At 39.4% G+C, this 144,179-nt stretch overlaps 4 protein-coding genes across 4 annotated transcripts; 2 read left to right on the top strand and 2 right to left on the bottom strand.

Annotated features, from left to right (window-relative positions):
* Nucleotides 1-33,539: 33,539 nt before the first annotated feature.
* On the top strand, nucleotides 33,540-51,260 carry TMC3 (transmembrane channel like 3; the record flags this gene model as incomplete). Its single annotated transcript, XM_079540764.1, is given in 24 exon segments — nucleotides 33,540-33,655; nucleotides 34,805-34,948; nucleotides 35,865-35,940; nucleotides 37,319-37,400; nucleotides 38,087-38,193; nucleotides 39,037-39,135; nucleotides 39,228-39,370; nucleotides 40,743-40,890; nucleotides 41,393-41,436; nucleotides 41,593-41,740; nucleotides 42,499-42,608; nucleotides 42,750-42,828; nucleotides 43,313-43,540; nucleotides 44,745-44,873; nucleotides 45,542-45,609; nucleotides 45,828-45,956; nucleotides 46,992-47,102; nucleotides 47,603-47,728; nucleotides 49,059-49,137; nucleotides 49,320-49,362; nucleotides 49,625-49,653; nucleotides 49,657-49,690; nucleotides 49,947-50,238; nucleotides 50,405-51,260. Coding segments are annotated over 24 exon segments (3,420 nt in total).
* A 1,215-nt stretch (nucleotides 51,261-52,475) lies between these two features.
* Nucleotides 52,476-55,427, top strand: STARD5 (StAR related lipid transfer domain containing 5; the record flags this gene model as incomplete). Its single annotated transcript, XM_079540991.1, has 6 exons — nucleotides 52,476-52,565; nucleotides 52,648-52,697; nucleotides 52,780-52,912; nucleotides 53,903-54,020; nucleotides 54,649-54,742; nucleotides 55,280-55,427. The coding sequence occupies 6 exons, from the start codon at nucleotides 52,476-52,478 to the stop codon at nucleotides 55,425-55,427; spliced, it is 633 nt and encodes a 210-aa protein (XP_079397117.1).
* Nucleotides 55,428-58,520: 3,093 nt separating this feature from the next.
* IL16 (interleukin 16) lies at nucleotides 58,521-90,555 on the bottom strand (the record flags this gene model as incomplete). The annotated part of the gene is made up of 21 exons (XM_079540912.1): nucleotides 58,521-58,714; nucleotides 58,971-59,096; nucleotides 60,195-60,447; nucleotides 60,833-60,934; nucleotides 61,414-61,597; nucleotides 62,605-63,694; nucleotides 64,946-65,078; nucleotides 66,510-66,985; nucleotides 67,274-67,361; nucleotides 68,245-68,377; nucleotides 69,504-69,621; nucleotides 70,513-70,726; nucleotides 70,820-70,893; nucleotides 71,115-71,229; nucleotides 72,165-72,275; nucleotides 74,241-74,383; nucleotides 74,827-74,923; nucleotides 77,123-77,231; nucleotides 77,739-77,875; nucleotides 85,785-86,196; nucleotides 90,506-90,555. 21 exons carry the CDS (start codon nucleotides 90,553-90,555, stop codon nucleotides 58,521-58,523), a joined length of 4,359 nt encoding a protein of 1,452 aa, XP_079397038.1.
* A 19,884-nt stretch (nucleotides 90,556-110,439) lies between these two features.
* Nucleotides 110,440-115,035, bottom strand: CFAP161 (cilia and flagella associated protein 161; the record flags this gene model as incomplete). Its single annotated transcript, XM_079540904.1, has 7 exons — nucleotides 110,440-110,653; nucleotides 111,398-111,471; nucleotides 112,222-112,380; nucleotides 113,064-113,148; nucleotides 114,359-114,594; nucleotides 114,748-114,837; nucleotides 114,973-115,035. The coding sequence occupies 7 exons, from the start codon at nucleotides 115,033-115,035 to the stop codon at nucleotides 110,440-110,442; spliced, it is 921 nt and encodes a 306-aa protein (XP_079397030.1).
* Between the last annotated feature and the right edge of the window lie 29,144 nt (nucleotides 115,036-144,179).

Here is a 144,179-nt window from a genome sequence, read left to right as displayed (position 1 = left end):
GGACTTTTGGAAATTCCTGAGAACTTCCAAAAGCTATCAAATGAGCCCACTTAAATCATACATGGTTTTTATGGGATCTGTATGAAGAAAGGCATATAAAATAAATTTCCGATAGGAGGAGGATTTAAAAAAAGACATTTATTAAAATACTTTTTTTTTTTTTTTTTTTTTTTTTTTTTTTTTTACTCTTTAAAGCAAGAGGCAATGTGTTACAAATTATAAAATGAAATAACATTTGCACTTTCTGGAACCGGCTTTAGCAGCCATGTAGATTTATTTAAATACTGTATCAGGAGTCAGATACTATTTCTGATTCAGATTTAAAGTTAAAAATACAGATGTTCATGACTTGTACTCCAGACAACCCATAACAAAGCTCAGCATTGTTGTTCAGTTCTTAGCAGGGAGCAGTGTAACGATGTACAACCTGTGTTGCTTGAAACCAACTTAAAAATCTATAAAACCAACTATAAAAACCTACGCTGTGTAATGAACCCTCCACAACTCTGTTGTGTTTTGGTGTTGTTGGTTTTGGGTTTTTGTTTTTTTGGTTTTTTTTTTGGTTTTTTTAAGATGTATGTTAGTGTTAGGACAGTATCTCTTTGGTATAAGCAGTAAATACAAATTAAGTCCATCCCTTCCCTGTTCGGTGAAATCATGGCACAGTATTTTGAAATGCTGCCAGTTTCAGGTACAAACAGAAGTGCTGTTAGATCTGGCCTGCTACTGTAAATGTAAACCATTAAAATGGTGATTAATGAGAAATGGATGGAATTCAATCCTGCACAGGAAATTCAAGGACCTAACAGGGAAGGGAGGTATGAATTCATGCCTGACTCTGGGGCCTGACTGTTCTTGAAACTTGATTCTCCTCTGCCTTGGAGTCTGCAAGAAGTTAGGGAAGATCAATAGCATTTGATTGTGTGCAATCGAACAGGCATTGCTAATCACTGGTAATTTGGTTTTGGAACTGCGTTCTGCCACCCCCACCCTCTTCTCTTTTCTCAGCTACCAAATTCACTTTACTTTGTTTTGCTTGTGACCTTTTTATCTAACATGCTTCTATGGTTTGTTATTTTCCTTCCTTACCCCCTCATCTAACCTGATGAGCAGGTGCTTTTCACCACTTACACCTCCTTTTCCAAAGAGAGGAATCATCATCAGAGTCCAGGAGAAAAGCTTGTCCAGCATTAAGTGCTAGACTTCAGCTAGGAGATTGAAAGTAAGTGGACTGAAGAGCAGTTTATTTCTGCTTTCTTGAATGTGGGTAAGAGAGAGGTTGGAGAGCACTTGTGCCTCAGGGAGACTTGAGAGAATAAGGAAGAGATTTCTGCTGAGCATTTCATTTTGCTGTCTGAAAAACTCTGCTTAATCTCATTCTTTCCTGGTATATCTTTCATCCTTTTTTGAAATGCTTTTGTTGTTGCCTTCTTAAGACTCACACGTTTCTTGGTTATTTTCTTATTTAAAGATCATCATCATCATCATCATCTTCTAATCATGGTTGATTTAAAGACTGTTAGTTCATCTTTGCCTCACCTTCCTCAGCTATAAATTAGCAACAGAATGTATGCCTGGCTGTTGCTATTCCATTCAATACATAGAGTGTGTGGCATTATTGCTTCTGTGTTGTTACTTACTGGTAATCTTCAATCTACTATCTTACTGTCCCAGCAAGGCTCCCCTCTAGACATACATTCCAGTTGCTCAACAATTTTTTTCTTCAGAAATACTCTTTTCCCCTGTGGTTTGGAAACAAATTGATCTAAGAGCAAAATCTGGCTTGGAATATATTGACATGGATGGCACATTCCTTAATGCTGTATTTATACAATAATAAAAGAGAGTTATGGCACTTAGACAGAAGACCTTTTGAGAGGTTCTTCACCATCACTACCAGAAACAGCACAAGATCATCCTGATCCCACCCAGGTAACTCGCTACTTCAGCAGCAGTGCTGTGTTCTGCGGTTGAGTTGTAGTTGTGCAACAAAATTGACAAGAAATGAGTAATGTAGTTGGGTTGAATTTCGTTAAGTTGAAGCGTATCATTTTGTTTAAAAAGTTAACGTGGTAACAGATTTTATGTGTGTATTAATGAATAGTTTCAAATTGCTGTAATTGCACAAGATATAAATTACAGTAATTGTGTTCACTTAAGTCTTTCAGTGGTGATGGTGCCATCATTTCAGTGTCACATTTCTAAGAATTTACTAATTTCTTTTTGTGAGCAATTTTGACGTTTTTATAATGTACCTTAATGTCCATTGCACTTGAGGGAGACAAGTAGCACTTTCAGCAGGATAAAAAGGTACTGAAAAGCGTGAGAATTTAGTGCAGATGGATGTGCAAATACAGATACCTCTATCAGAGTAATCCCTCAGATAACCATGAGTCCATTGTGAACTTTTAGAGAGAATTGAGATAATTATGGCAGCGAAAAAAGTTGTTGTTATTTTCCCACAAATTTAAGGGCCAACGGCTATAATATTTAGGATGATGTGTCTAAAATACTTAAAAAATAGAATAAAATAAAAAGTGCTTTGCAGGTCACAAATATTTCCAAGCTTCTTGATTGCTTAGTCAACTCACTGACATCTCTGACCATATGACATTAAATAATAATAAGTAATAAATACTTATATGTAATTATGAGAATCACATCAAGAATTATAGAATGGCTTGGGTTGGAAGGGAGCTCAAGGATCATGGAGCTCTAATCCCCACTGCAGGCAGGGCCGCCAACCTCCACATTTAATACCAGACCAGGCTGCACAGGGCTCCATCCAACCTGGCCTTGAACACCTCCAGGGACGGGGCATCCACAGCCTCTCTGGGCAGCCTGTGCCAGTACCTCTGCTCTCTTATAGTAAAGAATTTTGAGAAATGGATTTATTGTCCAGTGCAATCTTTATTTCCTCTTAATGACTGGCTCTGTTCATCTGGCACTATGCAAATAACTTTATTATCAGGGAGGAAAGCTAACAGCCTTTAAGGCTTAAATTCTGTGAATGATGCCTGCGAGAAACCCCTTAAAAAAACACTTCTGGTGAACTCAGTGGACTCTTCATGTATCAAAATTACTCACACAAGCGTTTGAGAGTAAACTGGTAGTGTTCCTCTCCCACATTTCTCCTGTTCTTCCATCATGAGAGCAAGTCAGCACATGGACACCAGAGGGCATTTTTTTTTAGTCTAATATGTACTAAATAAGGATTTAGTCTGAACTGAAAAACTGCTTTGAATCTTTCCAGAAACTATTAATTCCTGCAAGCTTTTTGAATTTTTCTATTTATTTCATAGCCTTTAGTTCTTGATTTAAATCATCTGTAGTGTTCCTCCTAGGTGTGTTTTCTTTCTATTTAATGTTTATAACGTACGCTTATTGCAATTTAACAAACTCTACAGTTAGCTGTATTTTACTTAAAGTGAACTTATTACTTTAAAAAGGTTCTGGAATTAATGACTTACCAGAAAAATAAAAAAGACCTAATGTTATGTCCTAACAAGGCACTGTGGATTTGTTTAGCTGTTAATGCATATTCAGAGCATATGCAATAGCTGCAGAATACTTATCAAAAGCATAGCATCTGTAAGAGGCTGTCACTATTCCCTAATGTCAGGTTTCTTCACAAGTCACAATTTCTCTTGCAGTTCTCTTGCATTGTTTCCCTGTTATACTTTTTATGTATCTACTGCAACTTATGCATTCTTGGTGTTTTGTGGATATATGTTTAATGGGTAAATCAAGTATTTTTCCTCAGTTCAGGAAACACGTAGATGTGGTACTTGGGGTTCAGTGGGCAGTAATGGTGGTAGGTGGATGATTGGACTTGATCTTAGAGGTCCTTTCCAGCCTTAAGCTTCATTCCATGATTTCGCATATTTTTTTTTCCCACCATCCCCTTGGGTTGTTTTAAGTACACTATCCTATCCTTTATCCTAATGCTAAATTGCAAGCAAACTTCACTTTAATTCAGGCTGTTTTGGAGTCAACTCTATCTGATCCCCAACTGCTGCAAAAGCTGACTGATCTCCCCTATAATTAGGTCTCTTGCAGCACCTTCCTCCTACTTACATGGACAGATGGAGTCCCAGTTGTTTTCCTGTGGTCACTAATGCTACCAAGAGACCCATCTTAATGAAGGCACTTAGATTAATTTGGAATTTTTAATCATGAATTAACACTTGTCAGCTTCAAAGTGTACACTGCTGGGAAATTAATGTCGCATCATGTGATACAGATATTTTAAGTCTGCAAAGAAAACTGATTGTTTTCTTTTCTTTTTTTTTTTTTTTTTTTTTTTTTTTCCCTCCATAGCAAAGGTTAACTGTCTGGACAGCTGTGAGTCAAGCCTTCAAGCCATGCTGCTTTATCTGATTGGTCTCAGACTTGATCTGGCACATGAAAGGAAATGTGAGGAAGTTTCAAGCAGGGATCATTTTGCAAGTCCAGAGCTGAGGGTGAGGTCAAGTTCACTCACATTTTTGGAGTATCACATTTCAAACATAAAGTGCCATGCATATAGCATGACAGTTGGTAGAGCAATGGTTTAAACTGCAGGAGATCCATGTTGCTGGAGTATTTTTGTGTTATTTACCAGAATCAGTGAAATATAGCACAGTAAAGAAACAGCAGTTACGTGTATTTTTTAAAGGCGACCCTTCTAGGGAGTAGGCATATGGTGACTTTATCTCCGTTTTGATGTTTAACTCACACAGGTGTTGCCAGCATCTCATGGAGCTGCAGGGTAATGTTAGCATTTAGTTAATGAGTAAGTTCTTATTATTCATGTGACATTAATTTAGCCCACGATGTTACTCCTTTCCTCCTGTGGTGCATTCAGAGCCATGGAGATTGCTGCAAGAATTTATGGGATGGAAAAGCAGATATTTAACAGTGTAATCTATGGGGTTTTTTAAGCTGTATGGAGTCATGAAGTCATTACTTTTGGAAAAGACTACCAAGATCATCTAGTCTGACCATGAACCCATCACCACCATGCCCAGTAACCATGTCCCTCAGTCCTGCTGACTGCCCTCCTTCCAGACAAGCTCTGTTCCAGACTCAGCCTTAGATCATCACTTCAAAAAACAACAAAAAAAAGGCACTGAAATGCCTTCTTTCTTTCCTGAAAATGAAAATGCTAATTAAAAATTCCAGGAAATGTAAGATTATAAATTGCAGAATATCTTAATACCTTGCATGCAAATTAGTCCACTGTTCTAATCATGTAAATAAGCACTGTCAAGACATTATGTGAAGGACAACAATAATGGGCACTTGTCTAATCCTTTTATGATCTTTTTCAGAGTGGTAACAACAGTGGTGCTAAATGTGATGGAGAAGTGATGTGTTGCTAGACAAAACTTGGAGTGACAGGCTCTGATCTGTTAGAAATTGTCTACATTTTAATTTTTGAATGCAAAATTCTCTAGGGCTTTGCTTGGTATCGTGGAGTGGGGGCTCTCTCACTTCTCACTTCAGAATTTTATAATGAAATAGGCACAGTCTTGGGATGCTCTCGTCACTTGTATGCTTATCAAGGAGAGCTGTGCACAAGCTGGAACTAAACTAAACCCTCAATGCAAATCCCCACTGTGCCCTGAAAGGAGGATAATAAGAAAAGGAGCAAGACTTGTCCTTGTATCTCCCTTGCCTTAACAAGAACAGAAAGGATTTGATGGGGAATAACAATACTTGCATCTTTAGTTATCCTATGGAAATCAATGCAAAGTGTGCTCCCACTAAGAGATGTAGCGGCTAAAGGGCTAAATGAACTGAGAACTCCTGCAGAATTTTGTCTTGTCCTTTAGAATTCTTTTCATTTTCTAACAGTTTCAAGGTATCCTTGGTTTCTCTGTGCTATTTTCACCATTTTATCGTGACACCAGAGAACTAAACTTCATGCAGCACTTTATTTCATACAGAGCTGATCACTCTCTGTCCAGCCTGTTACTGGCTTGATCAGATAGAAATGGATGAGATCAGAGAAGCTGGCAATATTGCTCCTATAACCCTTCCTGATGCTATATTGGGTACTTGAAAATACCAAAGGTCTTATTTAAAGAGCTGTTAAGTCATTATCTTCTTTCCAAGAGAAAAAGGGGTGGTTCCCTTATAATATTCCCTTAAAAGTCTCAGTTTGAAATCACTTTTCGCTACTCTTTGTTTTTTTTTCTTATTTAACATCTACGATATGTTATATTTCACCAAAACAAATCCCCAGCTTTCAACTTTTTCTCATTATTTTATGATTTTTTGTGAATAAAGTGAGGAGTGTCTGCCTTTAAGCAGACCTGATTTTCCTTTCCAAGGCAGCGTCTTTCATCATTAACTTTCAAATAGCAAATCAATCATGCTAAAGTGCTGCTCTTTTTATCCTAATTATTTTTCCATTTGCTGTATTTCATATTCTGCATATACATTAATATACTTTTGGCCTTCTCCTTTGAGAAAAAAAATATATAGTAATACTAATTTATGTCCCTTTCCTTTCAAGCTTCATTAAGGCTGTATTGGTGCTCACCTTTGTGAACGTTTGCCCTTGAAATTTTTAACTCTCATGATAAGCATGCAGTTTTGCTGCTATCGTTAGCCATAAATTAACTGCTTATGTTCAAATTCAGCTCCCTGTTCTCCTGGGGTACAATCAAGAATCCTTCTGCCACGCACCAGAGAAGAGAACCATATCTCAGTATATTCTAATATCTGTGCCTCAGTGTGATGTTGTTGCTTATGGTCAAGAGTATTTTCTTGCTCTGTCTTGGCTAATGGAAAACTTCTGGATATTTCTGATAGCGTATTCCCCTTGTACAGTCTGTGGTAAAATATTCAGACATTCCATGACACTGGTATCACAATCCTGACTCACAACTGTAGTAAATTCTTGTGGGTGTTACTACCTTCTTAGTTCTTTGTAGCAGATCGTATGTTTAATCTATGAAATCAGACTCTTTTTTTGTTGTCATAGCTGGGAATATGCATGAAAAGAATAGCTGTACAGTAACAGAATCCATTTCAGTGATACCATACTTGTGACTTCACTAATTTGGAGATGTGATGACTGGCTAGCTCTAAGAAGAGTCTGGCAAGCTACAGGTTCTTATTTTGGCCCTTGGGTAAAGTGTCATGCCTGCTGTGTAAGCATGTGGTGGGCCCTATGAAAGACAATATTGTGTTTGTGTGTAAATCTGCATTTCTAGCTTATTCAGTCAACTGCTTGAGTTTGAAAAGCAAACAAAAAGAAAGACAAAAAACAAAAGGAAAAAATTAGGAAAAAACATTTGCAGAGAATAGTCTCTGGCACGCTGGTCAAGAAAATCCATGTCTCTAGTCCAAGGGAGTAGAGACATGGGTCAGCTGTAAGGAGAAAACATGAAGATGAGAACTAAAGTAAAATTTGACAAGTTGCCCCCTGTAAATCAAATTTATACTTTTGGAATTCTGCACAGGCTGTGGATTTGTACTTGGCACTGCATTCGCGCACACACATGTTCATCTGCTGAATAACGTAGGTTGTTTAGGTGTCTTGGCAAACCTTATTTGTACAGTATGTACAGAAGCATTGCCTCACAGTAACTCACAGTAAAACTGTAACTTAGAATTTTTGTTTCTTTTCTCTCAAGATATGGATGCCTTGTGTTTTGGCATTTGTGGCAATGATGTATGCTTCTCTGAGGTTTTAGAAGATTAATATGAACATCTTTTCACAGGACAAGAGGAGATATCTGTCTTGGTAGCAATTCCTTCAGAAGATGATCTAAAAGATGCTGAATAAGATTTAAAAATCCTAGTCCAAGCGAGGGGTACCGCAGAATTAAGTAGTCCTAGAGGAATTCATTTCTGTTCCAAAAGGCACACAAGACTCTATTACATTGGAAAACAGCATATTAGTAAGCTCTTATAGGGTCAGTTGTATACTGTATAGGTTGGTAGAGTCTCTTCATAGGCATAGATTGCATCAAGAGACTGCTGAAACCCAAATATTTTGATCCCTGATTTTAATTTGTTCTACTTACTGTGTTAATTCCTTTGCTAAAGCTATTCAGTAATTTGCATAGAAGTATGCCTTTTCCTTTCTGTTCCTGTCTTGTATGTAGCATAAGAAATAAAGCTTTTTATAAGTTTTTTTTTTTTTTAATAGAACATAATACTTTTTTTTTTTAAATAAAAATAAACTCATCCTAGGGTTCTCATAATTTGACAGGCAGTGTTTCGGAAAACAAAGACTGATGGGCACTTGTACTTAAAATTCTTTGTTGCAGTAGTGCAATTTGGTTTAGTCTCAGGTGGTTTGGAACATCTCCTTCCAAAGCATTAGCCTTTTTTTTTTCCCCACTGCTAGCTTACAAAGGAATAGATACTAGGTAATATGTAACTTAGTGCATGATTTTTTTGCTCGCTAAATCTTTTAAACCTGTGTGGCTGGTTTGGATAAATGTGGACTTTCAGGAGGTGTATCTGTATGCAAGACCAGACTGAACAGGGTTCTGAGCAGCTTGATCTGGCTGTAGATGTCCCCGTTCAGCGTAGGGGAGCTGGACTAGATGGCCATTAATGGTCCCTTCTAACTCAAATAATGCTATGATTCTATTGTTCTTGTTTCATATTCAGTGATGTAGAATGAACATAACGAGTGGAGAGGTGTTACAGACAATGCTGAGCTGCCGCCTCTGAGCCAGTTGCAACTGATAGTATTCTGCCTATGGCCTTATGTAGGGCTGACTTCTACGTGGGGTGAAAATGAATCTCAAGGCTGATTGTTGGTGACAACATAAATGAACGTCGGGAAATTTAACTCATTATATTGTCTTTTAGGTCTTCGTGTCATCTCTACTGTCAGAATAACAAAAGACTATTTCTCAACACGTTTCAGGTTGGTTTTTTTTTTCCTCTTTGTCTTGGCTTATTCTGAGTGTATCTTAAACCCGAGTGCCCTCTTCTGATCTTGAAGTAGGTGTCAGCTCTTAGCACACCTGTCCCTGTGGCTGCAGCTCAGCAGCCAATTGTTTGAAGTTAGACAAGCATCTGGGGACAGAGATATTTTAATTTGTAATCAGCTTTAAAGCTTTAAAGCCTTCAGCACTTGCTCTGATCAGAAACAGGAGCTTAGGCAGAAATTTGTCTTCCCTACTTATAAAAAACATTTTTCTCCCCTGGCAGGAACCATAGGCTTGATCTGAGTCCACTGAAGTGAAGATAAACCCTTATCAGCTCTGGCCCAGCCCTTAACACAGTGAGTTCCTTGGCCAACAGCCACTTGGGCTGGAGGAAGCATAGTATTACAAGATTTTCAAGGGACAAATACTAATTAAGGATAATCTTGTAGAAAATATTACCTTTTTTTTGGACATATTTATCTTGGGATATACTAGCAAACGATAATTCTAAAATTACTAACTTTGGTGGAGGCTTTCCAATGCTACTAAACAAGAGTCAATTTGTGTACATCATCTGGACATACGTATGTTACAGATATTAGATAGCTACTTACGAATAAAGTTTATTATTAATAAGCTGTCACCTCTGAAATGGGAACAAGCAATTGTCAAGCAGCACACAGCAGCAACTCTGCATCCAGTTAGCATTCTGGAATAGAATTATTTTACTTATTTAAGGAAAATTGCATATGTTTGTTTTCTAAAATAATCTTAAAATCATATATATATTTTAATACCATTTAAATTAAATAAAATGTTTGCTCCTAAGGCACTTAATATATCCCAAGTATGTTAAATGTTGCTAAATTTTATAATGTTAAATTAATTCATAACTGTATTTTGAAGTAAGCTTTAACAGCACTGGTTTTTCTAGACCGTGGCTGTGTGCTTATGTTTAAAGCAGTTAATATTCGGCAAACTGGGAGTCGTGAAACTTCAAATAAACAGTCTCTACTGACAAAACTAGTTGTTGATAATTTTAGATGGGAATTGCTGAGAGACTGAAGGGCAGATTAACACCGGAGGCCACTCCAGAAAGAGGTTTATCAACACATCAAGCAACAAAAGGGTTATTTATAGTACTTTCCTGGAATGCGTCTTTTTCAGCTCTCTATTGCCACCTTGAGTCTCTTGTTTTCAGCAGAAAACCCAAGTTGGGCGTAGCACATACAGAGACAAAGGGAAAACAGATGGCCAGTTCTGCTGACTGGAGCCCTCTCCATCCATCAGATGGAAGTCATCTTGTATAAGAGAAACAAAGTTTGTTGGTTTTTTTTTTCTTTTAATTTGAGATTTATACCCATTATGATAAACTCTAGCGAGAGTTGAAGGCAGAATGCTGGGACATCTTGATGCTAACTGAAACTTGGTGTAAACAGCAGCAGAATTAAGGTTCATGGAAAGGAGCCTGGTGTGAATGGGTGAATGCATTGTGCAGCCACCACTGGCAGAGATTATAAGGGGAGCTAATGAGATTTTAGAGTACATTTGCGAGGGGACATAGAAATCTTACAAGCACTATTTCATCTCTTATGTATATGATTTGATACCATAAATTTTGTTCTATAATTGCCATCTACAAAGTTTGCACCTTCCTCTGGAAATAAGTAGCATGGGTCAGGTCTGTGTATTGTGGTTCCTATTATCCACAGAATATGCTAAGGAAAACTCGTGTTTTTCAAAGTCTCATGGGAAAGATGGTATAAAAAGTAGAATTTTGAGGCCTTCCCACGTTGGCTATTCTCTAAAAACTTCTGCGTTATTTTTCTTCTTTTATAAGCTAATAGATGTTTGAAGATTTTTTTTTTTCTTGTCATTCTCCATTGTTTTCCTTCTAGTTCTGTCTTACTTGGTGATGGTATTTTCAGTCAGTGTTCACAACTTGGTATTTTGTGAGTAATCACAGTCTTGGGCAGCAGGATTGTGAGATCACTGTTACTAACCCTAATCCAATCACAGAATCATTAAGGTTGAAAAGCACCTCAAAGTCCACCATTCACTCACCACCAATATTGCCCACTGACCTTCCTCAGTGCCATGTTTCTTGAACACCTCCAGGGACGGTGACTCCATCACTTCCCTATTTGCTACAGTGCATCAGATATTGGCCCCCCTTCATTTCCAATAGATGCAGGAGTTTCTGCAGTGCATGCCAAGCTGGTGCAACCAGCTTCTATATGTCACAGACTGGTGTAGGGGATATACTGAGGTAAGACACAGAGGTGACTTTTTAAGGACCAATGAAAGTACATCTTTGAAATTTTTAGACCTCAAGATCAGTACTCTACAGCATAATGGGCACAAAGGAAAAATGTATGTTTTGTTCCTCCCAAATGGGTGGCTCAGAGTCACTGCTGCTTTACTGTTGTGTATTGATTGCAGGAATTGCGTGGTTCTTCCCATAATGGTTATGTACCAATTCTGGTGCTTCTCCAGAAGCATGGTCTAATTTACAGGATTCTTCTTCCTGCAATCTGATTGTCAGCAATGGTTTTCCAGAAATGTATACAGGTACCTGCTAGACCCACCTACCCAAAGCTCTTGGAATTTGTTGAGGTGAATATTTTTAATACTGTTCTTGGGAATAATCTTTGGACGGTGTCTGTTTTCATTTGAAGTCACAACACTGCTGTAGTTGCTGCATTCAGTGCTCTTCTTAATGGATTTCCTGCAAGTGCTACATTAAATGATCATGGAATTCATGAAAAAGCAGGAGGAAATGACATAATGGTGCCCACAAATTCTGTGTATAGACTTTTCCACAGACTTGCTCGTCTTTGAGCCTAGAAGTTGTTGGAAAAACCAACATATTTGATCTTACTCTCTTTCTTGATTCCTGTTTGTGTAATGGAAGCCCTGACCTTTTGCTCCTTTACTGAAGAAATAAAGGAAAAAAGAAAAAAAAATTAATTATGGAGAGTACCGTTGTTTTGGTAATAGGGATAGCTATTTGATTTAGATGCTTTGCATTCCTAAGTAACTATTAGTGGGAATTCACATGACCATGTTCTGTTATCTGCAGAGCTACAGTTTCATTTGAGATACAAGAGAAATGTCTGCGTAATAAAACCAGAGCTCTACTACAGAATTGGTGAGATGTGCAATAAGTAGTTGCCAATTAAATCCACCTAAGTACATTCAAACCAAAAAGGAAGACCTGTAAAAACAGAAGAAAGCTATGGGGAAATATGTCTGTGGCATTGCTCCTTCAGCAGCTTTACAGGATCATATGCTGTGAATTATCTGAGACAGGGCAAAGAATTCTGTGAGAAATGATTTAAAAAACAAACAAACAAACAAAAAAAAAACCACCTCACTTCACAGAAACTGAAGTAATAGCTGGAAAATCTATGATTTTTGGATGTGCTTACTGAGATCTAGAAAGGCTTCTTAGAAGACCCTGAATGTTTATATCTGAGGATTCCAAATCTGTGTCTCTTTCCTGGCCTGCAAACAGCTTTGCTTTTGAGATGACTCTTTGTGGTTTATTGTGGTGAGTTCATCAAATAACTTTCCCCTCTTCTGAGTTTAGTTTCCATCTGAGAGATAGTTTATCCCCTAGATGCTAACAAGACCAATTACATTGTTTAGAGCCTTCCAGCCTCATTTGGGTGATCCCTTCAGTAAATTCCCTCCTCTCTGTGATGACGACTCAATAAATTCTCCAGGTTGTGTTTTCATCACATTCCTTCAAAGTCTCATCACTGGTTGAGTGCCTCTTGATGTATTATTGTATAAAAGTGTTGTGTTGGTGACAACATACGTCCTTGTTTGGCAAATGCTGATCTGTTTGTTCATGCTACACCACTGAGAGTGGTTTGCCTAAGGTGATTGCTCGTGCCTTGTGCAGTCATCATTCTGGTACCACAAACAGCCTACTCTTACCAGTCTGAGGGCAAAACGTGCTATTTGACTTTAAAGCAGGATGTTTTGCCCAGGCAGCAGGTGAAATTAATCTCCTGATCATTCCATTGCAACTGCTGGCTGGCTATCGATGCTCAAACAGGCCTGTGTAGCATTGGCTCATGTAGTTTGGGAGTCCTGCAGTCTGAAAAAAACCATAACCTACAAATGCCATTTTAGACATATATTTGTGGCACTCATTAACGAGGCAGAGGACGGAGCATCCAAGCAAAAACCTTGGATTTTATAGCTCTGCAGTCCTAGACTTCTTCCTCTTTTGAGCAGAGGCACTGACAGTCATCCTAAACTATAAAGCATATTCATGTTAATAAAATAGTAATAATAATAATACATAGCTAAGCAGCAACAAATAAGCTGGAGTGAGGTTACTGTGTTTTGCTTTCCCTTTCCTTTAACGGATGCCAACACTGGCCCATGAGTTTCAGCAGTTTTTCACCCTTTGAAAAATCCAGGCTCACTCTCCCCTTTCCTCCCCACCCCCATTATTCCCCTTGAGTATTGTCCTATTGATGTGACTTTAACCAACTGCATAAACGTCAGTGTGCACTACTGCTCTTATGCATATAAAGCAATGAGAGTAAAGCAGAGTCACAATTCACTGTAGAATCTATCCCAAGTTTTGTCTTTTTTTTTAATAAATTCAGTTTTAGTGAGTTTTGTTGTTTACATATTTTGGGGAGATACTGACTGGTGTCAGTTTGATGGTCTAGCTAGTCAAATAACATCATATTATTTCCCTCTTAGTCTCATCTTTATCATTCTCTTATGAATTAAAAATGGGAACTTTTAAAGCACTTTAACTCCAAAGACATGAGATTCTTAGGCCTACTGTGACTCCTGAATTTCCTACTTAAATACATGAATGAGATATGGATTTGTATTTTCTGAATGAGAGCAGCACCTCTTTAGTTTTTATTTTGGGACAGAATATATTAAGCTTAAATTCTGAATGAAGTTGACACCAGCTTAATGTAGTAACGTGCAGAAAGTTTATTCAAAAATCTTTAATTTTTCCCTGTTCAACCTGAACATATTGTACTGCTGTGCCACGTAAGCTATGTGACTGATTTTTGGGAGTTTAGACTCTTTGGTAAGTGATAACACAAAGTATGGAAACTTCTACTGCATTTTAAGAGGCAAAAAAAGTCACTCTTATGAAGTTGTTTTTATGCTTTCTCCTACGGCAGTCTTTTGTAGCCTTTCTATGTTCAGAGGAACAGACTTGGTTCAGCTGTGAAGGTAAAAGAGACTGATGTGTTTTGTCACAGTTGAGAATAAAGACAAATTAAACCTTTTTCCATTGTAGATGTCTGTTTAGTAATGCAAAAACTTGCTTTGGAGTAAATGTCTACAGTGGCTTTTTTTTTTTTTTTTTTTTTTTTTTAGTAGTCATAAAATTATGAGTGCTGTTGCTGAAACTGATTTACTCTTCGTTCTCTGATAGACTGTATGAGCTGCCAGGTAATGTGCTTCAGAGTGCAAAGCTTTGAGCCATTTTACTGTTCTAGTCAGAGTTAAGCAAATGATTTCATCTCATCATATTTTTAAGTATACTCATTCTAATAGGCTGAGTATTTTCCTAATTTATCTGCTAATCACTAGAAACACTCTTGGCCTCAGTTCAGAAACTGTTGTGTCCTAAATTTCAAGCTGGGATTAGCACAGAGCTAAGAAATCCAGAGCAAGTCAGCTGTGAAATGAGAGCATTTTGCACACACTCAGGTGAGAAGAAGCAGGGCCAGTCCTTTGTACACCCAGTACTGCGTGTACTCATCCATGCTCGCACTCACAAAGGTCAATATTTGAACTAGTTACTGCAACTTCCTCATCAGAGTTTAATTACGAGAAGTACAAACTTATGCAATGACAGAGAAGTCAGTTTATCATACAGTTAAGTTTGTCTTGTGATGTTTTAGAGAGATTTTTTGGTGAGCTGATTGAATAATTCTCTATGCTGTCTTTGCAGTGTCTCTACTGTAAGTGGATTCGTGCACCTTCCCTGGAATGAAATAAGGTCTTCTGAAAATGTTCCATCTGGAAGGAAGCAGGAAAGGTGAGCTGTAGCTTCTATCATATCACAAATTTGTTCAGCACAAATCTGCAGATTTTATCTGTAAATCTGGGATTACTTTAGGATCCCTTCCCCCACCTCAGTTAAATGCCCGAAAAACATTGCTCATCTTTTATTTAATATTAAATAATCCTCGTTACTTATTTATGGGAATTGTGGCTATTATCAGCTTTGACAATGTTATCTATAGAACAGAATGTTTTAGGAATAAGCCTGTGTAATATAACCAAGATGTTTTTTTTTAAGCTCACTAATGTTTGATCATGTTTTAACTGGATCCTGCCGTGATGACAGCACCGAGAAAAATTTCTCTTAAGCCTCAGAGCATTCTGCTAAATAAAAAATGATTTCAAAACTAATCCATTTTCAAATACTATTAGGTGATTTCATAAAACCCCGAGTCCTAATTTCACTACAAATGTTAGTGCCTGGACATGATATAACGCTCTGTTTCCTGTTGTGCTATTCTTAGAGTGAGGGAACCAAGTTTCCCAGACTTCCCCAGAAATAGGCTTCTTCCCAAAAAGAAGAACTGACAACAAGGAATATTAATGTCCCAAAAAGCTAACTCCTACTCTGCAAGATAAATAGAAATAGTTCAACCATCTGCAGTAGTGTCAGTAGAGCTCACAAACTTATATAATGTCTACAGTAAAGAAGAGAAGATAAAGAAATAATAAGTCATCCTATAGGCAGTATAATTCTTTGTGACATGTACAGTATTTCGGAAATTACATGTAGACTAAACATAGTTTTGATACCTACAAGAGAAATTACACAATTTTAGCATGACTTCTCTGAGATGTAATGTCTGGTTTGATCCCTCACATCTTCATATTCCGGGATGACGGATTGGTGCTGTTAACTTTTTTTTCCTTCTAAGTTTGCACAGTGAGAGCTGACTGACAAACAGCAAATGTCATTTGCCTCCTCCTCACCCTGTAACCAGAAGGTTGGGGTTAAAAGTGGGAGGGAAGAAACAGAGATGAATAACTGAGAGCACTAGAAATTTGGCAGCATCTGAAGTCTGTATGTACAATAAAGCGCTGAATGACACATTAAGGCGGTGCACCTTAATTGTAACTGAAACATGGTAAATTATAAGATAAAAGTATTTCAGAAATTAAATCTACCCCATATTGATATGTTGCATTATCCTGGAGTGACCCAGGGCAGCCAAATGTTCTTGCAGTCTGTCCTTGGCTCCTTTTGCATTATACAAGTTCCTAAGCCAAATTTGCTAAGTTAACATCTGAGCTGTAAATAAAGATCCTCGAAGCCTACTGCGCTTTCCTTGTTCTAAGAGTCCCTTCACAGTATGGCCACAATTCAACTAAGTATTTAATATGTGCTTAAATCCCACTTAAATCAATGGGATTTAAACATTTGCTTAAATGCTTTGCTGAATCTGGCCTATTAAACTGCCTATGTTAGGGATCAAAATGTAATTTATACTGCTATGATTTCTTTTCTAGTGTTATATACGAGATCCCAAACTACATTTCACTGTAGCCTTGCTTCAACCAGACTGGAACTGTTTAGAGAGAATGTGTTTTAATTATTTTGGGCATCAACTTCTGTAAACTCCTGATAAAAGAGGTCAAACTCTGTAGAGAAGACTGCTTTTCATGCGGTATCATTTTGAAGATTAGTTATGTGCAGTTTTCCTTCTTCAGTAATGTTTGTAGCTCCTGGTAAATGTGGGAACACAGAGTTTTTACAGAATGTAGATACATGAAAGTATTTGAGGAGGAGGAGAGTTACAAGCTTTTTCTTATGTGGCTGATTTGTTGGCAATGTTGCTTTTTCACAAATTCAGCTAGCAGCAGCCAGGAAGGCAGTAATCTGTAGCAGATAGGGTGGCAAGAAAGGAAGTCACTAAAAAGGTCATCAAGAATTGCCAAGTCGTTTCATGTCTGGGGAAAATAGGTTAAAAATATTTCAGCTGTATATATGACTATATATATATATATATAAAAATATATATATTTTTAATATAATTTAGTGATGTGTTCTTCCATGCCCAAAGAGACTGCATTGGTCTTATCACTTTTTTTTGGAGAGGAGTGAGGATGGATGGTGGGAAAGCGAGGACTCTTCTTGACTTTTCCTATCGTGCAAGCTCTCTTCTTGTTGTGGAAATCAGCCAAAAGACAGCTCATATGCCAAGAAAGCCCAGTCTAAGAGATGAGTGGAAAATAGCAGATGCTTAAATTTCTGTTGGATTTTCTCAAAGCTGTTAATACTGGTTTGTGCTTAATTAGCCAAAGAAGGGATGGACTGTGCTTCACTATTTCATATACAGATACTTCTTTGATCTTATGAGTTAGCTGCCTCCGGGACATTATTGTCTATATATGGGAAGAGCTGAATGTTGATTTCTTACTTAAACACCACTAATAGGAGATAATTGCTGTAAAACACTCCTTACACCCACAATGCAGCCTCCCTGCCAGAATTTCCTTAAGATAAGGATTTTTAAGACAGCTTTGTCTGAAGTTTTTTTAGGAGTCTGGAAAGAAATGATTGTCCATGGTTACTAGGTTTAGTGAAACTAAAGAGTCTCTTTTGACTGCCACTTAACTCTCCTTTAAGCAACTGGGTTTTTTTTTTCCCCTAAGATTTCTCAGTAACTTGTCTTTAACCTCAGGGGTAGAGGTGGACAAATAAGCGTGTCTTCCTTGGGCATGAAATTACCTTTCTGTAAGGGATGTTTCCAATGGGCATCTGTGATGCTCTTCAGCTTCTCTGTGCCTCCTGAAAGGTATGAATAAGTCAGCTATCAGTGGAGGCTGTTTAAATGTGCAGAATCATTGGGCCATATGGAAGGGCATTAGAAGTAAAGAAAACCAGAAGAATGGAAAAAGCGAACCAGTTCTGGAGAGCAGAGGATGGAAATATTAAAGCCATCAATATCAAATACTGTAAGGCCATATTAAGTATACTTGTTCTTAGTGTTGCTTGTTTTGTTGCCTAATTAGCTCACAACACTTGATTAGTCTATTCTTAATATCTGACATGGCCTTTTTGGATAGCAGGCACAAATCATCTGAACACATACAATTTCTTTGTACCTTTAATTTGTTTCCATAATTCATTGTGATACATTTATATTAATCTGTATCTCATGTTTATAGGAAAACAAAGCACATTCAGGAGAGATTGTGATTTAAAATGAATGGATATAAGGTCAGTATTTATATTAGAATACTAAAGGTAATTTAATACTAGCTTTTTTCAGCTGATGATGAGTAAATTTTAGTTCTGCTTCAGCACATACCCCAATATCTTGAATGTTTTACATCTCTGAGAGTTATGTATTAATTTTGAAGTGTTTCGTACCAGGTTTTTTGTTGTGTTGTTATGGGTTTTTTTAATCATCTGCAGCATGACTGAGCCAGTACAGTATTCCTGTGAAAGAAAGAAAAGAGTAACTTCTTGAGCAGGGAAAGTAATAATCTTTTTGTAATTCATCTGATGACACAAGTTCTTGAACTTCATGCATACACTGAAGAATCTTCCGTTTGCAACTTCCTTTGGTCCTAAGCTTGGATAAAACTTACCAATTCTATTTCAGTGTGCTTTGTTTATACCTCAAAGACTATGATTTATGGTTTATGAATGAAAGTGTTCCATGTTTTCATGTCGTTTTTGAAGATTTCAAGTTTCCCCAAACATTGTATATTAACAATTACTTTCTCTCACTTGTGAAGTGTGGCTTTAAGGAGCTGCTCCCTCTCATTCACACAGATTCTTTATCACATTGAATTAAGTGAGAAGGGAAAATGGAGAAATAAATTAATTTTCAATTGTTTTTTTTTTTTTTCAAATTATCATAATTTCACTTAATTTCAAATTAAATATTAATGCAGTATTTTCTTTTAGTGAGAAATTACTTTAATGGAACAGCTTCCCATGGTAACAGAAACAAAATGATTAACTGTGCTTTCTGCTTTAGTAATGAGATCGTTCTAAAACAGTTTCTCCTGGTTCAGCATTTATCTCTCCTTTCATACAGATCCAGCACCTTCCCCTCTACCTGGCATATGATGGGCCTTGTTTTGGGATATATAGTTCTCACTCTTTTTACACGTTTTAAAATGCAGCTGGGCTATAGGAAGGGCCCCTTCAAACTCCCTGGTAGGTAATGGGGTAAATGCATGCACATGTCTAATTTCAGTGATGCAATGACTGAAAGTGTATTCAGAAAACAAGTAACACATGTCCAAATGCAAATTCTCATGAAAAGCTTCAAAATTAGATAATTTATATGTATTCTTGTGGTTGTTTTTCAGTTAGAAAATTAAACTACAGAAATGTCCCCCTAGCTAAATGAGGCTTCCGCAATGTTGAAATTAATCAATCAACTCTTCAATAAGAGCCAAGCCTCAGATCCGCAAGCATGAAACGACAGCTAGTAATGACTGTATAAATTGATTTCAGAAGGTTAAATGTGCACATTCAGGGCTCAGAGAACAAAGTCTTATGGTCATATCCAAGCGGATATCTGTGTGACTCACATTACTTTGCATACCCTATAATCATGAAAATTAAGGCCCTGGGTTTAGATGAAGCCATGAAGTTTGATTTCTGTTGAAAAGTTGTGTGTGTTTGGTGGTGTTTGTTTTTCTGATGAACTATGGAGGTCTGATGGTGAATAATTCTGCTCAGGCAGAAAGAGGAGGACAAAACCCAAAGGTACTAAGTATTTGTGTGAGGGTAGGGATTATGGTTGATCACATTTAAAGGACAACATTAGTGTGTTACTCGTTAGACCTGGATGGAAATCAAGGCCAGTAATAGTAACTGGCTTCTGATGAGGATATTGCTGAGGTTGACATCTGCACTTTGACTAAGCTTACATGAATCAGACTGAAAATGGGTACATTATAAGGACAGGTGAACCTGTAAGTAATCATGCCTACAGCCCAACAGTCTTTGCTTTAATGGTTATTACAAAACTTCCTCCAATAGAGATATGAAATAGCTTTAAATAAATACAAGAACTTTCAAAGTTGGTAAATGCTAGGTTTCAGCCAAGGGCAGGATAGAAATGTATTTGGGAGACTCTCGTGTAACCTTTCATTGTGGGACTTTATAAACTAAGGCAGCAATTAGTGATGGGTTGTAACTAGATTCTGGACTGTGATGACATTTAATATCTGTTTCAGAAGATGTTCCCAGGCTAAAATCAATGTTATGTCCTTCAGACCTCAAAAACATAGAGTTATGTAATTACATGTAGATCTTCCTGTGTTGAAGTTGTTGCACTGCCTGTGCTAAAACAGTCTGAGGTAGGATGAGGTGGAATGTGAATTGCAGCTGTTCACATTAAGACTGATTGAGTAAACATCCTCGGCTTAGGTTTCTGTTTTGTTGTTCTGTTGTCTGGATTTATTTCTGTTTTGGCTTAAGTTGTGTTGATCTTCCTCATCAGGGCAAGGTTTCCAGGGTAAGGTGACTGGTTAGGCTTTTCATACCCAAACTTATGTCTGTATTTGTCCTTGTGTGCTTGGCTGAACTTGTAAGTCTCACAGCTAGTATCGAGTTAGAGTGTGCAAGGGCCAATTAATAGAAAATACAAAGAAATAGCTCATCTATACTGAGCATGGGTGATAAACAAGAACAGCTAAATGACAGCCAAATACAAGAAAGAAGACAGGTTTGGCAATCAGTGCAATCAACAGAACAAGCTTATTTGCAGAGGAAAGAAGTGTAATGGCTTCAGATCTTCTAAAAAAAGCATTTCCTTTAAAAAAGTAGAAAGAAAAGCAATGTGATGCTGATGATTTGAAACATGTTTATGCAGTATATAATAACCTAAAACTGAATGTGAGGCGAAAGGAAAACAAAGTACCTCAAGAAGAGTTGTTTCACTTAAATTTTTCATCCTTCCTCACAGGGTTTTGAAAAATCTCGGTGAGATCCGTGTGTTCAAAGCCTGAGCCTCCAGCCCTCGGACTGGGACTGCAATGCTGCAGTCTCTGCAGCCATCTTGTGGGAATTCTGGGCATGTTCACTGTTCAGTGACTTGCTGCTAACAGCCAGCTTGCAAGTTCTATTTCCTCACCTCAGCAAATTGTGGCTGAGTCAGAATGAACAGAGTCTCGTGGCGTGCCATTTCTCCCCCTAATCACCCCAGGGATGCACTGCTCTGGGGCTGCGTGCAATTTCCAGGCCTCAGCCCTGCACAGGACCCCATGAGCTGCCAGGGGCTGACCAGGAAGAGTTTGGTGCTGTGGAGCTGAAAGCCTGTGGCATGATGAATCCTCAGCTTCATAGAAAGCTCCATACACTGTTTTGTTGCAGAGCTGTTGTCAGAGTCACTGCAGGCTTCCTTAAGGAGCTTTGGAAGGACAACTACTTAACAGCTTTAATAGCATTACAGACAGGCTGAAAGGCAGTCCATTTTATGCTTCCATCAACTAGATGCCTTCTATTTTCCCATTCTCTCTGATTATACCCTTACTCTTCCTATCCTGCCAACTCAACCAGCTAAATTCAACTTGGGGATGGTATTTCCTTTCTTTCCATAATTGCTTTACTCTCCTCCCCTCCGTTCTTTCTTGGCACTTTGTTCTGCAAACCAGCAAAACAAAGGATGCTCACTTAGTAGAAATAGCATTAATTTCCCTGAGGGTTTTGTGTATTCAGCTCATAGAAAGGCAGAGACCAAAGAAGTTTACTTTGGAAACAGATTGGTATTGATCAACACTATCAAGGGCATGTAGGTGTAGATTATTCAATTAATGAATTCTTCTCTAATAAATATCATACAAGGAATATCATTTTTCTTCAAATTCCTTAGGAGAACCTCCTCAACAGCTCTAGCAAGCTGACCTACTGCTATTCTCCTTCTTGCCTCTTCTCCTGAGTAGCAGTGATAGGGTGAAAGGTAATGGCCTCAAGTTGCACGAGGGGAGGATCAGGTTGGATATTAGAAAGAATTCATTCACAGAAAGAGTGATGCTGCATTGGCACAGGCTGCCCAGGGAGGTAGTGGGGTCACTGTTCCTGGAGGTGTTTAAGAACTCCGAGAATGTGACACTGAGGGTTTAGTGGGCAATGTTAGTGGTAGGTGGAAGGTTGATCTTAGATGTCTTTTCTAACTATAATGATTCTATGATTTGTGCTGGTGGTGTTCTGATTTCCATCCTCAGTTTCATCTCTTTATTTCCTTCAATGATAGGGAGAGTGGAAATGGTGTCCTGGTGGTGGCTCATGCCTTTATTCTAAATATACCCCTTATTCATCACTGGGAGATTCATGCACTGGAAATCAAGATTCTGTGCACAGTTTTGGGAGGCTATGGCAAAAGACTGCCGCAAGAATATCCTGACCAGAAAATCATGGAGAGATGGGTAATTGGAGAGGCTCCACCCTTTGCTTCCTTCTTGGGTTCATCCTGACTTTGGTCCACCACTGAGGGTAGCACTGTTGGCTATGATTCAGAAAGTACAGAGAAAAGAATTAAAATGAAAGAAACTGTCTTGCTATTTGAACAGGAAATTGCAGTTTATTGTTGCATTCATTTAAATGCTCAGTGACAATTACTCCCTACAGATGATCTTGCAGTGAAAAGGATTAAAACAGCCAAACCATCTACCTTTGGGGAAAAAAGCAACATAAATTGATTTAAGCAGTTGTCAAACAGATCTGAGATGTGGGATAGGATTTGAGAGCTGAATCAAAGCTTAATTACCAAGAATCTAATAATTATTGACATGGTTATTTGGGTTTTGACATGTTTATTACTGAAATAAAATCTTCAGGCACCTCCATGATTCCCTGTAACTTCTGCTCCTAGGAACCTCTCAATAATTTGTCTTAATTGATAATTCATCTTCATATTTGCTGAAACATTGATGGCTCGTGAGCTACCAGTGAATCTCACAGCTAACGGGATTTTAGATATTCTGATATCCGGACTTTCTGGCATGTTTAGAGATGACAACATGCTGTTTCTCATAATGGTCTCACAAAGGAGTTGTTTTTAGATTGGTTTGGATATATCGTTCTGAGTTGTAACATCCTGAAAACTAATAATCATAGGATAACAGGATCGTCTGAGTTGGTAGGGACCGTTCAAGGCCATCTGGTCCGACTCCCCTGCACTGATAAACAGGGACTCCTACAGCTGATCAGGTGCTCAGAGCCCTGTCCAGTCTGACCTGCAGTGTCTGCAGGGATGGGGAACCCAGCACCTCTCTGAACAACCTGTGCCAGTGCCTCGCTGCCCTTATTGTAAGAAACTTCTTCCTTATTTCCAGAACTGAGCTCCAGCATCAGGTCTTACATGATGCATGTCACACCTGTTCTTCCCGTTGCTGCTTGGTAGCTGATTAATTGCTACGTTTCCCAATTTTATAACATCTTACCTTGTAGATGCTTCCCCTAATCAGGAGACAAATACTTCAGGAATTGTTTTGATGCCATTTCTTTCCTTTCTTGAAATTCTTGCTGGGTTCTGTGCACTGGCCAGGGTGAGAATGCATTGTCAGTAATAGATGTGTAAGAGTCTTCTTCTAAAATGCAGATTTGTCATCCAGTGGCATCAGCCATACCCTTTCAGGTATTCTTGACTCCTATGACTGATCTACAACAAATCATATTAATGCTAAACGTTCCAGGAAATGATTGCTTGTCATCTCAAATGATAGAATCTTGATTTGCTACATTCAGCTCAGATTCCAATTGTTTTGTCTCTGTGTGTGTCTATGGAATATTCTGTTGGCTCTTTTTCCTTAGAGAGGTGTAGATTCCTAATCTCATTGATCTGGTTTCTACATATTAGGTCATGTTACAAATTCCAAATCAGATTAAAACAAAATCGGATTAGCTTCTTGTTCTTAAACAGAGCAGCTTAAATGTCTGGACCTTGTAGTTGGAAACATATATTTTGCATTATTTATCTATTCCAATGTCCACTTGATATTTGATCTATCATTTCCTTTCAATAAGTTTTTCCACAGTATGTAAACAGTGAATTAAAATAGCAGCCAAGAAAGGAGTTTTCAGAAAGGTGCTCTGCCAGTTGAAATGACATTTTTATTCTCCCATTTTATGAATGTTTCATTTACCTTCCTCAGAATCTTCTGTGAACGTGGCATATAATGTGGTCTGGATTCCTGGCTGATTTTGTGTTCTGGCATTTACAATATGTTCACTGTATTATTCATCATTGCAAGAAGAATTGTTTTCTATGATAGTCAGACAACAGAGTCACATTACGTATTTCTAGGAAATGTGAAAAACACATTACTCATCTGAATCAGACACTTCTTTTTGTTCCAAAAACATTTATTATGAGAACTTTACCTTTCCACAGATGATGTTTCTTAGATAAATGTATGAATTTTCTTCAGGTAGGAGTGTGTGAAGACTTTGAAGGAAGCTGCATTGTGTTCCCACCTTTTCAGCTACAGGGGTATAATAGGAAGTGGAATTTTCATTCTATAGAAATGGTGATAATATTCTCCAGTTCTTTACAATGGGTCTCCTTGGTCCCACTACAGCATTTTCAAAGTCTTTAGAGAGCGCTGAAAAAAACCTACTGAAAGCCTTCAACATACTTTGAATCAGAGCCTAAGTATCTAATCACTTAGCTTTCCCATTGATATGTGTTAATAATCTCTCTAGACATCTACAGATACTCAGTAGTTAGCAGAGCATGGAATATTTATGCTGAGGAAGAATATAAAGTAAATACAAGGTATTCAAATAATAAAAGCATCCTGAATGTTACAAACTTCAGGTGGTTGTTTTTTTTTTCTCCCTAATTAATTATTCACCATTTCTTTTTTGAATTTGAGGGATAACCTTTAAGTTTTAAATATTGATCTGGATTTCTTGTAGGGGTTTAATTGTTTATTGACTTCCACATTAACTTCATGTGAATTTAGTATTCCTGGTGTTCTCTTAGATTCCCATCATTACATCTCAATGTGCAGTTAAAGTAGATGTAGTTGTTTATCAGCTAGAAACATCACAAGTGCAATGCAAGTAAGTTACAGGAAAAGCAGAAGGAATAGCATCAATAAAGTCTATGTGAGCCAAGGCCATTGCTATAGGATGGACATCTAGACCCGAATTACACCGATTTAGTTCAATAGCCGTTATTGTCAGTTCTGATAATGACAAGGAACCAAGCTGACCACACGGTGGAGCCTTCTGCTCTCTCTGCAAAGCGTGCAGCTCTGACTGCCTGATTCCTTCGGACAAGAGGGAGATACCAAGTCCTCCAAGTTCCCCCCTGAAACTCCGTTCTTTACGTGGGGTTTTGTCCCTGTCTGTGTAGCGAGAAGTGAGTCCACAGGCTGTTTTTTCAGCTCTGGAGACTACATTTAAATGTGAAGTTACCAGTGCACTTAATTCAGACCAACAACCGTCCAGCATGACGGTTGTGCTTAGCCTACTGCTGCATACAGATGTAGGAGTCCTGGGTCTATTTTTCGTAGCCAGGCACATCAACTTCAGATACATACCATTACATTTACAAACCGTAGCAGCACACCATCCTCACCCTGTTTCTTTACTGGGTTTCTGCCTGTACAAAGCTCATTATATACTTTGCTTTCTTTCAGACTCTTTTTGTATAGCATTTGACTTGGACCACATTGAAGGGAAAGACTCACGAGCAGCAGCAGATGCAGGAACATTAATAAATTGCTAATCTGTCCTCATTAACAAAGAAGTCCTTCCAGAGTGGATATTAAGACAAAGAGCTTTTGGCATTTGTGCAGACTTAAGTGAACATCTGTTTTTCTGATGTCGGAAGATTCATTGTGCGATAATGGAAGCAAAGCCTCAAAGGAAAATCCTTTTGCTGATAAAAGTAAGACTTTTTTTTTTGTTAATTACTTTTAAAGAACTAACTTTGGCTCATGTTCTTTTTCGTTTTTTCTTTTTTTTTAAGATTACTTTTGTTGTTTATATTATCTCACTCTCTCTCTCGTGCTTTAAATTAGAATGCAAATTTCAAGGTCTAAATGTACATACAAATTGCACACACTGAGCTAAATAACTCCCTAACCTGGAGTTGGTTCAGCTTAGTTCTTTAGGTATTTAAACCAGTTACCAAAACTTAATCTTAGTTACAGCTAAGACGATTTAGGAGTATATAAAGAAATTGCACTTATATAATTGAAACTGAAAAAAAAAAAAGTTTCAATTCCTTTTATACAATTTCTGTGTTTTCATCTTGTATATATTTTTGAATTATAAAGAGAACTGGGTATCTTAAGACTTTAAGAACATAGGCTTTTTAAAAAATATGTGAAAATGAATTTTTGTGAGTACAGGAGGACTTCATGATCACACCATCATAAGGAAAAGGGGAAGGAGAGCAAAACATGAAGCTGATCACTGTGCTTCTGCTGTGCAACATCAATGAAAAACTAAGTAATAATAGATTGTGATCCACAGTCCTTTCACCAAGGTTTAAATTGTTTTGCAGAAGCTCAGCCTTGGAGTCTGCCTATGTGCATCTGTAGAGCGCGTATCGCATAGTGTGTAATTTAGCTAAGCGTATACTGTCTATGAAGGGGCTTTCTCAAAACATTTCACCTACTGAACATATAAAAATACCACGGGAGCAGTGAATGCAATAGATAAACTTAAGAAAAATTGCATTTTTAATGTGTGCTGGCAGGGAGGAAAAATCACAACCACCGAGAGAGTCTTTACACTCACTCCACCTCCATAATATGCACATCAATATTTAATTTAGTAGCAGCGTAAGGCACAGGATTTTGCATCGTGAGGTCCTTGGGGGAAAAGATTATTTGGGATTATTTGAAACAGAGATTCCAACTATATTATAACTTTTTTTGCATTGTTCTTTTGCAGTGAAGATTCCCCCATATCCAAACATGCCAAAATCCCAAGACTTTTATCCTGTAAGAAATGAATTAAGAAAACATCTCCCCTTGAAAATGTGACAGTTTTCTGTGCTCCTGTCTAGAAAGGAGGTTACAAACATTTAATGCAAAGGCTGTGGGCCTGATTTATCATCTGCTGAAGTCAAGGGCAAATATGTGATTTTGTTCATTATAGTACCTTTCATCTGTTCAGCTCAATCACATTAGAACATTCAAAAGCTCTGTAGCTGTGTCTTTTCCTTTTGAGAATAAAAAGCTATTATGAGAAAAGTTGTTATGTTGAAAAACTGGTACTAATGGAATTAAATGTCCAGGTTAACCTTAGTAGAAATGTTTTCATTGAGATAACTCAATTTAATATGACATAATGGAATTTTGTAGTATATGTTAAAACCCAAATGAAGATGTGTAAAAGTAAAGAATGAAAGTCCCTTAGAGAAACCTGCTTAAAGCTGATTGTTTGAAATTGCCATAACCTTATAACCCCTTGTTCCTGTGATGAGATAATGATACAATTCTGAAGCAGGTGACTTAGTGATGTATGCTGCACTCAGATCCTTCCTACCTGGTGAGATTTATTGAAAGCTGACTGCTGAACTCTGTTCTATGCCTCATGCTATCTATCTGTCTTGGAGATGTTGAATGCTATAATTACATTTTGCTTCATTTCCTGTATAATGTATGTGAAAACTCTTCCATGGTAGGAAAGTACAAAGTCCAGATAACAAGACCATGACAATGTATATGATTTGATGGTTGTTGAGATTGCAGCTAGAACTGCCCATGACTCAACTACGTCCAAGGTCAACCAACACAAGTGAGCTCAAGCAGCACGGCACTTTGGAGGCTGTGTAAAACAAAAATGCTTTGCTATGTTTAATCAACATCAATCTTAACGCCATTATACCTATAAACTGAGGTGTGTCTTAGGGTCGAGAAAGGAGAAATGGTGAATCTGGTTGGGTTACGATGACATTTAGCCTGTAGCATGCTGCCTTTGTGTAAAGATACTAAGAATGGTTTTGTGCCAGGGCATAATGTTCTGAAGTCTCCAAAGCTTTGGTATTTTGTTTTATTATGCTTTCCAAGTTTCCTTTTTGGCAGCGATACTAGGTGTATGTATACGTCGGTTTTTTTAAGTAATATATTTCTTAATGCCACATGTGATTTATTTTTTTTTTCCTTAGAAAACTTTTCTAAATAAATCATTATGCTACTAGTTCCTCTCATCACCAGCCAGGTCTAAATTACATCTAGAGATAATCAGCTAGATTTGTTTCCCAGGCAAAGGATGTTTTATGTCTTCATTATGTACCGTTGAGATGGTTTGTGGACTTGGTATAGGTAGAGTTTCTGAATCCATGCTTAATGTCACAAAGTCTGTATATTCTGGCTGCCTTTCCTTGTATTTTCACCATATGCTTCATTTGCTGAGAAGCAGAAATGGGCCACAAGGCCATTACAAATGAGCATGTTGGCCACTGAAAGCTGTGAGTGATTTGCATGTTTTGCTTATTATTCCTTTGACATAAATCCACCATAATGTGGAGAGGGATGAGCACTAACAGCTCTGTGCATCCCACTGGTTCATTCTCATCACCTCTCCTGCAACTCACAGTAAGAATTGTGCTGCTGAATGGTGGCTGAATCAAAGAACTGATCTGCTGAAGCTACTCTGAAAGGTGGGGGCTAAGAGGGGATTCTCAGAAGAATTATGAAGAGGTGCTGAATTGGGATTTTTCCTTGGGCAGATGATTATCATTTGCTAGTACATACAGGATATCTAAAATGACCTTCTAGGTGATTTGGCAATAGAATTAATAACAGTCTTTGTGCAGTAAGTTTAAATTACCTGGATTTCATCTTTTTTTTTTTTTTTTTTTTTTTTTTTTTTTTTTTTTTTTTTTTTTTTTTTTTGTGAGCTCTGATCTCTGAGGGGCCAGGAGAAGGTGCTCCAAAGCCCTTGTGCTTGCTGAAAAACTGCTCTGCTTCAGGTCTCCCTAGTTGAAGAAGGGAAGAGCTTCATCCCATTGCAAAGGAATGCAAAATTGAATGTTAGAAATGGTGCAAAACCGTATTCTAATGTTTAGAGGACAATGAAAACCAGATTGAACTGAAACAAAATTTCTGCATGTCAAACATTGACAGTTCTTCATGTCTTCATCTTGGGCAAAATGAGATAATCTAATGGAAAAATATGTTTCCCAAAGACTTTTAGAAGCAATTGGGCAAATTCAAGGTTTTCATCTCAATCAAACAAAACAAAACAACAACAAAAAAACCAAACCAACAACCTGACTATTCAGTTACTTTTGAACTACTTTTCCTCTCTCCTGAAATGTGATTTCTTTTAATTATTATTATTATTTTAAATGTTCTAAAATTGTCTTCTGTATTTTCAGTGACTCCCAAGGTCTGGCTTATAATGACTCACGTAAGCCTGGAAAATAATTTAGTTACAGTGCTTTCAGAAAGGTCTCTGGTGAAATGAATATGTCTGTAGGATGCACGTCATACTCCTGGTTAGACAAAGCTGCACAAAGTACAGATTCCCTCATCGAAGGAATTGCTGCATTCTACTGCACCTGAAAAGTAAGTTTTCTTAGTTCCTAGTGACTGACTTTTTTGCTACTTGAAAGTAGAAAGCTGTAAGTTAGAGGTGCAGTGCCAGGCAGAGAGGGTCCGTGCTGCAGACCACGTGCATCTCTTGCGTTGGCTGTAAAAGCTGATGGGTTGTGCTCTACCCTACCATGGGTCCTGAGTGTGGCTGATCCTTCTGTCCTCAGCCATTCTTAGGCTGTAAAATACACGTGTAAGCATTTGCCTGATTTTGTTCTTGACAGTTTCTTGAATTTGATTTACGCTGCTGTCACCAAAATGTATATTTTAGAAGTCATGCCTGATCACCCAATGAATAAAAATAGTCCTATTATGATGATGTAAGAGCAGTTGAGTACACAGGGAACTTTTTAAATGAGAGATTTTTTTACGTGGCATGTGCATTCACAAGAAAATTGAACCACAGTGAGAGTATTCCCCTTCATCCAAGAGTGATACATGTCAGCCAGGGCTACTAGCAGGAGCTGAACAGTAAACCTACTGTATGAAATAAAGCTGTGCAAACAAACTCATGGGGAGGCACTGATTTGGTACAGTCCAGTAGAACAATTTTCTCCCAGTAAGTGAAGAAAATATTTTTGGCATTGTTACCCTTGATATCCCATCTGTTCTAATCCATCTGCTCAACTCTAAATATATTTAGGGGCTAAACAGGTGAAGTAAACCCTCTCTGGCCCAACATAAAACCTCTTGTCCTGTCCAATGGACAGTACTCTCTTTTTACAGAGGTAACTGAAAACATTCCTAACTTTTGAATTTTCACTTTAGTATTAGGAGTTGAATTTCCCAAGTGGGGAAATGATGAAAAGGTCCAAATTAAATTACAGTGCTGGAAAGATGGGAAGTCTACAGTGAATCTATAAAGGAGTGAACAAGCACAAAAAGCTTGTTTGCTTGAATTTTCAATGTTTGTAGTTTAACAGCTTGGGTTGTGTTTTTTGGTTTGTTTTTTTTTTTTTTTTTTTTTTTTGTGGCTAACTGCTTGAAAATGCAGAATGGCCCTATGCATCAAACATGAGACTTCCTATTACACACAGATAGCTGCTATTATACATCTTGCAGTAAAAGGTTATTGTCCTGTTTTACATCCACTTAATGGCAATTGAAGTCTAATTTATAACCACTGTAGTATTCATTCAGAGTAAACAAACCCCAGTATGTTTAAGGATTCAGCAGAGCATATTGGTACAGGCAGCTGTGTGTTGTGGCTGCTGGACTGTCTGCTGAGCTGAAAAGCAAACCAAAAGCCCTGCTGCGGATCTGAGCAAATCCTTCCTTCCTTAGAGAGCAGCCATTGCGAGGGATATGGGCCATGGAGGATGCGCCACCAACTTCAGAGATCAGGTCCTGGAGCCTGCTTTCTATTTTCTGTTAATCCTGTGCATCCTTCTGTCAGATGGGCTCTGAATTCATGAGTCTCTGGCTGCTCACTGTGCTTTTAGTGTTTGGTAGTAACTTCACATGATAGATGAGATTCTAGCACTGGCACTATTAGAGTCGTATAAACGTCAGGCTTAAATTGTTGCCTTGTTTTAAGATTTTAGGCTTTCTTCTTATAAAGAGAAAGTAAATTAATATATTCCCTGTTGACGTGTTAAGATATCTCAGCTAATTGAAATCCATATAAATTGTGAATGTTGATATTTTAATGTTTTTGGTGCTATACCATCATCACATAAAAGGACGCTGCTTTCTCTGTGACCTGTGTAATCACAGGGAACTACAAATGATGTTAAATTTTACTCTGTGGCTCCTTCGGATGAAAACTACTGCATTGGAAGCCCACGGTCTGCTGGGAAGTAGGAACAGTGAGGCAGAGGCAGAAACAGTTGGGTTTAACACAGTCAGCTTGAAAGGTGGAAAGGTGGACAGATTTGTTAGATGCTCTGCTTGTCTGGCCCAGAATAGCATTTCTGTATGATACAGGGTGACAAAGAGCCGTCGCCACTTCTCATTGCTTGAAATGATGCATCTATAGAAAAAAAATCAATTTTCTAAATGAGAGCAATGAGTAGACGTAACCGGAATAAGCACCAAACTAAGGACTTGAGCAGGCTGGCCTGAATAGAGAGTTATTCACTTATTCTCTTGAGCACAGCAACAGAATCTTGCTCCCAGTTCTGTGCCATTGGCCATAATGCAAAGGCAAATAACTAACTACAACTAAGGAAATAATTTGAACTAACATTTTATTGCTTTTAAATTATAAAGCTGAAAGCATATCTTGCAGCAGGTTCAAAACAGTGGTGAAGTGGGTGTGTTTGCAGCACTGCCTGAATATCAGAGCTTTAAAGGGCTTTTCAGACTGAGAAAATTCTGGCTTTGTTCCCCTATTTGTTTTTCCAGATGGAAAGAAGTGATTAGCCCTTTAATGGAGATACGAATCGGGGCTGGTAGACGCCCTTTTTGGCTGCTTGCTTTCACTTGATGGATGCTCTGACACGGAGAAAGGACATTAGGGTGTTTCTTCTGTCCTGTGGATTTGAAGCCAAACAGCGAAGACCATTCCAAAAGCTAGTGAATTTAAGTATACACAGATAGAGCTCTGGCTTATCAGTTTAACGGCCTTTGTTCTACAGATTCACTATGAAAAATAATAACATGCAGCGCAGAAAAATTGAAATTATTATGTTCTGTTTTTCTTGGGAAGCTGATTACCGGAGTCTCTGTTGTGTCTAAGGGCAGTTTGTACAGAAGATGTTCAGAACGCAGTTGGGATCAACAAGGTCAATTCATGGAAAAAGCTATATTGTAAATAGAACATGGTGAAGTGATGTTTCTACCAATGGTTTTTGCTGTGTTACATGCCATGTGCATGTAACAAAAAGAAGGAATGAAAAGGGTGGTGCAGAGCACAGCTGCCTGGTTTCACTGAATTCTGGACACGGCATTTCTTTACTGTTCTGAGGCTGTTCTGCTTTGTCCCAGGTTTCTGGCAAGGCTTCGGACAAGACACACCTGGGCTCTGGGCTTCACAAGCCTCATTCTTTCTGGTCCAAGAGTTACCTACATAGTAATAAGGCTTGTGACTACTAAGTTGCTGCTGAGTTATTGAACTAAATACATAGAGTACAACAGACAGAACCATAACAGTGGAAAGTAAGAGTTTTCAGCAAATAGCAATATTTTTTATTATCTCAAGGCAGAAGGAAAAAAAAAGCAGCCTGTGCAATTTAGCAGAGAGAACTTAATGTTCTTTCTTGTGAAAGGCTGCAAATAAAAGTGAGCTACAACACACTGCTGATTTATGTAACTGAAAATCTTGCCACATTGTGCACAGAAATATTAAGGGAAACAAATTCCAAGTTAGGAATAAGTGAATGCTCTCTGTAAACTCATCTTTAAAGTAAATGTTGAAAATTATGCAGTAAGTAACGAGATTGAGCTTATTTAAGGTGCTGCAGATGTTGACAAAAAGTGAATTTCTTGGTCATGTGAGCTTGTCTGAAGGGCTGGTATTTTGATCCCTTCAAAGTCTTAAATCCAAACCCAAAGTCTTAAATCCAAACCCAAAACCCAAGTCTTAAATCCAGACATGGTGAATGCAGGTCATGCTGAGAGGCGGCCCTGTTGTGCGGGGTCTGTCCTTCAGAAAAGAGCCTGAAGCCCTGCAGGAAACTGCTGTTGCATTTTCTCTGTTATCAAAGACCAAAATACAAACAATTCTTGCTTTATGTCAGCAGGAACACTTGCTCAAACATATGAAGCAATGATGTCAGTGGAAACATCACCCATAGTGGGTAAGCCCGGTGGAAGGATGGCATTTGGAGGGATCCCATCATGTTACAAGGGAAACTTGGCTCTGCAGTAAGGACTGCAGCTGGCAAGCCCTTGGATTCAGTTCCCTTCCTTGCTCCTGGGAAGCTTCCTTAGAAGCAGCCTGGCGGGAGCTGCTGTGCACTGCCACTTTAAGGCATGCATGCACTTCCAGGCTCAGGTCCTGCCACTGCTGCAGCACAGGGCGAGATCTTCTGCTTCAGGGCTCTGGACTGCTCACTGCTCTCTGCTCTGTAACACTTGGCTGCTTCACAGACGCCCGGCCAGGGGCTCAAGGCTTCCTCCTAGCGTGGCAGAGTCCCACCTGGTGCTGGGGCAGCTGCCACCATGGAAGCAGCACCGGGCGCTGCTGCAGCAGCAGCAAAGCCTGCAAAGTCCAGCAAGAAGTCTCGGATGGTGAAGCGGCACACCAACATCTACACCTACCAGGAGCCGCCCCACAGGTAGGGATCCTCCTCTCTCCTGAAGTGCAAATCTTCCTTATCGAGCAGAAAAGAGAGATCTTGTCTGTCTTTTATTTAGAGTGCAGTAACGTGAAAAAGAAGAATCACTCTTCTCTCTATATTTAGATGTATTTTAAAGCTGTTTTCTTTTTCCCTTTCTACCAGTCATACTCCCTGCTGCACCATAAGCACCTTCACTGTAATTCCAAAGAATAGCAGAGTAGGAAATCTCTATACCTTTCATTTGTATTATGCATTTTCCTTGAATGTCCACAGTGGCCGAGGGTAGAGCCAGAATGTGGATTGATAGATACACAGTCTGGCCAAGTGCATCCTTCAAATGTTTTTACAGGGCAATAGTGAGGTTCTGACTTATTTCCAAGTGATTCAAAGATGTTGCTTTTTCAGCAAAATTGCAGAGAATTTTCCCAATGAAGACTCAGAGATGCAGTTGGAAAACTTGCTAGCTGGTTGATGTTGGAGGTGTTCGGTTCTGTTCACGCTGCTGGCTCACATGAAATTCCCTGTTTCAAATGGAATGAGAGAGCTGCAGCTAAGTGAATGTGGTGCCAGCATCAGAAGATTTAATAATCATCCATAGAAATCTACATCAGAGCACATGTAATTTTTACAATTTAATTCCTGGTGCACTGTGGTCTTGTGCTTCCATCCCCATCAGCAAAGAACAGGAGCAAAGGGTCAGAATGTGCTAAGCCTTTGTTCCCTCTCTGTTTTAACAAGGAAATATTTTATCACTATTAAAATCAAAGATAAAGGCTGAGAGTGCATGGAAAGTAAATGAATTTTAAGTACTTCTGATGGAAAAGTTTAGATGGCACTTTGTTCCAGAAAAATATGTGGAAGATCTTGTTAGCATGATGTACAAGCTGGAAACACTCAGAGGAAAGACTAGAATTCAGCTGGGGAGCATGGATGAGTTAGTGAGCAGCAAGAGGTAGGGAGGAAGAGACACATCCCATCAATGTGGAAGTCATCCAGATTATTTATCAACTTTGAAACAACAGGGTTCTGTGAGTTCCCTTATTGCTGTTAGGTGGTTCTTGTGAACTGGATACTGCACAAACCAACAGATGATGGGGATCTAGATGGGAATAATTTGTTTTGTTTTTCCTCTTGCGGGGTGTTCAGCAATTCAGATGAGGATATCAGTGAAGAGAAGGCTAACAGCCACGACCCAGAGCAAGTCTTCCAGAACATCCAGTACCAGAAGGAGGTCATGTCCAACATACGCTGCAGGCCGTGGCCGATGAGGCAGAAGCTGCGGGCGCTCAGGTAACAACACCAAACATACAGTGCAAAGGGTGCGTGCCCAACGTTTGGACTAAATTCTGTCATGTCTTTCACAGCATTATATGCTTGGGATCACGTTATTTTCTTCCTCTTCATGTGGCATCTTTCTCTTAAAAGCCATCTGATGCTAGGGTACCATTACAGTCCTGAGGAAATCCCAGCAGAGTCCTTGTTTAATCTTGGAAGCAAAGAGATTTTGAGGGTGGAGGAGCACTGGCACAGCTGCCCAGAGCGCTGTGGGTGCCCCATCCCTGGAGGTGCCCAAGGCCAGGTTGGATGGGATGTTGGGCAGCTGAGCTGGTGGGGGACCCAGCCCATGGCAGGGGTGGGAGCTCAATGACATTTGAGGTCCCTTGCAACCCAAGCCATTCTATGATTTTCCTCAGTTACACAGTCTGTGACTCTCTGCCTTCCTGCTGCCCCACAACTTCTGCGTCTATGAGTTTCCAGTGGTCCCCATCCAACTGCTGCTGAGGTTAAAGACTGTATGAGCAGCAGTAGGATCAGATGAATATGCACCTCTTGGAATCTTGCAAGAGCAATTCTTTCGTATCCACATAAAACGAACCACACTTTAATGACAATCTTATTTTAGGCATTTTAGTTGTGCCATATTGGGTTAAAAGGACAGAGAGGAAAAAGAAATAAATGAACAGACAACCCTTCTTGCAATAAAAGTTTTGAATGTCAAGTTTTCTCAGGCAGAGCTCTCAGTGTTTTTAATGTGACAGTAAATCTTCAATAGGAAAAAAGCTTTGCCTGCTTAAGGATTTCATAGGGAAACCTAATCCATGGCAGTGTTTCAGAGCATTCTGCTGCAGCTGTTTGCTGCTTGTGCAGAACTAAAGGCTCAGAGCACTGGGCTCAATGTCAAGCAAAATTCCACCTTCTTGTGCAGACAGGCAAAGGAGATTGTGCTGAAGTACGAAGGGAGGCTCACTAGAACCAGAGGTTACCAGGCTGCTGGTGCGGAGGTATGTCTGCTTTTTCTTAAATTATGTCTCTTCTTCATACCAAAAGTTGTCTAAAGTTTTTATTCACAGACACGTATGTTTTCTGTGTCATTCTGATTTCCAACTTGAGAGTTCTACTGAGGAAGAAGAAGTAGATAAGAACTTGTTTTTTGTCTTTTTTTTTTTTTTTTTTTCAATTGTGAATTTAGTCATTACAATTTCTCAGGCTAATTTGATGTGTGAGGGATAAATCTCCTTGTGTTAACGCATTAGAATCATCCTTCTCAAATCATACGAATATTGATGTCTGCCAGAGAGGGTGATGGGAATGGGATACTAACAATACGATGTTAGTATTCTCTGAAGAGCAATTTCAGCAGACCATGGGGCCACAGTTCAATAGCTGAGCATGAAAAATGTGTCTAGCTTTTAGTTTGGAAGACAATCCTGCAATAGCTTGTTGTAAATACATTGTTAAAGAATTTTGCTTGCATCATATTCGAAGAATTTGAATCTAATCTTAGCAAATCTATTTACACAATTGAAAATAGACTCTGGCCCTGATTACTAGAAACTAATAACATGCAGGAAACTGTTCCTAATATGCAACCAACAGAGAAGAGTTCTTTGGTCATCTAAGCAGTCAATAACATTTGTGTCATCACAATGAGTAGACTTTTCACAGTGCAATGTATTTCAATTCTAGAAGTCAGGGTTATAATGGTAAAACTGAACACCATGCATTTTATTCATCTGAACAAATGAGAGGCCACATGCATAACTGTCATCTTTCCTTGTTCTGCCTTTGTGCGTAGAAAATGCAGTGGAAGTAGGATGCTGTAAACATAAATACTGTTTTATGTCTCGGACTTCAGTGGAACTAGGATGTCAACCAGAAAGAGGAGTGTGCTAAGAGTCTGCATTGGTAAATCAGACACTGGGTTTCATTCTTGTTCATATTCCTCTTCCTATGACAAAATCAAGGCTTTCATCCTAGAGTCTGTATCTAATCTAATTGTCTCTACTGTGTGTTTTTGCTTGAAGATATTCTGCAAGGGATATAATTCAGAAGTTAATCAGCACCCAACACTCATTATGTGTAGGGTAACTGTATTATTTCTTTTAAGCACAAATTAAAGAGTGTAACAGGAAAACCCCTTCATAATATTATTAATGATAACAGAAGCTAAGGAGCCCTCCCACATCTTGTGCATTTCTAAATCTCACCATGCCCATCTCCACCCCACAGACATGGTCTAAGATGATGATAAAGAACACTGCTAGTATTTCTTGCAATACCAGATGAGAGACACTGATGCATTTCTTTATTTTCCTTTTTTTTTTCCTCTCCATGCAAAGTTATCACCTTTCTTTTCTTCTCTGCTTTTTTCTTCCATAGCTTTGGAGGAAGTTTCTTCGACTGGCATATAATTTTGTGGTGCTCTTTATTCCTTGGGAAATGCGAATTAAAAAAATTGAGAGTAAGTCTAAGGATTTAACGGGATGGAACTGTAAAGCGTTTGATGAAATGCTGGGTCTTAAGGTTCATGTTTGCATTTACTGAATCAAATAGTATTTGGGAGGAAGTGTTAAACGCAACCTTCCACCCACAGCATGACTTTGATGTAGAGCTTCACTTTTTTTACTCCTCCTGATGCCTTAGGCACTGCACAGATCTCATTGATGATCTTAGTGTGGAGTAACCAAAAAATTAGTAAATGTAGAAATAAGAAATTTGCCTTGTCCATTGCAGCTTTGGTTATAGTTCATCACAGTCTGTGGGCCAGCATCCGTGGGTCAAGCCCAGGACCAAGCCGTGTGAAGGCACCTCAGCAGTCCTAGATTAAATCAAGGCAGCCCTGAACATCACATCAGCACTTAGGTTGTGCTGCTGTGCTTCCGCAGCAAATGGAATTGCTGCATTACATCACCCAGTGCAGCAGCTTCTTGAGTAAATACTGCTGGTAATTACAGATTCATCCAACAGAGCTTGGGGCATAATCATATTTTCCTCATTGACACGTTGATGTTTTCTCTACCTTGCTGTTCACACTGCATCGATGAGGCAGGTTTTTCTTTTGCTTAGATTTCAGGTAATACTTAATGAATAAACAGTGGGAACTATTATAGACTGTGCTGCTCAGATAACTTTTTTCTATGGTTTAAGGTCATTTTGGGTCTGGAGTTGCCTCTTACTTCATCTTCCTTAGATGGCTGTTTGGAATCAATATTGTACTTACCATAATGACAGGAGCATTTGTAGTCTTACCAGAGGTAAGAACACGTTGCTAATGTTTACAGAAACATGCTTGCTTACCCGTTGTGCTTTCCTTTCTGAATTAAACAAATGCCACACTTAAAGGCGTACATCAATTTGAAATGCACAGTTTCAAATGAATTATTAAAATAAACACCATTATTAAGAGGGTTCTACATTTTTCTGCCAAAGGATAATTTTGCTATTAGTGTTAGAGATTATATTTTGTCAACATAGTACCAATGCTTTTATAGAATATGTTTGTATCCGATTACTAAAATGGAGAACCAAATCCTAAAAGCTGCAGTTGGTATTGAATTTGCTTAGGTCTTGCAAATGTGATTTATAGGCAGGAAAAAAAAAGTAACATCTCCCTCCAGACAAATTGTTGTTCATTAGAAATTATTTTCTAGAAGTTTGAACAGCCATTATTTTGTTTAGATCTTGCATGCAATTTTAGGCTATATATTAACTTTGTGAGATAATTCATAGATAGGATTTTACCTCAATCTGTGCTTCAGATTACATCAGAACATTACATCTGTGCTTACATGCTTACATCAAAACATGTAAATATCTGATTTTTCTTCTTGCTGGCTAAGCCAAAATGCAAAAAGCCACCAAATGAAACAGTGGGCAAATTGAAGTGATGAAGGTATTCAGTTTCTTACTTCATTTTTGCAAGTAGACTTAATTAAAAAAAAAATAATGAGATGAAACACTGTCATATGTAACTTAAAAATACTTAAAATGGACAGTCAGCTTTAAAATGCTTAGTTTCTAGCTTAGGAGAAGGAATGACCCTTTGTGGGTCAGACAGGTTGATGCGATGTCAGAGACCTCTTTTCTCCTCTCCCCAGCTACTGGCTGGTGCACCGTTCGGCAGCACTGTCAGCAAAACCATTCGCCCAGAAGACATGAAAACTGCACAAGACCTGGACACCATCTGGTCACTTGGGGCAAGGCTAAAACCACTCTTTATTGTTCTGTTACTGCTGTTTGGTTGTACCTATTTGTTACCGCTCTTACTTACAGACTCTGGTCTCTGCAGGGCTACCTCCAGTACTCCGTTTTGTTTTATGGCTACTATGGCAGAGAAAGGAAGATTGGGAAAGCAGGATACCGGCTGCCTCTCGCCTACTTCCTGGTTGGCATGGCAGTGTTTGCTTACAGCTTCATCATCCTCTTAAAAAAGTAATTTTTCTCATTTATGGCTATCCGTAAGCTTGCATGTTCAGGCAGACGTTAATGGCACGCTTATCCCATTTCCTCTGCATTTATTCTGCACGGTTCTGTTAACCTGTTTGCATCTGCTAATGGCGGGAATGCAGATGGAGTTCAATTCTAGCTTGCTCTTTGTCTTGCTGATGTTTATCTTGGTTCTCCCTTCAGTTTCCCACTCCATAAAAGGAGGGTAACATGGATCTGTGTGGTTTGTATTTGTACAGCGTGAGGTGCAAGTTTCTTATGCTTTTTTTCTAGTATATTGTTCTGACAGAAACATAGATTTTAAGTATAATGCTTTTCAGCATTACTATTCTCACCTACTGAAATACTAATACAAAAATTGTGTCATAGGAGCAATATAGCCTTTGCATTCATGTTAAGCTTAATTCCTGTGCTGTTTGAAAGCCAGGAGGTAGGAGAGAGCAAGACTGCAAGTGCTGGCCATAAAATCCAGGAATGTGCAGTGCCGAGAGGGAGTGAGGTCGCTCTGTCCTCTTGGTTCACTTTCCCTTCCCTTCTGGATGCGTACTTGGCATAGTGCAGTCTAATGCAATTTTTAGTGTTGTTTGTAATAACTACATTTCAAAACCAATCCTTCTCTTTCCATCCATTTTTATTCTGCCTTCCAGCTTGATCTGAGGGTCACTGGTGTTCTTGATGCTGATTTACACATCTGCAGTTTCAGGATGTGATTAGCTTTTCTCTTTTTGATTTAGCCCACTGACTTCTTGCCTGCCTGATTACTGTTCCCCATATAACATTGTCCATTTGGCTGCCCTTCCTTTCATAAGCTATTAATCTTCGTTTCATTTCTTAGACTTTGCAACATTCTGTCCTTTTGCCTGAGCCAACTAGGTGGTTTTTTTTCCTTTTTCCCAGGGTCTGTAAAACATCACTAGGTTTCTATTTAACAATAACATAATTTTTGAGGATGAAAATAAACAGAAAACAAAACACGGGTTTTGCATGATCACTAGTTTTTCCGTATCAGTATCAGTTCATACTCACAGTAATAGCGATTTCGTGTTATAGTATCTTCTAGCTGAACCCTAGCTGGTGATCTTAAAAATGTTCACATCTGTAGTGAAATATACTTGCTTTATTTGTCAGGTATGAAAAATGCAATCAGTGAGTCTCTTCTGCACAAGAGCAAACATCGAGTTCATTCTCAGAACCTCACCCCACTTTATTTTCATCATAAAATTGCCAGCAATTACACTGATTGCCACAAACTATTTGCACGTCTAAAAAGAAACTGAAAACTATGAACCATCCCAGTGATTTGAGATATACGTTTTCACACACCAGCTTCAATCATTTTTTATTTTTCTATTCACAGAATGGCGAAGAACTCAAGAATGAGTTTAGCAAGTGCTTCCGATGAAAACTACACTTTCTGTTGGAGGCTGTTCTGTGCCTGGGATTATTTAATAGGAAACCCTGAGGCTGCAGAGAGCAAAGCGGCTGCCATAGTTAACAGCATTCGGGTAATCCGCCCCTCTACAAATTATTTTTCTGGCTATTTGGAAATTAAATAGGCCTTTCCTCTCATTTCTTTTTGCTCTTTTTTGTTTCCTGGCATTCACCGATGGATACATTTGCCTGGGGGAGGATATCACACCTCCCTGTGGTACTGCAGTCACATTGCACTTGCTGACACTGCCACTCCATTTCATACGTCTCTTCTGTCCCTATGTTAATACAACTCTTCTGTCCCTGTTGTGTTCTGTTTATTGCCACCATATGTGTGATAAAAAGCTAAAAAAATAAAAACAAATTTGCTTGTGGTGCAGTTTCACTGAACAGAATAAAAATTATGTTAATGATGTAAAAGCATGGATAGATTTAATCTTTCCATAATAAATGGTCCAGGGGGTACCTGGCTGCATCAACATTGGAAAGTTTTTTATTATTTTGCTTGATGCCTTCTATGAAAGATTAGCATCATTTTGGCAGAATGCTATTTAATATATATTTTTTTCTTTCAAGGAAGCTATATTGGAAGAGCAGGAAAAGAAGAAAAGCAAAAACCTGTATGTATGTAAGATTGGAGGCACTTTCCAAAGCACTGCTTCAGTGCAGAAAGCAGGGCTCTGTGATTGTTTCATGCCTATAAAAGCCATGTTAGAAAAGAGCCCTGGTGTAATAAGGCAGCCTGCTATATTGGTTGGGTGATTTTTGTTTTTCAGGGCAGTGACAATCAGCTTAAGGATTATTGCAAACATCCTCGTGCTTCTCTCGCTCACTGGAAGTATTTACATCATTTACTTTGTCGTGGATCGATCCCAAAAGTTAGAGAGCAAGAAGAGGGAACTGACCCTTTGGGAAAAAAATGAGGTACGCCATATTTGTCACCGCTGTGTTAGAAGCAGGATTGTTATCTCAGGGCTCTCAGTAATGATAGTGTGCATTGAGGTGTAAACTGCAAGCGATGAGCTGGGAGAAATGAGCAGTGGGAGTGCTGAGCTGTGCTTACCTGGAGCTCTGCACGCCTGCTCCTTTTGTCTGCACCAAGGTGTCAGCAGAGCTGGCGTGGGCAGCAAGCTGCTCTGAGACTGCAGTTCTAGTGGGCTCTTATTTCATGAAGGCAAAGTTTGAAGTCTCTTCTGCCCATGATTGAGCTGAGTGAACACTGAGCTGTAGAGCTAGGAAGAGCTGTTAGAAAGGAATCAGCTTTGACAATGGCTATTGATGTCAGCTGAAGAATACTGCATGTTCTGTGAATATTTTTATTCAGAGGAAGGAGTGGATGCTGAGAATAGGAAGTAAATGTGTACAGAGAACAATTAATCCATTTCAGAGGACGATACTTTCTTTGTATTTCCAACATGGTGAATTTTGATATTCATAAGCTAATAGCTTTAAAGCTAGAATATAACTATCTACAGCAAAGATTCCTGAGTGATATGTCAGGTCTTCAATTTTGGGTCCCAACTGCAGTTATTACTAATGCCAATGATAATTTTTCAAAGTATATTCTCCAAGAAAAGCAGTCACAAAAGCACGTGCATCAGCAATACTCCAATCAGCAGTAAAGGCACCATAGGATATCAGCGTGCAAAGCTACAACAGCGCTGTGCCTTTCTGTTCTGTAGGTAAGCGTAGTTGTGTCACTGATTACCATGATTGCACCCTCTGCTTTTGAACTCGTGGCAGCTCTAGAGATGTACCATCCAAGGACCACTCTTCGCTTTCAGCTTGCAAGGTATGGACATGATACACTGTAGAAAGAATGTGAAGAACAAGGGAGGAAGAAGAAAGTTCTGGTGGTGTTTTATTTCTACCAGACAGGAGAATATATTACAAGTTCATGGGATGTCGATAACCTATGTCTTACTGTTTTCAGAGTTCTTGTTCTCTATCTGGGAAATCTCTACAGTTTGATCATTGCTCTCCTGGATAAAGTGAACAGTATGAGTGACAGTGTAAGTTTAATGTTTGCTAATGTGCAACATGAGTCGACTTTACAATAGAAAGAATTCCATCTGTAGTATATATCAACTCAGGTGAAAATTAGTGTGAAATCCAAGCATTACAGCATACTACAATTTGAAAGGATTGTGACGTTTATTTTTTAATGTTCACTTATGAATACTTGTAGTCTTTTGGATAACTGGATCCATTTGATTGCTGACGTGTAGAGAAATAAATATTTACGTGCATTCCTCGATTACTTAAATGTCAGCGTTTTAGGTAGTTGGAGGTACTGGACCTAAAATCAGCTTCTATCACTGTTCTAAAAAAATTTCCAACTGCATCTGTGCTTTGGCAGCTACTTTAAAGTCACCTAATTGCTGCTTGAAAACGTGTGAAGTGTTTTCATGTGTACATATGCCTTGTTGAAGGCATGAGGCTTTTGCATGTATGCAGGTATAAAGAAAGAGAGAAAAAGTACAGGTGAAAATGCAGTTTTCAAGACATTTGTTTTTTCAGGTTAACAGCAATTCCAGTAATTCTATCCCCTCTTTTGCAACTGGAACTCCTAAAGAAGGCAATTTATCTGCAACTGTTTCTGATGCACAAATGAACAGCAACAAATCTCACACTCAAAGCTTGCCGACCTCTGATTCACTGGTTAACAACACAGCTTCCTCTAGCTCTGCCCAGAATCAGTGCTGGGAGACCTACGTTGGTCAAGTATGTCACTGTTATATTATTGAATCTATTTATTCCTAAAGTATGTCACTGTTATATTATTGAATCTATTTATTCCTAATTCCTCTTTCACCATAAGTTAAAACCATGTCATACTGTGTTCAGTTTTAGAGGTTTTCTTGGTGTAAATTCCAGAAATTTAGCTAAGGGCTGTATAGAAAGAGGGAAGATTGCACAGATTGATATGGCCACACAAGAGCTTTGTTTGTTGTTCAGTATATACAATGTGCTTAGTGTTGTACAAGTGTCCTTAGCCAGCCTTCAGTCTCTGTCTTCTGCACAGGCAGATCTCTACTGATGAATGATGCAGATAGATTGCATTTTAATAGGATGCATATTACAAAGGTTGTCATTTGATCCTGATGTACTTTGGTCACTGTCAGTGCTGCACTCATCCAGCGCCCAGGCCACTAAATGAAAAATGATGCTAGCACATTTCTGGCTTGCTTAGTTCATTGTTCCAGAGTGAGCAATATTAAAGGTCCTGTTTGATCGTCAGGAGCCAAATTTCCTCCTAGGTCTATTAGGCTGACTTCTATTCTGCCTGCTGCCCTCCCTATTCCACAGGCATCGGGTATTTTTTTGAACTGTTCTTTCTTTTCTTCTTTTACAGAATGGGTTAGAGATCTTTGTTTTTATTTTTAGATAATCTTTTCTACTTAATTGTATGTTTTCAAGGCTCAACTAATTAAGGTGCAACCCCATTAATCTGTAAGCACTAAACAGACTTCTGTTGTGGCTTGGTGATCCTACGGTCATTGGGCTGTGGTTTTCGGTGAACAACAAGCATTTCTCCTTGTGAAGGACTTATTAAGTGTCTATTTCAAGAGTCAGTACAACAAAGGATTGGGTACAATAGAGAAAATAGCTGCATCCTGTCTATCTAGACAAATATTCAGTAGGCTCATTAGAAAGGCTGAGACCACCATGCCCAGAGTTTTATTGCTGCAAACTGTAGAAGGCACACTGGAAGTCTAATTATGTTTGTTCTTTACATTAGAGCAAAGACAAGTAAGGGTAAAGTCAAACAGGAAATGCATATAAGGAAACTTCGTATAAAATCATGCTTCATCAGGGTACTGAGCATGATCCAAAATATGAAATGCAAGTATAAATGCAAAAGAGCTGTATGCAAGGCAGTTTGTTTCCAGAATGACTCAATATGTTGGAATGATATGTTTTACAGGAGATGCTAAAGCTGTCAATCATCGACATGATATTCACAGTTGCGAGCATCCTGCTAATTGATTTTTTCCGTGGACTGTGTGTCCGATATTTAAGTGATTGCTGGTGCTGGGACCTAGAAAGCAAGTTTGTAAGTACAGGCTTTTATTTTATGAAACAAAGATGCTGGTGATGGGTGGGCTCCTTCCCATAGTACTGGATGTTCTGAAAGCCTTTTGATAGGTAAATAATTTCTACATAGCACAATCTATAAAGGCACAACTTGCACTGAGTTTTATTTGGAGAGTACAGGATAAATGCTGAGATGGAGTATTTTTCTCAGGCCTACTCCCATGGCTGTGGTGCACAGACTTTTGTCTTTCCCAGAATGAGATTATGGAACAATCCCATAGAAAATGATGAGTAATTTGTTGGCCTTTAGAAAAACAGAGGGAACATGTTGCATCCCATATCTTCCTTTCTTAGCTGTAACAACTGTCCATAATAGAGACAGTGATCCAAGAAGGAAGGAAATTACTGTAGTATTTGGTTAGCAAGCAGCTGTAGGCATGAAAGGCTAAGTCTGTTCCTTGTCCTTAAGTAAACAAAGTAAACTAGAGATGAATTAGTTTATCTAATCCCCTGATACTGAGTAGGTTTTACTGGGTTCTCACTGTCTGCCAGAAGGTGGTATTTGATCCAGACATTTCAGGCCATGTGCTGTCTGAAAATGGAGTCAGCCAAACGATTCTAATAAGCGATCCAGAAAAAAAAGTAAGAGTAAGGTGAAATATTTATCCTACACTCTGTTTCTTGTAGCCAGAATATGGTGAATTCAAAATTGCAGAGAATGTACTGCATTTGGTCTACAATCAAGGAATGATCTGGTATGTAATCCGCAAGTGATCTGATTGATTGCCAAGTATGACAGTTATCAATGAAATGTACTTCAGCAAGATACTACCAATGCATTCTCTTACACTTTATTGTATTAAGAATTTGTCTGTTGCTAGTGACTTGTTGCTTACCTATTCTTTTCATGCAATGCTTTGCTGTTAAAATTGCTGTGGCAACACTGAGCACTGACATGACATTGTTCTTCCAGGATGGGAGCCTTCTTTTCACCTTGTTTACCGGCATTCAATGTCCTCAAGTTGATTGGACTCATGTACCTGAGGAGCTGGGCTGTATTAACGTGTAATGTACCACATCAGCAGGTTTTCAGAGCCTCTCGGTTAGTCCAAATAAGAATGTAAGATAAAGAATAAATGCAACGCAGTCAATGGAAATGTCTTCTGTGTGCAGAAACAAAACAAAAGGAGCTTTTAGTTCTGAAAATTGACAATCAAAATGGACAGATATCAAAGGCCTGTGAAGAAAAAAAATTAGTTACCAAGAAACTGCAGAATTTGGAGTTACAGCAGGGTACTTAGATACACACAAAAGAGACTCAAGTGGGATCGAATTGCCCAAAGCTGGTTTGTGATTGTACTGAAAACATCTAGATATTCTCTTGGAAAAGGGAAGGTATGAGTTTCAATGGCAGTATGCAGGGCAGAAGGACTCGTCAGCCAACTTGGCGTTTCACAGAGGAAATCAAGCAGTACCATCAAAAGTATTTTTATTGTGAAAGTTAGGGGATAAACAGAAATCAAACTAAATAATATGTCACAGAATATTCCCAGACCAGGAAATGCGGCCTGACAGAGATCATTTATTTCCATACCAATCTGATTAAGTGCAATAAGCTCCATGTGTAAATCGCTGCAAGTTCTGTATCTTGGTGTTTCTTTTTATGAAAACCATTAAGTATCCTATTTTATCTGCTTCATCACACAATAGAACTTCCCCTTTTTATACTATCAGGATGAATATAAGAATTATTTTTTCAAACTGAAATAATTTAGGGCATCTTTACATCTTAGGAATCAGTTATTTCTAATATGTTTTGAAGATGAATCAAATTCTGCTTCTTTTTTCATATTTTCCCCAACAAATCTGGACAGTCAAGTGAGTTTTTATAGAACAGTGCTATAAACAGTTCTCTGACTGTAGCAGCAGTATCTGGAAAGCAGTACAAATAAAATTGTGACCATTAAGGGTCTATTTAAAGTGGCTCTGTACAGACTTTTTAATCAGAACAGAATGATTTTGATCTTTCAGAAATGTAATCTTGAACTTGTTAGGTAGATGAAGACTTGCATCTTTCATGTTGCTTCTGTTTTTCTCCCTGATTAGGGTAATCTGAAACATTTATGCCTTCTTGCAGATCCAATAATTTCTACTTGGCCATGTTGCTGTTCATGTTGTTTTTGTGCATGTTACCAACAATTTTTGCTATTGCCCGATACAAGCCATCTTTAACCTGTGGTCCTTTCAGGTAAGTTTAACGGACTAATGAAAATGGCAATGATTTTATTTCACCCTCAATTAGTTAATCAGGTTCAACAATACCCAAATTATCAATAAATAGTAGTTTTTGGATGGGGCAATGCTTTCATGCTGCCCACGTTTTCCAGTTTAAGAATTAATTAGTTGAATACCTCATCATCCTAAATGAGGTTACGTGTTTTGCTTTATATACATGGTTCCACTAGTTCATATTTAAATGATGCAGTGTGCCATGAAGAAATTTATCACATATTGGTACCCTTCAAGCCTGGTCAGTGCTTTTGCACTCTTGCAAATTTGTTTAAAATGTAAGTAATGAACAAGTGGCCTTTAGCTTTTGTTTTTGCTTTTTTTTTTTTTTTCCTTCAGTATACTGTATATAAGTGGTCTTAGATTAATTTTTTTATTATTATTCAGTGCAACGCTGCTTAAAAAGTGGACACACCAAGGATTTTTAACGATTTAATTTTATTTTTTCTTTCCCTGTAGTGGACAAGACAAAATATATGATATTGTTTCTGAAACAATTAAAAATGATTTTCCTGTGTGGTTCAACTCAGTGGTTACTTACATCAGCAGTCCTGTGGTGGTCCTCCCTGCGCTCTTACTTCTATTGTAAGTACTTTGTTTCTCATAGCAAATTTAACTCGATTGTGTTAATACTAACTTCATCTCTAGACAGTCTCATGTTGATACTGAGGAACTGTAACATTATTAAGCATATACAAAGAAAAAAACAACCTTACTGAATGTATGGTATAAGCATCGGATGGGAATGAGAGTATGTTAAAAATACCGTCACCCTATTTTCAAAAAGCTGCTTCTGTGCTAAAGGAAGTTGGACCCTGTGTTAAAGGAAGTCCATTCTGTTGTGTCAAAGCTTACAATGCTCTTGGCTCCAGGAAGTTTTAAGATCCTTCTTCCCACTCAAGAGCACCTCAGAAGATAATTTTCCATTTCCTCAGGGCGATTAGTTCTACTTAGACTGAACTCTGTTCACAGGCTATCATTGAAAGAAGCTACCCAGTCACACTGATCCCTGACAAGATAAATCAGTTATGAAGGTCTGCTCTTAAGTGTTAATGTAATACAGCTTCCTGCAGACTATCCAGTGGAAGTCCTTTCTTATGCCAGACTCTAAATAATTGTTCACAGCTGGGAATTAATATTTACTTTGAGCTGTTGGAAATTCACTTTGCTTCTGTGAAGTATCATTTGCTTTGCAGGTGCCTTTCTATCATTTTTTCTCCATAAACAGATGAGCGCAGTTTGTCTTACCAGCTTGGTTTTTAGATTAATTGAAAGGACCTAAAGCAGTATTTACTATTTGTATCTTTTTCCTCTGTCATATTTAGAAATGCACGCAAATTTACTGACTGCTTCAAACTGATGACTGAGTACCTACATAAATGTTTATGTTATCTAGTTCAGCCATAAGTCTGTTTCATTTGAAAGCCATTGTCAGGCTAGATCTGATGTCAGTTGGGTCAGTGTTATTGTAACAAGGTGTTATTCCAGCCAGCCAACAAAATGACAGTGGATTGAGCTTATAGTTTAGCTGTAGTTCAGTAACTTTGGGCTGAAAAAAAAAAAAAAAAAGAAAAAAAAGTGGGGGGAGAAAGCATCTATCACAATTTTCATTTTGAGTGTGTCTGGAACTGAAACAGAGTAAGCTAGAAATGCACACAGGGCTACATGCATAATAAAAAGACTTGTAAAAAGCACAAGCACAATTCGACCTGTAGTTAAATCTGCTTTCAGTATCACTTATTTGTTAAACTTTCATATATGCTTGCCTGAAAGAAAGGTATGATCTATTATCACAGTATAAAGGAAATGCTGGAACACAAGGACTGACTTTGCCATTTTGATGACTCATAAACCTTTAAAGAGAAAACAGTCAAGAGTGTTTAATGTGACTCATAATCACCTCTTTCACTTCTAGCATGCTGATCTATTACCTACAAAGTATTGCAAGATCATTGAAATTCACCAACAATCAGCTGAGAATGAAGATACAAGCAGTAAGTACAGCTCAAAGTACTTTCACATACAAATTGGTGGGTTTTCAGGGAAGTGCTAGCCTAATTAATGTCATTTTCAATATTTCACAATGTAAATCCATCCTGCTTTTGTTATCTGTATGCAGTATTGGATTTACTTTCTAATCCAAAATAACCTTCTCACTCTCCTGAATGTGTTTTAGGAAAGAACTGAAGATAAGAAAAAGGTGGTGCAAATGGCAGTAGGTAAGTTGTTGAGCTTAGGAAATTCCACTATTAATAAGGGATTTGGACGTGAAGATATTTTTATTTCTCATACACATAGGGAGGTTCAACTGTATTAAAAACAAAACAAAACACATTTTTCCTGTGTAGTCATGCTTTTAGATGGTTTTTAAGCCCAGCTTGACTTAATCTTGGGCAGCACTGAAAGCCAAGGTGTGTAGTTTACACCTAAAGCCTGCCGAGATCTCTGTGCTGGGTATTTTCTTGCTTTTACCACCCACAGGACAGAACCTAGTAGACATTCCTGATGATTAAATCATGTCAGATTTTACTCAAAATTCAGAGGGTAGTAAGTAGAAGAGGGGAAAAGGGAATGGCTCCTTTGACCTCTCTAAGTTAAACATCTCATCTGCATTGAAGAGATTTCAGACTTAATCATCTACTGTGCCTGAGGGGATTTGTGCCTACACCTTTTACCTCTCAGATTTTAGACATGAGAAACTACATTAAATTCTCTGACCTTTGGGTAAATTTGAGCCAGTGCATTTACACAACTTCTAAATTTAGAGGCTTGGAGAGTTCCTGTGATAAATTCTGTTTTCTAGCCAGATTCCAGAATCTGGATGGGAGTGACAAAAGACCAGACCAAGACGGTGGTCTTATTAGCCAGGAGTCTTGTGTTCGGGCCTCAACCCCACGGAAGAATGGCAGTGTCTTGAACTTTGAATCTCCTGTGAGCAAAGGCACCAGAATACAAACCATCTCCCAGACTGTGCCCCACACCGTGCCCTCGACTGATGCAGCAAGACCTGTGAATGCAACCCCCACAACTTCAGCTTCTTTAACGCCCTCAGTATCAAGTGTACAGAAAGCAAGAAACGACCATACCACTAGCAGGCAAGACTGGTTTTGTACAACAGCTTGGGGAATTTTTTAAAAGCAGAATCATTTGTAGATACTATTCAGAATGCCGGTAACACTCTGAATATCTTCCGTTTTAATTATACTGGTAAGCATATCTCCTAACATTTCCTTCCCTTTTTTTTTTATTTTTTTCCTAAAGGTACCCAAGTGTTGTGCATGGGAGTGCAAGTGAGCTCTGTAAAACAAAGGCCTATACGCCAGTGGCTTTCAAAAAACGTACTGAGGATGTTCACTCTGAGCCTCTCTTTAGGAAGAGCATTCGGCAGGTAAATCCAGATGCTTTTGGAGCGGGGGCTCCTGTTTTTGTGGGACGCAGACCACATGCTACCAGATACTATGTTGTTAATGAAAGTGAACCCCGCAAAAAATCAGCCCGTTCTACCTCCCGACTCCAAAGGCAATTCCGAATAGAAGAGCCAGAAGATATTGTTGAGTTGTATCCGCACAATATCAGAAGATACGTGGTTCAAACACCACAACGCATGTATTCTCCTCATCCCAGTGAAGATGAGGAGGATGAAGAGGAACTTGGGAGACGCTATATGAAAAGATCCCATCGCCCTCGGTCACTGTCTGACCTTCGCCCAGCACCGCGATTTTATATTGGGGAGCGTGCTGATGGCCATGTTCTTACGAGCAAAGACCTAGCCAAAGTGCATTACAAATCCTGGGATGATGGTTTTGAGCTAGACCTGGACAGACCTCCATATGCCTACAAAAAAGTGCACCTGAAAAATGTTGATCAGCACTATCTTGAGCCACATGTGAAACCTAAAATGAAGCATATACTGGAGCAGTCTCTAACAGAATCTGATTCCGTTTCCATTGAATCGAGCAGTGATCCGCAGAACAGCAGCAATGACCAATACATCCAGGTCATTCATAGCAAGGAAAAGTACCTGAAACCTGGGACAAAACTCACCAAAAAGAAATCAAAAAACAATACTGAACTAAACATGTCTGAGCCTAATGAACTGGTATGCTCAAATGTCTGAGAAAGTGCCCCAACTTTTTGTGTTTAGAACAGGTTTGTGCACAGGTTTGTGCAGTCATTGTACTTGCTGTTTGAGGTCTATTAGAATAACTACCACAGTCAGCCATTCAAGGTGGGAAAAGCATAGTTAGTCCTGTGTTTTACTGTTAACTGTACCTCGCTTCGACATCATTCGCCTTTATTACATGTTATGCTGTTTTAAAAAAAAAACAAAAAACTATTGGAAAATCAAAAGCAGTGTACTTGGAGCACTTGAATTAAACCTGTATAGAAGTACATCAGACAAGGCTCTCTAATGTGATTGCAGAAACATGCTCTCACTGAATCCATGCAGCAGGTAACCACCATCCTACAAGCGCAGAACTGCTCCCTGAAGTAAGGAATCAAAGAATTGAGTTGGAAGGGACCCTTCAAGGCCATCTGGTCCAACTGCCCTGCACTGAACAGGGACACCTACAGCTGATCAGGTGCTCAGAGCCCCGTCCAGCCTGACCTGCAGTGTCTGTAGGGATGGGGCACCCAGCATCTCTCTGGGCAACCTGTGCCAGTGCCTCACTGCCCTTATTATAAAAAAACTTCTTTATGTCCAGTCTAAATCTCCCCTCTTTTAGTCAGAAACCATTTCCCATTGTTTTATCACAACAGACCCTGCTAAAGAGTGTCCCCTCTTTCTTACAGCCCCTTTAGGTTCTGAGAGGCCGCTCTCAGGTCTCCCCACAACCCGGGCTGCACAGCCCCAGATCTCAGTCTGTGTTCCATGCCTTGGGTCATTTCTGTGGCTCTCCTCTTGATGTGCTCTGGCAGGTTCACGTCTCTCCTCTACTAAGGACTCCAGATCTGAACACGGTACTCCAGGTGAGATCTCACACTGCAGAACGGAGGGGCAAATCCTCTCCCTCAGCGCGCTGCTTTGGATGCAGCCCAGGACACGCTTGGCATTCCGGACTGCGAGGGCATGTCGCTGCCTCACGCCCAGCTGCCATCCAGAAGCACCGCCAAGCCTTTTTCGACAGAGCCGTGTTCCGATCCTTTCTATCCCAGGTCTCCTACTCGTTGCCTATGGAGGCTGGAAGTCCGTGCAGTTAACCCTCCGCCGCGCCACTCCGGGATGTCGCCGCCCTCAGGTGAGGGGGAGGTGCCGCCATCGGCCCACGGGGGCGGTGCAGCGCGGCGCCTCATAGGCGGTGTGCGAGCGGCTGCCCCGCCCTCCCTGACCATGGACTACGCGGGGCTCGCCGAGTCGGCGGCCGACAAGATGGGGCTGTACCGGCGGGACGCGGACGGCTGGCGGAGCTGCCGCCGCACGGTGAGCGCCGGGGGATGCGGGGCGGTCGGGGCCGTGGGGCGGTTAGACCGGCGAGGCGGCTGACGGCTCTCCCTGCCCGCAGAACGAGGTCGCGGTGTCCTGGAGGCCGTCCGCCGAGTTCGCCGGCAACGTGTAAGTGAGCTTAGCGGAAGGAAGCGGGGTCGGGGCGAGGCGGGAGCGGCAGCGCGTTCGGTTTCGTTTCGCCTCGCCTCAGGTACCGCGCCGAGGGCACCGTGGCCGCCCGCCCGCAGCAGGTCTGGGAGTGCATCAAGCCGGTGGCCGGAGGGCTCAGGACCCAGTGGGACCAGAACGTGAAGGACTTCGAGGTGGTGGAGGCCGTCAGCGATGTGAGTGCTGAGCGTGGGTTTGGGGACTCGGCGTTCCTGTTTGTGCCGCTTACGAAACAGCCGACGTCGCTTGCGGGGAAAGGGCTGCGGTGTGCTGGGATGGGGGATCCGTGCCTCTCCGTACCGTTATGGGAGTAGATTGTACCTGTTCTCTTGAAGGGCTGTCTTTCTGAAAGGAGCTGCTTTATGTTTTGGGCTAAATACGATGTATTTTAAAGATAAGTAAACTTATATCGCTGAAGATCTTGCACTACAGTGTTACCGCTGCAAATTGAGGCAAGCTGAATCTCTGTTAGCAGTCTTTCCTGTTCCCTCACAGATGTTTAGAGAATCACAGAGTGGCTTCGGTCAGAAGTGACCTTACAGCCCACCCAGCTCCACCCCCCTGCCATGGGCTGTGTGCCCCCATCAGCTCAGGCTGCCCACAGCCCCATCCAACTTGGCCTGGAACACCTCCAGGGATGGGGCACACACAGCTCTGGGCAGCTGTGCCTGGCCATTGCTGCTCTCTGAGTAAAGAATTTCATCCTAACATCTGATCTAAATTTCCCTTCTTTTAGTTACTGGAAATATGAAGGTTTCTGCAGCACAGAATCTGGGTATCAAGTTGCTTTCTTAAGCGATGTGTTACAGAGAAGATATCTTCATGAAAGTCCTGAAAAAGAGTAGTGTTTTAATTGTCCACTGAGCACATGTGTGCCAGATCTGCTTTTCAGCATCTTTTGTGGCATCTTTCCTTAAACAACCTGGGATCAATGCAACATTGGTGTGTTTTTCTTCATTAAATAATTTAATTAGCATACCATGGTGCCTTTTGCCTGTGCTGATTTGCTTTTTCTTTTTCTTTTTTTTTTTTTTCTCAGTGAACCGTGTAATATAACTCCTTCATAAGTTCATCGAGTGTAACTGAAAGAGTACAAGAAAGCACAGGGATATTTATGCTGTACTTTTGGAAACATCAACTGATGTAAAGTCCTTTGTAATTTCCAGGCTGTCTCTGTATGCAGAACTACAACCCCTTCAGCTTTCATGAAGATTATTTCACCAAGAGAATTTGTGGATGTGATCTTAATGAGGCAATATGAGGATGGGACGATGCTATCTGCTGGTAAGATGCTTATGTTTGTGTTGTAATCTTGATTAAAGGATAAAATATTTGTGGTCTCTTTGCATTGTTCTTAGGCATAAGTCATATTCTTTTGTAGTTTGTTTTTTTTTTTCATCTTCACGCAATTGTTTGCCTGCTGCAAATCACTGCTTTTATTGCTTCTTTGCTCAGCTGCCCAATTTTCCCCTGCTATTCAGGAATGGTTAGCCAGAAATTTCAATACCTGCTGGCGTGCTGCTTCTTAGCAGTCAAGTGGTCTATACCTCTGTGCTATGGACTTGTTGGAAGCAACTTGGTTGAAACCCAGAGATCAGCAACACACTTAGGCAGTGCAGTTTCATTAACGCGCTCTCAGGGCATCCTGATGCTTGGTTCAGAGCTCAGCAACAGTTACTTCTGAATGTAACACTTCTTTGATTTCTCAGGTCAGCAGCCAGAGCAGTTTCTACTTTAATGGTCATTTCTGTGCTTGTATGATGCAGCCCAATAATAGGAGCATTATGCTGCTTATTTTTTTCAAATATGTTTTCTTAGAGTGAACATGCTTCTCAGCTGCTGCTTTGAGTACAAAGGACTCTTTCCCATCTCCTGTGTAAATGACATAATTCTTGAATGCTTTTTCTTATAGCTACCAATGTGGAACACCCACTGTGTCCCCCTCAAGCAAATTTTGTGAGAGGGTATAATTATCCCTGTGGCTGCTTCTGCATACCAATTCCAGGGTAAGAAGAGATCTATTTGACCACTATATTTTGAACCCTTTCTTACCCATTGTGCAGCGTGTTTGTGTGTATGTGGCTATCTGCAATGTGTAGTTCCTTGGCAATGACATGTTTCTATCTTCCTGTGACATGTAATTGTTATGACTGAGTGCCTATTCTGTTCTCTTTTATGCTGTGAGTTAGTTCTCTTCTTTGAGAGAAGTTCTGAATGTTACAAGAACTGTTGTCACAATTCTTGCTGACCTCTTAAATGGAGATTCAGCAGAGCATAGGTTATGGTCTTAATTTTGCTAAATGTGTATCTAGCTGTTTGTTACACTGCCATAATTTGTAAGCAGAATCACGTACTCAATTAGGGCCTAGCTTAATTGTAATTTGACACACACATTTATAGAAATTTAAAATTAATGTCTGTTGTTTGTTTAAAAAAACTAACTTAGAAGTATCTATCATCACATAGTTCATATATGAGAGTCATTGTAAAGTCCTTAATGTTTCCAAACCTCTGGCTATAAAATCATTTGCATTGTCTTTCAGGGAACCAGACAGGACTCAGCTCCTCAGTTTCTTTCAGACCGATCTTGGTGGCTATCTTCCCCAGACTGTCGTGGATTCTTTCTTTCCAGCTAACATAGCTGGATTTTACAGCAATCTGACCAAAGCTGTTAAGGCATTAAAAGCATGACAAGACCAAATGCTGACATCACCAGCTGAGCGTAGGAAATGAACTGGAAATTTGAGGATAGTGATCATGAGAAGTAGGAAGTTGGCCTGTAACACTTTTCTGCTGACAAAGATTCTCGGTAAACGTGAAATTGTTCAAAGTAATGCATATTTTTCTAATAGGATATCCTTCATTTCTGTAATTAGAAGATGTCACACCAGAGGCAAGAAGAATCCTGCAGGCAGCACTGCTAGCTTTCTGTGGGAGACAAATACACTAGATCTGTTCTTCATCAGAGTCTATGATTATAGCATAAAATCCACTCTACCAGCATTAGTCAGGTGCAAGCGAAACAGAGTTTCTCTGAAGCTCTGTGCAGACTCCCATGGAACAGTGTTCCTTAACAGACAAATAGGTGGCTCTTCTGATGCCAGCCCTCACAGAGCTGCTAGGATGTTTCAGAAAAGTCAGAATGAATTGGATTGTGTGTAGGATTCCACTTGTTTGTTCCCACAGACGTAGATATTTGTGGTAAATACAAGTTAAGTGCTGCTTTTCCTAAATCAAAGTCTAGCAATGCAAATCAATTAATAGGTCTGTGGGTTGGCCTGTAGACACTTTTCTTTCTTCCCCTCTGTACCATGACAGTCATTTCCACAGCGTCAAACCAAACTGCGCTGATAGAGTGGCAATAAATAAAGAGGATTAAGCACTTTACTTGCCTTGTTTTTTTTAACTGCACTTGAAATACTCAGGTATTTCAAACACTTTTCAGCTTCTTGTAGTGAGTGGTCTCAACAGGTAAACAGTCATTTCTGTAGCTCAGTCATGACTTGGCAGGCCATAAGGACATCTCTTTAATACTTACCTGACAGCACTGACTTGGGAAATCAGCTCCTGATCAAGCGTGTTGTGATATGTGCAGCTTTTAAGAATATGTACGGTGCTGGTTACCGTGGGAATGTCAGACATTGCTATGGGTTACATAGAATTACAAAAGGAAAATTAATTACTATATTAGCAATTGGTGGGTTGTGATTTTAATGCTTTAACTTGGTTATTTAACAAAGTTAATATGCTCTGCTTTTTATCCGTGTATTTGTTTTATGTTGGTGTGGGGCATAGGTTTGCATACAAAGTGTTCTACTGTAATTCTCACCTTGTGGAATAGATTTTTTTAAGGAAGCAGTTTTTAATTCAGTCCTTTTTATGTACAAAGATGTAAAAACTTCTATGAGGGTGATGAAATAAATATTTTTTTCTGCTGTACCTTGTTGTCTTTCCTGCTATATCTTCCTGTTTCTCTTTAAAATTGTTCCTCCTACCCCTTCACAGGGTACCTTGAAGCACCGCTTGGATCTCCAGCATTTCTCAGAATTCAGTGCAGCGAGACAGCAAACAGCCTTCCCTTTAATTTGCACTCCGCACTAAGTGGGGATATAATGTTTTGGTGAGGGCTCTCATTCTTGACTTCTTTGTCCATGGCTGGTCCTTGTTTCCTATTTAGTTTGCTGCTTTCTGTGCTTAAAGAAAGGTAACAAATTCAATGAGGAGAGAGATGGGCCCTGACATTACAGAGGCTCATACTTACTTCCCTAAATGTATTGCAGGTTTTAGTATCAGGCCTCATGTTAAGTAACTGGGCAAGTCTTTGCAAGATTGTGGTTAATTTAATTTTCAGAAGGTTCAGTGAATGGAGCTCAAGTCACCACTTGCTGTTCCTGCAATTAAACCTTTTGCAGATAGTGGGATTTTTTAATTAGTTCTTTTTAAATATTTGTTATATTTTTATACTACTCTGAACAACAAAGGTGGTGGTTGAGGCTCTTCATTAAAATAACTTCAGGCTGCTTTTTCTGAGTGCTCAGTGTGTTCTATCCAGAAGCAATTAAGAGCACTTAACATTCATCCTTCTGCCATGCCAAATCAGAGATGCAAATGTCTTAGCAAGGATCATCCTGTAAGATCTTGGAGTGCCTCCAGTGAGATGTGCTGCTTCTGACAGTGTTTGCACTTCTTTTGATCCTGACAGATGACAGGAAACAGAGGCAAAAGAAAACACTGAAAGTGAGGTAAGAAAAGCACTGTTGGAAGAGGGAGAAAAAAAAGATCCAACTGACCTTGGTGGTTCTGTGCCAGTTTTTAAATTGTTTTGGGTGAGGACACCTTTGGCAAATGACACTGAGGTAATCTGAGGCATTCTGTTCTCGTGGAACTCTATACAGCATATGGAAAGTGGTGCCAGAATACATGCAGCAGCATTTGCTGCGTAGTTTTGTGTCCAAATTAGTGTTTTCAGAGTAAAAGTTTGAATTCAGAAGGCTGAATTTCTAAATACTGACACTTTTCCTTACAAAAATTATACAAAGGTATTTAAAAGTAATGTTCACTCTTGTTTCTAGATGGCCTTGCTGTTCTCGACTCTGGTCCCATAAGATCTCTGACCAAAGGAATGTCAGAAGAATCTTCATTCTATTGCCCTCAGCTTCCTGCTTTTCATCCTAGCAATACTATGAGATGCCCCCTTTATTTTTTTTTTTTGTCCTTGTTTGGGTGCTTGAGTCAACACAGCTCTTTCAGCTGCTAATAGAAAGCTATCCTTGTCCGTTTTAGGCTGTTCTTCAGTTTGAATAGAAACGTTGGAGTTTTTCAGGGCACGCTGTATTTTTGAAGTACTAAGTTGCATCCTACTTCCTCTGCGTTTCACAGATGCTGTGTTACTGTCTTTCATTGGGGGTGTGCACATTCCCTCCTCTTGGGAAGATAAAGCGGCAAGCAAAACTAGTAAAGCAGAAGTGAACACTTTGTTGCAGGATGTGCTCTCAGTCTTTAAGAGAATGGCTTAAAATAAAAGTACTATCACTTCCACATCTTATTACAACCAGTATGTTGTTTATAAAGTCATTTTTTGTTATTATTTGACACTGAAACAATTTTCTGAAATAGTAATCATGTACGTTTTCACATCTTCTCATTTTAACCCAAACAGCTGTCTCTAACAGGCAGTAAAGTTCCATATACAGAGTACCACGCCATGCTAGCCAGATGTCTGTAAGTGATAAACCACACCATCTCTTTTTGTTTGTAATATTGGCAGTAGTCTAATTACTCCTCTTATAAAGTTTCTGATGCCTTCTTGGTAACAGAGCTTGGATTCTTTCTTTTGATGATAGCTGTGATGGGCCCATCAGGTAATGCCTTGATTATATTCCACGCTTCAAAACGAGTGAGTCCTTGCAAGGCTGTGGTGTGCACTTGTAATAGCTCATCACCAGGCTGAACTGGGCTGCTTTGCTCCAGTGAGGTTCCTGTAGGGGAAGGAAGAAAAATAGTAAGAATTTTCTCTGTGGGGGAGTTTTTAGTTAGTCTTTCATTCATTAGGGTTCGCTACCGTGTTTGGTATAAGTCAGCTGTTCCCAGGAGGCAAAAGCTACTTGCATTGCATGGGATAATGCTGCATTTACCAAAAATCTCTTTTATTAAGTATAAATCAGCAGTCAGTTATGAACTACGCTACTTTTTATCAACAAAGAACCTGCCAGCCAGACACTGAAGTGTTTTTACCTTTAAATATCCTGTTGATGATGATGGGTTTATCTCCATGAATAGAGCCCTTCCCACCTTCCAGACTGAATCCCAAACCAGCAGCTGATTTTTCTAGAGTTATAGTGCAGACTGCATCTTCAGTTGCTGGAAATAAATGGAAAGTTAGCAGGTGGGCACAAAAATACCTGGAAGACTGTAAGATCTGATAAAAGAAATGAGCTTCTGTTCTGTTTGCAAAGGCAAACAGCCAAATTGAGATGGCAGCTTTTAATTTCTCATTTTGTGATTGTACAGCCCTTTGGGAAGCTGGAGAGAGAATGTTGTGTTTGAACTCATAGCAGAAATGAAATTTAAAAATGAAAGAGTGATATTTTCTAGAACTAAAAAAATCTGTTCAGTGAACAAAATTTGCAGTAAGCATACTTGATTTGACATTAGATTTGAAATTCTTATTAACCAAATAGCTGCAATTTAATCTGCCCATGTGTTGTGGATATAGCCACCTGCTACCTCAATCACTAGCATGTTGTTTAAACCAGTAACTCTTTCACAAAGAAAAATAGTCTTGCATAGTAAAAACTTCAAATTAGAAACCATAATATCAGAATTCAGAATCTGAATTTTCAGAATTCAGAAACTGAATTTTCATTTTAACTGCAGTTAGGCCTGTTACTAGAATAACAGTATTTACATGCTTTCAGAAATTCATACTGAGGATCTCACAGTTGGTTTCCTGGTTTGGTTTGGTCTGATTTTTTTCAGAGGGTTCATTTATTTCAGAAATGCATTCTTTCCAAAGCTATCCCAAATACCTCTTTCAGGACTGTTTCACAAACTGTGCTGTCCTTGATCACAATTCTCAATTCACCCAGCCGATGCTGAGCAGCTCCATTAGTACCCATGGTTTCAGGCGGCAATATTAGAATCACAGAATCACCAAGGTTAGGAAGACCAGTAAGATCATCAAGTCCAGCCATCAGCCGTGCCTGTGTCTGCTCTAGACCACGTCACTCAGTGCAATCTCTGCCCTACTCCTGAAAACCCCCAGGGATCATTACTCCACCACCTCCCTGGGCAGCCTGTTCCAATACCATTCTTCGTGAGAAGAAATTGTTCCTAATATCCAACCTGAACCTCCTCTGACTCAAGGCCATTACTCTCGTCCTGTCAAACACTGATTAAATCAAACACTGATTAAACACTGAGCAGGTAGCAGCTGTGAGGTAATGCTGCTGAACTTACCTGATTCTTGTGAGACATCGCTTGCAACTGAAGATGTGCTAGAGCCAATTGAAACGTTGTGACTTTTTTCTCCATCTTTTGCTTTTCTAGTGACAACTACAGCTTGTCTGGGTTGTCGAGCTTGTCGCATGATCACTGAGGCATCATTGTGAGTTGCCCCTTTAAAAGACTTTCCATTAATGGATAATACTTCATCTCCTTTCTGAATAGTTCCTTCCTGAAATGCTAGTCCATTGGGAAACACCTTGTGAACCTATTGAAAAGCCCCATTACCACACAGGCATGCAAGAAAAGAGAAAAGAAAAAAAAAAGAAATTATTCAGTTAACAGTTTTCACTGTGTGTATTTTCCATTCTTTGCCAAGTGGTTGCTTCCTGCTGTTGAGGGCTGTTGGCTTTAAGAACTGTTGGGTGGGAGGGTAATACCCAATGAAACAGGACACTTCTGCTAATAATTACCTAGAGATGACAGCTCTGTGCATTCTCACTCACAACCAAGATTTTTCTGACCTTATGTAAACAGCTGCTTACTTTAATTATGCCAAAAGCCAACCTTGGTAGTCGGAAACCAGAAAGTTATATGTATTTTTAGAGAGAGTAGTTGTTTCCAGAGTATTTTTTGAGAAAGATGCTACTTACTGTTATCACTTTGTTTTCTAGATCTATGCCACCTGCCAGACTGAATCCAAGCCCAGTGTTTTCTTCTTTATGCAGAATTGTAACGTGAATATCATCTAATTCCTAGGCAGAGAAATAAATTGTGTCGAGAACATCCTAATATATAAGTTGAGTTGACAGGAAAATCCATGCATTTTCTGTTTGTCCACTGAGCATTTTGTAATGAGGATTAAGGATTTGAGCATAATGCTGAGACATGTCAAGTGTTTTGTTTTGATCAAATTTCCTTATCAATTACCTATATTGTGAAATGTTATTATGTCCAAAACTGTTATGTTTCTGCAAATATGAGTCAATTAGATCTGACGATAATTTTAATCAAATTTAAGAGTACGATAGAATCAGAAAGTGCTTAATGATGTAAGTGCAAAAAAGCAGGAAAAAATAATGTGGCTTGCACCTCACAGATATAAGTACCACAGCTTAAACATTTTTTCCAAGTTTTATCTGTGATAACAAAAAGTTGCAAAGCTGAACCAGGCACAGCCACTCCACATGCTGAAAATGACATCAAAAATCACACCGAGCAAAGGCTGATTTACCTTTAACGTGGCTTCATCTAGTGATCTGACTTCTTCTATGAGCTTTGCTAACTCTTCAGGGGAAAGCAGAGAGATGACAGACTGCCCTGACACACCGGATGCTTGAGGTGAGCCTTGTTCCTGTTTCTCTTCTTCTTTCTCGCTATCTGCAAAGCTCACAGTGTATTCTCTCAGCTCAGAGAGGCTGTCCGATTGTGAAAAGAATAGAAAAGAAACACTGAGTTATGAAAGGACACACAAAAGCGCAGAGCAGACACTTCTAGAGCAGTCATCCTTCGATCCCCCAGCACTGGGGAGGTCGTTCACGTCATAAGTATTATGAATACTTCCATATATCATAATACCTAGCAGAAGTAGGATCAGTCACATAGAAGAATAATCTCTTGGCTCTAGAATAGAATAGATCCAAACCACGTCTGTGATTTTTGTTGTTGCATTTGTTTTTCAGTTTCTCATTTTTATGCGACTGTAATGATCTTCCTTGAGAATGCAAACAGTAGATTTTTATTATTTTTTGTAATCTGTGCAGTAAGAGTTTTGAAAGAATTTTTGAAGGCTTATATGTGCTTTTGAAATATTTTGCCAAAAATACCTCTGATTTTTTGTTGTTTTCCTAAATCTCTGACTAACTGGAAATGCATATAAAACATTATAGGAAGCAAGCTAGGTATTGTTGGTGCCTTTTGTCCTGGGGAATGCCTGTGCCTCGCTCTGTCTACGTCACCTTCATGTATTTGAGCCAGACCTGCTTTTTAGGCTAGAAGTAGTAGTATTTCAATGATATGCAGCTTAACCAAAGGCAAATGTTAGGAGCATCAGGATGTTTGCACCATCTCATCACAGTGACTAGCTGCAGCTAGTTTAATTTTGGGAAGCCATCAAGTTTTCACTTCTTCTGGAAGTAACATACTAAAATTTCTCTGCTTCCTCACTGGTACATGCAGTAACAATGTCAGTTTCACTTTCTATTTCTACCACTCAGATACTAGAAATACTCCTCTTGAACTAGGAGGGAGCTTGAAATATGTCAATATTTACAAAAAGCAAATTAAATTTACCAGCTACGTGAGGCATCCTGCCAGTCACTGTTCTTTACTATTGTGTGCTCCTGCCTGAGAATATTATTAGCTAATCAGCACAGAGACTCACCAATACTGATCTGCAAATCTGATTTCAAATACAGTATCTTACTTCAGAGAAAATCCGGTGTCTGGGTGATTGTTCTCACTTGCAGGTGGGAGAGAAGTCCCATCCTCTTCTGCAGAGGTCTGAGATAATATGTCCAGTGCTTCCCATGCACTGTTCCCAGAAGGGACTGGGGACTGGGGAAGGCAAAGCAAAGACTTCATTAAAGCAGATGACACCTGGTTACTGATGGAATAGATTTTACTATAGTTTTCATCAAATGTCTTCATCATCTCACAAGACTGGTTGGCAGTAAGTGGAAAGGTTCGTGATCTCAGGTTGTGTACTTTTGCTACTGGTGCTACATGGGAAGTTGTAATGGCTTCTGCAATGAGAAGGCCTGAAGGATTTTTGGTGTTGGCATTTCTTTTCTCTGAGCTGGCTGCAAGGATGTCCTTGGGACAGGAAGATCTATCTAGGCTCTTTGTACCTATAACCACAGATGACTTTGACTGTTGGCTATTTTCAGAGCACGGAAGAAGGGTTTGGCTGAAATGGTTTGGAGCCCCTTCTGACCATTTTGCAGAGGGAGAGTGTTCCTTCTGGACTGATGGTTTTGGGCTGAGCCTTCGGTGTACTTTTTCAGGTGAATGTGGAGCACTCAAAGATTCAAATGAGCTTATTCTCTGTTTGATCGATGATCCCCTGGAAGACAGATGGGATAAACTGGATTGCAGTTCTTTGGTGGAAACACTCTGAAGGTTGGAAGGACTTTGATCTGCCTGTGGTTTGAGGTCTGAATTTGCTTTCCTCAGTCCTTTCAGACTTTGGCGAAACCAGGCTGGCTTAGGTGCTACAGGAGGGCCCTTTTTCAGAGCATCACTTTCATCTGATTTTGACCCTTTCAAACTGACTGTTTCTGATTCTGATTTCTGCAGAACCACCTCTGAGCTGCTTCGATTTTCGTGTTCTTCATTTGTGTCAATGCCAGGTTGCAAATCTAAGTGGCTGTTGTCTTCGCTCATGGTAGGATTAAATAAGCTTTTTATGCAGTCGGAAATCTTAACCCAAGGATCTTCTGTTGTAGTATCAAGAGTATAATCTACCCGTGCTTGCCTCTTAAGGACAGGCCTTCGTATTGATGAAACTGGAGTTCCTGTATTAAAGAAACATTATTATTAAGCTGCCTCCTACTTCTCCTCATCCATCTTTTACTTACGCGTTTTTAGTACTTCATTAATTTGAACTTCATTTGTCTCTGAGAAGTATGTAATAAGTATTTTATTTAAAATGTTTCTAGAACATTTAAGCCTTATTTAAATTCACAACTCTTGATCTACAAGTTCAGTTTCCTGATGCTGAAATTATCAGAAAAACAAGGCTCTTCCATGCTCAGGAACATGATCCCTTTTCTAAAGGGTCCTGTAACTTCCAAATAGCTTAGATGAAGTACACATGAATGGAAACAAATTTTTGTTTGTGCAGTTGCAGTTATTTTTGTCTGCATCAGTGTAAAGAAAGATATGTTGTATAAGTGAACATTATTGGTTTTAATGATCTGAACCAGAAGTCACAGATTTGCAGAAAACAGTTTAAGTTGGAAGGAACCTCCTTGAGATCAGTTAGTATGTAGAATCATGGAATTGTTTGAGTTGGAAATGACCCTTGCAGGCCATCAGGTCCAACTCCCCTGCATTGAACAGGGTCACCTACAGCTGATCAGGTGCTCAGAGCCCCGTCCAGCCTGACCTACAGTGTCTGCAGATATGGGGAACTCACCATCCCTCTCGGCAACCTATGCCAATGCCTCACCACCCTCATTGTAAAAAAATAAAAATAATTAAAAAAAAATTCTTCCTTATATCCAATCTAAATCTCCCTTCTTTTAGTTTGAAACTATTTCCCCTTGTCCTATCCCTACAGACCCTGCTAAAGAGTCTGTCTCCTTCTTTCTTACAGCCCCCCTGTAAATACTGAGAAGCTGCACTCTGGTCTCCACTAATACTGCTTCTTTTAGTCTATCAAACACAAGAAGATAGTAATTTATTATCAGTGATATGTACCATTACAATACTTTCCTTGAGGCTAAGCATAACAATGTATTCTAGAAATGCTGAAGTAAAACTTTAACGTCATTTTTTCATTATAAATAAGAACAGGCTTATTTATAATGAAAAAATACAGTAATAGTATACAATAGTATACTGTATAAAAATACAGTAATAATTGTTCATTTTTCCTTTTTACAATAAATCATCTAGTCTAGTATGCTTCTTTCAATGTAGTTTCTGTTTTGTCAAAGACTGATGGATTGAAATTTCTTTCCTTCAACCCAAGAATTACAGCTATGAGTGAAGTGCGCGTTTAAAGATGCTATTTTCAGCTGCAAGCATCATATTAAACATACCTAAGTTTGGTTTTCGTTCTTGATCTCTGCCCCCTGGAACAGCAGTTGTGCGTTCAGAAGCTGTAGGAGAAGTGGTGAAGACACTGTGAGTTACGTCTGTTTGCTGTCCCTCTAGCATTGGTTCTCTAACTTCCTGCTGAGCAAACAGGAAACAGAAGTGTGTCAGAATGTAATTATGCAAACCACACTACATGACTCTGAAGAAAATTATATTTTCACCTGTTTGCAATCTGGTAGAAGATATTTGAATAGGAATCAAGTTTTTATTTCTGCTTGAGATGCAAGATGCAATGCTTATACAAGTAATTGTTTCTCTATTTCAAGAGGGCCAGCATGGTATTTTATGCTACTTTTGTAAACAGATTGAAAAAATGCAGCTGACATTTGAAAAATGTAGTCAGTGGCAATAACACCATAAACCAGTTTCTTCTGATGAAGATCTTTTACCCCAAAGACAAGCTGGATAAAGCTAAATCATTACTGTACCTTCGGAACTCTCCCTTTTTCGTTTTTCACTGGAAAAATAGAGTGAGAGGATTACCCTGAGGTTGCAATCAATATTACTCAACACCATAAACAGATGTTCCTGAATTACCTGATTCCATTGTAACCAATGACACTAAGCTGCCATACTACGGTGCTGGAAGTGCTGTCTGCTATGCAGTTAAACTACAGGATTGCTAATAGGAAGCAAAACCAATCAGGACTGTGTACATCCTGAAAAAAGTCAGTAATTAAAGAATTCCTTAAGGTTTCTGTAATGTGGTGGTGGTTGTTATGCAAATTATTCTAGGAAAACCTTTTTCCGTGCTTACAGCAGCAGTAAAACCTTCTCTTCATTATCTAAAATGCATTCCAACAAGAAACCTTTTCTTCTTGGGGCTTAAAGAAATATTGCCCTGAGACATATATACCCTCTTTCCAGAGGAGGTTTTCTTCATTAATAGAGAAGCTTTTGACTTTATTGATCTTAAGATTGATTTTTTCTTCCTTATTTGGAATAACTGAGGGGTGAAGGTTCAAGAGTTGTATGCAGTGATAAGTCCAACAGCCACTTAACTGCTCCGAATTTAACTTCTGGTAGGTAATTTTCTAGTAGCTGTTGATGAAAACTGAAACTTTCTAGGATGTTAACATTATAGTCAAAGTTCACTCTAAGCTGCATGGGTTTATTTGGACCAGTTGGGGAAATGTATTGCGTACAGTTCCGTTCATTTTTACTGGCATATTGCTAAACCCCAGGGAAACAGTTCCATTTTTAAACATGCCACAACTTTGTTTCAACATGCAGATCTCACAGTCCCTCACACTCATGCAAATGTGAAACATCTTCTATTCTATCTTAGGTAAGAAAAGGAACTGAGTAACCTACAAATCTACGCTCAACTGGCTCACTCCTATATTCTCAAAAAAGAAGGCCTTCAAACACTCCCCCCAGGCCCCACAAACACACACACTTCTCTTTTTTTCCCTGACTTACTTCCTGTTATCACACACAGCCCTTCTCTTTGCCCTACTGCTTCCCCTGCCAGGCTCACAAACACACACACACGTTTTGCTTTACCTGCACATTTGCAGAAGGTGATTCAGTCTCTTCAGATACAAGCTTTTCTTTTCTATCTGCAATATACTGGTCGTTTCCTGTGCAGTCCTGCTTAAAATATTTCCTTGGAGGAGGTTTGGGCTTTGATGATTTAGGTTTTCTAACAAGAATCTCTGTTGATTTCTTAGCATTTTGCAAGGGTTGACTTCCTTCACTACAAGTAAGAGGGGAACTTCTCTCAAAATTGTTTCCAGACAATGAGTACAGCAGGCCAGGCTGTCTGGTAATTGGTACATCAATGCTGTGTACCCTTTCTTTCAAGTCACTCAGTTGATATGCAGCACCATTACTACACAAGGACCTGGGGTTGTAGCTGCTGTCACTGCTGGAGCGGGTCATCAGCTTCTGGGCTTTACGGTTGCAATAAGCAGTGTTTCTTTCAATATGTTTTTCACATGGGTGTCTTCCATGCCAGCTTGTGTCTAGTCTTTTAACGCCTGTATAAGAAACACAATCAAAATGTCTGGTTAGGTATGTGACAAGGGCTTACTTCTAAGATCCAGCTGGCTAAATTTGTAGCTATCTCCCACCATCATCTGGCACACACAATACAAGGAGTTAAAGGCTTGTGAGAGAATGTCAAGGCTTAGATTTTTGGACAGCAACATAGCATTGTTTTCCTTATATTATATCAGTATCAGCAGTATGTTTTATTGCTTATTTCTTTGGTCCTTATTTCTTCAAAAATCAAAATTACTGCATGTCAATGAATGCACTCCCCTTACCTTCACTATTCCATTGATGTCTCTCCTTTCCAAATCTGTTGTTTTCCACAGCTTGTGCAACAGCTTCTTTTAGCTGCTGCTCAGACACCTAGGAAATACCATGCCATTATATTTTTACAAGATTATGACATGGCGAGTAACATTTAAACTTTCATTCCTTTCACAAAACTTTCCAACCCCTCTAAGTCTTCTAATTGAAGTGAATATACCTAGTTACATCATGTACTGTTGTTAAACAATTGCACACTGTTATAGGGGAATCTATACTAATAGAGCTGAAATTTTTCTGTGTGTGTGCTATTTATGTTGGTTGTTTTGGTAAAATAGGCTCCATGGATAAATGTACTTCTGCATATTTCTCTAGAACTTTAATACTGGATTTATCAGTGTAAGGTAGTTTAATGTTGATTTTTTCTAATGATAACTTAATGCAACAAATTAAAGTTAATCATTTATGCTCTAGTTTGTGTTAGGAAGCATTCTGGAGAAATATCTGATTTTATAAAATTTTTACTTGAATAGCAAACAGCTGAGGAAGACCTAAATTTTAATTACAGTATAGAAAATGGTTCTATAAACTTTTTTTGGGGGGAGGGGGTTGCAGAAGGGAAAGGAGGAATATAATCCCTCTTTCATATTTATGTCTTCTTACTAAGAATCATTTCTTTAAAGTTTATTTTTCTGATCTATATAATTTTGTTTATACCTTAAATATTATTTCTGTAATTTCCTCATTCACAGCACATAAACTGTTGAAGCAATCTTTAAATCTTATGTGATTATATGCAAGGACATATCCTAGGTTTATACCTTAATCAGTCTCATATACTTGCAGTGATGCTTATAATGAAATCAGCATCTTCATTAGCAACATTTTTGTTTTAACCTGTTTGTAAATTAACACTTCCTCTCTTTCTTAATCTTAGTTTATCATTACGTGTTTTATTGAAAATGAGAATACAGAGTGCTACCTGTGGTTCAGGGTGTCTGCTGATAATAATCTGCACTGCACCAGGATCACAGTGGCTTAGTACAGCATAAACTTCATTCAGAGTCATATTTTGCACTGATGCTTCATTAATTTCAATAATTTCATCTCCACACCTGCAGAGATATTTAAAAGAAAGTGTGAATAAAACATTTTTCCTCCCATCTTTGTTTCACCCATGCAGAGATATGCAAAAAGCAGATTCATGTAGTTTGATCACAGATATAAATTGCATTGTCTCATTGTTCTCTTCACAGAAAATGGAATGGGGATGAGTTGAATGTCAGGTTTTTTTGATCTGCTTCATTGCTGCATGCAGCTTATGAAGTTCATGCTTAGCTACTCATACTCTTTGTGTCTGATCTTTCTGCTGTATGCAGCTCAGCTGCTGTTTCCACCTACAGCTTCCTTCCTTCCTATCAAGTTAACACTTCTCACGTTGTTATGGTCTGCTAGTGTTATTTCAGATGAGAAAGGATATTCACATTTCTGCTACGTATGAGTAACTTGCTATCACAACAGTTCTAGTGACAAACAATTGTAATCCTGGTGATGCTTGAACTGAATCTTTCCAAGCTGTCCACTCTTCCCTGTTTCATTACAAATTCTCATATATATTAAGAAGCCTTCTGAAGGCATTGATTCATATCAAACTTCCCAATAGTGTGCAACCACTTTGTTCTTTCAGCTAAGTACTGCATGTAGAGAGAGAACCTAAGTTAAAGAAAGTCACTGAGAAAGCTGTGTTCTGTTCAATTATAAGTATGCCCAACATGACTACTTGAGCATAAATCTTATGAGGTGAATTTCTATGCTTCCACTAGGGATCATTTCAGTAAAACTGCATTTCCACTGGGGAAGAAGAGAGAATCTGAGGAGCTTTAATTGGGAAAATCTAAAACCCACGCAAGTCAGAAAATACCATGTATTCTGTTTTTTTCCAAATATGTCCTCATTGTTTCACTTATAGAATTCATTCTGGAACATATTTCTGTGCTCGTCTAAACCCTCCAAAGCAACCCAAGTATAGACGAGTGACAACAATCCCACAGGGCTGTCATGTTTCTGGAAATTCTGGCTATCACAAACATTTGCATTCTCAAACCCTCAGAATAGCATGTGCTGTTAACCCAAAGCCTCTAGAAGGCACTGACCTCCTGCCCTGTGAGATCAAATATAAAGCTGTAAAATATTTTAGAACAATGGAAAAAAATTATCATAAGACAGATTTTCTCATCCTACCTGAGTCTCCCATCCATATGTGCCACAGAACCTGGTGAGAGGGTGTGAATGAAAATCCCTGAAATACACTGGAAGTAAGGGATGCTGCATAACCCAATTCCAAGGCCAACCCCTGGCTCTGAAAAAAAAAGTGATGATAATAATAATAAGAAAAGTGTAATAAACAGTCAAAACAAACAATTGGAGAGAATAATTAAAAAAACACTGTTTTCAGTTTATTTAACTTATTCTGTTACGAACCAGGAGCCTACTCTTGTTCTCACAAGTTGTACATATTACACATAAGATGCAATGTAAGTTTATTTTGCAAAATATTTTTTGTGACAGCGGAATTCAAATGACTGCACAGAGAGTGAATGAAACAAAAAGACCAAAAATTAAGAAGCAATTGTGTGGTCGTTTCTTTGAAATATAGTCTCAATCCTCTTTTTGTTTTCTACAGTACAGCTCAAGATTTTTGCAAATATACTTCTTTGCTCTGCATACTCTGATGTGAGATCCCGTTCTATTTGGTAAGTCACCTCATAGAGACTTTATTCACTGTTTTGTTGATCCTGTGTTTAAAAACGTATTTCAGTCAGTTATTGCTCGTAAATAGGAGAAGGTAACAGTTGGAGCAGGAATGGCAGAAATACAGGAAGACATAAGTATGTATTTTACTTCTTTTTAGCCATCTCAAGAATGAAGCAAACTACTTGAATAATTAAGGATAAGAACTGCATAGGAATTAGTTGTTGCTAAGAGATTTACTTTTTCATCTGAAGGATATAAATGTGACAACACTTGAGTGAAGAAATGGTATAATTGACTCTTGAGGACAGATGGTATTCAAAAGCCACTGCTGATAGATTGCTGTTAGCACTGGAGGCATCATGGTCTACTTTAGTATATTAAAAAACTTAGTTCAGGAAAATAATGATGTTAGTGAGGAAAGACATGCAGATAGCATGAGTGGTGTTTTGTGAATCAGTGCCTCGTTTGTCAGTGCTAAATCAATTTTAGCACTTACCTTTGTTTAGGCTAACTTCCATTATGACCCTATCATTGGGCTTTGTAGCATTTAATAAGAACACTGGGCTTTCGGAACTGAAAGAGCTGTTTTCTTTGGTTATGCATATAGTGGAGCTGAGTGACTGACACAAGTGGGGTGACAAATAGCTGGAAGCAGAATGAGGTGTGCTGAAGCTTGTCCTGACTGTTAGAGTCAGAAGACCCTTTTTGGCCTGTTGGAAAGAAGAGATCACGATTGAATGGGTTGAATTCACATGCATGTTGCATGTAAAGGCTGAAACTGTTCTGAAAGGAGAGTACATAACCTTGAATTTTTGTAAGGCATCATAATGTGTTAATCCATGCATTGATTCTCCATTCAGTTCTAGGATTTCATCACCTGTTTTTCAAAATAAAAAAACATGTTAATATTACTGTATTGTGAATAAGTTGTATGATATATGCATGTACTAAAAAAGGAGTCTTGCAAACGTAATAATGGATGCAGATGTAAAAGTCACTTGTGGCTCATTTCAGTGGACCTTCATCTTCACTTAATCTTTCTTTAGATTTTCTTTGGGAATCTGGAGTGGGAAAAAGGAGAAAAGATGGATTTCTCACCTTCTTGTAGCCTTCCGTCAGCTGCAGCAGCTCCACCAGGAAATATGGTTTTGACATAGATTCCTATTGGCCCATAAATGCTGTCTTTCCCTCCAACAATGCTGAAGCCCAAGCCCTGATTTATGGAAGAAAAATGGCATGTGAGAGCCTATGTTTAGTCTTCATATCCCATTTGCAAAATCATCAGCATTAGCTACGTGGGCAATACCAGTAAACAAAGCAGTATAATCTGTGAAAGATAGGCAACCACATGCCAGTAGTAAAAGCAAATGAAAATTTCAGCTGAATACTCTCATGATTCACTTGCAATCAATTAATTCCCTATTATAAACACATAAGAAAGCTTCTACGTTCCATTTTGCCCCTGGGCCAATATGTGACCTTGAGAGATCCATTCATCTGTTTTCTTGATTTCCTTTCCCATAAATGAAATTGATAAAATAATCACAGAAGATCTTGATCTTACAACTAACCTTAGGCACTCAGATCTTGTGGAGAGAATCTTTCTCTTATCCTCTACCAAACAGGTTAATGTGTGTTGTAAGTTTAAGCAATGACTGTAGATTCTTTTAAGTAGATGCTTGTCTTTGATTATTTTTTTGTCTTTCCTCCTTATATTAAAGGACAAACTATCTACTACCCTCAGAAGGATGCTGTGAGACTAATTCATATGTCTGGGGCCATTTAACATCCCTTAAATGAGAAATGAAAGTACAGTGCTGATGATGTCCTTCTGTGCTCACAAAATACAGACATAAGTGATGATTTTGTAAATGATGCTGATCATACTTCATGTAACAACTTCTGAGAGGTATCTCACAGCTTAAATAGTTACAAATAACATATGACACAAATAAGTTTTAATAACTTAGAACCCTGTTCAACTAGTTCAAGAGCTATATGTCTAAGTTCATAACCCACATCCTCTCTGTATTCTAGTATGAACTGGCAGTCTACAACTAGAAACCTGAGCACCTGAAGTCATTATCAGTTTGCAGTTGAGAAATGAAGCAAAACACCATAGATGGTAGTCAACAGAGCCAGTCTCACCTTCCCTTGTCCTTTCATCAACACAATGTTAGAGATCACCGAAGCTTGTGAGCCACAAGATGCATGCACCAGCTGTGCTGTACTTAGTGATCTAGATGGCCTTGAAATTGCCTGAGAACACAAAAAAATACAATTTTCATGCAGAACCAGCTGTTCTTTGATGCAGATTAGGGTTACTTGTTTATTTTAAATTTTCTTCTTTACAGTAACCGATGTTACTGAAGGCTTAAAAAATCCTTCTCATTTTGAGAAGCCGGTTGTTATTCAGCTAAACAATTTGCATGGATTGCATTGTGGAGTTTGGGGCTTTTTATATGAAAACAGATCTTCTCTGTGATACATTCAGTTGTTGGTGATCTGTGTTATGCTTTCTTTCAATGCATGTGAATTGACCTCTGAGCTCCTGCTCACTGAAATTGTCCAAAGCCAGAATGGCCCTTGAAGTTATATGCGGTGGTGTAGAAAGATACATTTGTGCTCTCACTTGATTCCCCATGCCAAAATCCCATTTAGGGATCCTAAAGAAGTATTGCTGCATTTGCCTCTAAGAACTGAACTCAGAAACAAGAAATTCTAACCACCTTCCCTCATCTTGCTACTGAATAATTTACAATGAGACACATAGAACTTCCTTTCTGCATTTCCCCAAAAATACGAATTAGTGCTTACGATATTTCTTCAGTCTGTAAACTACTCTGCACTGTTTCCACTAAGCAAACACACAGGATTCTCTCTACCGCTGAAACAGATGAAGCACAACTCTTTTGCGTGATAACCAAGGCAAGCAATTTCTCAGTGCTCATCACCTGTCCATGCCACAGCAAGTGGATTTCTTTATTCCATCCCCTGAGATTTGACCCATTTTAATGAACCTTTAATTAAATGTTTAATGGAAACCTAACATAGAGTTGAGTATTACAAACTAATTTAAGCATTAACAGAAGTCATTACCTGAAGCTAACCATGCACAGAGTTTAGCAGGGCTGGAGTTAATAGAACTCAAAAAATCCCAGCAACTTCAATGTTGTTTTTTTGGGGGGGGGTTCTTTTTTTTTCAGCAGTAGAATGAAACTAACAGGTGTGAAAGTGCATGGAACATCAGTCAAAAATTCAACTTCCACATATGCTATAATATAAGTCAAGATCTTAACATGGAAACAAGCTTATTAATTCAACATCATGTTGAGAACATGAAAAAATGCCGAGGAGGAGGAAGATGCCTGTGCAAGACCAAGAATGTGCTCTCTGGTACGTATAGCTCTGCCACATCTCTGTCATTGCTTATTCCCCTGTTGCAGGCCTCCTGCGTCTGAAAGTGGAAGTTTTCAAATTTCCTGAGTTTCTGGCTGTGTGAGCTCTGCTTTCTGTTTGTTTGTGTGATGGGTTGCAGTACCCAGAACTGGGATGCCAACCAAAGAGCCGATGGGCAGCACCCACCACATGGGACCTCAAATACCCTCATTTCCCTTAACTGTCTCTGCTCCTCTGGGTTGTGGTGGATTGCTTAGACAGCAAAGGGGCGTACATTATCATGATTGCTGAAATATGTCTGACTCCCAGTGGACCAGAAAGAGCCTCATGAAGCCAGCATGAGCGGTGACTACCAGCCACGAGGTGACTCCATACCCACATGTGGCCATAAGTGGGCTAACGAAGGGAAGTCTGGATGCTCACAGCAGCAGGGCCCGAAGCTCAGACCATGTGCACAGAGCACCTCCATGGCTAGCAGTGGGGAGGTGCCGGGGTAGGGTCCTCTTCAGTAGTGAGCTCTGGGTAGTGAGCTAGCAAGGTGGCACGAACCACCTTGGGGGGGATTTGCACACACTGTAAAGCCTGCCAGGGCAGAGGATGGGAGAAGGTGCTGAAAAAATGGGTTTCATTGGCATAGTGCCTTTCCTACTCCTCATGGGGGAGAGGAAACAAGTGTGCCAGAGACTGGTGGTGCCTCTGGTGCCATTTTCCCTGTTTGGGCCTGAGAGGAAGATATATTTTGATGGCCAGACTGGTTTCCAACATCCATCAGAGATCTTCAGTTTTATTTTTTCTGTTTTTCAGGTGATTTCCCATAGCACTTACTGGGGTTCTCCCTCCAGAGCAGTCCAGCTGTTGGGAAAGTGATTTCCGATTGGTATGGAGGGCATGGGGCTGCCGCTCTCTGAAGGGCACGGCTTTCCGGGGTGCTGTGCAGTCCATGTCTCCTATCCAGTACGGGTTTACACCTGCAGGGCATGGGGAGAGGGGCCAAGTTACTTCTGCTAGCTTTGGAAAGCTCTGCATATTCATCTGATCAGGTACGTTTCCCTTAGAAAATTTTTTTTTTTCCAGCTGTAAATCTCTCTGAAGGGAGCCATCTTTTTAATTCTAACTTGTGGGAATAGCAATTAGTGTTAATTATATTAAAAACAAACATTCCCAACCACAAGAGCATCGGCTTATTTAGAGTACACTTTGATAAACATAAAAGAGAACATTTACATGCAAAACCCCTGATTGTAGGATTGGAGAATATAAATACTGATGCCTTTATGTGGCAGCAGTTCTTAGCTGAGGATCTCAGAGTGTCTGGAGAACAGCTGCGCTATCTTCCAACACTGCAAACAGAGTACTGTGCTGTGAACACCCAGAATACTACAAGAGAGAAAACGATTTCTTTGCAACTTACTGGTTGAGTTACTGCGTGTCCGTTGACACAAGGCTTTGCTTTGCAGAAAACAACCATTTTGTACTTCCAAAGGCCTTTCCTTACAGGTTGGTGTTTCCTTTGAGGTGAAAAAAAAAGAACAAACGAACTGAGAATATATAAGGAAAAATACTTCCATTTGTTGACTTTTTCTAGTAAGACTATTACATTGCTATCAATAAATTCTTGAAAGTGATCTCCATTTAAAAACAAATTTTCTCCTAATTTGGCTTGTAGCCAAATGTGAAAACATTGTGCAAAATTAATTACTTAAAATATAGAAGATGATAACATAGCAGATAGCTCAGTGCTTTGTCAAAGAAATATGATTATAACTTGCCAGAGCGATAAGGTAGAAATAGATTTTGGTCTTTAGTCAGAACGGACATAAAATTAATGGACATCACTAATCGATTCAGACAGTCTAACATTTTGATGTATGGATAAAGTGTAGCCATCCTGCTCTAATTTTTGAGGATGACAGGCACTTTTAGGTACTTTTTTCTTAGGACAGCATTATTTTCAAAACAAAAACGTTTGGGCTCAGCTTTACAATAGTGAATGGGTGTCTAATTCCCACTTGTCTTAAAATAATGCCCAAATGTGTGTGTTAGCATTGTTGAGGACAAGGGTTGAGCGTTTTTCAAAAACTAAATAATAAACACATGATAAATGATGATAAATTATAACATCTGATTAATAGTTTGATGTTAGGAATAACGTCTGGATACAGATATTTCCTGATAGTCCTGTTTCTGTCACGTCATAGAGAATGCCATTGATCATGAAGGAATCACAGTCAAAGGAAGAATATTATTGAGTGCAGACAGTGTAGGGAAAGTGATTCAGTAGAACTCCAGGTATAAAAGGCTTTTGCTCAGCAGTATTCTGCAAGCAGTAAGAAGAATGAAGAATAAGCAGTAAGAATTCTGGAGCCAACCGGGACAAATACTTTCTTCCAAATTTTAGGAGCCAAATTTTCAATAGTGCTGTTTTTTAATTCAGAACTGACAAATGGTAATTTTCCTCTTTGACAGCAGGTGGAGGCATTAGTCATGTAGCTAAATCATACCAGGGCTTTCTGCTCCCTTTCTCCTATGAGGTCTTGAGAATAAAAAATGCAGAGAATGTCCTCAAAGAGGCGTTGTGGAACTGATTTTGCAGAGTTTCATTTACAAGAAGAATTTAAAGACAAATTTGCATCAAAATACTTTTTACTCTTAACCCTTAAGTATTTTGATGCAAATTTGTCTTTAACAGCACAGGTCACCTGCCTGGTACTGTGCTACAATAGTTTGGTATATTTCTGGCCACTGAGCTGCTTAAGGAAGAGGGAAAAAAGCAAAAATCTTGGCAGAACTCTGTAGACATCTGGGTGAAACAGTTCATAACTGCAGTCGTGGAAGGGAGTACTCTCCACCCAGTCTCTCTGACTCTACCTGATATCAGGCCCAGTCAGGAATACTTCCTCAGTCTAGGATTATACCAGAGTTTTCTATGTGATCTTACCGTAGATAATAATAATTAAACAAAAAGAAGAAAAAACAACAACCAGATGGTAATTTTTTTCCTTGAACTTCAAGCAAGACCTTAAGCCTGCAACAAACCTTTGGCTAAACTCTGTTGTCTTCAAAGCGGCAAACGTGTGATTAGGGGACCAACCTCCAACATTTGCAAGTGAAAAGCTTTTAGTGCCATCTAGTTTGGGGTGGTGAAAAGGGTCTAATCCAAAGAAATAGATCTAAAGGGTTTCTCCGTGAAAGATTTAATGATAACCCAGGGCTGCTGACCTGCAAGTGCCTCCTATTTCCCTCTGTTGTAGAGTCCCTTAACTTTTATCACAAGAACTTCCTAGCTACAGATCCTAGATTTAAAAAGAAAAGAAAAGAAAACAAACAAGAACAACCTCTACTTCAGTATAGGAGCTGCTTTCTGGCTTCTGGACTCACGGATCCTTAATCCACCTCTTCTTTTTCTCAATTTCCAAAGGGAAAATGAGCACTGGCAACCTATGTGTTTCTAAAAAGATGGATTGTACAGACTTTGCTAGAATTTCCCAGGGCTTCTCCATAACCTCTGTTTATCTGGGAAAAAAAATCTCTGCTGAAAGCTACTAGTCTGACCACAAGAGGTTTGGGGTTTAGTCAGAAAAAGCAAAACCATGTCCTTCAAATGTCTGATGCACAAATTCCCTTCCTCTCTCTTAGTCCAATCACCCCACAGTTGTGGGGGGAAACACAACTTTCATGCTTACTTTGCTAGCCATCACCATGCTCACCAGCTGTGTTGTTGATTGAATGAGAGATTCAGCCTCCTTGCTGGGCAGATCTTTAAGTGATTGCCCATTTAGTGTTAATACTTCATTCCTTGGACTCAGACATCCATCCCTTAAAAAGAAATAAAGAATAGAGGAAAGTGAATGCATACCGTTTTACATCCAAAGAAAAATATGACACTATTGTGCTATGTGCCTCACTTCAGGAGTCAACTGCAATCTTCCCTCTGCCTTGGAGAGAGCACTTTCTGACATGTTTTGATATATTATATACTTCACCTCAGGGAATATACCCCATTCCTAGTCTGTGACTACCCTTTGCTTTTGAGGCTCTTGTTTTGCCTTAAGTCTTCAGAGCCAGAGGCTTCAAGCCACAGATATATGTGCTATCGATGGAGACTGAGCTCATGTGTGAGACATTCCCTCCCAGTTTGTGTTTCCCTGGTTGGAAGCTCCCATACTGGCCAGCTTATATGTAGGTAGATGCTCAAGGAGTAAGGGCTTGTGTCCAGGCGATTATGACAGCACAGAATAGCCCAAACTTGTTGCTGAATGCTGGTTGTGCAACAACTGTGCAAACAGTTCCCTTAGAATCTTGCTAACTCCACATGTGCTGTACCTGTTTGTTGTGCTTCCAGCAGGTACCTGGCAGCTTGAGAACCCTTTCCAGACGGAGGCACAGTTTGGACTCCTGGAAAGCTTGATTCCTGAGCTGCTGTTTCCTCTGGTTGCACACAGTCTGCAGATGCAGTTGTCCTGATTCAGAAAGATGAAAGACTGCATTAAAGAAAATGTTCCATGGTTGCTAAAAGTTACATAAATTTATATTGCATCTCGTGAAGAAATGCTGAAAATTATCTTAGAACCAGATTGCCTCCAAGAGGAATGAGAATTGGCCTTTAATGGTGTACAGTTGTGAAAGAATAATTTTATTATAAAGTCAGTGTTTAAAAAAAAATTGTTTTCCTTAGTTTCTGGCTAAAAGAAGGAAGAGGAAGAATGCTGCATATAGGGGAAGAGAACTGATAATACGTTTGTAAAAGTAACTGGCTAAATTTTGCTCATGCTGACAATTTTAAGAAAAGACGGGGAGGAAGAGTAAACACACATCAAAAAAGGAAATACTCCAAAAAAATACAATAGCTGTGAATGAAAAGTAAGTGTATACAAAACATGAGGAGCTCCACCCTGGCTGCTGACTTGTTAAGTAGTGGGCAGGGGAGCAAAGATGACTGCACACTGAAAGGTTTTGTCATCTCCAGTCTGGTTGAGGTTGCTGTAGTCTGTGTGCTGCATCTGGAGGGCTAATTGTAAGCACATTTGTAACACAGTTATGAATCATTAGCATATGGGCATACAGAAAGAGAAATAGTCTTAAGTCATGTGAGTAAATAAAGCAAAGAATGGATTGACTAAGCATACAAAGGAAACACTTTTGTCTAGGAAACGCAGTCCTGCAGCACAGATACTTAAACATTTAAACAGTCTGAAGAGACAAAGAAAGCTGGCAAGTTAGTGCAGAATTCTTTCTCCATTTTCTCAGTACACCTCCTAATTCAAGTACTCATTCTCGCTGAGCTAAATCCACTCTCCCTGCCCACACCAGCCTCCCCAGACAACACAAAGTGAACAAGGTCTTCAGCGTGTTTTGGATCCACGCTTGTTCCCAGCAGAGCTGTACGACTGAGATTTCAGACAGGGATGCACACTCCATACATCAGGACAGGCTGTTGTCAGCAGCACTGTCTTGTTCACAGGCACAGCAGAGGTCAGCTGTCTGTATTGCTCCAGGGCCCACTTCTCAGAGTGTCATGGACTATTTTCAGTGATTCGTAGTTCTCTGACAGCACAAGGGAAGCTATATAACCACCTTCTTTAGTATCTCTGGAGCTGCTTCCTCCCCTAAGCAGAGTTCATCCAGCCCTAAGGGTTATTGTGCCCTTTCACCACAAATCAATAGGGATCACATTATACCTGACTGTCAGCAAAGGCAAACTTCGAATTTACAGCAATTTCAATACAGGTCATTATCATCCCAGCTGGCTGTTGGAGCTTGGTTCCCATTCTGAAACCTGCCAGAGTAAATCCAAGGCTGTGAATGAATGAAGTATTTGAGTTTGAGCCCTGCAGTCACTACAGACTGAATTCAGTAGGTAACAGATATGGGCTGTGCTTGTATTGACTGACTTGTTAACTCTGTGGGTTTGCTTGCATTCCAGATTGTCTGCCATTAATGAGGAGCATCTGAATTTTACGAAGCTCTTTTGTTTTTTGAAGAGTGCTTCCAGTTAGCAATAGGTAAGTGTATGAGTATGGACAGGATTCTGTTTTAAACCAGTTTGTCTGAGCTCTAGTATTGGTTTTGGAACTTCTGCATTTACTTTTCACCCAAGGTAAAATATTCTGGGGAAATATATGCATGAAATCAGGACTGTGTTAGGTTATTTTCCATCTCATGGCAGTGCTCTAAAGTCTTCAGCATGGTAACAAAATAAATTCGGATGTCTTGAAATGTCAGATCTTGAGTAGAAAAAATATTCATTTTATACATCAGTGAAAACTTACAGACCAGATTCTGCATATGTGAAGCATCCATTAAATCAAAAGGGTTCTCGAAAGAGCAGTGTGCTAATTCTAAAACAGTAGAGATGTAAGATACTAAATGTAGGAGCCATTATGACTGTGTTCTGCTCCCTTGAAATATACAGATGTTCCCTCACTGCTGCAGGTCAGGCATGCACACTGAGAGCTTCATGTAGCTGTCCTTGTGCATTGCAGTCTTAACTTCCACTTAATGGTGGGCCTCTTCAGGCACCCCCCAGCCTCTCTCATGCTCATTCCCTTCCAAGAACTTGTTCTTAGTACACAGCTGCTGCACACATAGTATTTATAATACTCTTTGTAGTTATTTGTCAGAAAGGCATTTGGCTATCATCAGTTTCCCTGGACATCACAGAGGTGCAGTGTGTTTGGCTCTGAGATTGTTTATTGCGCGCCGTGTCAGCCCTGTGGGGAAGGTGTTTTGTGCAATGGGACAAGTGCAAGGTTGGAAATTCTGGCTTGTATTGGGAAACGCATGTGAAATAACACCAATGAGAACTTCACAGAATATTCTTTCCAAGAGCAATCAGTTGTATGCATTTAGAAAGAAAGAAGTTAAATTCATTGTGCGTTGTAGAGAAGTCTTGAGAATAATTTTTTTTTTTTTTTTTTTTTTAACTCTGTGGTCGTCTTACCAAGTAGGGCAACATTTCAAATAGACTCTGTGTGTCAACAGTTTTTAAATGCATTTATGTGAACTACTTAAAAAAAATAAAGTTTATTGGACAGGAGGGACACGTGGCAATATCTGTATGTTGTCAGCATTTGCACTTCTTTTGGGCCCTGGATGTAGATCCCTGTATTCACATCCAAGTTATTGCAACATGACAGAAAATTAATAAAAGCTGTTCTCTAGAAAAGTAAACATTTGACCACTTCACGTGCCAGCAGTCAATTTGCTTTGGGTTTTGTTCTTTAATGTCCTTTATTTCCTGTCTCACTTATTATTATATGCATAGAAATATTGCTGATGGTTCCAAGAGTAAAGGCAGCATTTGTTTTCATTCTCCTCCCTTTTACTGTGCCCTGCTGTTTTTGCATGGTGATTAATAGCTCTGTAGCAAATGCTGAAAATTTGCTAAAGTGAGGCTGAGAGGTTGAGGAGGGAGGGAATAGGCAGGTGGATTCTAGGTCAACTTTGCCTACTCGTTATTAGTGCGTATTTTTAAGTGCATATTTGCTGCCAGTGAATAAAATCTATCTGCTTATAAGGGACTTTGCAACCCAGCACTTCAGGGTGCAGGGGAAACTTGTGTTTGCATTGCCCATTGCTGTGAAACCAAAATGAAGATGGTCTGCAGGAGTGCATTATAAACAAAATTAGTCTTTAAGCTGAATCTGTTTGGCTGACACGTTAAAATCAAAGAGAGAGTTCAAGAGTCTTCTTAAATGCATTTATGTTGCAGGTGAGAGTAAATTAATATTTCACGTGCTTTGCTCTGGAAAAGTAATTTGCAAGTCCAGGCGAATCTTCTCCTCCTGCCCTCCTTCTTTTGTTGTGCTAAATAAAAAATTTTGGAGGATGTTTTTCTATCTGCCATTTAAGAGATTTCTTTTCCCTTCGTGTTCTTATTAGGCATTTCTAGCCCAGAGTCCCTCTCAAAACATCTCGTTCCAGATGTTGTTTTGAAGTAAGGGTAACCATGGCATCTGTGAAAAACTAAAAAACTTTTGTGCACTCTCAACGTAAGACACAGTAGTTAGATTGTCTGAAATGAAGCGTTATACAAGGCTGGTTCACGTAAGGTCTCTGACTCTGTTAACTAAGCATATGACAATGAGCTGATTGACTGCTGGTTAAAAAAAGGCCAAAGACACACAAAAAAGCAAAAAATCCAACAACAGTACAATAGTGAATTTAAATATTTGGCTTCTCTGCCTTCCCAGCTGTGAAATGACTGGGATTTCCAAGTGGAAGATGAAGAGAACACAGCCTTTTGGGATTTTCTTCAAGAAACCTGTTTTCCTGCATCATTTCTAACAGAGAGTCTCTTCTGGCATAAACTGACATGACTCCACTAATTCTGACATCCCTCAGCCAAAGCTTTGGTCCTTCCAAAATATTTATAGTAGATGTAATTCGTTTTCCCAGCAGCATATTCCCTTTGCAATTAATAAAATGGTAGAAGCCAGGAAGCCTTGGGATGATGCAAGAATTGGGGCATGGGATTCAGGTTCTGCCCTAGATACACAATCAGCATATCATATATTTCAGACAGACCTTTCCACCCATCATCTGGGCTTTGATTTGTTTTTTTGGGCAGCCTGTGCCCTGGCCCATATTTTGCTGCATGCACCGTCTTAGCATTACTGCCTCTTTCCCAACTTGCTCTGGGGATAGCATGGCCCTGATGTCACAAAAGCGAGAAGGCTGGGAGGATGGACAGAGAAAACAGAAAAAGGGAGGAGGAAGCAGAAACGTCCAAATGAATGTAGTCTCCTCTACTTGCTTTGTTTTTCCATCCTTGCCATAGGCTCATGTTCAAGACATTACAGTCTGTTGCCATAACACTTGTCCTGGTACCAAGGAGCCAGCTAACTGGCTTCTGCACAAAAGCAAGTTAATAAAAATAATTCTGTGACAACCAAGGGAGAAAATGACCTTTTGTGTTTTTTTTCCTTCAAGCAGAGGATCAGAAACCAAGGGAAGCAAGAACAGAGAATGTTCTGGGACTGAATGTGGCAGTGCAGATCAGCTTGAATCGAGCGTTTACATAAAGAACTCGTCCATCCCTTTTACAGTTTATTCTAGATGGTTTTTCACCCACTTTTGCCACACTCACTGGTAACTGTTGGTGCTTCCTAGGCTGTCCTTGGTGCAGGGAGGAGAGCCCTTGAGTGAAAAGGAATGCTTCTGGAAGAATCTCTCCAACCCCGTGAGACTGCTGCTTTCCAGAGAATGAGTCAATATTCTCTCTTCTTGTCCATCTGACAAATTGCAAAGCCTCAGATTTTGTAATGACATGAGCAGGCAAGGCTGTCTTTGACAGTTTAAACTTTGTTAAATGCATCAGGTATCAGATGCTGCTTGACATTTTTTTCTTTCATTACAGCCCACCAAAAGCCTGCTAATTTTGTGAGAAGCAAACTACAAAGGAGATCTTCTTATTTATAAATTGAGAAGCTGGTTTCCCAGCTGTGTCAGTGCTAGAGTAAGCGTGCCACATCTTAGAAGGTAAGTGGTCCATGAGCTGGTTGGATGGATGATGCCCAAGTAATGTCACGTGCTGGCAGCACAATGAGCTATAGTTGATATGAGTGAATCTTGGAACATGGAAACCAAATGAATTATAAAACCCTTCTCATTACTGTAGCAGTCCATTTAGAGGAGAAAAAAATCCCAGCTATTTAGAATATATAATGAAAGTAGAGGACATACATTGAAGTCTTTGGTGTGAGAGATTAATGGATCAGACTGAGAAATTATTTCCCAGGTAACATCTTATAGTTCATACATTGCATACTATAAGGTTTTGATCCAGCTTTTCTTTGCCTGGCTGTGCATGGTGATGTGTTATTTACTACTTTTGCTTTTTGTACAATCAACCAGACAGGAAGAAAGAAATGGTTGGGAAGTGCATGAAATGATAGCTTTCTGGTGTGGTAAAAAGAGCAGTAGGGAGGCAGAAGAGGAAAAATATGTGCCTCTGACCCATATGCAGAAGTCCCAAAACATTTTGCTTATGGCTTGTGTAACAGTGAATCTCATGCAATTGAGTGGGTGGCAGCCCTGGCCAAGGCAGAGAGGGTGGAACTAGACGATTTTTAAGGTCTCTTCCAATCCAAGCCATTCTGTGATTCTATGAGATACTTTAGTTTTTGAACAGAAGAATGAAACTAATGTTTGGAAGACTGATGTTTCTGATTCTCCCCTAGTCCTGAAGAAGAGAGACACAGGGAACATTAAATCACGCTGCACTTTTAAACATTCTTCTCTCATTCCATGTTTAACAGGAAAAAAATGAAGTTGTTCAGTTGCATGAGAGTTGCTGTCACCTTCAGAGACATACTTAAGACTGTAGGGAATGGAAAGCAGAAGAGCAGTGGGATAACCTCAACAACACCACAGAAAGAATGGAATCAATTTTCTTGAACAAAGGCAAGGATCCTTCAGCTCTGAATCACACATTGTGAATTTCTGAAGAGTCGCGTGGAGATGAAGAGAGTGTCGTACTTTAAGACTTGAAAAACACTTCCTGACTCCTTTCTTAAACAGAGAATTTTCAAGACACGTGGTATAGAAAGATGATGACAGGCTTGTGCCATATGGAAAATAGAAATCACTGTTTTCATAATATAGGGCGAAGCCTCAGCGTCAGCGGTACAGATAAGGTCAGTATAGCTGTTACTGAAGTTCATCCCACTTGGCATGCTGAGATAAGGCTTCTCACAGCCACTGATCCGTGACTCTGAAAGGCAGGAATATTAGCAAGTGGCATCTGAAAAAGTTTGTATGGTTATGAGAGCTCTGAAAAGGGAATTCAGTGTGCCCATTACCTATAGTGTCGGTGAGCACCCCAACTGCGCTGGTAAAGGCCTAATTCTGACTGATTTATGTCACTGTCCATCCAGGTTCCTGACCCTCCCTGTTCAGTGATACTAACACACCAACCAGAGGGGGTTGATTCCCTCACCAGTGGTACTTATCCGTACAGCAGCATTAGGTATGAGAATTACTCTGTTCCCCAGATCCCTGTTTGAGCTGTTTGTCAGCTAGAAGACCAAATAACTTACAGTCTGCAGTAATATGTTGAGTAGTTTCACAAGGCTGTGGATCACAATGGTTATTGAAGCCTGGATGTTTTGGAGGTATGCAAGAAAGCAGGCTGCAATAACTGACACATATCCAAGAAAACACTTCAGCTGTGCTAAAAAGAGAAAAGGGGAGAGTGACAGAGGCCAGCTCCTTCGTTACTCCCAGATGAATATCAGCAGAATGTATACAGGCTGTTTCCAAATGAGAGGAGGTGCTATGGTTTTGCAGGTGTATTTTTGTATTTCAGTCATTTCCACCTATTTAGGTTTTCTGTCAGAATGCAGCAGAAACTTGGCTTGTTTTTTGTCTTTGTTCTGTGGTTTTGCCTAGGGGCTGACATGCATCATCACCCAGTTTCTGTCGTGCTGCAGACCTTGCAGTATGGGACTACATGCTGTGATCATTAATAAGAAACTCAAAAAATTAGGGGAGATTCAGATTTCCAGTGCAATCTGTCTTTTGATGTAGAGGTCTGGTTTCATCAGTTTCTACTGAAAGTAAGTAAAATAGAATAGAATATGTAGGTGTAGGTTAAAGAAATATAAGCACTATTGTATAATATAAGAAATATAAGCCACTGTTTGTACATGTAAAAAGCAAGTGATACAGGGTATTAGAATGGTTCTAGATGCCATGAAGATACAGGCTATTAAAAGTCATGTCACAGTTGCAGTGACATACCAACAGGAAGAGAAAAAATGAGCAATTAGGATACATCAGAGAGAAGGAAGCATTTCCAAAGGCTTCTAAAACATATTGCCTAGACTGAGAAATGGCCAGAGACCTGGGGTTAAAATAGTTGCTTCTAGATTAAAGGAAAATGTAATATTTACATCTCTAGAGCAAGTGACATCTCTGGTTTAAAGCCATCACTCCCTCCTTCCTGTATCAGAGAGAAGGAACATCTGCCTGTGAAATCTCCTGTGTCTTTCATGGTATTAATATGAGTTATACTTGCATAGCTTGTGAGGTCTCATTGTATCATGCTTTACATGTACATTTTTCTATAGTGACAGTTCTGTATGTTGAGCACAATACATATTGCAAGTAGAAAGCACCAGCTGTGCTAGTTTCAACAGTGAATGGCCTAGCAGCCACTGATTTCAGTGCAGTGCTAATCAACAGGGTGCTACAGGGTGGTCAGGAAGCCAATACATTTTCATGCAGTTTATACACAGCAGAAACATTGCAAGCCCATAAGCTCTGAAAATGCCGAGTGGGATCCTATGTTCCTGAGAAGTATGAATTAACACATCTTATAACTACTGCAGTGGAAAACCTTACGATATAGTACACCTCAGTGCCTACCTTGATGAGTAACTTTCTTCTCATGTTGTTGCAGTTCTCATTTGCGGCTGCCTTGGACTGGGCTGTGCTGGTGATGACACATGGAGGATCAGGTGGGCTGTCTTCTGTCTCTGATGTGCTTGGCAGTTGTGCTCTAGGGCAGCAGTCAAATTCCTCTTGACCCCAGCTGGTGGAGATCTCAAAGGGATCGGGACATTTCTCGTCGGGACTTGATCCATCATCACTGTTTCTGGCACTGCACAGAATAAGTGATCTTGAAATAGAGCGAAACTTTCTTGACTTCCTGTTGCCAGCATTGCTCTTTCGATCCATCTTCAGAGAGCTGGTGGTGCTGCTCTTTTTCCTATCGTTCTCCCATTTATGTGGCATGATATTTTCAATAACTTTATCTGCTTCTCTGTTGCTAAATATCCTTCAGGAAAGGAAATATAAAATGTAAGTTGTAATATATCCCCACTTAATAACCTACACTACTGAAAAGCCCTAATGAATAAATCGAATCAACAGAGCCTTTCAGTCTGCTAACAGCCACGTGATAGCTCATGACTTGCTAATTCTGTTTCTGTGCAGTGCTCTACTAAATTTGCCTTCACCTTTTCATTCTCTTCACATGCTCCCCAAGCACAATGGAGTGCTTTTAATAAATGTTTTTGATGCTTCCATTGTGCTGCTTCCCTTTGGCTTCTGCTGAATTTGCATGTTGAAATCCCAGATTGAAAAAGAAGATACTTTAAAAGCATTATTCTATCCAGCTAACATTATCTGAACAGAGGAAGCTCCTTTTGAAGTTTAATTCATGAAACCACTATAATTCAAAGAAGATTAATCAAATTGTCAACGTTAAGTTCTCTGCCTGGCACATCTGATTTGTAAGCGGCTTAGCAGAAGTAGATTTTAGCCATGAGAAGGTAAGGAATGTCAGGAGCTGTAAAGCTCCTACCTTTGCAGACCAGAACTCACTTAAGACTCACATTTACCAGTAATGCAGAGATCCAGTGAAGCACTTTAGATGTGAATAGCTGATTACGGATTGAACTCCGTAAGGGTATATGGCTCCAATACATCAATCAAAAAAAGTTCCATTACAGGAATGGTTTGTTTCAGTGTGTGATGCAGCAGAGCAAATTAAGAGAAAGTGGAAGAAATGCTATACAGTCAAGATTTGGCAGAGGTTGGAGCTTTTGTAGAATAAAAAAAGTAATGAGCATGTTAAGATAACAAAGGGGAGCTTTGTTAAAAGGGCTTCCTTTTTCTCTCAAAAGTTTTGCAGAAATATTTTGTTAGGTATATGGCAGCAGTAGAAGAAAATTTCAACACAAGCAAGTCTAAACCAATCACTTTGACTTACTTGATTTTGGTTTGTTTGTTGCAAGAGCTTTTCTATTCTCAGTATCTGATTGATACATGTTGAAACTGAAGGATTTGTGTAAATGAAAGAATGCTGTGTTATACTGAAAATTGAAAATGGTTGCAATTTAAAAAGGCATTCTCAAGTATACCACTGAGAAAAGTTTGCACAATGCTTTACAAAGCGGTTGGCTGCTTGGTTTTGGGTCTGTGTAGAATTAAGTAGGAGCATCTGCACTTTGTACCCAAAATGTCACTGGTGATACAGAAACAGAAGGCAGACTTTCTAAAGGCTCTGTACAGCCATGACAAGAAACATAGGCCTGCAAGTTCTGACCAAGCCAGACCTATATAATAAATCATAAGGATTATATTTTTCACTTTTTGTGTTCTCATAGAAATAACAACAAAGAAAAATATATACATAGATGATAAACACTATGCAGTTGAGTACCCATCTCAAGGAGCTATATGGCATTGCTGGAGAAATATACAGTTCAGTGTGAATCAGAGTTTGTTTGGATTTATAAAAGTAAAAAATCGCATGTAGGTTTTTTCAGGAGGAGGGAGGCCCCTTTTTGCACCAAGGCCTACAGTCCTTTCTGGTGTATTTGATAGATGATGCTCCCATAGCTTTCAAGTATAAGTTACTGTCACAAAAGTCCTAATATTGCTCTATTCCCTGATGTCTCTTCCCGAACAAAATCCCTACGGTTTCAAAAACTCATGCTAACATTTCAGAAACTTCTCAGGATTCCCAGCAAGACGTTGTCCCATAGCAAATTTCAAGTTTGAACATTTCTAGAGAACATGTCAAGTTGAAGAAAATCATTGTGTTTTCTGCCTTTCTCCTGTGTGTCTTTGGGAACCTCACTGCTGATCTGGAAGAGTCTGATCCCACTGGGTAGGAACATTGCAACTGAAGTCACTCGGCTCCCAGCCTTCCCACTTTGGCACAGCGTATTTTATTCAGTGCATAGAATCTTCTACTGGTTTTTAGAGAATACCTTCTCTTCTTATGAACAACATAATTTGCAACCCTGGCCAACTGCAGCCACTAGTGTGGTTGGAGGACTGCCCTTTGTGGGCTGTAGGCTCAGATGTCCTATTCAGCACGAGCTCTGTGAGGACGCAGAGGGAATGGGGAAAAGGTTGACATAGAGCTCAGCTTTAACACATGGTCTTTTTGGTTGACTTGCAATACTATTTCTCTAGGATTAATCTCCTTTTCTGCAGTATTGAGAGAAGTTTGTTTTTAGAGCCTCTATGGTGAAACTTAGTTTGAAATGCAGAGATGAAAAGTGCAATGAATTACATTAGAACAATAATTTTGAAAACTGAAATAGGAAGTTGTTGACATAATTCAGTATCACAAGCTTGCAATTTTTGTATGTTTTTTCATTGATTACATTAGTTACAAGCTGACTGACATTTATTGCCACTAATATGTGAAGACCTTCAAGGTTTACAGATTTTTATTGACTGTGTTTTTAGCATTTTGGCTAGCTCAAAATTTCAGTATACCATAACTTGTATGTATTTTCAATACGTGAGTTACAAAACCTGCTCTTCTTGTGAAGTTGGTGTTGCATTTCCTGCATGTCTGAAGGCATCTTAGAAGAAAATGAAATCTGGCCCATTGAACCAGAGTGTGGACTTGAAAAAAACCTTGTCAGGATGAGAGGAGCTTCACAGCTTGCTGTCATACTGGGGTAACTTCTGCAAGTAACTCTCCTCAGCATCTAGGTAGAAAGCAACAGAGCTAACTGGCCATGGAACATGCAGTACTTGAAAGTCTGCAAAAGTGACTGTTGATCCTTCTGTGGTTCTGGCAATCACTATTAGATACGAGCAATAAGTGTCAGAAATGAGCCTGAATTGTGCATTCAGACCTAAACAATCTTGCCTTCGGGGAAAAATTAGAAGAAATAGTATTTTTCATTCACGGATTTCTGTGTTGTACAAACATTAACTGCACTCTTGCTTCCCTGAAGAGAGAGAATTTTTAAAGAGCCATTAAGCAATGGGTAAGCAGAGGACTTAATAGCTTAATGGTCAAAATACTGCTCTCTGGAGACTGGTATGCTAGAATGAAGGATGGGGAGAGATGCGGGTGCCCTTCCTCACTCTGTCTGAGGCTGCTGAGCTTAAGAGCATCAGTACCAAGCACTGCCATCAGTAGTAAGTGCTTCAGAAGGTGTATCTGACTATTTCTAAGCATCTGGGATGCAGGGCATGTAGAAGCACCTGTTGAAACAGGGAAGGAAACATTGCTGTAAGTGCACTCTTCCTTCCCACCCCCCAGCAATGCTCCTGCAAAATATTACCCTCGGCAGAGAGAACATCTTTTTTTGCCATGTTGCATCAGTCATTTCCCCTACCCTTTCCCTCACCCCCATCAGAACTCTAGCTCAAAGACCAAATTTAACCCTGATTTACCAGGTATCTCAAGGAAAGCCAGCAGCTGCAGTGAAAATAAACCCAACAGACCTGGAGATTTCCAGTTAAATACTTGCTTTTGCTCCTAACTAAAACAGCATCCTTTCCAGGGCTGCTGGTCCATAAGTGACAGAAATAGGGGAGGTACCAAAAACATATTCTATACATTTTTCAATAAAAATATCCAAAAATATTATTTCACACAGAAAACAATATCATAAGTGCTAGAGAAGCTTTATGATTCATTGCCATATTCCACAAATTTAATTCAATGGGCACAGACAATTACTTCAAAGTCAGTTCTCCAAACCATTCATCTCTTCCTCCTGTGCACTCACTGCTTGTCATTTTCTCTTGCCATTCTTATACCTTCAGCATGCCTGATGGAAGTTGTCTGTGGTTTGTAATGCAAACCAAATGTTCTTTCTCTCTCTTTTTTTTTTTTTAACCCAAGCTTTATTTTTCCAGCTTTAAGTCTAAAAAGCCTTAACTCAGTCTGTCTTCTGCAAACAAAGTAAATGATTTGAGCAGTGCCCATTTGGTTCAAATTTTTGGTTGGATATTATACCAAGCATTTACAAGATGTAAATAATTTGAAGTAGCTCCCAGGCTGAATGGGAATGCATTGCTGTTAACCATGCAGTAGGAAAGTTAGAACTTTTTCTTTACTAGCAAGACAAGTTTTATGTTACCAAGTGCTAACAGCGTGATATCTTGCATCCCATTTTAATCTAGATCTTGTGATCTCCATCAGATTCATTACTGAGCAGTACTATTAGAACTGAATTGTTGCAGAAGCCAACGATTTCCAGGCAGTAGGAAGAGCTAGAGATTTGGAAACACTCTAATAAAAGAGTAAGAAACTCTTGAGAGCTGAATTTACAGTTTTAAAAAACCTCTAATTCTTAAATAAAAATGCAAAAGGAGGAACTTACAACAGCGAGGCAGACAAACCTGACTCCTGCAGAAGGCTGTTCCTCTTCATAGGCCTGGCAAAAAAAGACAGAGTGAATAATTGAAAACACACTCTGATGGTGTCACGTGGTTTGGTTTCAGTAATTCTGCTCAGTACATTGGAACGGAGCTATTGTTTCCTAATTGAAGAAAATGTCAGCAAGGATAGATAAACAAAAGCAATGGGATGCAGTATTGGGGAAACTTTCCAGCGAGCTCCCAGCTACCCATAGACGACAAGACTATTTAAGGAGTTTGTGTAATTTGTTTTTACCCATCCCTTTCTGGTCCTAGGATTGATGGGGTCCCAGCATGCTGAACCTACTGGGGAGTGGGGGGGAATCTGTGCTAATCAAGTGCAGGATTTCCTGCTGGATGCTGAGAAGGCAAGCATGTTTCTTGTAATTTTTAGCAGATATTTTAAACATGATGCCAGTAAGAATTTCATAAGCAGTTTCTGTTCCAGGAGCTACTTCTGAATGCCAATCCTTTGTATTTCTCACCATGAAGTGGCACGGTCTCTTTAACTAGCCAGTTCTTAGATGTTCTCCCGTTGATGTGCTGAACTGCAATTTTGTGATCCAATCTTATCAAGGACTCAGAAAACTGAAAACTCATCAATTAGAGTCTGCTCTTCTCCACCTGTCAATTCCCAGCTCTTCTCACACAGTAACAACTGAAACATACTTTCAGTCGTAGAATCCTAATATCCAACCTGAGCCTTTGCTGGTGCAACTTAAGGCCGTTACCTGCTGTCTTACCATTGTTACCTGGGAGAACAGGCCAAGACCCACTTTGCTACAATCTCTTTTCAGGGAGTTGAGTAGAATTGATAGTTTACATAGAGAACGTTCCGAGGAGGTGTTCCTGTTTCAATCAATTAGTGTTAGCTGTCTCAGAAGTTTTTGAAAATGTACAAACTCCCTGCTGTGACTTGTTCCTATCTTCCATTGAAAGCAGCCACAGATGTTGACTGTTAGGTTGGATACTCACAAAGATTCCTTCTCAGAGTGGTGATGCAGTGGCACAGCTGCCCAGGGAGGTGGTGGAGTCACCATCCCTGGAGGTGCTCAAGAAACATGTGGATGTGGCACTGAGGGACGTGGTCAGTGGGCATAGTGGGGCTGTGCTGGTGGTTGGACTGAATGATCTTAGTAGTCCTTTCTATCCTTAATGATTCTGTAATATCCTTAATGACTCTGTAATTTCCAGGAAAATGTGAAGAAAAACCTGAATTTTACATGTGGCCCTGCCTGCTCATGGAAATGGGCAATGAAAGTATATAGACACCTGGTACGCTTTGTATTATGTAGCCTGAAGATTTTGGTTTTATTGGTCTATCACTAAATTCACAAAGGAGAGAGTTTAAAATGGGTTGTAAAATTTTCCTTACACTGTCTCATGTTTAGTGGTCTCCTGTGAGTTCTAGATAAAATGTGGGCAGTGAATACGAGCATCTGGTCTGTGAGAATGACATACCAGGGCAAAAAGTGCAGCTGCAATCTCTGCTTTGTGCAGCACCTGCTGTAGCCCTGAAACTCTCTGCCCCTGATAATACAATTGTGACTAATTTATATTTAAAGCGCTTACACAATGAAAAGAATTTGGCATTATTTTTCCAACAGATAGGTTTTCATGGTATGAGTTTTAACTTGGGTGACCATAAATATGTAATGTTAGTGCTGCTTTTTGAATGCTAATCCTATAGAAGAGCCATGATTTTGATGCTGAGTAGCAAACAAGGGATATCAAGAAGCTTTCCTGGAAAGACGGAAGAATAGGGATATGATTTTATGCTTTAGCAAACAGTTCCTCACTAAGCTTAAATTAGAATATTGGCCTTGTGTATAAAATGAAATTTTATACTGTCAGTACCACAGAATCGAAATATCTATCAGGAAGCAGAGCTACGTACTGTTTACCATTGAACTGCCTTGCACTGCAACATACACGTTGTTGTTTAGCAATAGGGCACTCATTCACGTAAATTCTTAACAGTCCCCATGTTTTGATCCAAGCTGATTGAGCTGGAAGCTCAGAAAGATTGGAAAGCTTTTTTTTTATTATTATTATTCCCATTGTCATATGCTATTGCATTTCCTGACTATGGGCTGAATTCTGTAGTCCTTAAGCCACTGGAAGTTTCGTTCATTCTGAATCTGGATTTCTGCCAGAGCCAGCAGCAGAAGCAGAAATATCACAAGGAGGGGCTGTATTTTCATGATGTTTCACTGTAACCTTTTGCAGTTTTTTTCCATCTTCTCTGTACAGTAATTGTTCAGCGCCCAGCGGTGAACTGAAAAGCACATTTTTAGAAGCCGTAAGGAAAAAGAGACAGAGCCCCTCCTGCGCCTGCTGTGCTGTGCTAATGGTATGCTTTAATACTGGATCCTGTGGTCAATCTTCATTACATAGCTAAAAGGAATCATACCAGGAAAGGGGCAATAAACACTGATCAGATGCTCGAATTTTTTATGAAAGGATTGAAATGATGTGGACTCTTTCCACTGAAAGGAGCTGAATTGTTAAAGGTTTATGAAATAATAGTTGTTATAAGGAAAGTCAGCTGGGTTTCTTTACTGTCTTCTCATGTAAGGGACAAGAAAGGAAAAATGCAATAAAGTGAAGAGTTCAAATAAATAAAGGAAATACTTGAAATCTAAAGCACAGTTAATATGTGGAACAAGAAGCTAGCAGAAATGAGTCCTTTGAAGTTAGCTGTTTTGCCTTTGATTTCAGCAGGACAGAGATTTCACCCCAAGAGATGAATAAATGAAAATATCTGCAGTTCAAGGAAGAGAGCATGCAAAAGGAGCAACAGCTCTTGCTGCAGAGTAAATGACCAATGGTACCATTCCCAGGTAGAGCAGTGCTTCTGTCCTGGGTTAGGAGACACTTTTCTGACATCTGGTGTTAGTCTCTGATGGAAGTGAGAGGAGAAATAGAGAAGCCACTGAACGTATTGCTTATGAGTTCTTCTCTCTCACCTAGAATCCAGATGCATGTGGAGCCAGAGTAGATACGGGAGCTGATCCCTCTTCCCCTCAAATTATTTTCCAAATCCAGAGATTTGGATTCTAGGGGACAAATTTGCAGACTATTCAGTACTAAATATTTTGCCTGTTGCTACTGGTGATAACCTTTTCCAAAAAGGAGCATATAAATTTAAGCGGAACTTTTGCATTGGGCAAATCTAAGTAATGATGGAACACAGCCTCAGACCTGATTTCTACCCAACCCCATACTTGTGATAATAGGTGAAGAAGCCAAGAAGCCAATAGTTTGAGGTATGCTAGCTTTTGTCCTGTCCTTATATTGCTCTGCAAACTGATGAATTACAGAATCATGGAATGGTAGGGTTTGGAAGGGACCTCTGGAGATTACCTAGTCCAACCCTCTACTAAGCATGTTTTTACGGTAGGTTATACAAGAATTAGTTTTATCTTAATCACAGACACAATTTTCACACATTGCCTAGTCCAGAAAGCAGTTATGTTGCACAAGACAGTCCATCTTCTCATTGCTAAGCCAGGACTGGATTAGTCACTTCAGTCTTGGGTTGTGAAGCTTTTACTCTGCCTCCCATCCATCAAAACATAGCAACGTAGGAAATGGTATATTTAATCATCCTATCAGCACAGTTCATCCAGTATCTCTTTCCAGCAAAGGCTAGTGGCAATTGCTTCAATAGAATTAGCTTGGAAAAAAATAATCAGCGTTCAGGAAGTGTTTCTTCTGAGTGCCGTGTTGATAAGAAGAGGCTGACACCCTGCGGTTTTGTGTGTATTCCAGGATTGCTGGAGCTTTTTACATTATGATTGGATAGCATTGTTTTAGCAGAAGCTTATGAGGCCCATAAAGGATGAGTAGTTGCAGTTTGTCAAGTTAGGTAAAGCTCTTTCCAGTTCCTTTCATCACTTAGTACCTGCTTTTTGCCAGGAAGCACAAAGAATTTTCTTCTGTAGATGAAATGAATCTTGTGTTAAGTAACTGTAATTTATCCACTTCTGTCTTCCATTAAGTTTTGATTATCCAGAGGCAATGAGTTTCATGTGTTATGTAAAAATATACTTCCTTGTACTTGCTTCAGATTTGCTGCGTCTAGGATTATTCTAGGAAAAATGCCCTGCTCTTCAAGCCTTTGTAGAATCCTCTTCTCATTGATCTCTTCACTGATGTCATCCTTTATCTTCCACATACTTCTGTCTTTCCTTTGCTGCCCCTCCTTTCCCTCAGCGTCGTGCTGCTTTCATACATTTGGATCTCCTCCTTTTTCTTCAGATCCTTTTTTAAGTCCACTTCCTTTTGCGAGCTTTGTTACCTGACTCTTTCATAATGGTATCCAGCTTTGCAGCCTCTTCTGTTTCCAAGTGAGATGCCTCCCTGTGAGTTAATCAAGGTTTCTGGGCCTTGTATTCCCAACTACATGTGCGTTGCATGACATGCACTCTCATTCTCTCTGACATTCTCTATGCAGTATGTTGTTCTGTGCATACAATGCTTTGTTTACAGAAAATTATCCCATGTGATCCAAAGAAATACTGCATTAAGAGATTATCTAACTGAGCAGTAACAGTGGAGTCGGCGTGAGGAACACTGACTGTAGCCATGATATGGTAGATGAGGCCTAACAAGAATCGTAGCCTTGGAGCAAAGTGTTTTGAGTTGTGCTCATTTAATATTTTTGTATTGGGTCTTATAGACTATGCATAAATGATTGTGTTCATCTTAGAGAAATACTACAGTATATTTGTGTTTGAGCTATGAAACTGCTAAATATCAGGTACTGAAGACTAGATCTATTTTTTTGTAAAGCCATTGACTGATACAGAGTTCACAAGAGTAGTAAAAACATTGCCTGTATGTTGTCATTCTAATTTAAAGCAAGTATTTTTAAAGGTTATGACTTTACTTCCTCATTCTGCATTTCCAATCGCATAGTGTTCCTTTTTCATCTGATTTTGCATTCCTTCTGATTTATAGTCCCCTGAACTGTAAGTTGAAATAAGGGGCCCTTTAGTTTGAATGAAAGGGGAATTATTAATTGCCAAAACTATGATTCATTGAGCAAAAAAGTAAAGGGCAGAAGAAAACTGAACTTTGTCTACATACAAAAATCACATGAAAAATTTCTCTGAATGTTTCATAAGTTCAGTATTAGAAGGTGTATTTAGATCTGTCTGGTCTTCCATTTTATTGTGAGTCTTCATTGGGTTGTGTCATATTTGTTGCTACTGCATTTTGTTTTATGCCTTGAGAAGCCAGATATGAATGAAGGGAAGTATTGAAAAGATGAATACATTTCATCTCTCTGAGGATATTGGCAGAATTTTCTTCTTTGCCACTTTCAAAGCCCAATCTCAGTCTCACTGAAGGCCTGTACTTCGCCATCCCTTAGCATGCCATATGTAGTATGCGTGGTCCTTCTTGGTTGCTGGCTTTGATGAATCTTGGTGGGGATTTTTGTTTCAATTTGGCTTTTTCAGTGGTTGATGAGGAATTATGTAATCTCTTCTTCTTAGATATTTCTGCCTAAATAAGATGACTTTACTGCTTTTATAGATTGTCACTTCTGTAGCAAGGCTTTATAATTATCATTCCTGATGCCTGGCAGAGGTAAAGCTACTTAACACTGCCACTTCTCTGCACAAAGTCTTCAAGACCCTTCATGTTTCTGCTGCTTTATCACTAAGTCTGTGACAATTAGAATGAGACTGAGCTGATGGTTTTTATTTGTGGCATTGAGGATACCAGCATAAAGTTCCAGTGGCAGCTGTCTTGCTCTTCACTTCTGTGCTGTAGCTTCTAACAGTGATACGAGTCACATCCATTACTCACAAGCATTATTGTTGACAGCAAGATGAGACTAAATTATCTCACAGGTTTCTTGTGCTTGAAACTGTATAATCTGTCGCAAAAAATAGCTCCCTGGTAAGACACAAAGCAGAATGACTCTAGTGCTTCACAAGATCTGATGACACCCTGCCAGTAGGTGTGACAGATGATGCAAGAGCCAGATTTAGCATCCTAAGCACTGAGGAATCTCATGTTTTGGGGAGACGGCTTTTCTCTCATGCTTTGAGATAAGCCTACAAATTTAGAGCAGTGCCTGGTGTTGAATAACAGCAGCCAAGAGATCTCCTGAGGATTCCTGACATTGGTTTTACTTTTTTTTTTTTCTTCCTACAGAATCACAGATTTAATGCTCAGAAGATGTTGTTACATTGAGTTCATCAATCTGACAAAGAGAAGTTTAAGCTGTAATTCCTGTGTTGATTATAATGATTTCTGCTTCAGGTAGAGCATGTATTTTAGGATAGCATCAAATCTGGATGCAAAGACATTATCTCACTAGTCTTGAGAACTTGCTGTATGCACAGATAGGCTGTTAGTTGCTGTTTCTTTTAAATGTCTCTGTATCCACGTACTCATTGACTCTTATTTTGACATTTGTACATTAGAGCTTGAAAATTAATGTTTGGCACGTTAAAGACCTTCATCACTTCCCCAGCATTTTTATTTTACTTTATTTTTTTAAAATTAGTGAGGAGGAGGGAATTCAGGTGTCATGAAACTTTACTGCGTTTCTTAACATTTGATTATTTTTCTACTTTTGTGACATTCTGTTTTAAAACTGAAAAACAACTGTTGGTATCACAGTGTCTGTAGTCCAGGGCTACCAGATAGTGGGTAAGTAATCTCCATTACATTAGGAAGAGCTTCCTTACTCCATAAGAAGCCATTATAACTCGCATCACTGCTACTATGTTTGTTTTGCAGCTGATGTAGATGACATTTTCTGGTGTCCTTTCTTCATGTGTGCTCACTTTTTAGTAGGAATCCAGAGAATATCTAATATTCTCTCTACAAGAAATAATACAAAATCCTTTGTCTCAGCTTGAATTTCCCAAAAGGAATAGTCTTTTCTGGAATTTCAGTCCCAAATAATTGCCCAACATCATGTTCCAAGTCAACCACGCAACCTGGAACTCAAGATTTCTACTTTGGTTCCCTTTCCTTTTTCTTCAACATCTTCTAATCTGGTGATAAATATTGTCACTCAGTTTGGGAAGTGGACCTTCAAAGATACAACTCAAATAAGAATTAGAGGGATAAGAATACCCAGATTTTGGGGGATTACTTATAAAAAAGAGGAGTTTCAAAGGTTTGGGTTTGTTGTTTTTTTTTTGTTTGCATGTTTTTGGTTGTTGGTTTGAGGATTTTTTTTTTTTTTTGAAGAGGGGGAAGGAGAGGACCCCTGTTTATGGCCAAAATGAAGGACCTTTATGTGTAAAATGGACAGAAAGATGTTAAGGTTTTGTCAATATCAGTTTGAGCTCCCCATTAATCTTTGTCAGTTGCTTAAAGTATGTATAAGTGAACCTCATCAACCATGTCTAACATGCTCCACTCACTCCGTAAAGTTGTCCACTCTGCCACAGCCCAGTTTTTGACAGAGCACTATAGTGGAGATCTTCTAGCTCTGATAGTGACCTGAATATCGGACACTGGATAAGTTTACTTCCCCTCCTCTTCTCGATCCCTGTCTGTTGAAACGAGTTGTGGCAATCACCTTCTTTCTTGAATGGGAAGGGATAAAAAGTACTATAAGATAATTAAATTGTACTCTTTTAATTAGACAATAAAACAACTCTTAGAAAACAAGTATTTGTTTCTGTCAAGTAAGGATGTCCTGTACCAATCCATCTCATTATGCAGAATATATTGCATACAAAATTCATTCTATATGATAATTCTGGAAACATAACAGCTGACTGCATCTCCCCAGGGGCTGCAGGCCAGGAGGTGTGTGCTTGGTTCTGAGCATGCCAGCTGCACAGAAATGAGGTTTCACAGACATGCATCACCAGTGTCGGTGTGTTACACCAGCCTGCATGTTTTTTCTGTAGGCTCATGCTGCATGAATCAGCTACTAATGAGGTCCATAATAAAGGAGACCATTAAGTGAACACTGCATTAATAATGTTGGCAAAGTCCCGAGACTACAGGCGTTATTTATAGCATATGACTAAACAAATATGCATCTCCTTTGAGGCTGAGACTCTGGGCTAATTTACTGATTTCCTGCGCAGGCTGGTTCATACGGAGATTTGAGTAAATAGTGCATTTGGATGTCTTGTTTGGAAGTATGTTTTGAAACACTAATCATATTAATATTGAATTCTAAAACGGATTGGAAATGTGTGTGTGTTTTCAGAGGATTACGTTGTGCCCCTGTCCAGTTCTTGTGGAAATGTGTTTTTCTGCATTGCTTCTTTAAGAAAAATAGAAGATTTGAAGAGTACTGCCTGCAGCTACAGAGCTCTTGAAATGAGCAGAAAGGTTAGAAACAGTTCTGAAAAATGATGAGCTTTAGCAAAAGCCAAAAAAAAAATTACATATCCTCTTCTTTACATCCTGCTTCAAAATGAATTCCTTTTTCTTTTTTTTTTTTTTAATGGAGATTAATTGCTATTGAGAGAGAATTGAAGATTTAAATGCATTTGAGTAATGAATCGCTTGATTTATGCTTTTGTTTTTTGTCTGCCTCAAATACAGCAAGTTTAGAGAGGCCTTCAGAACTGCAGGAAGCTGCAAGCTCACAAAATTCCCTTGTACAGTCTGCTGATTTTATGTGTGTCAGGAGAAATAGGAGAAATATTATACAGCAAAGTGAATGTGTCCTGAACTAAGATACTTCCATGCACAGCATCTCTCTTTTAAGTAGTAAGGCTGATCATTCAACAACTTCCTTCAAATTTCTCACATAACTTAAAAACAAAACACCCATGACAACACATAGAAAGGCAAAAATACAGTTTGTGAAACACCCCTGCTTTTATATCTTATCTGATTACTCTCCTCATTTAAATTCCTGAATAAAAGCAGTTGAAAATGATACATACTGACATGTAAAAACAGTTGACTGTATGATGCCCAAAGAATTTGATAAGAAAATATCACTTACCATTGCCAAGTATCTTCTCACTTAGGTTCGTTATTATCATCCCCTCTTAGGCATGGAATACACAGCAGAGTCAGCTCCCGGCGTGTTGAACACTTGACAAAATAATAAATGCACTGCAACTGTTTGGATATTTGACTGTAGCTCCTGAACACTCAAAGTGACTACTCAATATAACAATTTTTCCTTAGCAGAAAATGCCTTGCTATTTGCCAGCAAATCTTTAATGCTTTAGATTGGGTATTTCCAACTACCGCCCTACTTGCGAGGCAGATGTGTATAAAAGAGATGTTATTTCACTGAATCAACCACTGAGATCGTAACCCTTTTCCTGTACCACAAACAGAAATGTAAAACCTCAGACTTTCCTTTTGGACTTCACTGACTTGTGTCTGTTGTAAGAAAGCAAAACACAACTACTCCAAAGGCTAATATATGGAAAAATGTGTTAAAATGTTTTAGATCATCTCAATACCTCTAATTCCTGCCATTCATTGGTTAACTGGCTCGTTCTGTGTTTATGTAGTTGCATGGTACAAATACAACACCTAAACTCCTTGCCCAAAGTTGAAATGATTCATTTATTACTCTTAGCCCAAAAAGAAAGGGGGGCAGAGGGGGGAAGAAGAAAGAAAATACACAGTGTTCATTTAACCCAAGTGAGTGAAAACGCCTTTCATAAGCTCTGCAAGGGCTTGGGGAACTTGGTCTTGGGTGAATAAAGTCTGTGTAGTGGAGCAAATGGTTTTGTCCCAGGATGACAGAAATTAAGCTAAAAAAAAGATAAAGTGGGACACTTTTGCCTCTTGAAAAGAGGATAATAGGAAAGGAGGTGCAAATGGTTTTTGTATCGGAGTGCTTTGGGGAGGGGTTCGCTTTCTTGGGGCAGGGGAGGAGGCAGAGGGAGAAGGGCAGGATGGAGGTGTGTTTGTGGGGGTTCTTAAGTCCCTGGCAGTGATCTGTGTTCTGAAATTACATCACTGGTCAGTGTTAATTTATGTCTTTTTGTGAGGTAATTACCTTAAATACATAGTATATAGAGTTTTCCATCTTCTGAGTGCATATAAATATGAGTTAATTAAATGTTATAGCCACTGTGGAGAAAGCACAAGAGGGACCGTGACTGGGGGCCGTACTAAATTAGAAGTGGGGACCAAGACTAAATAAAGACATCTCCTCTGCTACATTGCCTATACTGGGGAGATCCATATGATAAGCCACTGTTCCATAGGACATACCAAGCTGATTTCTAATATTGGCTGTGGACTCAGTCAGTTGCTGGGAGAAATCAAAATGCAATGGGTAGCCCTTGTTTCCTTGTGTCCCAGCCACAATACGAGTACCTCTAGCACAGCTCTGATGGGACAGTGTTATTCTGCCTTCATTCATCATCCAGATGGGCATTAGACTTAATCAAATTCTAGCACTAACAGCTTGTTTCAGGACCACAGCTGGAATCAGCATGTCTAGACTAGCACTGATTTATTCCTGGCTCCCAGACCTATGTGCAAGCTACTATTCCATATGCTTTTTGTTAGAGGTAATAATGCCATTTCACGGCATAACTTTCTTTTTTTTTTTTTTTTTTTTTTTTTCTCTTCCCTTTTTCTTGAAATTAGAATTTATTTTAATATGTGGGAAAATGCCCTGCTGCTGCTCTGGATGAGACGGCTGCCAATTCTGCTGACACAGAGCAAGCTTCCAGATAAACAAAATAAAGTTCACAAAGGAAACAGTTAAATTTTCTGACTGCCGTCTCTCTGTCACAGAAAATGCTAAATGCATTTGTAAGTTATATAAAACTGCATCAGTTCATATTTTCCCTTGCTGGTTTCACAGCCCAGGGACCTAGTGACATCTCAGGCTCTCAAGAGCCCAGTCATAAAAATACTCTGCAGAAAACAACACTGGCTCACTCCACACCCTCCTGCTGCTGGGCAGATGAGTTTCCCATTTTCCTCACTTATACTCAGACTAAACAATGTTAAATTTACCAAATCTGACATCTATGTTCAGCAAGCACTCTACCCTAGGAACCACAGAGGTTGAGGTGTATCATGTCCATAATTCACAGGACAGCATTCAACCTGTCACATCAGGCCATTAGGAGAGATACTTCTGTTTTCATACCTAAACAATGTATGCATTGAGAATGGATGGTGTGTGTGTGGAAGGGTTCTTCTGCTGTAAGTTAACCTCTGGTTTTATTTTTTCTAGTTTACTGTCAGTAGTAAGCAACAATGTTAAGCACATCGTGCCCGTCTGTCAGCGGTCTGCAGAGCATGGAGCAGCTGCCTGCTGCGTAGGTACTGCAAGGGAGGTTGTTGATGGATGGCCAGCAGTGCTGATCATACTGACAGCAGAGCTGAGGGAGCTACGGTGATGAGCTGTGCCTGCAGAGAGGGAAAATGTGTCATAAAGCCATGTCGGGAGCAGTGGGGTAATTGGTGAGAGATGGTAGGAGCAGCAGAGGGTGGGCCAGGTGTGGTAGGTTTGGGTGTGAGGCAAGGAGAGAGGTAAGGGGTGAAAAGGGGAAGGATTTTGGTTAAGGTGCTGGGCTGGACTTGGGGATGTAGGTTAAGTTTGAATAGAAGGTGATGGGTACAGCAGCAGCTGAGTGTGAATGAGATGAGAAGCACTGTTGGGTTGGGCCTTGTATTGAGTTCATGGGAGAGCAGAAAGGAACTGACCCTTTTGTGTTGGGAATAAGAGGCAAATGATATCTCTGTGCCCAAAAGAGGCCATTCTGTGCATCGCTGTTCATCCATTCATCTCTATAGATATGACAATGGTAAGTGCTTTCGTCTGTCCTTATTAACAAATTGGTGAACTGAGAAGCAGGTAAGTTGTTTAGAGAAGGATGAGCTGAGTGATGTCACAATTCTGACACTGTTAAAAATCTTTCATTTTGTAGATGTTTATCTCTGCCTTTAAATCCCTTTTAATTCCCTTTTTCCTGTGTTAGGTATTTATTTTCATAGAACAAAAGCAAAATAAGCTACTCATAAAATGGAGAATATGTTATTGATGTATTTGATGGTATTGTTATTATTTCCAGCATTATTCTTCAATTCATCCTTAATACAGCCTGACATCTTGTTTGCTTTTTTTGACCACTGCTGTGCACTGAGCAGAAGTTTCCATTAAGCTGTCCACTGTAACGCCTAGATCTTTTCTTGAGTGATTTTGCAAACCATTAGTGTATATGAATAGTTCAAGTTGTTCCTTTCATTGCACATTACTTCACACTTACCTACACAAAATTTCTGCTGCCATCTTGTTTCCCAGGCCCTAATTTTTTTTTTATTTTTTAAGTATTGCTTTTTCTTGCTGCTTTGACACTGAGGAAAGAGCTTGTGTAGGTCTCAGACTGCTCTAGCAAATGGAAATGAGAATAGGAGAGAACCTGGAGGATGCAGTCCTTAGTGTGCACCAGGCCATCCACCCTTGCTGTGGATGCAATCTGGGAAATGGATGTGTTGTGCTAAAAAGCACCAAGAGTGAACAGCTGAGCTGCTGAATAAAGCTTTAGAAGAGCTGCTCTGTGTCCAGTTGAATCAGAAGTACAGTTTTCAAAAAGCTGTTCATAGTTAAGCTAATTAGAGCATTCTGGAATGTTTATTCTGCTCTGTGCAATTTACCACAGCAGCAATGAACTGTTTGGGGCATGGCAGCTGGCTTTATTTCAGCAGATAATACTCTTGTAACCAGTTTGAGAAGCTATGTTTCTATTCAGTTGTTTTTTTCTCAAAAGCATGCCCATTCATTCATATGTTACATTAATGTCTTTCTGGATTGGAAGAATGCAATGTAACAATTGGTAAAATTGGATAAAATAGATTTACCAACTTAATGGTTTGTTTTCTTTCCCCCAAGTGAAGCTATTGATGATAGCTCCCAAGGTGATGCCCTGATTGCTCTCAAAGTGCAAACGTGACATAGACAACAAATTCACAGCCTTTAAACCCAACACTTTGTATTCCATGACCAATGGCTTTACCTTATCAAGATCTGTTTGCAGTAATGGGAACTATGCGTTCAAACTATATTTAACTGTTTCAAAGATTTATTTACTTGAAAGCATTCTTTCAAGTGAACATTTTTAACTTTGATCAACAAGGGAGAAAATTATCAACACAAAACTTCACAGATAGTCACTGAAGAATATAACTATTATATAACGATAGCTTTATTTGACCATTAACTTGGAAATATGACTCTTTATTGTTTATTTCTGTGGAGAAAATAATATCTGTTCACGTGCAAAAGCTTAATGTTATCTTAGATTCTCCCCAGATAGCCCTACAAATTTAAAAACCATCCCAAACAGCTTTTGTTTGTTCTTGTTCTGTGTAGTTTTGGTTTCATGGATAAGTTTTCTATATTCTTTAAGAACTCTTTCACTACCAGTTCAGTTTCACCTTCACTTTCCCACCCTCAGGAAGCATGTCGTGGCCAATAGTGCTGTTCATTGCAGGCATGAAAACTGCGCCTGATGAATGCTCCTTTCATGGCATTTACGCAGGAGAATTGTCCTCAGTAATTACAGTGTTCCTTTAGAAAAATTGCCCTACCTCAGCACATTTAGATGTTCTGCGTTGTAGAATAACTTGAAACATAAATCATTATTCTGCATTTATACCAATTCTGACAACATCTTTCTTTACAACGCGAAACTTGCATTATTATAGAAAACCCATAATTGCTATATGCTACGTGGGCTGACCAAAAAACCTTCACCACTTGTACGTAACACTTCTGAAACCAAACAGCTAACAGCTGTGCTGTGTAACAGGGCCAGTGGCTGCTAGAAATCAACATTGCCTTTTTTCTTTTTGTGATGAATGAATGTTCTGTTTTCAGACGTGGTCGCTTAGATGAAATGGTTATTCCCCAAATCCTTGTTAAGCTAATTTCATAGGAAGCAGGAATTTGTGTTGGTGTTTCTGAATTCTGTGTTAAGTCTGGTGTTCAGTAGAAACCATTCACAAGTCCCAAAGTGTGATACTGTTTAAAGCACTTCAGGACAAAATTCCATAACCGCCTAACACGGCACTACCAGTTGATATGTACAGTTAGATATTAATTAGCATGGGACAGAGGAAAACATTGAAATCCAAGAACTTCTGAAAGCATCAAAATTCTCAATGAGCAGTGAGAACAATAAGCTATGCTCTGCAGGAGGTCATGTACTGCAATTATTGAAATAGCGCTCTGAATTGCTTTTAAACAAGTAGTTATTTGTGTATGAAAAAAAGAATGTGGGGAAAAGAAAACCGATTGAGAGAACTTTTGTCATGATGGAAGTTAGCAATTTTGTTGTTAATTAAGCATGCAAAATTTGTTGTGATCTGACAGCATATATATGCAGAAATCTTTTACAGTACATTTTAGAATTCCAGGACATTTATGAACGTTTTCTTGGCAGTATTTCTGTGGTGTTCTTATAAGCACCTACAAAACATCCACAAAGCTGTTTCCAGTATCTTCTTTAGGGAAGAATTATGCCCACTTATCAGACAGGAACACTGATGCAAAGATATGGTAAATGAGAGGTGAAAATGTGCATGACATAGATATGACCAAGTGTGGAATAGAATACTGTTACATAATTAGTTGCAGAAATGGAAGGGGGTTTCAATTTGCTTCAAAGAGTGACTGTAGATTCAGTGATAAAATGTAGAGGATTCTTGGCCTTTGACAGTCTCTTTATTCTTCATCTACTGTGATCGACAATCCAAGATGGTGCCACAAAAGCAGAAGGCACTTACAGTGCATTGCCTGAGATCTGTCAATTTACCATGCATGTGGAATACTAGTCCATCCCTGTTTTTTGTAAGATTTAAGGTTTATTATTTTATTATGGTTTATTATTTTATTTCTGTCTCTTCTATATCCTGAAGTAACAACCAAGTAGTTGTTTGGGGAAAAGTTTAAGGTTCACCAGGTATAAGAATGAACTTGTTAAACCATGCAGCTCCATTCTCTGGGTGACTGTCTCATCCTCTGTTGCTCATCTCTGGGCTCACTGAAGATGTTACAGCTGGCCACTTTCTTCAAGAACTTGCTAGGCTCAGGTTAACTGTTGTTTGCAGTTTTATTCCCCAATCTCCCATTTTATCCTGCTTGGCTTCCCCTCTCCAGACAACAGGTTGAGACATGGTCTTTAGTTCTTTTTCAAATTGTCCATTCTGTGAAAGAATTTGAGTGCTGATGGATTCTACTGTACTTGCTTGGTGCTCCAGAAAAACCACTCTACCAATGCCAGAAGAGGTGGGAAAAAAAAGGAAATAAGGTCCTGATTTTTTATTTCAAGTCCAAAATATTCTACTGGCTATAACTGTTGCTTTTCAATATGGTCAGTCTTGCTAGAATTCCATGTTTGATCCAAAGTTGGCATTTCAGTAACAAAGTTTTGAAGAACAAATTTTGTCTGCCCTATTGGCAGCAAATTCAGAAAACACAACAAATATATTAAGGCTTTATCATGGAACTTAAGCCACTAAGATTAAAGGTCACTTTTGTTGTAATTATGAATTATTGAGCACACAGACTGTCTACTCAACGTGTCAACATGTTCTGAAGAGACTGGTTAAGGAGGAACAAAGAGCTCAACCTCATACACTGGCCTGTCTCTGGGCAGCTTCTCAGCCACAAGTAGAACCTGAGGTCAGCTGGATTTGTGCAGCAAGCACGAAGGGGAAAGGGATGGGAAAAAAGGGGACAAGGTAGAAGCATAAAGTGTAGCAAGAACGTTATTCTGGATTAATAGATGATGTGAAGTCATTTATAAGCAGGCTTGAATATTAATATATCCACGACCACTCAAAATTGTACTGAAAGAACCAATTATTTCAGGTAGTTTCAAAAGAAACCAGTTAATATTTTTAGCTGAAGAGAGATAGGTCTCTTTCACGCACTGAGCTACGTGCTATTGCTGTGTCAGCTTTAAAGTATTCAGTATGGGTTTTTGTATATAATGCTAATTCATTTCTATTTTTATAAATCCATGTATACATATGCATGTATGTATATACATTTATATGCAAAATATGATTATTTTCACGTTCAGTTAAATTCACTGGCTGCTTGCAAGACTATAATACATCTTGGGTGTTCTGGCTGAACTGGTGCTGCCAAAATTGTCAGCAAAAAGACCGGAAAGTCTGATGAACCTTAAACTTTTCCCCAAACAACTGCTCAGTTGTTTCTTCAGGATACAGAAGAGACAGAAAGCCCAGGCAAGAGAGGAATGGTTGAAAACCAGGGAGGAAGGATAGAAACTGCTATCCAATATGGATTTCACAAACTGCTGTGTTTCATTTTTTATAAACAATAATAATATTCCATGCTAGATAGCATTTTAGAAATTTTAAGCTTTATTAAAATATTGCTAATAAAAAAAGATAACTCCAGCTTTTTTTCAGAGCTTTGCTTATTTCCCAGTTTCTCACCTTCATTCTGCTTGGGATGGAATGGTTTTATACGTTCTATTTGAAATATTCTCAGAAACAGCTATGTGCCATTATTGAAAGGGGTTTTTCATAGTCAGATGGAGATCTTCACAGGCATACATCACCTAAGTGCTAACAGTTTTAACACAAACAAGACACAGAAACAGCACTTCAGTTTCTCAGGACTGGTGCCACTTCTGGACTTAAGCTAAAAGCTGGTTAGTTATTTTTATTTGGTACGCCATATAATTAAATAACTAAATATATATAGAAAAATAAATACTGGCACATATAATTCTTATTTCCCAACGTGGGTTTGTCAGACCCACAGGGACAGCGCTGTGGTTTGTGGGCTCTTCTCCTAGCAACTCCTATTAACGTCAGACTCACTTGGGCAGCTGCATCTTTGTACCCCACACCGAGAGTTTACTACTTGGCGCTGTTTTATGCGTAGATTTCATGCGCCTGTATCTCTGGTTATTTGCACCAGGTCTACTTCAATTTCCTGTCATCGTTCTATCACTTTTAATAACAGCTTTAGGCTATTGCATAGTGAATGTCTCTGCCTTAGTTGTTCGTATTTGGAAAAAGGATGAAGATACGGTCCCTGCCCCAAGGAACCCATAATTAAAACAAGACTAGCATTATAGAAACATATATACTAGCTGGCCTATAACTGGATGGTCTGTTTCATTTTGTTTTGACGTACCACACAAGGCAGCGCTTAGCAGATGTTGGGAAATGAGCTCTCTGAGTTTTTCATATAAACATACAGCAGAGATGTAAGGGTATGAATTAATTTCATCAGCAAATGTGGGTATTAATGTCATCAGGCATTTTCTAATGTTTGTGCCTATTCTGCTGCACTTTGAGTTCTCCTGGACAAAAGCATGGAAGCATCTTGAGAGCTACCTAATCTGATCAGATATCTATCTGGCAATGCTTTCTAGCACAGCACTGATGTTTTGTTCTCTTGTACTAAAGGTGCTGCATTGTGCCAGCCTACCAACCAAAAGAAGTAAAAAAAAAAGAAGAAAAGGGTGTGAACTCATGACAGACCCTCCATACATAAGGCTGATGAAAAAACAGAAGTCGAGGAGGAGGGGAACACCAGGGCCAAAGCCTATAACTTTTGAGAATAGAGCTGACAAAATGACACAAAGATTTCTTAAGTTCCACCTGTATTTGATGTCTTTTCTTTTGTGCCTTTCTAGCTGAGTTTTCGTACATCTAAGTGTTTTTAAAGAAGATTTTAGAAGGATGTTTCCCCCACTCCAAATTGCAGTGGTTGTGCAATATTAATTCAGGGTGAGTGGGCACAGATGTTATCAAAATCACCCTCTCACCTGTCAACTCCACCCAAGTTTCCAGTGCTTGGATATTTTCTTCCACTGCTGTGTGGAATTTCTAATTTTAATAGCCTTTTTTTTTTTTCCCTTCAGATGTTTTATCCAGTTACAAAGCCTGCACGTGGCTTCCTCCTCTGACGAGCCAGCTGAGCCAAAACAGTACCTCACTAAATAGAAAAGCAGCCTCTGAAGGTACTGATGGGTGTAGAGTGAGAGAGTGGGGTCTTGGTCTGGGTGCTACGAGAGGACATCATAGCCATTGCAAATCAGTAAGGTTGAACAATATGACATGGCAGAGGAGAAGTGATGTGATGAGAAATGTGAGTGGAGTGCAAAAGAGCAGGGGAAGTGAAAAGGCAGATGGATAGTGGATTTTTATTTTTCAGTGTTATCCCTGTATCAGTTAACTGTCTTTGTTGACTCTCTCAGTTCTCTACCTCTTCTTTGTTTCAATATTATGGATGCTAGCATGCATCCATACAGCAAAACATACAGATGTGAATTCTCCCTGCACCTCCACAATGCTATATTAGCACAGCACTAAATCTGAAATAATGCACTCTGCCTCTCAACAGGAACTAATGGCTCAGGATCAACTTCATGCTAACAGCTTTTGAGCTGCCTGAAAGTGAGTTTTATCTGCCCACAATGTACGCTGTAGATCTATCCTCATTGGGTCTAATTTGGAAGAAGCATTAAAGCTTCCCTAATGCATGATTATGCTTTTTGTTGGTATATGTCAGAGTGCTTTACAAAGGAGGCGAGCATCACTGTCCGTAGTTCTTGGGTTGCAAAACCGGGACAATCGAAATATAACACGCACCCTTAGTTTGTACAGTGACATGGTTCAGATCTCCATCACCCTATCAATTAGACCCCACTGTGTCTCTAAGTGGCAGTCAATGGAATGTTTAAATTCTGTGTTAATATTCAGTCTTTTATGGCTAATCACAGGTTTTAATATAAATGTCCCACAACTGTCAAATTGGAAATGCTGTATTCATGCAGCCTGCGTTTTTCTAGTTTACTGCCTACAAAATCAACGTAGAATTATGTCAGTCTGTTATCAAAATGTGTGGAATCTTAACCTCTGTAAGCTGGGATAAGTAGTAACAGTGTCACTATAAAAATATCCATCATTTACTGCACATCAAGTTTCCTGTCTTTACAGAGAAACTGAAAAGTTCCTAAAGATACTTCAGTATGTTTTGGTTACAAATTAATATTCCAATCAGTTTTGTTTAAGAAATTGATAGCACACAATGCACAATGTTGTACATTATTCTGTATACATTTGTTGCTTAAACTGATTTTATTTTCTAAAAAGACAACAGAACATCACTCACACCTCAGAGCCCAGAATCTGAGCTTGATTCATTCTGGTTCTTTAGTGGCATTGTATCAGGGACTCAATGGAATGTAAATGATTCAGGTTGTTTTAACACATGTAGGAATAATCCTGCTGGAAATAATCACAGTGTTTAAAAGAATGTGGTGCCATCGTGTGGACTATATTAAGAAGTGTTAAAAAAAAAAAAAAAAAGTTGCAAAAGAAAAAAGAAAAGTGATATAAATCTGAAAAATCTGTGGTTTTAAAATTGTATTAGATTAAAATTGTATTAGAGCATCAGGAATTGTTGATTCAATCCTGTTCATTTTCCAGCAGTGCAGGCAGTCCTTTCCCCTTTCTCATGATAGAGTGTGGAACAAGTTCAACCACCTAATTTCTTTCCACCAATCTTTAGATGTCAAAGCATCACATGATAGCTTGCATAAGTTTGGTCTTTACTGTTTTGGAAAATGCATGCTCACTCTTTTCAAAACGGTGATCCTGATTTGGGTTAGGAAGCATTGGTTAAAAACACCCAGAAGGCCAGTAATTGAGTGCAATTCAATTCAATATGTTCTAACTTCTTTTGCCACCAGGGAATGTGCAAGTAGGAAAATGAGCTTTTCTTGATTCATCAGCTTTTTGATGTTGTGCATGAGTGTGTATTAGTAATCCTTTTGCCATCCACATATGATGAATTAATGAGATTATATTAATTTTTTTATGGTAGGTTTCCGTATCTCTTTTTAAAATAAACATTTCAAGTGCTAAAATCTGGAAATCAGAAAAATAAGAATCAGAATCTAAGCAATCTGTGTCAGTTGTAATCTGGGATTTTTACGTTCTTTGTCTCTTCATGAAACTCGTTCTTTCCTTTTCCTCCTGGCTGAGGTTCAGGTCTATGGAGCATTGTACCACCCTCGTCACCAGGATTTCCTGTAACTATTACCCAGTAATTCTTGTCTTCTTCAACTCGATGGGAGTCCAGGTAAGTGTGACAAATTACTTCATATTCCCTTCCAAAATAAGACCTGCAAAGTCAAAGAAAAGGGCGGGGAGGCAGGGTGTAGAATGAGTTTGTGTGCATTCAGCAAGTCTGCATTAGCTGTAAGATGTTGAAGGTTTGCTTATGAAGATGACTCTGGCTACTTAAAACCATGGCAACCTTTCAGCCTTAGAGAACTTTTTCATCCTCAAAAAACTGATACAAAGTTCACAGTATTACTTTAACCTGAAATGTAATGAGAAACAATTGGTGTACTCCTTAATGATACTTAATCGACATTATTTCAGGACATGCATGTTAAGTCAAATTGTTGAATTAACATTAACTTGTTATGGGATTCATATGGATATAAGAAATATAGTTTTGTGTGGTGCATCTCTATTGAGTTCTTCACATACCAATTTTTCCTTAAAATATATATATATACACACACACACACACACACATATATATATATATATATATACACACATATAATTGTTCAGGATATTCAAAGGGAGAACTACCAAGACTACAGAAGCCTGGGAGCATGATGTGATAATATAAAGGGAAAAAAAAGGAAAGAAAAAAGTAAGACAGAGATGTTTGCTTGCAGCATCACAACAGAACACAAGAATTTAAAGAGGGAAAAGAAGAATGTGCATCCTGCATTCTTTGCCATTTCCTCAGTGTGCTCCTGAAGCAATTATTTTACTTTTTATCAGTGATTCTGGATGCCCTGAGCTGAATCTCATTAAGCATATCACTGCCAGTTATAAATTATTCTCACCTTGTCCAAAAGTTCCTTGGAACAGCTAAACTTCTATTAGTATGGCAATGAGTAATAATCAGTTTAGAGTTTGCCTGGGAAAAAGAAAAGGAAACACAAACGAAACAAAATACACACACACACACAAAAATACAATTGATATTTTAAACTAACAACACTTATTTAAGGTGAATGCTTTAATTAGTACTGAATAGAAGTACGCATGGCTGTATATCAGTCTCAGAGTGCTGCAGATTGATAGTGAGATATTTTGTACTGTCAGTTCTCAGAATGGTTATATCCATGATATTTTGTTATTTGCCCAGCACTTCAGGAAGCCTGCTTGTTATGTGGAATAGGAAAATACTGCAGCTGCTTCAACTTAAAGAAACATATTTGCAAAAGCACCCATTTTTTTCCAATGCCTTGATTCACAGAATCATAAGGGTTGGAAAGGACCTCTGGAAATCATCTAGTTTAACACTCCTGATAAAGCAGGTTCCCTGCAGTAGGTTACAAGTAGGTTAGAGGATCAGTTCCCTCTGTGTGAAACCAAGTTATTCCCAGATACTGATACATTAAGCAGCATATTCCCACCTGCTTCTCTCAGCAAAAATACTGCAGGTAGATGGATGTAAAAGATGTCTAATGGAAAAAAATAATGAATTTAACCAGTGTTTGCAGCACAGTTATGATGTTTACAGTGGAAATAAATGATAGGGGAAGGAATGTGAACACCATAGTCTTCAAATGTAAAAGATAAAGCTTGATACATGGTTCTTCTGTTTCAGCCTACTTTGACAATTAAATACTCAATACTTTTTATTTCCATTTTAATGACTTACAGGAATGGGAAATCCTTCATATTCAAGACGCAGTTGTGGATCCAAGAAGGTTGCTTGCCAGCACGTCAAATAGGAAAGCTCATCTGTCAAAAATACTTGCTGAAGGTAAGATTTTTTGGCAAACCTCATAAATGACTTATGGTCACTTGCTAGATATAACTGTAGATTGAAATATACATGAAGGATGCATAAATATAGAAGGAAAAAGACATGTAATTTAAAAAAGAAAAACCAGCACAAAAAATTCCCTTTGCTTCTGAACAGTCTGCCAAGCTACAGCTACGCATTTCAAAACACTACAATAGGTTCTAAAATGTCAATAAATTCATGAAGTAGACCAGTGAATATTAACTGAAAATTGATTTTATGTTCCAAAGACTCCTTCAGATCCAAGTGACAGTTGAGAGGGAAAATGTTATCATAGTTGATGTGATTTATTTTGAGCATCAAAATAAATTTCTGATGCTTTCCTTCTGACTTGCAAAGGGAAACAACATTCACATTTAATAGAAATCTCCCCCTGATTTGTTACTTCATACACAGACTGTATTTTTTCTTCACAAGAAACGAAATTTTCTTCTTGGATTTTTTTTCTTTTTCCTTGTTTAAAATCTGCCATTACCCATCATTCTGGGTCACTGTCCCCTTGGACTGCACAACTGATCTCAGACAAGTCCCATAAACTTTCCAAATATATATTATATATTTGGATTTGCAGATGATTCTGAATCTGTTCTGTAAAGCTAAGACACTGCACCACTGTGCAATCTGAAATATATAGTACCTAAATGCACACTATCAGTACATGCCATCAATTGCCATTTGCAACTTTGTTCCCTTACCATTGGATCAGAAAACCCTCCTGTTGTTCCAAGACCAAACTTTTGCCCAAATTTAACAGGTTCACCCACTGATTCTCCATCAATGCTGTTAAAAATGTAAAGAGAACAACAAGAAATTCAAATATATCAGATTTTCTAGAATTTTAAGTTCTTGTTTACTGAAATGATATTTCACAAATTACTTTTGTGAATACACTTAATTATAAGCACCTGAAAAATCAGGGACTGGAAGCAGAACTGCCTGTTGCTTAACATCAGACAGTGTTGATCACATGTTGATATTTAGTAATCAGGTTTATCACATCAATGTACATGCTGATATATCTGTATTTTCAGAACTACTTTTGTATTTTAAATTAAAGGATCACTGAATTAAATGCCAGGCTGTTCTAAGTACATTCAGAGTAACTTACATAGCTGATAAAACCTGTGGTCGGTTAATGAGAGCCCTAGAAGTGTTCGGTGTCAGTGATTCAATGATCAGACAGAAGCTGAGCAAAAATACTTTGGTTGCATTTCTAGAAGACCTAAATTGGCTTCAAAATTGTTTACTGTGTCTAACCCAAAGCATTTTGATCAGTCAGGATTAGTTTGTACACTTGTGCACTGTTGTTATACTTAAATACATGCACTAAGGAAGAGCCTTCCACTGTTGAGCAGGGACTTGTTCTGTTACTTCTCCCACAAGGAGCTGGAGTTAAATGTGTCCTTGAGAGACAACACTCTGTTTGATGGAGAGGTCTTTTTTGGGACAACTGAAGCACTGTCCACTGTGACTCAAATTTCTGCTTCAGAGACATTAATTGCACAAGAACAAATAGTATTACTGATATTCTGCTTTCACACCAGTTCTGTGCTGATTTAAACTTCCTTGAAATTATTCACAGTAATATGCATAGCATATTACTACATAATACTAAGTAATACTTAGTAGTACTTAATACTACATTACTACATAAGACTTAGAGTCTTTCTTAAATAATTTAATCTTACTCAAACTCTTTTGTATTTTAGCAAAATTCATTGCACATCTCTCAGAATAAGATACCAAAAGCTAACATCACTGAAAACCTATGAAACTATGGAAAAGAATCATAGAACGGCTTGGGTTGGAAGGGACCTCAAGGATCATCAAGCTTCAACCTCCCCGCCGCAGGCAGGGCTGCCAACCTCCATATCTAAAACCAGACCAGGCTGCACAGGGCCCCATCCAACCTGGCCTTGGACCACAACCTCCTTGGGCAGCCTGTTCCAGCACCTCACAGCTCTCATAATGAAGAACGAAGTTACCATACCTTAAAACACAGAACGTGTTCCTTCCCACAGGGCTGGTGGTGGTGATGGCGCTCAGTGCGCAGGGTGCATGCAGAGCCACAGCCGAATAGATGGACACCTCCTCCAGGTTAACTGCCAGCGTCAGCTCACCGTGTGCCTCAACATCACGCTGCACTGAGGGCTCCTTGCCCGGGCTCAGGAGCATCACCGTGTCTCCAAAGCAAACGAATCCATCCTTAGACACCGACAGCTGCACCTAAGCCAAAACACACCGCATTTTGTACTGAGTTATCCGAATTTGGCATCAGGGGTGCTTTAGATATCAAATGCTAGCATTGGGAATGCCGACAAACAGCTTCTGCCGTTCCCTGCAGGGTCGCGAAGGACTGACAAAACCTTTAAAAATGACCTTCTTTAAAAGGTTATCCTTCAGTCTGTTGATTTTCTGCATTAGAAGTTCTCCCCGTTCTCTCTTCTGCATGAAGTCCCTCAGGCGCTCCTGTTTGAGAAGAGGAAACACGGCGTTACCCGGCGCTGCAACGTCGGCTTTCAACAGAACTAGGGGAAGCACCGCGAGGAGAAGAGGCAGGCGAGGCTCCCGGAGGTTGGAGCGGAGGCCCCGCTGCTCGCCCACCTCCTCCAGGCACGCCTCCTCCTTCCAGTTGCCCACGAGCACCCCGGGCCGGTAGGCAGCCATGATGGCGGGCGCTGCGGGGCCGCACGGCGTCCTCTCTCACCATGGCGACCAGTCCGGCCGCCAATTGCGCGCTGGAGGGGCAGAGACAGCCAATCAGCGGAGAAAACGTAAGAAGGGGGCGGGGCCCAAGAGCTGCAATTGGTGCTGAAGCGAGCCTGGAGATCCCAGCGCCGCCTTGGGCAGCGCGGCCCTTAGGTTTGGTACCTCTAAGAATTGCTGAAAGTGATGCTCGTGGGTTGCAACGAAAGCAATGTCTCCTACTTATTTCCCTGGAAACTGCAACAGACACAAAGAGCACAATAACGTTATTCGGTAGAGCAAATTCTCAGCTACAAAGCGCTGCTTTGTCACATAGGCACCACCATTAGCTATGTATTTTCACCAGCAATGAACCAGAGCCTGCGTGCCGAGCCTATAACAAATCTGCTCCAGCAGACGTGTCCCACTCTTACTGACAGCACTGCTGAAATGCAACACCACTTCCTTGCTGTGCTCACATCCACTGGTTGGTCTCTACAAACATTCAGCAGGCATCAGTGAATGTCAGTGGCTGCAATTATTTCTGCATGGAGGAGGAATTCAGTGCTACCCCTCTGCTCCATCCGCACTTCCTTGTCAGACGCCATTTTGTCACACGGACCCTCTGTTGCCATCTGTCCCACAGCAACAGCATGGAATGGGATATTGGTGAGAAGGTTCAGCCTCTACTGCCAGCCCTCTGACATCTGCCTCTGATGTTATAGGCCAACACTACAAGACAGGAAGCATTACTGCATGCTCATATGTGTACATACTTTGATTCCTTTATGTTTTAATGACTAATGAGTGATGAAGCTGGCACGCAGTCTCACAGCAGGCTTTATTTATAACCACATGAACTTCTGCAGCCTGTATTGGTCAAGCAGGTGCATTAGGCTAACACAAGCACGGAGCCAACACTGTAGCTCAGGTGAATGTGGTGAATGCACTGAGTGAACTTTGGTTACATATGGTCTGATTTTTGGGTGGTCCTGTGTGGAACCAGGAGTTGGACTCGATGATCCTTAATGTGACCCTTCCAACCTGGGATATTCTATGATTCTGTTCTTCTATGTGAATATAGTATGGGGTTACTCTCCAGACAGCTTAACCCAATGATTTTCAGTGATGGTGCAGATCCTTGCTGAGGACACTTCGTCCTCTAATGGCTGCTCTTGCATCTTACTGTTTTCAAAGCCGGCCGACTTAAAAAGCTTAAGAGAAAACATGTTTTTCATAAGAAGCCACGATGCTAGTTCTGCCATCAATTTGCATGAAAGCAGGCTGACTTTTCTTCTTTTCTTTTCTCTTTTTTTTTTAATCTTTCTTTTTTTCTTTTTTTCTTTTTTTTTCCCTTCTGTTTGTTTTCTTCTCACCACAAAAGCTTTTCAGCGTATCCCAGAGCCGTTGAGAGGACTAAATAAATCCATATTCGCTCCCATAGCACCACTCCGTGGTCAGCTCTGGTAAGTGAGGTTTTCCTGCGCCCGATTTGGAAGCAGTGCTAAAACTGCTCGGATGGAATAGGGAACTTTGTTCATCCTGGCCAAATATGGAAATCCAACAAGTTTTTGGAGAAAAGTGTAATTAATTTCCTATGTTACCAGTAGTTTCTGCTTAGTGCTCAAACTTACTGTCATGCTTTTCACAGACAGACAGTTTTGATTGGGGTTTGGTATCCTGGCATGCAAATGTTAATGTGGGCCTATCGAAATTTAGTTCAAAGCAGCAAAATCCTAGAATCAGAGAATGGTTTGGATGGGAAGGGACTTTTAATGGTGATCTAGTTCAAACCTACTGACACAGGCAAGGATATCATTCTCTAGTTCAGGTTGTCCCCAAAATATTTTAAATTAAACGCTTTACCTTGCTTATCTCAGTGTCTAAAGAGTTTATCTTCTTTGTGTTTATATTTTTTGTTTGTTCATTTGTTTCAAAGCTAATCCTCTTTTAAGTCGATATTCAATAATAAATCATAACCTAAGAGCTACATGCTATACCGAGCCATGTTACTAAGAACATGTGCTCTGGGGCCCTGGGCAGCCTGGTTTAGCATTAAACGTGGAGGTTGGTGTCCCTGCAGTGTGGCAGGGGGGTTGGAGATTCATGATCCTTGAGGTCCCTTCCAACCCTGGCCATTCTGTGATTCTGTGTGATTCTGTGATTCTGGAAATGTGGTTAATATATAGGCTGCACTGCCTGCTTCAATAGATTTGGAGCCTTATCTTGAGAATCAGTCTGTACTTATTTACTTAGATCTGTATGCAAGTGTTACAGAAGTGTATGTATTCAAAATAGAATTGTTCACAGAAATTTATTCATGCGTGTGTAGTAGGATGATGCAGTCACTATCCTTGTTACCAAAAATGGTTTCATTTCCCATTGCCTAGTATTCCATGAAAAGAAACAAAAGGTTTCCTTACACATGTATGTAAGTAAGTTGAATATCTTTCCTGCTGGGAAGTTTATAGGTCTATTTAGCTTTGGTCAATTTCTTTTTCATCACATTGAATCTACATTTGCTCTTAACAATTATTAGCTTTATTAAGTGGAATTGTTTCATGTTTTGTTTGCTAACTTATGCTAGTGTACCAACCGACCAGACTTAAAAGTATGTTTTAATTACTGAAAACATTTTTTCTTTTTTTCTTTTTTTTTTTTCTTTGATAATAATTTTAGTGTAATGGAGTCTCCTCTCTTCCCTTTCTCTTCATGGAAGAGAAATAAATGGTTGAGAAGACCTAAAATATCTATCTAGACCATAAGTTTACATAAAAGTATGAACAGTTTCAACTTTTAATTGCCTCAAAATTGTCAGTAATGTGGGACAGAGCATGTTATAAATAATTTGACATATGCATGCATTAGTATATGTCAATAATACAAATTAAAATAGGTTAGTCAAATCTGGCAGAAAGAACAAGACGTGAACATTAGATAAGTCTGAGAACAGGGCAGGCCATCTATATTTAGAGGAATCAACAGAACATTAAGTAGGTCTGTGAGCTCTTGCAACACGTGTTTTCAGGATGAAAACATGATTTTTGTTTGCATTACAGCTGTTGGGCAATTTCTGAAATTCTGTTCATACTGACAAACATTCGAGGAATGTTTAATCATGTGTAGGTTGGATGAGAATATTTTTAATCCCGTCCTTTTTGGCCTTGGGAGAATATCTATGTTTTGTCTTGTTTTGTTGTCTTTAGTTTTTCCTTTCAATGTTAAGAAGGAGCCTGATTTGATTAATGATACAGAATAAATAGCACTACACAGGAGTAAAACATGTTCGTCAGGACAGTGTCTCCTTTCACTTTGTTACTTCACACCAGCATTATTCTGGCACATGCTAAAAATCAGAGTGTAGCTATCATTTCTACTTACTGTTATGAGCTTTTTGGCTGTTAAGATGATTAATCAGCTTGTTATTAATATAACTCCAGTTCCTTATTCTCATCTATTCCCCAAGCACTCATCCATTCACAGCACAAAAAGCATTAAGTATTTTATGTGCAAAGATTTAAGGACTGTTGTTCTGCCAGATGTGTGTTCTGCTGTCTCCCATTCTGGCTGTGAATTTCCACACAAAGTTTTCCTGTTGTATTTGTTGCTGAGGAGCAGTAATTTCTGAAATGCAGTTGTGCATTAAGCAGACCTCTTGGTCTACTTCCAACAAAAAAAGGGGTACAGGATGCTTATGTGTTGTACTGGCAAAAAGTGTGCTGATTTGGAAACTTTCCCAATATCAGAGCTGGCTGAAGATGTCCGTAATTGCTATGATTTCTCTCCTGGTGCTTTATAACCAAAAGATGCTCCAGGAGAGAGAGAAATGTGCCCAACACAGTCAAACACTTGCCAGTTAAAGTTTGGATTGTTGTCCACATCTCTGTGGTAGATTCATTCTTTTATATCTGCAATTTAGACCTTTTCAGAACATGTCCTGTTGAGAAATTGTTGTAAAAATGAATGTTTTCTCTTCCAATTGAGCTGTTTCATCAGAATGAAAAAATGTTGTGATCTCAGGAGCAGTAAATTATTATAAGAATACAGAAATATTAAAGTCGGCCCTCCAGGAGCAATAATTATTTTGCAAAGAATTCCATATTAATTCTGAAGGAGCTAGAATACTTCCATCAGCTAGAAATAGCTTAGCTGATGACTACTGTTTATCAGCCCCTGCAAAAACACCCCTAACAAAGCTATATTCCTTCCTGTGTTTATCCACACAGCTGTGCATTAGGTATGTCTGCCTCAGGCAATTTAATAATTGTCATTTTTCTAGTTGAATTATTGAATTATCTACATGAATTATTTGCCCAAGGTTCGTGACCAGAGCAATGAGAGTGGCCACGCTATTGGCCAGGCTGGGATTTGGACTCAGCGGTTTCTTGAGATCCTTTCCAACCCTTGTGATTCTGTGGAAGGTTTGTATTTAATTTGCAGCCTTAATATGCATGATAAGCTCCCAGCTGGCTGCTTTTAAGTACTGTTTACTACGGATCTCCTTGAAGAGAGTTTTGGTAAGTGATGTTCCACCCTACTTCCAATGTATTGAGTGCATTGCACTTACTGAACTACAAAGTTCTGTCATCACCGCCAGTTACTGACACAAAATCATTGTGGTGAGGTGTGGCCGTATTTATAAAGGCTGGAAATCAGGTCATTGTCTCTCTTGTTTACTGATCTGTTTAAACTTTGGTTTCCATGAGTACCCATGCTTGAGATTTTAAAATTTGCTTTTTGTTAGTTTGTTAGGGTTCTTTTCTTTCTTTTTTCTTTTTTCTTTTTTTTTTCCCCCATATAAAAAGCAATAGCATGCTTGTCTGTAGAAAAAAAAATGAACTCCAAACTCCGTAACTTCAGCTGACTTTGACTTTAGGGTTGTTCAAGTATGCAGTCCTGCCACTGTGAAACTACTGCACTTGAAACTGAGAAGCGACATTTTTGTGTGACCTCTTGTGAACCCAGCTGTTTCTGTCTCTTCCCACTTTAGGGCTGGCTATAGATAGCACTGAGGGTTGCCTCTGCTTCCCCGTTTAGCCCTGCCAGCAGAATGATCTTTATCTTCTATGGTGAATCGCCTCTGTGCCTCAATCATTGCCTCGATTTCACTTGTCTCCTTTCAGAGATCACTTCCCTCTGGTGATGACATTAAGACAGAAAACAGTCTGTTCCCTTAATTTTCTTTAATGGAAATATCTGCTTCAGTCTCCTGAAGCAAAGCAGTGACGTTTACAAACGACACTAGAGGTTCATGTCGGTCCATCCTGAAACTTTCCTAAACATATTTTCTGGAGAATGCGTCCTGCCACTCTCACATGAGTTTATTGTAGTCCAGGTTTAGAGATGAAGAAATGCTGGTGATCAGAATACTTCTGTTTTGGTTCAAATGAGTCTGTATGTTACATAAAATGAGCTATTAAAAAACAGGAACAGAAACTGACCAATGTATTTACACCATGAATCATGAATCAGTTAAATATTTCTGGCATAACAAAAAGGAACACAATGAGAATCCTTTTGTCCTAAGGGGAAAAGAACATGTGTATTGTAATTGTTTTTAACATTTTTTTTTTTGCCACCATTCCTCTATTTCTGGTTTTGATTTGGATGACCTTGCTCTGACATTGTATTTATGTCAGACATCACAGCCTACAGAAAGTATTTCATATGTCTGAAGACTCTGGCAAGTGTTCTCATGTGAGAGACTGAACATTTTGGTATTGCTCAGTTGCTATTGGTCAGTAAATTAGTGCTTCTTGGTAGGGTTTCTTTTGCGTTATAGGAGAGATGGTACGTCAGTATAAGAATGAAGATAAAACATAAATAATGTAATAGATGAGCTACACACAGTTGCTAAAGTGGTCATCACAACGTGTAATGCATTTGCTACTCCAAAATGAAAGCTAGATCACTCATTTTTTGAATGCCTCTTCTGAGGAGAAACAGTTTTCTCACTGAAATAACTTCTAAGTGTTAATAAGTGTCCTCTGGTTTTTCAGTGGAACACAATTACACAGAATCAGCCATTTTTCTCCAAGTTTTACACCTGGAAAGAAAAGGAGATAGCATATCAGCAAGAGTTGGGGCTCTCTGGGAGGGAGGCAAGGTATCTGTCAGCAGGAAAAGGACTTTGTGCTATGACATATGGTGTGTGTATTCTCATAGAAAACTGGACAGCTTCCACGAGGAGAGTGGAAGAAGGGCCCTCGTTAATAAAGGGAGCCCTGAAAACACCACTGGCTTGCTCTTCTGTTCTGTTGGATATAGGGAACTCTTGACTAAGGTTCACTTCAGAGTGACTCCTGAGAAAATTTGTTCTTTCATCTTGGTGCAAATTACTGAGATAAGGAATTTCTGAATAGAAATGGTCACACAGGAATGCAAATTCCAGGGCTTAAGTGTACACATATGCAATTAGGACAAATGCAGGCTTTTCTGTCAAAATATTAGTGAACAGACAAAACAAGAAACATCAAAGAACTGTTAATGTCAGCAAAGATATTCTAAGTGGTGATCTTGGCCTCTTGTGTATGATACAGCTTTGGGAAACAGCAAATAAATTCCAGGAGGAGAAAGGTGATTTGGCCTTGGGAGGCCAGCTGGATCCGAGCAGTGGTGGTGAGCAGAGAGGAATAAGTGGCATTCTTCTGATTCTTTAGTCCTGGTGCATGAAGAAGGAATCAAATCTGACCATGTGGTTCTGGTTGATAAGGAATGCAATAGAGTTACCATGACAGAGAAGGAAGCTTTAGAATAATCATTCCTTTTTTTCCCCTCCCTTTCCCTTTTCTTCCATTGTTCTGCTACTCTGAAATGCCTTTTTTTTATTATTATTTTTACTGCCTCTGAAGTGTTTTCTTCATTCATTTACTTTCTTTTTCTTAATTCTGTATTACATAAAACCTATCAAGAGTGCTTAGTTCCTAGAGACTTGATAGGCACCTCAGATGAGACTCTACCATGTATGTGTATTTTTGCTGATAGGAGTTCCTTCAGGTGCTTACTGAGAGTGATACATGCTCTGTGTTATTTTATCCATTATGTTTTGTAACAGCTGCTACTTTCTTCTCTTCTTGTACTCATTGTACTCTGTCTAAAGTTTAGACCAAATAATTTTTAGGGAGTGCCTTAATCTATACTGGAAGGTACACTGGAAAACCAATGGTTCTTCACATACATTTTATGAGTGCATCCCATTTTGGTGTGTATAGCATTATTTCTATATATGTGTCATCTCCTGGCTGCATCTCACCTATTGTGAAGTCTAAAAGTGACCAGAAACAATGAGTTGTGCAATTTAGGTACAATATTTTGCAAGTTCTAGGTTCAAGCAAATTCATGGTTTGATGCAGTTATTTTTTCAAACTATTTTTAATATACAGCCTAGTCTGACTTACAGTTGTATTTTTAAAGCCTGATTTTCTTCCTCAAAAATATTTCTGGTGTCTTGCCAAGAAAAAAAAAAAAAAAAAAAAAAAAAAAAAAAAAAAAGATTGAAAGATTGCAACAGAGAATGTATCTGATTTTTGTTTCTGTGTATAGTTAGAAAGCACCAAACTTGGTCCTGCAAAAGAAATTGTTAGGATTAGCCCTGGTGATTGTAAACCTCTGGCATGAACTGATCAAAGTAATGAGCCTCAGTCTGTAAAAATCAGGAGGGATGATTCTCTTCCCACCAGCAGGAAAATATTATGGAAGCCTGGCAGCATCTGTAAGTTTTTAAATTTTTTTGCAAGTCATGTTGTGCTGTTAGGAATCCTGCACACTTGTAGTTAAACTTGGAAAGATGAGGAATGCCTTTGTTGCTTTAATAATTTATGTGGCTCCTGTAAAAGGTTTATATTTGCAAGCCAGCTTAGCATGTTTGATTTACTACTAAGATTCACTGTTCTCATTGTTTCACATATCCTGGCATAGGGACCAGTTCACTTGTTTCATTTATTCATCTGTTGCTCTGTATCCAGCTCATGAACTCGTAATCCTAGCAAAGGCTATTAAACTTTTTTTTTTTTTTTTAATAGTTCATTAAAAAAAGACCAAAAACAGCCAGGTTTGTCTTCTTAAAATAGTACAGAACAACTACATTTGGATATCTTTTTAACTTAAGTGACAGCAAATCTAATAATAATTTGCTTATAGAAATTGCTATGAATTAATTAAGCATTGCTGTGCTTAATTCAAAATATGTTTATCAAGAGGACTGTCAGTCAGCAGCTCCTTGTGCTTTAAAAGTGGAGAAATTGAGACAGAGTTAGCAGCTACCGTATCTATTTTGATCATGAATGTTGAATTTCTATGAGATTTGTAACATTTCAGAATGGGGAAACAGATTCAATTACCCAAAAATAACAAATTGGAAAGTAGAGAGGAAGTGTTGCACATATTGAAACCCCAGAACTTTGGGGATCACAGATGAAGCTATGAATCTCCAATGGATGTTCCCTTTGTGTTCATCCATTTTCTGTTTTCAAACAGGTTGGGCAGAACAGAGGACCAGCTCTGGGTTACTGCCTTTGTAGCACCAGCTCCACTCCCACAGCTGGAAAACTTCTAGCTGAATCTTCAGCCTTCCTCGCATCTGAGACCAACACAGAAAAAAAAAGAGAAGCAATGTGTTGCAAAAGCAGTGTCTGTGCTGAATCCATGAGGATTCACTGAGGGATTTGGGTGCACGGGGTAATACACATTAGCCCTGAAGACGCACATGAAAGCATGAGCCTTGCTGATTTTCTTGACAATTATTACAGTGATTGTTGAGGCATTTTGATAAATTTTGCTTTTTTTTTTTGATCAAGCGTAATACTTGAAGTTAACAATGTCTATGTGGTACCACCTTTCAGTCTTTTAATTACTTGCAGGCTGGGAAAAGGAAGTAAGCTTGTGAGAGCAGTTATTTCAAGGGCAGTTTTCTTTCAGTATAGTTTGTAATCACTCAGTGGTTTAAGATACGCATTTCAGCATGGGATTGCTAGGTGGCACCTGGAACTGTGCAGAGTTTTTCTTTTATAACCAGTATTTCTACAGCTATATGCTGTCAGTGGTGCAAAAAATGGAAAACAGGCAACTAAAAGCACAGGAATTAAAAAACCCTCAGTGTTAGAGTCATGTTTGTTGTCAGCTGTTAATCATAGTGTTCTCTTGCTTGTGGATAGAATCAGCTTGCTGGTAACAGATGGGATCTTGCAGTGGTCTTACTATTCCAAATGTTATTCTCATGTCTTCCTGTGTTGTCCTGATCTTCAGGCTTTGACATGGTAGTATCCTGAATAATATTTCTGTATATTTTCTGTAAGAAGTGCTGAGGTACATCGTTTACCTCAACTGCCTGAACAGCACCAAGGTCTAGAGATGAAATGGACACTGGAGGTTTCATGTACATGAAGGGAAATTTGAGAAGGGAAGATGAAGCTTGCAAGTGAGATTCAAAGAGGAGATGAAATATGATGAGTTACAAGCAAAGCAAATGATAATTCCAGCAGCCCCGTAGATACACTGGAGAACAAGGCAATTTCAGGAAGGAAGAGGAGGCAGTGAGATGGAATGAGTTTTTTCAGTGTGAAGAGAAAATGATTTTTTTATAACAGTATATATTCCAAAGCAGCCTGGCTCTTGGAAATTAATTTGTGCTGCAGGTAATGCTGATTGTTGCTAGATGTGTGCAGGGCAGGAAAAGGGACATTACTTTTTAGTGCCAGTAAGTTCTGCAGATAAGTGTTGTAGTACTTAAGTAATTAATGCCAAATGTGTCATCATGCTTTACTCTCTGAAAAGGATTTAGAATAGATGCCTGCTTTCTCAGTGAATAAAACACCATTTCACCCTAATTGGGTTCATTTTTACTGAGGAGAGTGATTAAATTATATTAACAATAACTTCTCCTTCAATATTGTGACAAAGAGAATGGGCTATATAATAAACTCTAAGGAAAACAGAAGAAAAAAAAAAAAGAAGAGAAAGCCATCTGCAGTGTTTTTAGTTGTTTGTTGTATAACCAAGAGTAAAGCAAGTTCTGCTAAGCAGTGAGCAGTGCATATATTCAGTGTGCCGTTGTCTTCAGCTGGAAGTTATGTGTGGCAACGGTTGTGGGCAAACGTTTTCCATCATGGTTAATACAAAGGCAGTTCATGGTAGGAGCTCCACTGTAGGTAAACCTTCTCTAGCTCTGAATATGCTCACTCTGTCTTTGAGAGGCCCTGTAAGCTGGTGAAGCACGTGCATTTGCATTCTTATATTGGTTTGCACAAAATTTGGCTTTGTGGAGATGGGTAATGAAAAAGATCTGCGGTATGTGGAAAATTTTTGTTTCATATTTCATAGTGGTCTGAAGTGGTAACATCTTTAGAATAAAAAAGTGAGTCTGTTTATTAATCCTACACCCCTCCAACTTTTTCTCCCTCAAAGATGAAAACTCATTCATTGCAGTCAATGATTCTTAGAAATTGTGGCAACATGCATCAATGCATTACACATTCTCTTTTGAGTGTATTGATTTAAATGTGACACTGTGGTTTGTGAAAGCATCTAGAGTCTTAGATTGTACTGACTTCATGCAATGACGTTATCCTAGCCAAATAAGAAGCAAACATAAGTAACTTTCGAGCTTTTTTTGTTACAAGTTTATAGAACAAACATTTTTTCAAGCCTTCAAAAAGCAAAGCTGAGATAGTTCACACAATTTCTGTGTGTTCTTATAGTTCAGTCATTTATCCATGTATCTGCTTACACTGAATTCATATGTTATGTTAAATTGATTTTTATGTTGGTTTCTGTACTTCTGAATACGTCTTCTACTTTTTCTTCTTGTGAAAAACGATTTCACTGTTAAGGAGCCATTTTGCAACTTGACTTGGCCTCAGCATTCCAAAATGTAAGAACAAAAACAGGAGACATTCAGACACTGGGTTGTATTACACCTTTCTGTTCTTCTGTTTGAATCTTCACTTGTAATGTCAGTCACGTATTCTCAACTTTGCAGAGGAAGGGAGGTGCATCAATGTAGATATTTTGTCCATTGCTTTTCTCATGTAAGGGAGTGAAGTACAGTTCATCCACTAGCTGTGTAGTATCTCTCAAACATTTCCACTCTTACATCTACCTTCTTCATTTTTCTTCCAGATTCTGGAATAAAATCACCACAGACTAATTAATTGATGATCTAGACAGTTGGCTTATTATCCTACTGATGTTTGCAGCTTAATCCAGGGAACTGCTTTTACAGAGGGGTAGATTAGATGATCTCCAGAGGTCCTTTCCAACCATATGATTCTGTGATTCTGAAATTATACAAAATCCAGCTGATGCAAAGGTGAAAGTGATAGGCCAGCAAACTGGATGATTTGAATTATGACATTGGCATCAGACTGCATGGCTTAAACGGCAATTACATCCAGTTCCTTGTGATTGTTTCATAGTCTTGGGGTTATCTTCAAATTTGGGTCCAGCCTTAAGGTAGAATTCACACTGAATTCACATTAACGTGTGTTAATTTGTGGACTTTGTAAAATGAGTTGCTAGGAACAGTCTACTTTCAAAAGAGAAACATTTATTCATCGCAACAACTGCTATTCGTTTCTGCGTTCTTGATGATAATCTCAATAAATAGGGAGAGAATGGATTGGGAGATACAATCCATTGTCAGGACTTGGCATGTTATGGAGGAATATTATGGAAGAAACTTTGATGCCTTTTCTGCTTGTGTTACAAAAAGACTTGGTTTCTAAGGTTATTGTGTCATGAGCTTACAATAGCTGTTAATTTAGCTGTTAATTCATTTGGAAATGTGAAAGCAGAGACACAGCACAGACTGAACACAGCAGTTTGAAGAAATAACTGCTTACCTTAAATCTTTCATCATATTTTAAGTATGCAGATTTTAAAAAGCTGAACAGCCACAATAAAGAAAAAATCAAATGAATTATAGCTCCCGTTGAAAAAGTACCAGCAACTACTCATTCCTTGACCTGGAACCCTTGATGGGAGCCTTTTAAAAGGGTTGGCAAGGTCTATCAAGTTATAACAACAGAGCTGTCGAGCAAGGCCCTCCATTCTTTGGGCTTCCTACTGCCCAGGAAAAGGGATACAGGAGAGGTTGGAGGTGCCAGCTGTGTGAGTGATCCTTGTGGGAGAGGAAGAAATGAATTAGTGCAGGTTTTGGAATGAGAATCAAATGTCTAGAAATTGCTATTAGGGGACCATATAGTGTCTGAAAAGACAGTTATCTGCATTAGCACTTTGGCTTGAAGAAATAACATGATTTTGAAGAGAATCCCAGTGTAATGGATTGATTTGGCAGAAGTGAGCTAGACAGTTCTTAGAGAAAACTAAACAAGAAGATTTGTTCTAGGTTTGTACCTCATTTGCTACACACTGTGATAGGGATACTTAGTCTCTACCAGTGGCTGGTCCTTTGGCTGATGTAAAACCACATGTGTGGGTGATATTTAATCTGGGGACCAGACTAAATGTAATCTGAAGTGAAACCCTAGAAAAGTAGATTGTGTAAGCATAAAGGCTGAGAATAAATTGTTTTGCTCTTCTGGTCTGTTTCTATTGTGCCTTTATTACTTGCTAATGTGGATATCACATATGCTGGCAAACTGGCAGTTTTTCAATTCTATTTTTATCTTTTTATTCTGAGAATTACTGCAAACCTCTGCTTTAATGTTTTCTGGTAGTAAGGCAACAGCTACATCTGTTTCTGCAAACCGGATTAGCCGTGCGCTTTCTCTTTAGCAGGAAGTCTCTGCAGAAAGATTTGAGTTTCCCACCCAACCATGCATTTGGGAAAGGACATGCCAAACCTGCCCTGAATTCCCGGACTTCAGTGTTTTGAAATTTTGTCTTTGGAAAGATTAACACCATGAGAACACTGTGTCATCCTCAGGTTTCCAATACATATAATTCATTCTCCTGCTCATCCTTCCATTTTCCCTCACATTCTATAATGCAAAGGACAGGAGAACAAAATACCAGTAGGCAGAAATCAAGCTTTCTGCACAGAATCTGTTTTTAAAGCTGTGTTTGGAATAGCATTTTCCTGAAATGTGTTCAAAGATCATTGTTCATATCACAGAATGGTGCGTGTGCACATGCGATTTCTCTCAGATGTTTCAGAGTTCAGAGAAAACAGGAGCTGCTGTTACTGTTAAAATTACCGAAATGATCGCCACTCTATCATTTGAACATCTAAGACTCTGGTATGTAACCAGAACTGGAGCTTAAATCTAGCAAAAGCAATAGGCAGAGTTCTGTGTCTGGGAAGAATTCCCTTATTTTATATTTGCTTGTTAGCATGGCATACATTCTACTGAAACACGAGGCAGTTTTACTGATTTGCATATCTGAGAACTTTCCCCAGCAACAAAAATAACTGGAATTTTATTTTTAAAAATCAGATAAAATGACACTTAATCTGATTGCACGGGCAGCTTCTAATTCTACCCACTTCATTCATCTCCATTAACTGCAGCATTCCCCAGTCAGAGAAATAACAACGCCTCTGCTTTCCAAGGCCAAATAAATCACAAAGAGATGGGTATGTGATCTGTTTGTCTCAGAACAGTGCTGGTGTGAGCAGTTCTATCTTACATCTTATTTCCTTCTCTCTGTGGCTACAAATTGAAATACTTTAGGATATCTGATCTATTTTCATTAAAACCATCCACCTGAAATCTTACAGTTGTCTTCTGGTATAGCCTTGAATTCACAGTTGACAGCTATTCCCTAGCAATGCTTTATATTTATTAACATTCTGTCTTTTATCTCTGGCCAGATCTTTCTGGGTGACGAACAGTAACCTGAAGCAAAAAAAATGTCTGAAGTGAATGCCCTGAAATGGGCGAATCGATAGATCACCTGAAGTGACACCTGGACAGCCAAAGCTCTGAAACTCAGGTGAAGTTGGATTTTACTTGGGAGATCTCTTTAGAAAAATTGTATTGTAAGAAACCTGTGTTGATGAGGGTTGCTGTGGAAAAGAAATGGTCCCCAAAACAGTTTTTCTGTTTAACAAAAAAAAAAAACCACCACCACCAACAACAAAAAACACCAAAACCCATAAAACTAAACTTACCTTTTTAATCTTTCAGAATTCATATTCTGTTACTCAGTGGCACCGAGCACTTCTCTCCTTTAAAACCCTCCTCACTGAGGTCTTGAGTTAGTTTCAATAAGAAACTTATGGATTGATCAATCAAATATATTTATAAATAATAATTTGTTTGAGTTTTGCCAGTTTGGTCCCTAACATCTCACATAGTGCAGCTCTTGTAACATGCAGATAATGGAAGTGAATGAATAATTTCAATTTCAAGGTCAACAGTGTGCTTTGTGCCTATACCCAGTCGCTGCTTGATGCTGCTGGACCCATTGAGCCATGTGTAAAAAGACAGAAATTGAAGACACCTAACCATTACTTAATGATATACACATGGTGAGTGATGATATGATGTTACTGGGAAAATAAGTAGTTCTTTTACTCCTCTCATAATTAGGTTTGCAGCCTTCAGGGAAGAGCTGTGGTAAGAAAATTGAGAAGGAGGACGGGGAAAAAAAGGCAACCTTGAAACTCTGAAAATTGTGGGCATAGGAAAAATAACCATTAATTTATCAGCCTAATTAATATCTAAATATATATGCCAACCTGTCCTCTATCTGCAGTCTAAAAACTCACTTTCCTGTTTTTGCCTGCTGACACAAACTAGAAGCCGTTGAGGCAGCTGCTAGGCAAGCATTCTCATGGTTGTGCACTACTTTTTAGTGAGCTCTTGTTTGCTTAACAGAACTTGAAAGCTACCAAAATGCCACCCTCACTTCCCTGATACACTTCCACAGGTGAGCAAAAAAACTGATAAAATCATATCACTCTGCTGCCCAACTCCTACACCTACAGCTGGGCACGGAATGATGGGAAGAACCTGTGGCTCTGCTCTGTAGGTTCCTGTTTGCACAGATCAGATTCAAAGGACTCGTGTAAGGAAAGACTGAGTAGCTCAGGTTGCAGTGCAGAGCAGAATGGTTTGTGTGGTTCCAGCAGAGCAGGGTCAGCAGCCTTGCAAGCTTGCCAAACAGTGTTTCCCTTTCCCAAATTGAAAGTTGAGTGTGCCAGGTTTCCTGGTTAATTCTGAACTGTAAATTGAGGGAGAGCCAGGTGCGCTGGCTTCATCCAGGGTCAAGCAAGAGCTAATCAGTGAATATCTCAGTGCCATCAAATTCCTACAGAGCAGCTATCAGCCCATCTTTGGTGACAGTGTTCCGGAGTCAAACTTCTATTCCAGTAGCTTGGTTTAAAAAGAAGCTTTTCTAAAATCTGGCTGATTAAAAAACCAACACTGTGTGGGTGTAATATCAAGAAGGAAGAATGTATGCTGTATTCAAAAATACTTTCTCGCTCTGAAACATCCTTCAATTATGAAAAACAAGGCACATTAATACTGATACTCTTCTATGGTTGCACTGAAACATCAGCAAAGTTTCTTTCTCAGTTGTTGATATTTGTAAGTCATCCAGGATCCATGTGACAGATATTCTCAGCTCATTTGGTGCCCAGCGTTCACAGTGGTTCTGTATGAGCATGAAACATGCTCATGTTGAAACCCAGCATTTGGGGGTATGGAGCAAATGCTATACATTGTGTTGCTGTAGTCTGCTTCTAATATTAGAACAGAATGAGCAGCTTTCTTCCTGGAGGCATCAGCAAGCTTTATTTGCAACTTTTTTCTCAGTGGTATCAGACATGTGGAATATATTACCATAAATTGCTTGTGATTAAATGTAAAGTACCAGGAGGATTTGCAATAGTTAATCCTTTTATTGCTGGGGTCTGTGAAGAGCAAATTGAGCCGAAGACTGATACAGAACTGGCTTTCATTAAAACTAATGCTCTTATATTATAGTATTCTTTTGTTTAATTATGGAACATAATTTTAGACAACATAAGCTTTAGGAATAAGATGGATAGCAATGTGTACTGGGCTTATTCTGTATAAACCACGGGTAGCAAAAGTAAAATTAGGAAAGTAAAGACGTGCTCCAGCATCTCATAATATACTCTTATTTTGTGCTGATATATTCTGTGGTTATGGCCAAGAACAGAATTTCCCCCAAAATTCTGCTGAAAGGCAATCTTCTCTTTATATATGTTTTGATTTCAGTAAGGTTCTAGGAGTCAGTTTTTCTTTCTACTTGACTAAAATAAATGAATTTCAGGCATCTGAAAGGATTTCCTGAGATAAAGGTGAGGCTGTGTCCAAAAGGGAAGGAAAAAAAAAAAAAAAAGCCAATAAAAAAATTGTTCGCATGCAAAAGGCATTAATCTCTTTTCTGGGAGGCTGTGCTCCTTTAATTCTTTTAAAAGGCACAGTCTGCTTGTACATAAGTCCTTATGTAACATTATATACCATGCATTAATAAGACTTATCTGAAAATGGCTCACTGGAAATACTGTTTGTTGGATGCCTTATGCATGCCTTGGGTAGAGACAGATGGGAAAGAGCACAGGCTGCATGGGATGGCAGTTATGTGCTCTAGGGCAGGCACTAATTTGCTGAGATTTTAGGACATCTATTTCATTATTACTATTATTATTATTTATTTCAGCTGTCATTCACTACCAGAAATGATGAAATAGCAACAGCTCCTCTTGGCCACCTCTGTGTATTTCAGATGTTAGCAGTATTTGGGGAGGGGCAGCTGAGCAAAAGTGGGAGGAGAACCGGGAGTATTTGCTCAGTGATATACTGCTCTAAACTGTCCCTATTTTACTTTATAGGGCTGTTTTGTCTTTTGGTCTTGCTATTGAAAAGCAAAACTCAGAAGTAATCCCTTTGGAATTTACTTAAATTCACTTTACTGTTACTACTTATGATTCTGAGGAGTTAAAGTTGAACAGAAAAAGCAGAGAGCAGTAGGTGAGATTATTTTCTCATTTTGTTTCCTCTTTTTCTCCTCCTCCTTTTAGCCAGCTGCCATTATGATGTTTGGGATGTAAAGGCAGCCATGTCTTGAGACTGGGACATGAGGTGCTATCAAGCCAGCATTCATCGGGGGCTGAGAAGAGAGTTCTGAATCACTAGTAAGTTTGCTGCATCAATACCATCACCCAGTCCTGTTGCCACTCATTTTCTTTCCCGCCATCCTCATAGAGATGCTGCAAGGGTTTAGTGGTCTATCTGTCTGGCTACAAGAGCTTGGAGTCAAATGTCTACTCAGCATGCAGTTCTACAAGACACGAGGTAAGCAGGTCTGGCAGGTCTGGCTTTCCTATCACCATTTTCCATATCACAGGACCAGAAGACTGGCATAGGAAATGGGGAAAGAGTGTGCCCACATCCTTCCTGACAAGGGAGTACACAGGGATTGCAAGCAATCTCTGAGCCAGGGTCTGGCTGGGCTGATTTCCCTCACTGAGTCATCTTTTTTCATCTGGAAATTTGTTTGCAGGAGGAATTTGAGTCTTGTCTACAACCATCCAGGATTGATGGATGGCCAGCAGATTAAGCAGAGATACTGCACAGCCTGGAGTTTCCAGATATGTTCACATTATGTGTTAGCAACAAAGGCACAGTACATTTGCAGTGAGATTTTTGGGGGAATTCATCACAGAAGCATATTGTGGAGCTAATATGGATATTCTTGGTATTTCAACATGATCCAGAAGCACTGGGCCTAAGAATTTGATAATAAATATGTCATCTTCACTGTCCATAAAATCTTTCAAAATTCAGTGCATTCTCAGGGACTGGTATGCAGTTTGCTGAGTACAAACCCTGAGGGACATCACTGCTTAAGGGTTTTTTCTGCACAGAATTCCTGTTCTGTGGCACATCACACATCCTTCCACCCAGGACTACTCTCTCTCTCTTTGTGGGATGTGGTACATAATCAGCGGCAGTCTGCTTCAGTCAGATGGGTGTGCTAACAAGCTGAAGACAAGAAGCCAAGAAAGTATAATTGAGAGGCCTTGAGGTCCCTTGGGCTATAACTCAGATGTGGGACAGGGTGCAAGCAAGTGCTTTATTTGGTAGTGACGGCCTCCTCAAGTGCAGTGTCACTGTTAAAACTGGAAGACAGATGTCCTCGTTCCTTTTCTCCTTGTTTTTAAGGGCGAGGTATGTAGATCACACTCCCATTAAGCAAACACAGTCATACAAGGTTTTCCATGTTCTAGATGTAACTTGGCAAAGGCTGAGGAATGCAGAGTTAAGACTGCTGGTGCAGATGTAATTAACTCCAGTGCCACTATGTGTAATATAGCTACAGCATTCCATATGGGCCATCCACTGCCTATCCGGTTACGTGTGCTGAGTTAAAACACCAGTTCAAGCATTCTGATTTAGTGTGGGACTGCACAAATACCTCAAACCATCTAAAAAAACTTCTAAGAATGTAGCTATTACATGATAGCAACTCAGAATTGGGAGCTAACTAACTGGGAGCTAATCTAATGCTGTGTAATGTGGCACAGGAATAATTGTAGTAAAATTCTAATCCTCTGATCTGGCAGTGATTTGCAGAAGTACTCTGGCTGTTAGTTCTGAATTCTTGGCATAGTGTTCTGTGGAGTTTAAACTGCTCTTTCCTTCAGTTACCACATGCTCTAAGCTTTAGGTTATCTGAAAAACTTCTTGATTTGATCCAGTCTTGGGTTGATTTTATTAATGAAGGAGAGAAATGCTAATTAACAAACAAAGGAAAAATCTGTGGTTTCCCAGCTAGTGCTGTTATGAGATTTAAATCACTTACATGAGTGTACTAATACACACTGCACAGCTTGCAGCCCACAGTGCCTTTTTTTTTTTTTTTTTTTTTTTTTTTTTTTTTTCCAGTAAATAAATGTCAGTTTTCATCTTCCTGCAGGCAGGACAGAGGTTTGCTAATACCAACACACCACGTGTGACCACTGCTATTAGTAATCACGAGTGGGAGCAACCCAACAACAGTCACAGGGAACACACGTTCAGGTTCCATATACTGCTCACATGCACTGCTGATCAGACTGGAACACGGGCAGTGCTGCACTGAAGCAGAGTCCAACAGGAAGGATTAACTGGGGCAAGCACTGACCTTGGCCTTGAATGTTTCTGAAGTATACTATAAGGGAAGGTAAACGCTCAACATGAAGGGCATCCTGATCCTTTTATCTATGTAGAGTAGGGAGATGGGGGGGTGGGTTACTTTTACTTTTTGTGAATGCCTCAGGATCTGAGCATGCTCTGTGGAAGCAGGATACAGAGCAGACTGCAGCGCTGTTCTGTGTCTGTTAAGGAAACGAGCCCCACCTCAGCTAAAATGGGCAAAACATCCTTGGTAAACAGAGTGTTGGGCAGAGCTTACACAATTAGCAATTACTCCATGAAAGCCAGGCTGGCCACTGCCCAACTTTTAACTCGGCTTCTATCCTCCCACAAGATTCTGTTTAGAAACTATTTTTACTTTCAAACAATGATACTCACTAGCAACACCCATCCTGCAGGACGTGGGCTGCTCTGACAGCCAGCCCCGTTCCTGCTTGCACTGGGAGCAGCAGTGCTCTCTCTTCCAGCAGAATGGGGAAAAGGCAGCACTTCATGTCCTATACATCTTCATTAGTGAAAGGGAAACAAATTGCCCCTACAGTGCAGCATTGTGAAGCTCTGCCCCGCACAAAGGGCTCCTTACAGCCACTGTGACAATGCGTCCTGCAGGATGGAACGTGAACGTGTTGGAAAGTGCTCAACCCGGGAACAGAGTGAAGCCCCTGAAAGCATCCCTGTCCTCAGACTGGATTCAATCTGTGCCTGAGACAAAAAGTGTTTCGCTGATTCTGCTTTATGTCAGCAAGATTATACCTTAATTCCCTTTCAACAGCAAACCTCATTTTGTGATTTGAATGAAAAAATCCAGTCCATAGCGCTCTGCTACTTCCCACAGGGGCTTAGAGCGGCTCTTGAGGGTGGCAAGCAAGTGTTAGCAAACCACCGCTTGCTCTGTGTCAGTGCTGGAGGTCAGAGTGGCTGGGAATTTACCCGGAGTTACTTGAAACGACATTAACCACCACTGGTTCCCCAGATCCAGAATTTTATACCCTCACACTCATGTTAACTGCTTAGAATGTAGCAAATTCTGTTCCAGTAGAGCCTCTTTTTGAAAGTAGAACTAAAAGTATCCCGTATCCATAGGAAGTGGCACAGAGAAAGCACAAGCAAAGAACTTGCTTTTGTTTCATAATCCAATTACTTTGGATGCACTGAATCAATGGGACTATTCCAGCCCTGGGAATAAGGACAGCTCGTGTGGGTACGTGCCCTGAATCCCAAGCTCTGCCAATTCATACTGGCATGCCTGAAGAGGTTCCTGCTTCCAGCTCTCAGCCTGCTAGATGCTATCTGGATGGTGGGAGGGGTGCCTGGCTGGGCGGTGCTCCGTCCCAAAGAGCCACAGCTTGCTGTAACAGATTGAGCTGCTAGAGAGTTCAGTTTCCCGTGAGCTGCAGTGGCTGAGGGCTTTGATGGATTTTAACTTCAGCAGCTTCCAGTGTTACTGTCCTTCTATCGTTCAGAAGCCCCCAAAAAATCGCAGCCGGAGTCTCCAAGCTGGTCACTGGAGTTAAACTGCTCCACAAAGCCATAAGCCATGCAGATCTGTCAAAATCACTGCTTAAGGCCAAGGTCAGCAACGTCGACTAGCCAAAATGTATTTATACACACATCCACATGCTTTTCAATGCACTGGAGTCAGATATGTATCAATTCCCAGTATGTGTCTGATTCCTATATTATAAAATCAAGTGGGTTTTGTCAGCAGTTTGTCAAATCAAACACTGATGGTTTTTCACCCCAAGCAGAGCAGGAGCAAAGCAGTGCTGTGAGAAAAATGTGTGATTTATTGTTATAAAGGATGTTGCTCTGAAGAATATTTATGATTTAAATGAGATCATGTGTTGTTTTTTTTTTCCCCTCAGTAATGGAATAATAAGAAAGTTTTGAATGGATCCAATTCTAGTTATTGTGAATACCCATCTTGACTTTCTTTGTGGTATTCAAAATGGTGAATTATGGGTCTGATTTAGAAGAATAACATGAGCTATTCTGGGACCATAGCCTCCAAATTCTCCCCCTTTGGGTGTAAAGCAGGCAAAGTGTCTGGATTTGCTGAATAATAAGTTGATGCCAGTAGATAACTGTTGGGAACTATTTTGACTGCAGCCAACAAATATATCTCATCACTATGGCTGCAAAAACAAACACCCACCAAAGAACTATATCCGACACAGAGAAAAGAATGAAGGGAAACAGAATAATTTGCAGGCTGGATTAAATTCTTCATGTTCCCTCACACAGATCAGTAGTTAAAATGGGGTGAACTCTGATTCTGGTGCAGATACACTGCTGGAGATCCTGCCACTCTGACAGCAGCAATCGAACATTGCTTTAATACAGAAACATGCCTTCTATTCAAAAATATTCCATCCCATAATTTTGATTATGGAACAGGTTTGAAATCAAGGGTATGGTTTTGCTTTTAAGTGCTGAGTTCAAATTGATTTTTTTTAATGTTTTCTTTTCTTGCCCTTCTGTTTTGTTTGTAGCTACAGGAAACAGAACTTCCCCAATGTTCTCTTAAGAATTCTGCCTATTTAAGTGGAATGGGACCAATCTATACTTAAGCAAATATTCCAGTACTGGCAAAAATGTAGTTTCCTGTAGTTTCCTGTAAAATGCATTCATATATTTTAATTCCAAATGCTTGTAATTACGAAAAAAAAAAAAGAAAAAAGAAAAAGGAAAAAAAAGAGTTCTGCATCCAGGGCTATATCAATAAAAGGAATATATAAGGCAGCATATGCCTTAGTAAGGGGGGGGCCCAGCTCACACTGGGATGGCTGCTGCCCTTCCTCACTGATGTGCCATTTATCCACTTATGCAGCAGCTGCTGAAACATCAGCATTTACAGCCAGATTGAACATGAGTTTGGCGCTATTTGGTCTGAGCATAGTTGGTTGTAAATAGCCGTTCAGCATCCTTTCTGCCAGGACCTGAGCAGCAGGGGAAACCTGGAGAGAGGAGAGGCCAGAAGAAGAAACAGGGAACCTATCCCAAAATAAGCCTGCAGATTTCACAGGTTCATGCTTTAAGAGGAAGATGATAACGATCAAAACAAACAAGAAAGCTAAAACTCCAACTTAGAGCCTCAGTTCTCCAAACTCTTACCGATGCTTTTCTGCTCAGGGAAGCCCTGCTCACTTTGCTGGGCGTTATTCCTGAAGACAAGCTGTACCAGCAGTCATGTCCTTCCTGCTCTTTCTCTGGAAAGATCCAGTTCCTCGTAATCATTCTGAATCACAGCACACAGCCACGGGACGTGCATCCCATCCACTGCTGAGATGTAATGATGAAATACATATAAAACTTCAAAATAATGGATAAATTCTTCCTTCAGAATAACGTGAGTATTCCTTTGTATACCCTGTCATTTCTTTATACAAAGAGGTTCAGGAAAAATGAAAGATGTGAATCCCTATCATTAGGAGAGCTGACTGCAATAAATGTGCTTGATAATGTGCTTACTATTCCAGACCATATGCCATCCAAAGAAAAGCACTGTCTTCCAGAGCTTACACTCAAACCAATGAAATGTGCGTGCTTACAGTGGTACAGCAGAACTAAATAATACACCGATGCACTTACAAAATCTTTCTGACAACAGCTTTTTAAACATTAAAGGTAGAGTTTTGTATTTATATTGCAGTTTATGGATAGCCATAAACATTACAGAAAACATTTCCTAGCTGTGAAAGGACTGAGGATCTAAATCTACCTCACCTCTTTTAATTTATTTTGCACCATAAATGATGTTGAAATATACTGAATTTAACAACTTTCAAATCATTTCTGTACTTTGGTTGTGTATTTTAGAAAAGTAAATCGTATAAATGCACTTCCCCCCAGTCAGAAGTAAGCGTGACATCATATAAAGGGAATGTATACAACCCCAAAAGTGTCCTGCTGGTTTGTGTTAGCTTCCCTGGTCAGATCCATCCTGCGTAGCTCTAGTTAAGCTTTACCAGTTTGAAAATAGAGATATCTGTTTGAACAAAGAGGGAACAAAGGGTTCACTGCGGGGAGAAGCTTCCCTGCACCCAGCAAACATGGAGCAAAGCTGATAGGAACATTTCAAAGGTGAGTGCACACAGATTGATCCATGGTCTTTTGGTAGAAATTTAACCTCTCCTCCTCAAAACTGCCATGCTCAGGAAAAGAAAGAGAGAGAAGAGAGATGAAAATTCTTACAGAGAGCTTTAATTTTTTTCTCCTTCATCCAGATAAATATTCACATATTTCCCCAAACAGATGGGTAAAATGACCTGGGAGTTAAGGAGAAGGCAGGTCCTTAGGCAATGAGGGAGCAGAAATGTTACTACATGTTTAAAACAAACAGCACATCATGGTGGGTCAGGCTGAGTAATGGAGGCCTTCCTCAAGTTTTGTTTCTTGGGGACTTTGCTGGGGTTTTTCACTGAGGTGAGCGATGAAAACACGTATTTCTTCTTCTTAGTTGGAAGAAGTTCATATTTGAAAATGGACTTAAGAATAACTCTGAGAAGACAACACCACTATAATGCACACTCATTTCATGTGCATGTTTCTTATCTTTACGTTAGCCAGTTAAACTGAGCTGATGCCCAGTTGTTGGTGGCAATACAGGCAGCAGTATCATTGTAGTTCATCAATGGCTTCTTAGAAAATTGAGGTGCTAATTAAGATAAGAGAACAGGAAAAAAAAAAAGAAAAACAAACCACTTGCATTTGAACTGTGTATTTACTGAAAGATCACAGCCCACTAGTAGGAGGTATATTGAGCAGATGAGTTGGCAGAGCCACACAGACAGCTGGTTTTGTCTGGCATACAGGTGTTTAACTTGGCTGCTTACAGATGAGCCGCTTCATGCCAGAATCAGTGAGGGATCACCTTGTTTAAGAAAAGGTAGCTCTTGTCCATCCCCATAGCAAGTTCAGTGAATGAGCCAAAGAGGCTATTTCATTTCCTCCCTACTCATCTCTGACATGGTTCAAAAACCCCACTCTTCTTCTGCAAGAATTGAGTTTAGATGAGAGAAAAAATAGTCACTGTAGGTATCGGATTGTGGTTTTGCCTTTTCTCATGGTAGGTGTAGCAAGAACACACGTTGCTGGTGCTCAGTAATCATTTTTTGGCTCACAAGCTATTGTTCATATTTTGTTATTCTTCAGAAGATGGCTGGATCATTTTCAATAGATAGCTGAGCTCTGTGTGCCTTTATTTGAAAGAATGTTTTTCAGTAGTTCCAAGATGAGATAGTATTTGAATGTAAGTATGTTGGGATTCAGTCTGAAACTTTTGGGTTTTGTCCAAAACTTAAGAGCACAGAAATAGCTGTATAACATCAGCAAAGACAGTCTGCTGTTTTTTAAATTGTAGTGAGACATAAAGCAAATGTGCTATATATGCTGTTGATAGGTGCCATCTGAGAATCTCCAATAGCAGTTTTAGATACACATGGTTAATGAAATGCTCTCTATTGGAATTCTGATCGTCAAATCCAAACCTGGTGTAAATAGGTTAAAGAAACTTGCCCAGAACATAATATTGTCATTGGTGTACTTTTCCTTTTTATAGTCTGTGTGTTTGCAGCTCTGGTGATCTGAAATGGCTGTTGAAGCCAAAGTTCTCCTGTCTGGTATTCCAGCCTACTGCCCTGTCAACAGCACTCACTTGATGCCTTTTACGGCGCCTGTCTTTCCTGTATGGAATCAGTTTTGTGAGGAAGAGATGGAGCAACCTCGCTTGAATTCAGATACGTGACTACCATAAAAAAATTATAGTGAAATTTTAATAAACTTTTTCATTATTATTTTTACCCATTATGTTTAGAACTTAATATTCTGCTCTTGCTCTTCTTTTCACTTTAAGTAATAAACACTCAAAATGCTGTTAAAATGCTCTTCCTGATATGGTGCTCTGTGAATGCAAGTTGTGCAGTCAGTTTCCTGAACAGTGATTTTAAGATGTTAATTCCTATCCCTGGAATACAGTTGATCTGAAGAGCTTGTTACAGGCACCTGTATTTTGTGTTAAAGATGCCCATGCTATGAAGTGTCAGCTTTTTTTAGCAACAATTTTTGTTAGCATGTTATTGCAGCAGAAACTATATTCAGTTAACAGGTAGCCCCTAATATAGAAATATTTGTATTTTTGTGCACATTAATAAATGCATAAGTAAACATTCTGTATAGGCATAGAATGTTAATTCTGCAGTAAAGTTACCAGACATTACAACTTACAATAAAACTACTGGACCACAGTGACAGCCATTCTCTGTTTCCAAGTGTACATGTGTTTTTGTTAAGGAAGGTGTCAGATAAGTGCAGAAAAAGGAATGTGTTTATATTTGGGATGAGCAATCCTGTTATGCTATTTCCAAGTCTGCGTTAACGCTGCATGTTTTCATTACGTTCCAGAGATGGCAAAAAAAAAAAAAAAGGAAAAAAAATCAATGAAATTGCAGACAAAGCCAAGTAAGAGAGGGATAAAAAATGAATCAAGAGAAGCCTGTGTGTAAAGAAGCGAAGTGGGAAAATGCATATTTTAATCCAAGTGAGTGTCTATGCCAGTCTAGTTTTTAGAGGCTGCTCTGTTTCAATGAAAGTTCAGTTAGTAGAAAACCAGCGTTGTTAAAAGTACGAGAAGGGAGTTGCTCTTTGAAAGAAATACGAACTTAACTGATGGAAGAAACAGGTCCATGAACCATAGCAAGTTTTACGAACACTAAATATAGTTCAAGAGGTTTGAATTGCTCTTTTAACTCTTGCAGATCTTGGTGTCTGCTGTATGTTTGTGAATTCCAGACAGTTCTCCAAATGTAAAATGTGTAACGCGGTGGATTGGTCCTAAAGCTGCAATGCTGGGTTTTGTTGTTGTTTCTTATTCCTTTTGAGGTGTTCTGCACTCTCATATTCCTTTCCATACGATATGGAAAGCCCTACCTCTTAATGATGTCTCAAGAAACGAGGCATCTTTTGATGCCACAGTCCAGTAGCATCATCCTATTCAGCAATGACACATCTGGGGCATTTCAGCGTCTGCCATTATAACAGACATGCAGCTTTAGATGAAACACAATGGTTTGGTTGTGTTTTAGACATCCCCAGTGCTTTGAGTTAATCAGTGTGCTTATACGATATGCTTGGATACAGTGATGTTGTAACTGCTTTTTTATAGGTGTGGTAGGTGTGAAGCTATAAGGTAGGAGCCTATGAATCCAGACCAGTCATTGGAATACCATATGGAGCCTGGCAATGATATTGCACAAATGAGTGCTTTTGTACGGATGTATTGATTTTTATTTAGAAATTTGGAAAAATGACAGAGTGGCTCTGAATTAAGGATCTTCCAGCTAAGAATCACAGAATCACAGAATCACAAGGTTGGAAACAACCTGCAAGATCATCTAGTCCAACCACCCTCCCATTCCTATTAGTACCACAAGCTACTAAACCATCTCTTGTAGCTCCTCATCCAGGCGCCTCTTGAACACTGCCAGGGACGGTGACTCCCCCACCTCCCTGGGCAGCCATTCCAGTGCCTGACCACCCCTTCAGAGAAAAAGTTTCTCCTAATGTCCAACCTAAACCTCCTCTGGTATAATTTCTGGCCGTTTCCTCGGGTCCTACTATTTGCCTGGGAGAAGAGGCCAGACCCTTTTGCACCACAACCTCCCTTCATGCAGTTGTACAGTGCAGTGAGGTCTCCCCTGAGCCTCCTCTTCTGCAGACTGAACAATCCCAGCTCCCTCAGCCACTCCTCATAAGACTCGTGCTGGAGCTAAGGAAGCTTCCGTGCTGAGGGACTTAGGGCAGGGGCTCAAATGAATCAAGGGGTAATTGCCATGCGAAGACAAATTGTCAAATGATCAGTACCTTCTTTTCATAGATGGCCATGAAGACTTATCTCAGTGAAGCCTCTCAGAAGTCCAGCATGTTGGTAAGGCATTGGCACTAGCTGCCCAGATGGTGGTCCCTGGAGGTATTCAAGAACCGTGGGGATGTGGCACTGAGGGGCATGGTTAATGGGCATGGTGGAGGTGGGCTGATGGTTGGACTAAATAATCTTTGTGGTCTTTTCAAGCCTCAATGATTTTATGATTCTAAAATGAACCTCTGAGAGGGCAAGGAGACCAGCTCCCCCGCAGCCCAGCACCTTCAAGAGTCTGCCCCAGCCAGAGCTTGTGCTCATTCTGAGGTAAATCATAAAAGTTTGCTTCTGAACAGTCATTCTGTTGAGTGTGTCTAAATCAGCTTTTGCAATCACGTCAGTTCACAAGCTGACAGCTTAACTTAAAACACAGAGTACAAGCTCCACTGTCCTCAGTGCCGTGAGACTGCCCTGAAGACGTGGAGCCTGCTCCAGCCCTCCCTCCCCAGGGTACCACAGCTCCCCACAGACCCCTGGTTGGTGGCTGAGTGCCACAAGTTACACTTCTGAATGTGTCATTACTGCCGTGTTACTGCAGTGACTGATTTATTATGCAAGTCTGCGGTTATACTGTAATCAAAAATCCGTGTGGCTTAAGGGAGAGGGGATAGGATAACCAACGTTAGCAGGGAGTGGGTTTGGACTCTGTAGGTGTTGAGTTGTCACCAGAAATATTTAGCTTCCCTTTAATATACTGCACAGTGCATTACCTTCTTCTGAATTAAAAAAAAAGCGAACCCTGATAACGAATTAAAAGACCTTGTCATATATTAAAGAAACTTAAAAGACTGAAAACAGGGGGAACAAAGGGGTAGTCAATATAGAATGTGATATCTCAAACAAGAGCCAAGTTAAGAAATGATTGGGTGTTTACTGGCCAAAGAAAACAAATCTCTGTTAGGCCTACCCTGCCCTCCTAAGGCTCGTATACCAACATATGGGAGCTCTATGGTGGAAGTTTACGTTTAATTCTATTTTATTTTACTTGGCAATTGTATTCCTCCAACATTATTGTTTTTCAGCACTCAGTATTTTTAATGCTGCATCTCAACAGAAGATATAAGAGCACAGTCAATCAGTCCTGCAAAAAAATTAAAAAAATTTAAATATATATATATATGTGTGTATATATATATATAAATGTCCCTGTCATGACATGAAGCATAATTTCCAGGGAATGACCTAGAGGAAAATCTTCATTTTAGCCATGAAGAACCAATTTCATGCCTCTACAGTAGATATATGAGAAATGTACCAAATATCAGTCATTAGCAGACTGCTACAACTGTGATCTCCATTCTTGATTTTGAATCTATTGACAAATGAACTTGTGCTAATACTGCATTTTTGTCATTGTACACGTGTTTGCCACCCAGTGTTCTGGGCCAGCATTAAGACAGATGTGGTACTGAGGACCAAAGACTGACTTTACCTAAAGGAAGGGATGCTGACAGAAGGTGAGGAGGAGCACGTTTTCACCAAAAGGCTGAACTCCCATCGGTTCAGGATTCTTCGTTCGTACCTCATCATGTAGAAAGATGTCAAAAATGGCAGAAACTATAGATGATGGTCAGTGGAGTCAATGATAAATTGCAGGAAGAACTGAAGTGTCTAGAGAAAATCCAGGAGCATCAAGAATGTTACTGTTTCGAGAGATCTAACACTGAACATCAATGTGTCCAGTGCCCAACCTGTTGGAATAAAACAGAAGTGTCAGGGAACAGTAAGAAGAGTAGGAATATATGATATTTCTGTCATGTAGACTCCTGTGTTCCAGCTATTTTTAGTTTATGGAATTTCGTGAATTTCTTGATATTTGTCTGTATAGCAGCCACTAAGGATCACTTTTCCATGTCCTTATTCAGATTTGTCACAAACATGCATAAATTTCTTGCATCTATTGTATCCATTTTTCAGTTTTACTATTACCTGTGGCATGCAGAAAATCTACACTTCTTTGAACCTGGCTGTCTGTATCTTCACCTGTTTGTGTCTGGTTCTTGTGCTGAAAGAAGCAGCAGTCTGTAAGCCCTTTATGTCTTTAAGAATTTTGCAGCCTTCCCCTCTTTATCCAGCATGAAGATTCTGAGCCCACCTAATAATTTGTTTGTATGAAAGCTCTTCTGAACTTTAATCAT

The sequence above is a fragment of the Tetrao urogallus genome (assembly GCF_951394365.1).
Source record: "Tetrao urogallus genome assembly, chromosome: 11".
NCBI lineage: Eukaryota > Metazoa > Chordata > Aves > Galliformes > Phasianidae > Tetrao > Tetrao urogallus.
Note: the sequence above shows the minus strand (reverse complement) of the source record. Positions and strands in the feature narration are given on the sequence as shown.